We start from the raw sequence: 140,215 nt of genomic DNA, 5'->3' as shown, positions 1-140,215 counted from the left end.
GCGGCAAGCCCAAAGCAAAACCTCCCGCGCGCGAATGGCCTGGGCGAGCGAGTGCGGGTCTTGCCGGGCGAGGCCTCTGGGGAAGGCGACGGCCAGCTTGTCTCGGGCCGTTTCTGCACGGGCGGTTTTGCCCCTCTCTGGATGCACGTTTTCCCCACCCAGATTCCCCAAACTCGAAAATAAGCCCTCCCCCCATGCAGAGTTTCGAGAATTCGGATGGGGAAAATGTGCATCTAGAGAGGAGCAAATCCCAGGCAAAACCTCCCGTGCATAATTGACCTGGAAGGGGGGGGGAGGGCGAAGTATGATGGGAATCTCCCATTTTTAAGAAAGACGCTTTCGTGGCTGGAAATGCGCGGCGTCGTGGGCTCGCGCTGGGAAGCTGCGTGGCTGGAAATTCCGGGGGAAGGGGTGTGTGTGAGTTTACACCAGGGAAATAAATGCCACTTGCAAGACCGGAAACGTTTCTTCTGGCGCAATTATCCGCACGGCAGAACTCAGCTTGATGCATGGACTGTCCGGCAAAGCAGCTAAACTTCTACTCAGGAGCGCAAGCGGCAGAAAAGGCTTTTCTCTCTCCCGGTTTAACTTTTAAATATGAATTTCGCTGCTTTTAAAAATGGATGCTCCGTGTGTTGGAGGAAGCGAGCATTGGTTTGCAAAAGCGTGTGTTGCGATGAACGATATCTTTAAAGTTAGTTCACAGTGGGTAGCCGTGTTAGTCTGTCTGCAGTAGTAGAAAAGAGCAAGAGTCCAGTAGCACCTTCAAGACTAACAAAAATATTTTCTGGTAGGGTATGAGCTTTCGTGAGCCACAGCTCACTTCTTCAGACAGTAGAAAAGAGCAAGAGTCCAGTAGCACCTTCAAGACTAACAAAAATATTTTCTGGTAGGGTATGAGCTTTCGTGAGCCACAGCTCACTTCTTCAGATAGTAGAAAAGGGCAAGAGTGCAGTAGCACGTTCAAGACTAACAAAAATATTTTCTGGCAGGGTATGAGCTTTCGTGAGCCACAGCTCACTTCTTCAGACAGTAGAAAAGAGCAAGAGTCCAGTAGCACCTTAAAGACTAACAAAAATATTTTCTGGTAGGGTATGAGCTTTCGTGAGCCACAGCTCACTTCTTCAGACAGTAGAAAAGGGCAAGAGTCCAGTAGCACCTTCAAGACTAACAAAAATATTTTCTGGCAGGGTGTGAGCTTTCGTGAGCCACAGCTCACTTCTTCAGATCTTTAAAGTTGTTACTCGACTTCTGTTTTAACTTTGGCTGGTTTAAAGTTAAGGCTTGCCCGCTTCTCTTTCTTTGGAGGGGAATTCTTGCTCTGTGCGAATCGGGCCAGAACCATTTCTGCCTTTCTTTCTTCCTGGGGCCCTCCTCGATTTATCCATCCACTGGGGGTGGGGCAGTTATTAACCTAACACAGAGACTGCACGGCTCCTTCTCCACATATTAGGAGAATAAGAAAGAATTTGGGGTGTTGGGGTTCAAGTGGAAGTTCGCCTGGAAGCTGCGGGAAAGAATGCTGAAATTCAAACTCCAGAGGTGCAGTTGTTGCAGTAAAAGCATCCCCCCCCCCAAGTCGTGGTGTCTTGTGTGTGTAAAGTGCCTTCAAGTCGCAGCCAACTTATGGTGACCCCTTTTTAGGGGGGGTTTTATGGCAAGAGACTAACAGAGGTGGTTTGTCAGTGCCTTCCTCTGCACAGCAACCCTGGTATTCCTTGGTGGTCTCCCGTCCAAATACTAACCAGGGCCGACCCTGCTCAGCTTCTGAAATCTGACAAGATCAGGCTAGCCTGGGCCATCCAGGTCAGGGCCGTGGTGTCTTAGAAGACTCAAATATACCCTCTCTTAGTTTTCAGACCCTCCTTTCTACACCTGACCCAGTGGGCTTTAGCCAGAAAAGCTTATGACACAGTTGTTCGGAGGTGTATAGATGGGCCAGTCAAACACACTACGAGTTTCAGGGCATTCTTCTCCAACCTGGTGAGTTTAGCTTCTTCCTGATTTTGGAAGGTAAATGACAGATCTAGCAGGTCAAGTACTGGGTCAGCCAGTTGCCTCACTCACCTTTTTACACAGTCCCCCACAATATTTTAAGAGGAATGCCCCCTTTCTTATTTTTAAGGCACTGCATGCATATTTGTTAACTTACATTTGTCTCCTTTTTAAAAAGTTGTTCATTTTTAAATAGTTGGAATTGCAGCTCAGTGATGGGTGAGGTGGTTTTTTATAACCTGCCCAATCCGTTCCCACCAAGTTTGAGCTGGGAGAGAAGATAGTAAGATGTGAAGCAGCAATTATGTAGGCCTGTTGGCTTCCTTAGACCAGATGGACTCTTGGCAGTGTAGTTCAGTATTTACAATCTTGGCAGTGTAGTTCAGTATTTACTATCTTGGCAGTGTAGTTCAATATTTGCAAAAGGCTTTCAAGATACAGATGGGAGGCACATCATGCTGCCTAAAGTTATCTTTTGGAGTTGCAGCCCTCACAAAGTATTTAGTAATGTGGGGACAGAAAGAAGACCTGAGACCTGCCAATGCAGTAATGAGTTTCTGTGAATAGAAAAGAGAGATGGAGCTTGTGTGTGTGTGTGTTTTAACTTCATTATACACAACTCCCCCACTGTAGTCATTCCTGAGAGGGGTTATTTCTATTAGCTGCAGAAGGAGGAAAAGGCAGTACTGTTGGTTTTGTATCTCCCCCCCCATGCGCACACAGTGCAGCTAGTAGCAGCTCCAGAACACAATTATTGTAAAAATGGTTAGCCACTGTGGCCCTTTTGATTAGAAAGAACACAATGACGAACTAATTACAAATCTCAGACGTAACGTGTAGTTTGGACCTAAGAATCCCACCTATGAATCAGGAAGCCCCTCTTTCAAATCTTGCCTCTCAGTAGGTGGCTTAAAGCAAGCCTCTCTCACTGGATTAGTCCCCCCCCACATACAAAGATAATAATACCAACCCGCTTTACATGCTGTTTTGAATGGTGATTGTAGCAAAATAGGCTATTGTGCTTGGAACATTGTAAAAGTGCTAGGCCAGGGGTTTCGAACTCATTTGTTACGAGGGCCAGATATGATATAAATGTCACTTGGTTGGGCTGGGCCATGTGTACCATAAACTTTAATGCCAGGTATCAGAGATACAAACTTTATAGAAGACACAGGCAAAGCCAATTAATGATATTATTTTTACTTAAAATATAAACATGGTTAAAACGATAATGCTCCTACAGTATTTTCTTTTATTTAACAGTCTTTGATAATTGACACCTTGGGACTGGGGAAGGTGACCGGTGAGCCCACAGAGGACTCACCAGCTCAGATTGGGACTGGGGTGGGGAGTGGGGGTAGCTGCCTTGGCTGGTGAGCCCGCAGTGGGCTTGCCAGCCCAGGTCGAGAGGGGTGTGTGTGTGGCTGCTTCTGCTGCCTCAAGGGACTGCATCCTGCCCTTGGGCCTTATGTTTGACACCCACTTGCTAGGCATTGTTTTTTTTGGCTGGCCTGAGCATTAATTGAGAGGTTTTATATTGTGCCAACTTTTGATACAGTCCAGTGTCAAAAACTAATTAGTGAGCCGAGAGGAACAGCCCTAGGCCCAGGGACTCTGCTGAACCCACCCTTGACCTCATGGGCTCCAGTGCTAGTGTAGTATTTTAAGATAAGATGGTAGCATAGGTAAAAAAAGGTCAACCCTGCCACTTCTGTGGGCTAAAAGGGGCATATTTGTGCTTGGATTTCTTCTGTGTATTAACACTTCTGTGCTGTCCAGTCAAATGCAACAGAAGCAAAGCACTGAAGGTTTTCACGTTTGGCTGCTTATCTATTGCATGGGAGCATTTAGCTCTATCTTCAGTTCAAAGCATTCATTTTGGTACACACACCCAAGACCTGGAACCATGAGATTTTCCCATGTCGTGTCTGCCTGTATAGAAAGATTTGCCATAAACTGTGTAGAGCCGAGCGGTAGGTTGCTAGCACTAGAACAAACTTGTCCCCACAAGCCTACCGAGAACAGACCACACCTGGCAGCAAAAGCTATCGAGGTTTTTTTTTTGTGTGTGGCACAACTGTCAAGGGGCTTAACTTGAACTAGGGAATGGTACTGTTGGTCTTCCAAGTATGAACTAAGCACACCCAGTGCCCTCTGCTTAGGGTATGTTTGTTCAGATTGTAAGAGCAGCACCAGGTCCCCTTTCTCCGTATAACCTTGCACCTGTTTTAAGACAGGGAAAGGAAACGTGAAGGTTTTCCCACTGTGGGTAGGTCAAACTGTAGGGCTGTGATATGCTCTATTGGTTCACTTGCTGTAGACCAAGTGGTCTTCAGGATGGGACTCTAAAGGTATTCATTGGCATAGTGGTGTTAGTTTCATGGACAGTTTAAGATTTCTAATTAGATGTATTACATGACAGGACTCATGAAGCTGCCTTATACGGAATCAGACCACTTGTCTATCACAGTCAGTATTGTCTACTCAGACTGGCAGCGGCTCTCCAGGGTCTCAGGCAGAGGTCTTTCACATTACCTCCTACCTAGTCTTTTCAACTGGAGATGTCGGAGATTGAACCTGGAACCTTCTGCATTCCAAGCTGATGCTCTACCACTGAGCCACAGCTCCTGTATTTAGCTATGCCCTGTATTTAGGTATTACCACAACTGTATGCCCTTAGGTATGCCCTTGACTCATGGTTTTATGCTTTGCTGGCTTATGAGAGTGGATAGATATTTAACATATGTTTCCACATCTGTCTTTTGCAAAGTCATGCACTTGTATAAGTCTCAACCTGGTAACCGTCATAATGTTTTGGGCTATTGTCTAGTATCATGCCAGCATAATGTTTTAAGGTTTGGAAACCTGCATTCTGTTCTGGTAACAATACATGTCTCCTTGGTTATACCTTGGCCTCACTTATGAAGGAGTAGGCTGACCAGAATCCATGCACATCCAGTTTCTCAAGACCAGTGTGTGTAATTGTGGAGAAAATGTGCAACACCTCAGAGCAGCTTAGATTAATGTGGATTTCAAGGTTTTCTGGAGCACAGCCTGTTTCGTATTCTTGTATAAAGCACTAAATGCTAGCATTTTTTAAAAAGTTACAGCTGTTATGACTGATGTTTTGCTTGTAGGTGTATACTTGTTATTTATGAAGCATTATCAACAGTATTATAAATAGAGCTGTGTACATTTCATGTGCTTTTTGGGTGTGGGGAATCAAGACATTGGGACACACAACTGGCTTAATGAAACTTTTAGCTGTTTCTAGACAAGTCCATGATTCTCATGAAGTCTGAACACACACACACACACACACACACACACACACACACACACGAAAATGGGCTGCAGGTCAGTGCAGAGAAACATAGGAAGCGTTAATAAGGCAAGCTGTTGCTCTGTTTAGCTAAGTACTACCTGCTCTGACTACTGTTCACAGTCCAAGCTGTCAGGCAGAGGGGTCATTTCTTTGAACCAGCGTGGTGGAGTGGTTAAGAGTGGTGGTTTGGAGCAGTGGAATCTGATCTGGAGAACCGGGTTTGATTCCCCACTCCTCCACATGAGCAGCGGAGGCTAATCTGGTGAACTGGATTTGTTTCCCCACTCCTACACACGAAGCCAGCTGGGTGACCTTGGGCAAGTTACAGCTCTGTTAGAGCTCTCTCAGCCTCACCTACCTCACAGGGTGTCTGTTGTGGGGAGGGGAAGGGACAGTGATTGTAAGCCGGTTTGAGTCTCCCTTAAGTGGTAGAAAAAGTCGACATATAAAAACCAACTCTTCTTCTTCTTAACTGCAAATACTGGAGATTGAACCTCTTCTATCTTATCCTCGCATGGTCTAAAATTGTACTATTTTGGCATATTTATAGAATTGGAAGGTATAATTTTTTTTCTGTAAGGAATATAGTAAATATGCCTAATTCTTGAGAAGAGTGGCACATTGCTGCACCCTATGCTAGCGTTGTACATATATGTTAATGTTTGTTGTCTGAGAGGTAAGAAAAACAAATTCAGTAGTAAACAAAAGTGTATTATTTGGACAGAAACACTGATATGGTGGATAGGACTACCAGCATATTTGGGTATTAAGGTCAACTTTATAACATTGAAAACACTTAACTCTTTAATAATGTAAATATTTCATAATTTTTTAAAGTGTGTCCTAAAATTTCCTCAGACATTTTAATTCTATACATTTTGAGTGTGAAAACCTTTCCTTAAGAAGCATTTCACTTATTCTTGAGTGATAATATATCATAAAAGGTTTTTTCCCCAGTATTCCCCCCAAATTTCCTAATTTTTCTGCCAGAAACATTGAAAAGAGATCCGGGGGGGGGGGGACTCCCCCCCCCCGAAATTCCCTCCTGGGATTTAAAATCTCTAGCCAGGATTATAGTCGCTGTTCCTGTAATCCACACCAAAGTGAACATCTAAATTTAATCAATATGCCTGTTTCTCTCTTAGATACAATCTCTTCACTCTGCATTTGGAGGTTTTGAACTGACGCTGAAGAATTCTCAACAAAAACAAGATATCACCGAGAAGGCTGTTAGACAGGGGGAGAGCGAGATCAATCGCATCAGCGAGGTTCTTCAGAAACTACAAAATGAAATCCTAAAAGATCTGTCTGACGGCATCCATGTTGTGAAAGATGCCAGAGAACGAGATTTCACATCACTCGAAAACACCGTGGAAGAAAGGCTGACAGAGCTCACGAGGTCCATAAACGACAACATAGCAGAATTCACCAGTGCCCAGAAACGGAGCCAAGAGGAAATAAATGAAGTAAAAGCAAACGTAGCTTTGCTTGGTGAATCGGGGGCATACAAACATGAACTACAGGCATTGAGAAGTGTTGTTGATGAGATGCAGGCATCCATGAGAGCTAAAGAGAAGGTCATAGAGTCTTTGCAAAGCACTATTGATTTAATGGAGTCGGATGTGTTGTCCGAAGTCAAGGAACTAGTCAACCTCAAACGGGAGCATGACAGGTTCAAGGAGGCTGCTGACACGGAGCACCTTTCCTTACAAGCTTTGGAAGAAAAGGTCCTTAAAGCAGAAGAGGCCATTGCACATCTTCCTGATGAGCTTCAGAGACTCAGCGAAGACTTGCTGCAATTTAAAACCTCTGCTAATGTACAAGAACGCATTACAGTCCCTGAAGACATCCTACAAACTCTGCAAAAGGACAGTGAACGATACGACTCCAAGTTCAGGACCATAGAAGAGAACCTCCAGGCTTTGAGTTCACCAACTGCCCAGCATGTAGAAATGATAGCATCTCTTGACTCCAAGTATGATACTAAGTTGGCAGCTTTAGAAGAAGGCATCAGCTCTCTCCGTGGTGCTTTAGAGAGTGATGTGCGTTCACTGACGGATACTGTAAGGAGTCTGAGAGAATCTCAGCTCTCAGTGTTCAATGATGTCGATGAACTACGGAGAAGTGTGAGCGACTTGTCAAACAATGCTGATGCACTCGATAAAATCCAGAATGAAGTTCGCGCTCTGCTGGACCAAGAGAAGCCTCCGATGGATGTGGGGCAATCTAAAGATCGCCTAGAAGAACTCTCCTCTTTAAAAGGTTTTGTTGGTGATCTACGGTCTTCTGTTGACCAGGCTGAATCTGATTTAAAAATGCTCAGGACTGCAGTGGATAGTTTAGTTGCTTACTCTGTGAAAATAGAAACCAACGAGAACGATGTGCAGTCAGTGAAGACCACATTGGATGACTTAAGGAGCGACCTGGACAGGTTGTTTGTGAAAGTAGAAAAAATACATGAGAAGATCTAAGTATCCAGAGTCAAACATGCCTAACAATTGAACTGCCCCCCCCCCAATTGCTTTTATAGGCCAAAGCTCTCATGGGGGAAGTGGAATTACAGGTGGGTTTGAAACATAGATCTATTCATGCCTGTAGGAAAAAAAATCATAACACAGTTTGGCACCTTTAAAAAATATTGCTAGGGCAAATAATTTGGTTCTGCTTCTTAGTCAGTAGTGTATTGGAGAATAAAGGCAAATTACGACTATATTTGCCTTGATCCAGTCCAAGACATGGGGATCCCTTATAGAAATGAATGCCCGTTCATTTGAATAGAGGAAGAAGACTTGTGTATGCATTGCTTGGTGCATATAGCTCAGCTACTGTCCATTGAAATAAATGAAAGTAGCTGTTATAAGCAAGATCTTTGTGAAAATATAGCTCTGGATTTCTCTCTGTGTGTACAGTAGCTGCAGAAAAATTCTTGTATTGAGGAAGATTATATAATACAGTTCAGGATTTGGATTTCCTGATATCCGTAGCTAGGCTACCTTGTAGCTCTCCTAATAGGAATTACTGTTTCATAGCAAAACCAAAGAGCACATACTGTTGTATACCTCTCCTTGTCCAGGGGCTTTGAACTGACCCCAGGGAAATAAGAATTTGCAATAAATGATAGTGTTTTGCCTTCAGCAAACAAAACACTACTCCATTTTTCTTGGGACCATTCATTGTGTGGCAGATTTGAAAAATATATTTTCTGAGTTCTTAGTTCAGTGCTCCACAGTTTAGTTGAGGATTGAGTTGGGGAGCTGAATATGCCATAAGGAGAAGGATAGAAGAGGATGTTAAACAATTGTTTTTTTCCAAACAATTAAAAAAAAAAAGATTTCCCCCTTGATGCGACAGACTGTAAGGTGCATCACTTTGACATCTATGCCAAGCGCCTGATCTTCCATCATTGACTTCAGTGTAACAGAACTGGACCTCAAACTTGATCAAAGGGTGGATATGGATAATCGTTGAAAGAACGAAAAACATTCAAAAGAAAAATATTTTAAAAGAACCACTGAACTATACAACTGCCTGGATCCTTGGTTATCTTCTTTAGAAAATTTCTGTATTTTTTTTTTACTTTTTTTACTGAAAGGTACCCATACATAAATGGAGCCCCCACCCCCGAATGCTAGATGTATGCACAGACTTCCCCAAGTTGTTATATCTGCCCATGGTGATTTTTCCAAAAGGAGCAGAAGCAATCTTGGGTGAAGGGCAGAAAATGTCACAGTTGATGTATATGTTCTGAAGATGCTGCCAAGGGACCGTAAGCCTTAAAAACAAAGAAAAAGGATGCACTGTACTGAGATAGTGTTATTTGTCTCTATTTGTTTTTGCTGACTTTACCTGGAGTCTTGGAACAGCTGTGTAGTTGACTGTGAAATTCAGTTTTTCTCCCCACACCCCTGATATCTGGAATACCCAATAAAACTTAGAACTTTACTGGGAAAAAAGTCCTCTTTTGCATCTTATTATGGGGAGAATACAACAAATAGTTCTGCCTTTCCATGGAAGATGGGGGTGGGTGGCATAGAAATCAAGATGGGCAGGATCTACATATTCATGTTCTGGGTGCTCTTTTTGTAACATGCTGGCGAGACCAAGGCTGCAGAGATAGAGAGAGATTGTAGCTGAATTTTTCTCTGCAACCTTCCAGTGGCAAAAAAGATGAGTGACTTGAGGATTTGATGCTTTCTACAGTTTAAAATCCACTTCCAGTTTTATTATGCAGGTCCTGACTAAAGTGCAAGAAATGGGGATGTTCCTTCACAGCAAAAAGTCAATGTAGGGAGAATAAAAAAACATTTTTTAAAAATCCTTAATGAAGGATATAGGTCATTGAATCATGTTTAAACTTAATTCAGTTCAACGAGATTTTTAAAAAGAAACAAATGTTACAATTTGGATAAGGGGGCAGTCATTTATTAGATTGTTTATCCTGCTCTTCTTCCAAGAGCTCAAGATGGTGTATATCAGTGGTTCCCAAAGTGGGTAGTACCACCCCCTGGGGGGCAGTGGGATTACCTAGGGGGGCACTAAGAGGAAAGGGGGCAGCAGGGGGCGCTAGAGGTGGGCCCCTTCAATTGTGTTGTTGGATAGGGTAGGGGGCGCTGGGGTTGAGTTTGTGGAACCAAGGGGGCAGTGGCCCTAAAGGTTTGGGAACCACTGGTGTATATGGTCCCTCTCCCTCCATAACTGAGGTAGATTAAGGAAGAATGCCTGGCCCAAGTTTACCCACTGAGCTTTACACCAGAGTGAGGAAATGATGGCAGCCCTCCTTATTCGTAATCTCTGGTGCTCCTAACTGCTGCGCCATACCAGCTCTCCTCTTAGATCATCCTTCATCAAAGGACTAAAGTTGTTATCAAAGAGGCCATTCCTAAGAGAAACTAGGGCATGGGTAACAGAAATTTGTGGGAATTCAGCAGGTCTGGGAGAGGCTGGTTCCTGGTTGGGAGAAGTCCATATCCTTTTATGCTACCTCGAGTAAGATGCAACAGGCCAGTGTTCCTGCTTCATTAGGCAAGAAGAATCCTTTAGATGTTCTGTGTCCCTGCCTGCAATCCAACCTCAGAGAGGTTCTCCCCGCCCCCATCCCAGCTTTCAATGTGGAGATTAAATAGATGTAGAGGAAGTGCGATGGAACTTGGCACCCCACTGTAGGGTGAAGGATCGGATCCTGACCCATTACTCTTCTCAAAGTGGCCCTCTAGAGAAAACTAGTTGCTGACCAGGGTATTAAACAGAACTTCCAAGGGCAGCCGGTTTTGCAGCTGCCTTTGGCTGTTTTTATTTTCTCTGCTCTTCCTCACTAGTTTGTTAGCCTCGTTTTTATTGATTAGACAAATCCAGCCTACCCATCAGTCCATACCTGTATGGATGAAGCCAGGATTTTCATCGTACTTGATAAAACAATACCAGAATGGAAATAGAATTGTGCCTAAATCCAAAATTCGAGTTCCAAAACATTTTTCAGGTTACAGTTCAAGATTTGCCAGTCAAACTGCAATAATGCATTTTGAAATGGGAAAGGTACTTGGAATTTGAATATTAGAATGCCAGCTTGAAACATCTAGACTGAATGATTCTTCTCTACTGCATTTATTTGTAGCCTGGGCTTGATCCAAAGGGTCCATGGCCCTCTTTCACAGCCCATGGCCTTGGCTAGACATTTAACATGGTGGACATCAGTCCAGGATGTCTTTACAACAAGCGGGTAACCTAAATGAATCATAAGTGTGCTTCAGGCTTTCCTTCTTTTCAATCCTGCCTCACTTAAGCTGGGAAAAACCAGCCTGCTTTAGCTTGAATAAGCACACAAGAACACTTGTCATTTCACATCATAGTACCTCTCCTCTAGTCAAACAAGATTCACACATTAAAATGGCCTGTGCAAATAACATACAGTTCGCAGTTTTATATAGGCTGTTTCTGCATGGGTGTGGGAAAAGATGCCCTTGCGGGGTGGAGGCACCGGGAGGACAGCATCTGCTCATCCCCTGCATTGCTTCGTGCACAATTACATGCAAGTTGTAGAAATCAGTTGCCTTTTTATTTATTTTATTCATTAAAATATTTATGCCCCACCTTACAAATAGTTGTTAAAACCACCAAATACCTCCCTCTCCCCAACAATTCTGCTATTCACACCCCATCAAAAACCCTGGCAAAGAAGCCTTGCCACACCTCCTGAAGATCTCCAGTAAGGGGGCTCCCTCCCCTTTAGGGGAGCTTACTCCATATAGCAGGAGCCACAACAGAGATTCAAGCTGCTACCAGTGGGCTACCCTGAGTGGAGGAACAACCAGCATGGCTGTTGCATGGGAACATATGGGTGGAGAAAGTCCTTTACCTACGAGGGCCCCAGGCTGTGAAGGGCTTTAAAGGTAATAACCAGCACACTGAATTGAACTTGGAAACGAACAGACAGATGAGGTTGCTGTTTCAAAATGGGCAACCAATGTTCCCAGAAACAAGCCCCTGACAATAGTCAGGCTTCCACATTCTGAACCAGTTGCAGTTTCTGGGTTGTCTTCAAGAGCAATCCAACATAGAGCATCTTACAGGAATCCAGCTGTAAGACTACAAAAGTGTGGACCTGTGTGCCCAGATCACTTGAGTCTAAGAAAGGGGAGAGCTGGCAAACCAGACAGCTGATAGAAGCCATTCTTGGCCATTGTGCCAACCTGCTGGGCCCATGAGCACCCCCAAGCTCTTAACCCTAAGCTCTTATATAGCCTTTCTATTTTTTCAGTCCTCAAGGCAGCTTACAATTTAAAATTCGAGTAACCCAAACAGCACAAAATACAATTTTTAGAAATATGCAAAGTTTATATATGTGATTCAAGTGCAAAAGTGATCATAAATAAATATATACAAATATAAAGTACAAGATACAGGTAAGTATTAAATATTAAATAAATACAACAATATGAACTCCAGCATGAGGGAAGCTTGATAGAACTGATCAAACTGATATAAAACCAGTCACAGGTAAGTCAAATATATTGTAGAAATAATTCGTTGTAAAGGTTTTAGTTTTCTAGCTTGATATAATCAACTCGCTGGAGATCAACCAAAGCCACGATGGGAAGAGTACAGAACGTGTCGTCGATCATAATCACGTTCCGCATATGGCTTCATCAGCTACATGTATCCAAAAGCACAATTTCAAGAAACCATAGTAGGTGACATCTCATCAGTTGTCACCTACTATGGTTTCTTGAAATTGTGCTTTTGGATACATGTAGCTGATGAAGCCATATGCGAAACGTGGTTATGATCTAGACGACACGTTCTGTACTCTTCCCATCGTGGCTTTGGTTGATCTCCAGCGAGTTGATTATATCAAGCTAGAAAACTAAAACCTTTACAACGAATTATTTCTACAATATATTTGACTTACCTGTGACTGGTTTTATATCAGTTTGATCAGTTCTATCAAGCTTCCCTCATGCTGGAGTTCATATTGTTGTATTTATTTAATATTTAATACTTACCTGTATCTTGTTGCACTTTATATTTGTATATATTTATTTATGATCACTTTTGCACTTTAGTCACATATATAAACTTTGCATATTTCTAAAAATTGTATTTTGTGCTGTTTGGGTTACTCCAATTATCTTTACAGCACTGAGCCTTTGTTTGTTCCTACAATTTAAAATTCAGCATGAAAATGACATAACCAAATACAGTTATTTTTTAAAGTGATCTCAATCATACAGCAGTCACAATCAGCAAAGCAGGAGGTACAGAGCCCCCCTGCTCCAAGCAGGTACTACCCTTTCAGTTAATTTAGTTCAAAGGCCTTTCAGAACTGGAATGTCGTCAATTTTATCTGGAAGGCGTGTAGAGACAGCACCAATAACACCTGATGGGGGTGAGCTGGAGAGTTTGCGGGCGGCAGCAGAAAAGGCCTTCTTATGGGCTTTAGCTCATGACCTGAATAGTCCAGGCAGGCTAGCCTGATTTTGTCAGTTCTTGGAAGCTAAGCAGGGTTGGCCCTGGTTCGTATTTGGATGGGAGACTACCAAGGAAGTCCAGGGTGGCAATGCAGAGGCAGGCAATGGCAAACCACCTCTCTGTGTGTCTCGCCTTGGGTTCCAGCCAACCTCACCCTTTGATAGGCCAATTCCTGCAGAAAGGCAATATCTGTGGATCTCAGAACATTGGTAGGTTAATATGATGATCATTCAAATTAGTGATCATTTTGTGAAAAGAATAAAGAGACTGTGGTACCGTAGGAATGAGTTTCCTAATAGCATGAGCCTGGGATTGGCAGATCTGCAATTTGAGAGATGTAATAAAAAGCACAATGTTACCAAGTGTGACTTTCCTTTAGCACTGTGGCTGCAGGAAGAGGAAAAACCACCTCTACTGGATTTTCCTCTTCTAAATGTTAAGCCATTCCGTGAACTTAGGCAGATCATGAGAGGGAGGGCAGGAAGGGATGAGTCAATGCTCGGCTCTCATGGCCCTTTCTTACACGCCCAGGGTAATACTGATTGCCACTTTGGGTTCAGAAAGCCATTTTCTTCCTGGCTAGATTGGCCAGGGATCCTGAAGGTCTTTTGCCTTCCTGTAGGCATATAGAAGGGTCACTAGAGGTGTGGGGGGTAATGAATTTCCTGCATTATGCAGGGGATTGGACAATGACCCTGGAGGTCCATTCCAATTCTGTTTCTATGATTCTATGATTGGAATCCCTTCCCCAAGTAATTGGATTAGAAGTAGAAATCCGCCATCTAGTGGCAATATGTTGTATCAACCCACTAAAAAACAATGGTGACACATCTAGATTTTGTTGCTCCAAAGCCTTTTTCTCAGCGACAACTTTCTACCATGAATGAGCTGGTAGTGACCTTCTGAAGACTTTCTGTAGCAGGACAAAGAGATAACAGTCCTCAAAGCTAATTTATCCTGTTATTACTGAGTTCTTTAATGTACATGTGAAAAATTTTGTGAGCCTCCAATATCTTGAAATGAACTAAAAAAGTCCAACCTGTGCCTCCAAAAGGTGCCTCCAAAAGTTGAGAGGGGTGCTATGTGGAACAGTGAAAGCTGGAGTGGAGGACGCCATTTCTTTTCTGTCCTTGCTCTCGTGTTTTTAACAGCAAATGAAATAAGTGAATCTTTCCCCACCGTTCCCCTCCACATTAGGAAAGCTTTGCCTGTTGGATTTCTCTATGTCATGCATAGCAGCAAGGATGGAAAATATATGCAATTCTACTTGTGGGAAGTGTCCGTTCTTCCTTAAGTTCAGTGTAGCCTGATTTTTTTTTTATATGTCATAAATGTGCCAAGATACAAAGTGGAATCTTCCAATTCCACTTTCCCCCCTTGTCATTGTTGTATCATAAAGGGCTATATGTCTCCTCCCTTTTACTGACCACTGTGCTAAATACTGGATTGCCTTCTTTCTTTCCAACAGGGCTCTTATGCCCATAACAGCTTTGCTGCAGGTTGATATTTTATAGGTAAGGCTTTGCCTATTGTTATAATAGGCTTGTAGCACTCACAGATGCACCTGTTTAACTTCGGTTTACCATAAAGCTGCTAAAGGAACAGGGGGAAAGCTGCAAGGCTAACACCATAGCTTCTGGCCTTTGAAGTAGGTGGTGCAGATTGGTCAGGAGGTCTGGGGTAGCCCCCCCTCCCATCTATCCATATGCCAGGGATAAGACCAGATATTGTGCTTAGGAATTGTTATATATGTGGCCCCGTTAATGCAGAAGTTATTGCCCCCAAGAACTCACAGCAACCAAGCAGCCAGGGTAAACTTATCTCTTTTACTGAACTGAGAATCAAGAACAGAAAATAGAAACCAAGGGATAGAAAAATCCCAAGAATTTTCCTTCTGTGACAAAGTTTGATGCTCTTGGAGTTCAGCATTTAAATAGGTAATATTGCAGCACTTAGAAATGGCTTTCCATTTTAGTAGACATAGTGGTTGAAGGAACAGCTTTGATTGAAACATCAGTCATTTCCACCCACTCTGCCATTCTACACAATGACAAGGGGAGGGTTATTCTAACTAAGTCAGCATTAGAAGGATTTCCCCCCCTCTGTGCTAGACATAAATATACAAAATTCCACTGGAGAACTCTTTCTTGTCCCTACTGCTTTGGTCTGTGGTGGAATCAAAACCCCAAAGTTATGAGACCAGGCCGAAAGCATAACAAGTACAATTTCTGTGGAATTCGTTTGTGAATTCAGGGTGAACTTTGTGCCATTTTGCTGTAAACATTCCGCCCTTTCTCGTCATTTTGTTAACGATTCATATACACGATGTGGTTTAAAGAATGTACATTTATTAGTAGGAGGGTTGCCAGGGTTCTTTCCCCCCTAACAGTGGCTATGCCTTAAAGAACCGCATGTCAGGGTGAAACTGAACACATGAAGCTGCCTTATACTGAACCAGACCCTTGGTCCATTCAGGTCTACTCAGATTGGCTGTGGTTCTCCAGGGTCTCAGGTAGATGTATTTCACATCACATATTACCTGATCCTTTCCATTGGAGATGCTGGGGATTGAAACTTGGCCCCTTGTGCATGCACGCAGATGCTCTTGGGAGGGGCTGTGGCTGAGTGGAAGAGCCTCTGGTTTGCATGCAGAAGGTCCTCAGGTTCAGTCCCCGGCATCTCCAGCTAAAAAAGGACCAGGCAGCAGCTGAAGTAAAAAACCTGTACCCGAGACCCTGGAGAGCTACTGCTAGCCAGAGTAGGCAATACTGACCTTGACAGACCAGTGGTCATTAAGGCATCTTCATGTGTGCTCTGCGACTGAGCCACAGCCTCTCCCATTTGAATTCAATTTGCAAGGCCTCTCCTGACCTAGTGGAATTGTAATGACGGGAAGAAACCAAACCTGTTGAATTTCTGCCTGTTGACCCCCCCACACTGAGAACCAGTGTTGAGTAGCGGTTAGAGTCCCAGGTATTTTATGCATGGCTGTTTCATTCACCATCACCCCTCTGACAACTTTGGGTATTTGTGTTGATTATGCATGCCGTTTCCGATCATCAGAGGCAGTCTCACTCTCCCCCTGCATTTCCCCGTCGTGTTTTTCCCATGTAGTGAGAGACCGGTTTTATCTCAAATTTAAAAATGTGGGCAAAACACGGGGAAACGCAGGGGGAAAGCAAGGCGACCTCTGATGGTCAGAAACGGCATGCATAATCAACACAAAGACCCGACGTTGTTGGAGGGGTGACTGCAAGTGAAATAGCCATGCATAAAAGCCCTCAGACAAGAATCTGAAACCCGAATTCAGATACCCACTCAGGCATCAAGTCCACTAGATAGCCCTGAGTCTGTCACTCTCCCTCAGCCTAACCTACCACACAGAGTTGTAGTGTGAGCAATAGAAGCAGGGAAGACCCACGTGTACTGCCTGTAGTTCCTTGGAAGCAGGATAAAAATGAACAAACTGAATGTACAGAGCTCCGATTAGGAAAGAAGGTGGAGATCCTAATTATCACAGCTGACTTATGATGACCCTGCAGGGTTTTCAAGGCAAGAGATGTTTGTTTGGAGGTCATTTGCCATAAAGATGGAAACCTCTTTATTGTAACAGGCTAAAGAAATCTGGGCATAGACTTACCTTGAAAGCTCATAGAACAGAATTTCTCTCCCTCTTTTTAAAAAATCCTCTTTATTTTAACTTCCCCCCTGACATTCTTCAATACAAGTTGACAAAACAGTTATATAGCAAAAGAAGCAGAATTTCAACAGGCTAGTTGAATGACGCAAGAATGTAACATTTTAACTGTGACTTGCTTGCCCCCTTGAGCCACGAAGAAAGGCAGGATATAAATATTTAAATGTAATATTTCTGTCAGAATGTTACAGCATGTTTGCCTAACTGTTATGAATACTAAAAGACCACTGACTATATACATATATTTCAGGGCATGTGCCAAATTTCTTATTAACAGCCAACAACTGATGAAAAACGTGACCAATTTTTCTACATAATTATTTATATAAGAGGGATTTTGTCAGCTTTTAAAGTTTGTTTGCCCAGTGAGCTTCAGAGCTGAGTGTGCGTTTGAATCTGGGTCTCTCCTGTTTTAGTCCAACAGAACAATTATCTCTTTCAACAATCTTTCATACACATGAAAGGGTGGACAAATCACTGCCAAATCAACTTGGTAACCAGCTTCGTTAGCCTGCGGGCTGCCCATCCCTTTCATGCTGTCAATCAAAAGTTGTTGGATTTCCAAAGGCAACAAATGCCTTTGTCCTGAGCATTCGAGTACTAGCTCCACCCTAGTCATAACATAAAACATGACAATATAAAGACAAAATTATAACTTTCAGAAGCATTTGCTGGAAGGCTGTTTGAGAACGTTCAAGATTGCAACACCCTTTCAAAAACCTTTGGGGACATTTTTGACCCTCAAGGAAAATAAGCCTGCAATACTTTGACATCAACTCTACTAAGCCAGAATCAAACTTAGTTGAGCTACAGCATAACACACCAGAACTATTAATGCACAACTCAGGTGCTATACAAGCACTTGGTCTTCTGTAGCCAAAATCCAATCGGAAGTTCTGTGCAAGCCCCACTTACACAAAAAGTGTTAGAGTGAGCGGCTGAGCATGCCTGGACATTGGGAGGCGCTACATCACTCCTCGAATGAGATGTTCATCTTCCGTCTTCGGTGCAGCCCCACATGTGGGACTGCGCCTGCACGCAGGCCTGCCGCCAGAACTTTTCAGTAGCCTTAAACCTCAAAGTGGGGATGCCCGTCCCACTAGCAGGCGGGGCCAGCCTTCGCTGTGAAACTCCCGCATGCTCCCAGGCGGGGCATCCCCTCCCTCCTCAGTTCCTTCTTTGCCACCGCCAAGAACGGAGTGCTTACTCGCCTTCCTCAAAATCTTCAGGTTTTTCCTTTGACCGTGAGTTATTTCTTAACCGGAGCTGCCACTTAGGTCCGCCTAGCCAGCCCGCTTCAGTATTGACGCTTTGTGAGGATAAGCCCAGAGAGAAGATATCCTCTGTGCCTTGGTCCCCTCGGCCGCGTGCTGAGGGCCGTGATGGCCCCAAAGACCCCTTTCAAGTTGTGCCCCAAGTGCTCGACAAAGATCCCACACATGGATCAACACGAGCTTTGCTTGATCTGCCTGGGCGAGGGGCATAAGGTGTCAAAGTGTACTATCTGCCAAGGCTTCTCGACCCGGGCCCAAAACGCCCGTGCAAACCGCCTGAATGCAGAACTCTGGAGAAAGGCCCTGACGGCCCCTTCCCCGTCAGCCGGCTCCAGGACACCGGGAGATATGCGGCCCGTCCGCTCGGAACCTCCCAGTCGGATCCGACCCATGTGACTAAGAAACAGAAACATAAGACCAAGCATAAGGACAAGCATGCCGGCCCTGGCCCCTCTGTCAAGGCGAACACTCCGGCTCAGAAGATTCAGGATCCACCGCCATCCCGCTCGTTACCTCCTCAAATACCGAGGACGCCCTCCTTCCACTCGAGCTCTCCGCTGCAATGTTTCTCAGACATTGAATTGGAACCGCTAGACGACCCACTTTTGTTGTCGGATCCGACCCCCACGGATCCGAACCCTCCGGACCCGATCCTTTCGGATCCTACCCCTCCGGATCCGAGAAGGAACCCTCAGCCATCCACTTCCTCTACTCAACCGATTATTTCACCTGAATTGGTAAAGGACTGGATAGAGTTTTGCAAATTTCGCCAACTCAACATCCAAGGAAGACCTGTGGTTCTGCAAACCCCACAGCTTCCATCACCCTTCACTCCTTTAACCCAGAGGAGACCCAGAGTCGACTCTGACCATGAAGACTCCGAGACCAGGGAGTCGGTTGAAAGCTCAGAAGGGGTTTCTGATCCATCCCCAGACGAGTTGGTCGGTGATACGGAAGCAGTGTCTCCATCTGAAGATCTGAAATTGAGAACTGAGCAGATGATCAGGATGGCGGAGGCTCTGGACATCAACATCTCTACCTTAGACAATAAACCTAAGGATAAGATCCTCAGCCATCTCTACCCAGACTCCCCGGGTATCGCCGCTTTTCCAATCTTGGAAGGTCTAGCTGACGTCACAAGAGCTGTCTGGAAGAAACCAGCTTCCATTCCACCATCGTCCAAGAAAAATGAAAACCTTTATAGAATTAAACCAGAGTTGGCAGAGTTCTTAATGGTGCATCCACCCCCATCCTCGATTGTCACGGGGGAGATGCAAGCCAGACAAAGGCAGGGTCAGCATTCTACCCCTGCAGACAAGGAAAGTAGGTGTCTGGATCAGCTGGGCAGGAGATTCTACACCTCGGCTGCCCTAAACTTTAGCATTGCCAACTACCAGACTATTATGGGGGGCTATCAACTATTCCTGTGGGAGAAAGCTGGTCCCCATATTGATCTACTCCCTGATGAATCAAGATCTGCCTTAAAACTGCTACAATCAGAAGCTACTCGCCTGTCCAAGCAGGAGATCAATGCAGGGAAGCACTCAGCTGAAATTGAAGCCAGTACCATGACATCTGCTATAACTCTGTGACGCCACACCTGGCTACGCACTACGGCACTGCCTATGGATACCAGGTCCCAGGTAGAGGACCTTCCGTTTGAAGGGGACTTGTTATTTGCAGCCAGTACCACGGAATTCCTAACTAATATTAAGAAAGACCGCCAAACGGCAAAGTCCCTGGGAGTCACCCTGTCTTTTCAATCACACCGTGACAGGTTCCAACAACGGCAAGAGTTTCGGCTCCCAATTTCAGAGAAACCAACGCTACCAACAGTATCCTCCACAGGGAAGGTTCTACCAACAGGGTCAGCAAGGCCAACGCAAACCTCCCTTCAAGCAGAGACCTGCCCCTGGTCCACAGCAGAAGGAGCAGAGGCAACATACTCAAAAGTTCTGACTAACATCACTAGCTAGCCAAGGGAACCTACCCTTCTTAGATAGGCTAGCACAGTTTACAGAGGCTTGGAGCCTCATTTGTTTGGACACTTGGGTCCTAAAAGTTATTGCAGAAGGTTATCGCCTAGAGTTTAAGTTTGTTCCAGTTTGCTCTCTTGCCAGTTCTGCAAGAGACAACTCGTTCCCTGAATTTGCTCCACAATTAGAGGAGCTTCTCTTAAAGGGTGCTGCTCAAAAAGCTTCACCTCACTGTTCTGGTTTTTTCTCCAGAATCTTTATGGTGGACAAAAAAGATGGGGGTTCCAGACCCATTATTGATCTTCGGGTTCTTAATAAAAGTTTTAAGAGTTTCAAAGTTCCGGATGGTCTCTCTGACTTCTGCTATGGAACTGATCTCCCAGAACACGTGGTTTGCAGTACTAGACCTTAAAGATGCATACTTCCACGTATCTATCCACCCAGACCATAGAAAATTCTTAACGTTCAGGTATGGAGCAGAGTTTTTCCACTATACAGTTCTCCCATTTGGCCTCGCTACAGCCCCTAGGGTCTTCACGAAGTGCATAGCTGTGGTCATGTCCTACCTCAGTGACCAGGGATGTAGCATATACCCTTACTTGACGACTGGCTTCTCACGGCAGTCAATCCTGAGGTACTATCAAACCATCTAAAGCTAGTCCTCTCTACTTGTGACAAACTGGGTTTAATGGTCAATTTGAAGAAGTCTAAGCTGATCCCATCCACTAAGGCTCAGTTTATAGGTGCTGTGCTGGACTATTCCAGCGGGAAAGCATTCCTGCCCCAGGATCTTCACGAAGTGTATAGCTGTGGTCATGTCCTACCTCAGAGACCAGGGATGTAGCATATACCCTTACCTTGATGACTGGCTTCTCACGGCAGTCAATCCTGAGGTACTATCAAACCATCTAAAGCTAGTCCTCTCTACTTGTGACAAACTGGGTTTAATGGTCAATTTGAAGAAGTCTAAGCTGATCCCATTTACTAAGGCTCAGTTTATAGGTGCTGTGCTGGACTCTTCCAGCGGGAAAGCATTCCTGCCCCAGGATAGGGTTGTAGCAATTCAGCGTCTGATTCAACACTTTACGAGTTGCAGACATCAACCTGTGGTTTCTATTCAGAGGCTTCTGGGACTTATGGCCTCTACCACAGCTGTTACCCCCTTTGCTAGATTACAGATGAGAGGCCTACAGAATTGGTTTATCAAGACTTACGACGTTAAGCGTCATTCTCGAATGCACAGACTGTCTATCCCGAGAGAGATTCTCAGGTCTCTTCAATGGTGGCTCTCAGAACCTAACTTGCTGAGTGGCATACCTTTCGGTTACTGGAGTCCAAACTTTACCCTCACCACCGATGCCTCCTTGGAAGGCTGGGGAGGTCATTGTGGTACCCAGTCAGTCCAAGGGAGATGGAGTACCTTCGAAACTTCCTTGCACATTAACATGCTAGAATTAAGGGCAGTACATTATGCACTTACCTCTTTTGCAGATATCCTATGGGGTTCCAGGACTCTCCTTCAGTCAGACAATACCTGCACAGTATTCTACATCAACAGGCAGGGGGGCACAGGTTCCATCCCCTTATGCAAAGAATCTCAGAAAGTTTGGCAGGTGGCCATCTCAAACGACATCCAATTAAGGGCTATTCACATAGCAGGGGTCCACAATTCCTGGGCAGATTCCCTCAGCAGGGAATTTCTCACGAATCACGAGTGGGAAATACAGGACTGCTTCCTACAACCTATATTCAGGGAGTGGGGGATTCCCCAGATAGATTTGTTCGCCACCAGGCTCAACAAGAAGGCGGACAGTTTCTGCTCTCTGGCAGGGAACGATCAGATGTCCTTAGGGGATGCTTTTCAAATCAGATGGTCGGACAACCTGTTCTATGCCTTTCCCCCGTTTCCCCTTGGCGAGAGTGTTGGTGAAGATCAGAACGGACAACACTTCGTGCATCCTGATCGCCCCCAGGTGGCCACGTCAGATTTGGTTTTCAGAACTGGTGTCTCTGACTCAGGGAGTTCACATTACATTTCCCGACCACCCGGGACTGCTATGTTGGGGGGATCTAGCCCATCACAATGTGAGCAGACTACATCTAGCAGCGTGGAGGATCCTTCCGTCTCAGCAGTAGGTCTGTCCTCTCCTGTGAGAGAAGTTATTCTCCAAGCTAGGAGACCTTCTACACGCTATTCCTATAATAGGAAATGGAACAGATTTGAGATATGGGCCAGATCCAAGGGTATCTCCCATTATATTTGCCCGCTCCCTAGAATTCTAGACTACCTTCTGGAACTCACTAAGACGGGTCTCACAGTTGCCTCAGTGCGGGTACATTTAGCCGCCCTTTCTGCTTTCCATGATAAGGTTGAGGGTTACACTGTTTTCTCTCACCCTCTTTCTAAACGTTTTCTAAAGGGACTCAGTAATCTGTTCCCACCTACTCCCAAACTGACTCCCCAGTGGTCTCTCTCCACGGTTTGGCTTTGCCCTTTTGAACCATTAGCACATGCTCAGATGCTGCTTCACTCGGCCAAGGTAGCATTCCTCGCTGCAGTTACCTCTACTAGGCGTGTAGGGGAACTAGCGGCTTTAAGGATTGACAGCCCCTTTCTCAGGATATATAAAAATAAGGTGGTGTTGCACCCCAGTTTTAGTTTTAGACCCAAGGTGATCTCTAGCTTCCATGTGGCCCAAGACCTGGTCCTACCAGTCTTTTTCCCACACCCGACTTCTCGAGCAGAAAAGACCCTTCACACTTTAGACCTTAAGAGGGCCTTACTTTATTACATTGATAGGACCAAACTCTTTCGGAAATCAAATTCACTCTTTATTTGTTACCAAGGTCCTAAGAAGGGAAAAGCTGCATCATCCCAGTCCATAGCGCGCTGGGTAGTCTCAGCAATCAGAATCGCTTATAAACAAGCAGGGATAACATGTCCACTAGAGATTAGAGCCCATTCCACTAGGGCGCAGGGCTCTTCTGCTGCTTTCCACAGGAGGATCCCGATCGGTGACATCTGTAAGGCAGCGACCTGGGCATACGAGGACACGTTTGTCAAGCATTACGCGCTGGACCTGCAAGCCAGAAGAGATGCAGATGCGGGCAGAGCGGTGCTTCAGACGTTGTTCTCCTAGATCGACACCCACCTCCTAATGGGTAAGCTTGCTAATATCCCACATGTGGGGCTGCACCGAAGACGGAAGATGAAAACAGAGTTGCACATACCTGTAACTGCTGTTCATTGACGTCTTCGGTGCAGACACACATCCCTCCCTCCGACCCCGCTGTCGACCTAAAAAAAAAAGAAAAAAAAAAGGAAAGAAACAAGGAGATGGAACTGTGGTTGTGCATATATGGGGCATGACTACCTGTTGCTCTAATTTGTTTTGGTCGGCGGTGGGCGAGGAACTGAGGAGGGAGGGGATCCCTTAAAGCTCTGGGAGAATTTCCCAGCAATTATGTTGAAGAGGTTCATGGGCTTCTGAAATCAGGAAACCACCTGTGCAGTAGACATTGACTGCTCCCAAGCATCCTTGCCATACATTAGATCTCGACTGGTGCTGTGGTTCTTAGTAGAATTAGAGGATGGTGGTTAGAATGATGGAGGAGGAACGCTCATGCCAATCACAGGTTAGAGCCTGCTGTGTGGTGGTGAAGGTCGTAAAGAAAGCCTAGCTCTTAGGTCTTCATGGTGCCTTCCAGTGTAGTGATGCTGTTTAGGGTTGTGAGAGGACTTTCATATATAAATGATGAGGAGCAAATAGCTAAACCTTCAGCAGTCTGTTGTACGGTTGCCAACCTTCAGATGGGGACTGGAGATGTCCTGGAATTACAGGTGACAGAGGTAAGTTCCCTGGATAAAAAGGTAATTTTGGAGGGTGGCCTCTCTGGTATCTTACCCCACTGAAGTCCCTCTCCTCTGCAAGCTAAATAACATTACCTGATAATTGCTGCAAATCAAATATATGTTAAAGGGACAGCTGGAGGGACCAGGTTAAAAGCTGGCAATCTTAGAGGGATGTCATCTTGCCCAGAGGGAAGAGGAAATATGGATAGATGTAGTTGTCCTCAGTCCTGTTTAAGCAGTGGTAGCTGCCAAAATTCCTTCTTATAAACATCTGTTAAAGATGCAGGCGCTCTGACCACCCCACATAATTCTGATAAATGGATTTTCCACCTTCCGTTTTAAACTCAGACTGACTTATAGCAAGGTAGGGTGCCAACTTGCTTTAGCAGCTGCTTGATATGCAGAGATTAGCAGGTGATAATGTTTATCTCCATGCTGTGAAAAGTTTCACCTGTGCTTTTCTGCTGCCAAAATCACAGGAGCAGGCCAGGTAGATTTCCTACCCCCCCTGCTCTGCAGGCAACATGACTTTGTGTAAGATTTAAGTGTACCTACAAATCCTGAAATAACTTTGCAGGCCAAGACTGTGACAATAACTGCTGTGTGTCTAATTGCAAAATATCTACTGTTTAGATAATGTCCTATAAAACTCATAAATAAGCTATTGCTCCTACCCCTTTAAACTACCCTCCATCTGAAAGCATCAATGGAGCAATATCGTTTTGCTTTAATGTAGTCTAATAATCCCAATGAGCCCCTGGATACTTGCTTTATTTTAATTACCCTTAGGGGTTCTTGTCACTGAAAATGCAGATTCCATGCAGGTTGTAAGAACCATAATGAGGGCATAGCTGCGTGCTCCTGGGAATCTTTTGACATTTCCTTTCACACATTGATTTACCTATGTCTGTTATTATTTTGAGACTGTTATCAAGACAGGCTCTATCCTTAGTCTGTGTTTCCATCTGATTTTAATCATGAGGTCTGTTTTCTTACAAGAGCGAGCCAAAAGTAATGTTGCCAAGGTATCAGGGGAAATATTGCTTATAATAACAAAAATGCAAAGACATATATTGAATGAGATTCTTTATCCATTACTGAATATCTATAAGAAATAATACATACTGTGTAGTGAACCTGTAGCTAAGGTAATAACTGGGGTGCTCAGTGGCTCCCCTTTAAAAACAAAGTTTTGCTTCCTAATAGTTATAGAAGAGGCTTTTCTCATGTCTTTTAGATGGGATTCAAATGCGTTACTGAAGAACCAGGGGAGCTATTTTCACATTATGCAGAAATAAACAGAGCTGCAATGGGCACTTTGTAGCAGTTGTGCACAAGATATTGTACTTTTGTTCTGAGACTCAAACTGTGCGAGAATAAAGACTGTACAGATTGATACGGTTCATATTGCTTCTAAGAAAAATATATAGCTAGCCTAACAAAAACATCCAGTTTTAGCAGTGAGCACTTTCTGTAGACATCTGCTTTGTTCCCCTTCATCTGCACTGCCTGTAAGCTCTTTTCTTTGCCACAGTGCACATGATTTTCCTCTATTACAGTATTTTATTGCTTCGGAGTTCATCACAAATCATTTTCAGTTTATACAAAGACAGGTTAAGACCCAGGCATTTTGAACAGTGTGGTTTTGATTGGCTCGAGATAATGTGTTCCACCACTTGAGGGAGCTATAGCAAGAGGCTTTTCTTGATCATTTCCCACCTATAACTGATGAGCAATAAACCAAAATACTACAAGATTAGGCTTTCTTCATTCACCCAAGTGCCTTTCAGTAGCAGCATGATTGGAAACGCTGCCACCAGTGTACTAGTCTTAATGACTATGGCTTGTGATGTTGCACTATGAATCTGCATGTTCCAGTTCCTTGTCTGTGATGAACTGTATTTTGTGTAATAGAGTGCCAAAAGAGGTCTAGAGAGAACCCTCACTAGCATTTGCTGCAGAATGTATAAGATAACCTGCTTTCATAGGGCACTGAAAACATAAACTGCTATGAAGGAATGCAGAAAGTGGGATCTACATTAAAAAATAAATCTAAATAAATCAATAGCCAGTGGGTGGGGTACAAAAAGCTACTTTAGGCATGCATAATGGGATATAAGACTTCTTTTTCTTTAAAGAGCAGATACCCCCCAAAAAATACTCACATCACAATCCACTTCTGAAATTCTTTTCACGTCAAAAGGCGTGTGCTAGGCAGCAGGTGAGATTGGAGGACTCAGGAGCAGTCACACAATTTTTAGGATCCCAGAAAGCACGTCTCTCTCAGCTTGTGAACTTATTGTTGGCATAGTAGAGCAGTAGCAGGATTCATGGACAGGTTCTTGTGAAGTTCTGGGGTAGATGACAGAAGCACTGGGTCATTACTGACCCATGGGGTGACGTCACATCCCAACGTTTACTAGGCAGACTATGTTTACAGGGTGGTTTGCCATTGCCTTCCCCAGTCATCTACACTTCACCCCCCCAACAACAAGCTGGGTACTCATTTTACCGACCTCAGAAGGATGGAAGGCTGAGTCAACCTTGAGCCAGTTACCCAAAACCAACTTCCGTCGGGATCGAACTCAGGTCATCAGCAGAGCTTTGACTGCAGTACTGCAGATTATCACTCTGCACCACGGGGCAGATTACAAAACATGAAAATAAATTCAATTAAACAGCAAAGACTTCCAATAAACAATGCAGTGAAGAACTCAGATGTTACATTGTAATAATGGGCTGAGCAACAAGAACAATAATGACATTTCTAAAAAGAGAGATACGGAGCTTAAGCTTGCTTGGAAACCATGCTTTCCAGCCTAAGATCTCAGCTTTTCTTATCGCTATGTAAAAGATCAGCTGTGGCAACTTTCACTGGAAACCTGGGGGGCAGACTCAATAAGGCACTGTTAGTGAATGAAAATTAATTTAATAACATACTTTATTTTCTGTTTAGGGAAAGAAGGATACACTAGTTCAAAGGCTACTTTTCCAGCTGTGGTGGATCAGTTAGCCAATGTTCATTTCCACTGAAATCTTCATCAGGCAAGGAGGAAAGTGTGTGTAATTCAAAACCTTACAATCTCACCAACATCTGAGAGCAGATTTAGGTGTTACAGGATTTTCTTGTCCTTGAGAGTCTTTTAGGAACTCTTGCAGGACAGAATCAAAAGGTTTCTTACAGAAATGTTTAAGCACCTGACGCTCTCACCCACTGATTCTCCACTATAAAGGCAGCCACCCCTGCATTTGTATGATCCTACAACTGGTTTGAGGATATGCATTTGCTGAGAGAACCTGTAGTTTGACCCTGAACATTTTGGATCCTTTCAGTTTTTCTTTGGGACCAGCATAATCACTGGTGCCAAATCTAAGTTCTTTAGACACTGGCTAAAATAGAAGCCCTGCCATATAAACAACATATATAACAACAGTTTAGAAAGATTTGAACAGGAGTTTATATTTAATCCTTGTGCATAAATAAAACACCCAAGATTAATTTACCATGTTACTATTTTCAGCCTTGTTCATACTTCCACTTCCAAGAAAAGCATACTTTTTTTCTGCTGCATTTGCTACTCCCTGTTCTATCTGTACATATTCCAGAGAAATGTGCTGTTTCTGAATCACCATAAAAATGTTTCTGTTGTTTTATGAACATTCTATTTAAAGCTGCATGTAGCTGACTCTTACTGGCTACAACCTAAATTGACATAACCAGGGAGCACATCTTTTTTCTTATCACAAATTTTCTCATTCAGTTTTATTGTCACTTTGAATTAATGATCAACACAGACAAAAATATGCCCACTGAAGAATTTTATCTGTGTTTTTTTTATATAGCTGGACATTCTTTGTAAGTTACAGCCGATAAGAAAGGGAGACACACTTAAATTGCCCTGAAGGGGTTCAAGGAGTAACTTCTCTTGTACTCTTTTCATGAGACAGCCAGTATGGTTTGTGGCTAAATTTGGGAATATGAGAAATGCCAATTCAATGTGCTGATCAATAATAATGATTCCACGTGTAGTAATTTCCCATTTGTACCACCTTCTCTTTCTCCTTCAAAGAGGGTACAAAGAGGTGAAGGGGCCAGGGCTAATCAGTAGAGCATCTGCAGTCTGCTTTGAAGGTATGTCACAGCTTCTCTGCCCAGCATTTCCAGTTAAAAGGCTCAGGTAGCAAGTGATGTAAAAAATCAGAGACCCCAGTGAGCCGCTGCCAGTAGAATAGACAATACAGACCTTGATAGATTAATGATAAACTTTGTATGTGAAAGATTTTCAAAGGTCCTTGTGGAGAGGGATGATTGGTTAAATCATTTAAAATTTGCCATGTAAAATACATTTTAGTTCCAAAATTGGCTACACTATCTGTAATGCACATTTGCTTTGGATGCTTGCAACAACTGCTAGATGTTTCAGATGTGACAAAATCTTACCACTTTTCCTAATAGTAATTTAGTCCAGCTCCTTGTGCTGAGACGGAGTCCTTCATATTCAGCTTCATATTCATATTCAGTAAAGTATTATCTCTCATCACTGATACTCTTTGCTAAAAGCAGAAACAGGAGCCAGAAGAAGACGACGCCTATCCTAGTGGAGATACCTGTGGAATAAGGAATATGCTTAATAGAAGAACTTAACATGGCTTCAAGGGGAAAAAATAATGCTTGGCCACTTTCTACAGAATACGTTTCTTCAGGAAGTGGGCAAATTTGCTCATTATCTCAGGGAGTTAATTAAAGCAGGAAATGAAAGTAATGAGTAAACTGCACATGTGGTCCTAAATAAAAGTATTGTATGGCTCATTACTTTTTTTTACTGTTTGTGGTGGTGGGGTAACTAGTAATGGCAGCTCACAGCTATTGAGGCGTTGGTGAGAAAAATATATGACATTCAAGCAAATCTGATAAGAAAACACAGTGTTCATGCAGATCTTTCAGAGTTCAAGCAAGTTCTCAAGCAGGGTAATGAACTCAAAGGATCAAGTTTTTCCCCATGTGAAAAGTAAAAAAACCCTAGTGCCTTAAGGGACAAAGAAAAGGCATCCTCCCGATAGCATCCTAAGTTAAGCACAGATGGGTTATCTATAATAATGTGCCATCAAGTTGCAAATGATTCATGGCAACCCCAGGACCATGGGGTTTTCAAGGCAAGAGACGAGCAGAGGTAGTTTGCTGTTGCTTTCTTCTGCTTACAGCCTTCAGTGGCCGGAGACGGTGTGGCCGAGGCACCGCTGCAATGCCTCCAAAGCTGTTCCCTGGCCACCGAAAGGCTTTAAAAAGTCTTTTGGAGGCTTTTTATTTTTTAAATGGGGTATTTTGCCCCATTGAGAACAGCAACGCTGTTCTCCCCATCGATGTACCTGGGGCGAAAGGGGACAGGAAGCTGCCTACCGGCAGCTCCATCCCTTGGCATGCCTCATGCCCCTTTGCGCCAGTGGGACGCTGGTACAAGGCCCAGGCGGCATCCCACTGGCGCTGCTGCAGCAGCACCAGGAGACTGGTGTCTTGGTCCCCCTGCTGGTGTCCGTGCCAACCTGGATGGCGTAAGTGGCACGGCTGCCAGCGGCCGTGCTATTTATGCCAGTAGTGAAAATATAGTACTAGGCTCAAACCAAGCCTAGTACTATATTTTCACTACTATCCCAGTAGTACTTGTGCATATTTTTCTCAGACCGTGCTATTTATGCCGGCACAGCCTTTCCTGACTTCCAAAGGACTTTCATCCTTTCAGGTCAGGAATGGGCTGTCTGGGACCTTAGTCTTCCTTGGTGGTCTCCCAACTAGGTACTAACCGTGGCTGACCCTGCTTAACTTCCAAATGCTGACGAGGTCAGGGTAGGCTGGGCTATCAGGCTGCTGGATTATTTATACTAAAGGAAATATATATTTTTATTTTTATTTATTTACATTATTTATAGCATTCCTTTCTCACTGAGACTCAAGGCACATTACACAGTTTAAGTCAAACAACCAGTCTCTTACTTACCCCCACTCATCTAGGAAAGTGTCCTGCACCCCAAGTCTTCTTAAAAATAGCAACACTAAAATGCTTCATCCTAAACCAACTTTAATCTCATTTTTCACAAAGTGCTTATAGAAAATACTGTAATACCGGTATATATTGCATGGTGCCAAAAGGGATTAAAAACAGAAATCTGCACAAGAAAGAGACAGATGGCAGCTCTTTCCTTCACTAGTTGGCATTTAATGCAATGTTATCACTTTTTAAAATTTCACCCTAACAAACTATCTGTGCCTCTGCCAGAACATATTATACATAATACTCATTTGGATTAGTCACCCAACCCATGTTTATGGGGTGTCTTTGGAATATTCTGAAACCTGAGCAAGTTGCCCAATGGCTTGATTGAGTAAAATGCTGAAAAACTTGTTCATAGGATCAAGTGAGGGAAGCCTTACGACAATAAGTCTTTTCACACATGACACTAACTCGTGTTTGGAAATGTCCAAATTTGATTCCAGCACTTGTAGGGTCCATGTCATTCTAGTGTGCCAACGTGTTCAAAGTGCCCCCTTTCACTGGCATGACTTAGCCCCATGCTAGTGTAGTAATAATTCTATCTGGGTCTTTTTATCTGACTAGCAAGCAAGGCAGGCTACACTATTCCACTAAAAAACCCTAAAAACAATTATTCTCCACCTCCCTTCCTCACATATTTCTGGCTTGTAAAACATGCCGAGTTTAGGACAGAGATGTACAACTGCTAGCCTCTGGACAGTATCAGGTCCATAAAATGATTTTGTCTGGCCCTCAACCTACCAGTTTTTTTTTTTATTTTAGTAAGGATCTAAATGGGCTTAACTCTGTGTTGAATAAGATCTAATAGTTTTTGTCTTTACAAAGTTAAGCCCCCCCCCCCCTCCCCAAGTCAGGAAGAAAACTTCAAGCCTCTTCCCTAAAACCATTTCAGTTGCACAGACCAAATGAAAGCACAAGTTTACTCTGTAGGTATATTATTTAAAAATTCCTTGCAGACAAAAAACTAGCACTGGAGGTAAGGATAACTTTCTTCTTGCAGTGGTAAATGTTCTTATTCCAGAAAGATTTTCTTTGAAACTGCAATTCCCTACCTGCAGATTGAAGCGATGAAGTCCATTCTACCTCATTCTGCAGTACATGTTTGCCTGCAACTCCTGCCTGCCTCTCCCACGTCATGTTACTGCCTGCTCTTCTAAGCTATGGGCTAGCCCCTAGCTAGAGGCATAACTAACCCGAGGCACCAGTTGGGTGAGGCTGGCTGCGCATTGTTGCTTGCTGTACTAGTGGTGTAGTCTTACACATTGGAGTTAATTTGGGGGCTCATTCGCTGAAAAAAAGTTGGTCACTCTTCTACTTTATAGCATTCCAGTTTTATTCCCTTCCACAAATGTTTTGTAATCTAAGGATGTGTGTGCAGAGTAAGGCTGCATCTACACAGGTTTGTCTATTGCTCTGTTGTTGCAGTTTATTCATAAAATTTTCCTGTGTACATGAGACAACCCCATAGCTATAGCAAAATGATAGCATAATACCTGATGATGTGTGAAGGCAGCCAAATACTCTTTTGAATGGCTAGCTCCATGATTGGTACAGCACAGTCCATTGACAAAGATGTGAGTTGTGGTATTTGATGGTGACTTTGTGCAGCCTGCCTGTGAAAATCACAAAAATTCAGGAGGATCCGTTTAGAAAGATTCTCTTAGATCCGACTTCTACCCCCCAAAAAAAGTGTTGTGGCACTGACAATTTTTTTTAAATCCTGGGGCAACCTTTCTTCAGACTACACTCCACTTCATCAGACACATATGTATGAAGATGGCCTTAGTCCAAGAAACCGTATGCTAGAGTAATAGTTTTAAAAAAATCTTGCCACAGGACTACAATTTATTTTTGGTGGAACACTCTAACCCCAGGACTACTCTGGACTTTGACCCAGATTCCAATCCAAACTTAGGGCGAAAACGCAGGGGAGGTTTTGCCTTGGATTTTCCGCTCTCTAAATGCAGCTTTCCCCCAGCCAAATTATCAAAACTCAAAAATAAGTATCCATGCAGAGTTTTGAGAATTCAGATGGGGAAAATGTGCATCTAGAGAGCGGCAAATCCAAGGCAAACCCCATCCCCCCGTGCGTTTTCACCCTTATTTTTGGGGACTGGTCACCAGCGCACAAAGGGGGGGGGGGAACCCTGTTCGGTAGTTTCAAACGGGAGCCCATGGCTTTAGGCACCTAATCCCTTCGATTGTTCCCCTCATCGTGAAGGGAGGCCCGGCTGCTCTGACGGCCATTAGCCGTCTGCGGAGCCGCGGAATAAAGCGGGGGGTCCTTTCGGGATAAAGGCCACCTGGCGACCCCGACCCCCTTCGCCGCCGCCTTCTCGAGGCGGCGGTTGCCCAGGCAGAGACCCCGCCCCACGCTGAGGCGAGGCGGACGCGAGGGAAGGCGAAAAGGGGGCGGCCCCTGGCCGTAGATCCGCTACGTCCAGCGATCCCCCCCCTCCCCTTCAAACCCAGCCGAGCCAAGCCCGATCTCTTCCCGGCCCAGACGCCGAGAGATGGGCCGGCCGAGGCGGGGCCTGGTAGCGGGAGCTTCCCTAGAAGTAGCCAAGGCGAGCGCGGCCTGGCTGACAGGAACGCGGAGGGCCGCCGCCGCAGGCCTCTGACGCCAACCGTCAACCGCCGCCTAACAGACCCCTGAGAGGAATAGGCGCGTGACGGGCGGCTGAGGCGAAGGAGAGCGCCTCCGCGCGCGCTCGCACAGCCAGCCCCCTTCATAGGGTTCCCCCCCCCCGAAAGAGAGAGAAAGAAAGAAAGAAAGAAAGAAAGAAAGAAAGAAAGAAAGAAAGAAAGAAAGAAAGAGAAAGCCTTCTGCCCTCCCCGTTTTGTTTTTGCTCCTTGGCGCGTCGCCCACCTCCAGCTCCCAATTCCCGCCTCCTCCGCTTGCCAAATGCGCGTTCGGCGGCCTCGGCGGGGGGCGAAGGGAGGGGAAAGCCGAGGGCTCCCTCCCATGCCGCAAACGGGGCCGGGGCCGGCCCTGGCGGCGGCGGCGGCGGGGCACGCCTGAAGGGAGGGTCCCCGAAGCTCCTCCCGCCCCTGCCAGGAGTGCCTCCCCGGCGCGCGCAGGGGGCGAGCAGGAGATGGATGGGGCCGAGCTGGATGGCGGCGGCGGCGGCGGCGGCGCGGAGGCCCCTCCGCAGTGCTGCCGGGCGGCGGCGGCGGCTGGCGGCGAGCTGGGCGAAGCAACAGGCGGGGAAGGGGTAGCAGCCATGGGAGAGCCCGCGGGGAAGCAAGGCGGGACGGCTGCCTCTGTCATCGCGGCGGCGGCGGCAGCCCAGGAGCTGAAGCAGCAGCAGCAGCAGGGCGTCAAGAGGCACCACCACAAGCACAACCTGAAGCATCGCTACGAGCTGCAGGAGACTCTGGGCAAGGGCACCTACGGCAAAGTCAAGAGGGCCATCGAGAGGTTTTCGGGCAGAGTGGTAAGGACCGGGAGGCGCTGGCCCTGGTGCTCGGGGGGTGGGGGGGGGGATGCTCCGTCCCAGAGCGCTGCATCCCTCCAGCCCTAACTGTATCCTGCTGCACGGTAGGGCATGCCTCATGGCATGACCGAGCCTTGTGGCTTGGATCGCAACCCTCCCTGTCTTCCCTCGAGGCTGAAAGTGTCCCAGCTTTGCTTGGCTTCCTCACCCTGACTCCAGCTGTCAATTTGCCATTGCATTTCCATGCTTTTACGTCCCCCTCCCCCCTTCCTCTGGGCTTCAGGATTCGTTTGGGAGGGGGTGTGTGTGTCTGCTTGTGAAGCTCAGAACTGCGTCTGAGTTCTCTCAAAGTGTCTGAACCCAGAGTTTTATTTGAAACCCTTACTGCAAGTGCTGTGCTATTAGGAGAATTTTGGCATTGCTTCTCAATTTTCACGATCTCCCTTTCCCTCCCTTCCCCCAGCCATCAGGCCATTTGCTGTTTGTTTAATGTGTGGGCATACAAAGTTCACTGGAAGATACCATGTCCTCTAGTCTAGCGAGTTAAACAGAAATGCCCTTCTGGTTAAAGGCTCTTTTAAAGCAGGACAGATCGTTGCTGGTTTTTATGATAGGAACTTTGCTAATCGCTATAGACAAATACATTGATGCCTCTACTCTGTCTCAGTGAGCTGTAGAGTCCACTTGGCTCATCTGTGTTTTCTAGCTCACAACCTAAACAGACCAGACCTGATGTTCCACTGTGCTGTAACTCCAGTCTGACTTTGTAGTTCTTTTGTCTTGGAACTCCCAAGCAGCCCAGGAGAGCTCAAGTATATGCTGGATATGCTTATGTAATAAATGAGAGGTATTATTACTTTCTCCACTGCACTGAATATTCATTAACAGGGTAGTGTGCCAGCGTATGTGGGCTTTGCATTTGAGTATACAGATGCTTTTCTGTCATGTTGTACTCATACCTTTTGTTTGAAGCAGGTTAATTTACAGTAGATTTGCTGCAACTGGGTTTTTGGTTTTCATTTATTGCATTTTCCTGTTTAACAAATATCCCGAGCCAGATATTTAAGTAAAACACACAAAACAAAAGTGCCCTGCCTCTATGATGATCTGCAGTCTCATTACACTTAAAATGTTTATGAGCTGTAGCTTACTAACAGTGTGATTTGTCAACATACAAAAATAACTACAAAGCAGAATGGAAAGTATACTTAAAGGCCCTTTGTCTGCAGACAAGTCTTAAGGTTGTATTGTTTCATTAAGAGGATGGCTAAGTAGGAAACAGATGAATGCACATGCACACCGAGTGCATGATTTTTTAAAGAGCACTGCCTAGACTGTGTCATATTACATGCATTTCAAACTAGCAGAAGTTCTAGGTTACATTATAGGTTAAACATTTTACATTTCCAAGTGTATCATTTCCAGATTGTATTGTTTCCCCTTTCAGTTGCACTGCATATCTATTTTTTTAAAAGAGGCTCTTGATCCTCTGTTAAACTTGATTTGAAATAAAGACCCGAGAGATAACTTTTGTAGCTTTATCTGTGCCACTAAAGAGGCAAAACAGAGGACAGTAGAGTGAAAGCTCTGCAAAATACAGTAGCAGTGGTGTGTGTAATCTGTCTGTTGGTTTTCTGGGATTAAAATGCTCAGTTTTCACATATTCCATGACACAGGGTGGCATTTACTGACATAAAGCATGGAGAATGCTTTTGTCACACTTCTGAAAATGTATAAATATCTATATATGGTCTGCTGCATGGGATTAGAACCAGTTGCTATGACTCCATTCCATAAGTACTTCTTGGACAGTACTTCTTGCTCTCCTAGCCCTTGAAATGTAGAGCTTGAATTTTTCACATAGTCTACTTCATACACAAGAGAAGAAGGTTGTGAAAAGGGTCTGGATTAGCAGAGACACAGCGAATTAATTTAGCTTTCCCCTTTTTTTTGCACCGTTTCTGTTTTCCTTAGTCATCAGCGTTTATGGCATCTTTAAAATGTTTGAATAGGCTCTACTGTGGCCAGCAGAGGGGGTTTTCGCGGCAATGTGACAGGCATCATTCCGATCATGACTTCACAGCAGATTGTCAAAGAAAGAGACGCTAAGTATTAGAAATCCCAAGCTCATACTCTCACCTATGTCATTTGGTTGCTGTCATAGCGCTGGGTTAGGTAACCTTTTCCTACGCAGCAGCATGTAAATATTTGCAGCCGTATGGCAACAGCATGCAAACTGCAAACCTTGGAAACATCTCTAGTAACCAGCCCTCTCACAGTTATCTGCACTAAAATATAGTGCATTTAAAATGTATGTTGCTCATTTGCCAATTAGGTATGCAGCAGCAGCAGAGTGCTGAGCATTGTTGTCTGATTAGTCAGAAACAGTTATGTTAAATGTGAACCTTTGATTCTTTTTTCTGGTTTTTTGGCTATAATCAAACAAGTGGAAATCTACAAGACTATTGGTTAATTGTGTTATACATACATATATGTGCATGTGTGTGTGTGTGTAGGTATTAATGCCTTCAATAGTGTTTATTGAAGCCAGCTGGAGAATTTGCATTGTCATTTGAGGAAAGAGGATTTTGAGCCTAGACTCATAAATTATGTGCACTGTGCTGCTTAGTTTTCCTTTTCTGCGTATGTTTACATTTGCCCTGGGAAAATCCCATGTCCCTCATCACACGGGCTCCCCAAAAATTGTTATCTAGGAGTATGATGCATTTTTCCAACTCTGTTAAGGCTTAATAGCGGCTTCTAGAAATCTGACTTTTTCAGCCATAGTTTTATGTGGTGGCTGGGAACCTGTGAGGTGGATTATGGATATGTTATATTTAATTTGTTGTTGGCAACTACTTATTTAAACTTGTTTACTCAACAATATAGCAACTGCAATAAATACAGCAGCACACTAAGCATGTATTGGGATAGCCAGCTTTCCATTCGTTTATTCATTTGGACAGTTACAGTGCAATCCTGTGCAGAGTTACCACAGTCTAAGCCCATTGAACGGGCTTAGACTGGAGTAACTCTTGTTAGGATTGCACTGAAAAGGTATGAACTGAATATGCAAGATTTCAGATAAAGAGTGAGCTCAAGAAGTCTGCCAAAAAGCCTATACGTTAAGCTTTTTGTGGAAGTTTTATCCATGTTCTTAGATACAATCGAAAAGAAAAACATTCATATACTATAATCTTCTTTAAAATTCTCTTTCCCCCTCCCCCGTATCCATAGCCATTATACTTGTGTAAGATGTAATCAGTAGTAGGCAGATATTTTCATGGGAAGTGTATGAGTTGTATAGGAAAGCAAGCATTGGTTGTATGCTTTCTGGGAAGCTGCAGTATGTTACAGAATCATAAGACTGGCTGGTGGGACTAGGATGAACTGTGTGGGTTACAACACCAGCAAAAAGGTGTATGGTCTTGTCTGTGCAGTGGCACAATGAATAAAGATATCCAATATCAGTTCTAGAAAAACTGTGTGGCACTTCTGTTACAAATATCTTGGTCTTACATGGCCTTTGTTTTTCTCTCTAGTTCTTTGGTAAAGCAATGTTAATTATAATAACATTTACTCATGTTGCCAAGTTCACGGCCACTCATCTATTTCAGATGTGCTTCAACTGAATTAATCCTCTCTCTTTTTGTTTTGTTGGGGCAGTAAGAGCATTCCTTGCTTCCCTGAATAGAGAAGCTGTTTGCTTTTTATTTGTTCTGGGTGACAGTGTCTGCACAATATTTGTGTCTTCTTTATTCTGGAGCTGTCTGTGGGTCCAGTTGGAGAGCTCCAAGGTCACAAAGGAAACACATTTGTTCCTAATTCAGATGTTGTGGTAGTGGTCAGGGGTGGCTTCTGTCAGCTGTATTTGATTCACCAACTTGGTCCTTTCTTAGACTCATTCTGTCTGACCGCACTGATTCAGGCTTTTGTGACCTCATGGTTTTATTACTCTGTGTTGGTTGGCCCTTGAAGACAACCGATAAACTACAGATTGTTCAGAATGCAGCAGCCCAATTATTCTCAGGGGCTAGCTGATGGGCACATATCTTGCCTATCTTAAAACAGCGATGCTGGCTGGCCGTTTACAGCATAGGGCCTACATATCTGAAGGATTGTCTCCTCCAATATGTCCCTGTGCCCTGACTTGGATGACCCAGGCTTGTCTGATCTCGTCAGATCTCAGAAGCTAAGCAGGGTCGGACCTGGCTAGTACTTGGACCATCAAGAAATAACAGGGTCGCTATGCAGAGGAAGGCAATGGCAAACCACTTCTGTTGTCTCTTGCCTTGAAAACCCCTTAAGGGGTCACCATAAGTCGACTATGACTTGATGGCACTTTACACACACACACACACACACACACACACACACACACACACACACACACACGTCCCTGTGTGCCAACTATGGTTCTCAGCCTGTAGGCTGCTGGCTTTCCCCCCACTTAAGGTAGCTTGTCCAGTATCAACCAGAGCCCATTCCTTTTCCACTGGAGCTCCCACTTTGTGGAATGAGCTCTCTGAAGAGGCTTGTGTGCCCTACAAGGCCATTATATTTGTCAGGGCTTTTAATGGGGTATGAACTGCAGGTGTCTTTTGGGAGGAGCTGGGTTATTGGGGTTTTTATTTTCCATGCTATAAATTGTTGTTCGTAAGCTGCCTTGAGCCACAAGGAAAAGCAGCATAGAAATGTTTCAATAAATAAATAAATGTGATTGAAACAGACATTTAGATATGAATATGCCAAATGGAATAACTTCTTCTAAAAAATTTTTTTGCCAATTATATTGGAAACCCAACCCCTACAGCTTTAGGCTTGTGAAGTAGAACGTGACAGTTGGAAATGGAATAAACTAATTTGTCCTTAGAAAGTATGATGACATTTACATTTTTATACAATTTGGTTTTAAATTGGGATTGATTTATTTAATTATGTCTTGATTTTCCATTCTGACTGAACCCTTAAACTCTCAGAGTGAAAAAGAGACACCATAAAAGTTATTTCCATACACAGCACTTTATTTTTGATCCTACAAAACTGATCAGCAATGTTGTATGGTGATGAACATAAACAAGTGGGAAGATGTGGTGTAGTGGTTAAGAGTGGTGGTTTGGAGCAGTGGGCTCTGATCTGGAGAACCGGGTTTGATTCCCCACTGCTCCACATGAGCGGCGGACGCTAATCTGGTGAACTGGATTTGTTTCCCTACTCCTACACTTGAAGCCAGCTGGGTGACCTTGGGCTAGTCCCACACTCTCAGCCGCACCTACCTCACAGGGTGTCTGTTGTGGGGACGGGAAGGTGATTGTATGCTGGTTTGATTCTTCCTTAAGTGGTAGAGAAAGTCAGCATACAAAAACTAACTCTTTTTCTTCTGCTTCTTCTTCCTGAAGTAAATAATCCCTTTGGATGGGTTCGAAGATAAGGAGAATGAGCTAAGGTGGCTGGATCTTAAGGAAGATGCTGTTGAAGGGACGTGTACTAGGAGACTAAAGTTATAGTGTTCTTGCCTCTTGACTTCAGTGGGCTTAGAAGAGTATAACTCTATTTAGAATTGCACTGTGTTCTGCAAATCGTCACTTGGTTGAGGCAGGGAAGAAGATTCACCAGCATTAAAAAAGGAAGCTTTAGAGGTAAGGGGATTGGTCACAAACTGTGAGGGTAGCATTAACATGTTTTAGGGATCTGAGAGCAAAGGCTTTAAGAGGCTTAACTGGAGGTCAGAGTAATTGGTATCTGTATGAATGTGGAGGGAAATGGGTCTGAAACTACAACTAAGGCTAGGCAATTCTCAGCACATGTGCTGAACTGGTGCATGCCAGACCATTATGCTTGACACATAGGGCTGGTTGTTTGTCCAAGCAACCCAGGGGAGCTCCTGAGATGGTGGCAGTGCCACTGGGGTCAGAGGCATGGGAGAAAATAAAGAGCATGGCTCTTGATTGTTATCGTGTGCTATATGTGCACAACCACCAGCCTGGTTTGTGCTACTGGCAGTGGCACTGAGGCCTGACTTGCACTTAATGTGTCTGGCTGAGTACCACCCTCACCTTACCCACCTCTTTGTTTACCAGAATACCAGCATCTTCACAGGTAGAACGAACGAAAGCCTTTATTGGCATTGGAGTAAAACATACAAAACAATTACAGTAAAACCATAATACGCAGGTACATCTAACCCCCATCGGTTTTACAATAAAATCAATTTAAAAGGCTAAGTGGATTACTTGATTTCATTGTCCTAAGCTGGCCTTATTTAGGACATTGGCGTTCACGTTCTTTGATTGCAGACTGTAAGAACCTTGCCACCAGTTCAATTTTTATTGGGTCCTGTACAGTCATAAGACTGGACACCTTGATTTCGACCCCTAACATTCAGTGAACAGTTAAGTAGGACATGGAGGACTGATTCTATTAAGCCTTCCCCCAGGGATAGACCCTGCCCAAATATGGGATGTTACTAAATCTTCCGTGGAGCTTCACAGGTAGATGTTGCAGTTTCTTTTGCATGTGAGCCAAAGAGGTTGCCCACTTCACTATGTATCTTTGTGCTGAACATTTGATGAGTATGGTGTGAGGGGATGGGGGAATTTGTTTGTAGAAGGTACAGGATTGACTCTGGCATGTGGCTTTTGGACTTTGGCTTGAGGCTTATAGTGTTAGGAATTTTGGCCAAAATGTAGCTGCCTGAAGTGAAATTCACAATGGAATATGGTTCATTGTTTGCCAAGATGCTCGCAACCAAAAATATTATTGCATTGTAATGTGTTTTTACTAATAACTTCAAAATATCATTTGAGAAAAATCATAACAAAAGGGATATATAACTTTAAAGTACTGTGTGTTGAGCAGTGCATATGGGGTTTTTATGTCATTAATTTCATGATTAGGATATTTTGTATGACATATGGAGGAAATTATATCTGAAAGTATATATAAGATATGTTTGGGTATCATATGTGCTGGATAAAGCTGTTTGGAACATCTAATTCTTGCTAAAGATTGTTTATTCTTCCCAGGATTCTAGTCACTGATTCTTTGTAATGATACATTATATATATCAAATGCCACTCTTAAAACATTCTTTTGTGTATCCATTTGGTATGACAGTTAAAATGAATTCTTGGCCTGTTGCTAGATATTTGTGCAAAGAACTCAAAAGTGAGATAAGTGTGTCTGGGTAATATTTGATGACCAGTTTATTTAAGTCACAAGTGCATCCAGGTTTTCATTTGTGTTCTCCTGCTGTTGTTTCCTGAAGTCAGCCTCTGCAGTCAGGCATAGCATTCTTATTTGTCTTGCCCACATGAAAGACTTTGAGCATCTGTAAGTTATGGTTTGTGAAGTACCTGTATCTCCTTTTAAACAGCACATATTTATCACCATGTCTGCACAGACAACACTGTTCATTGTATAAATTAGAAGATCCCAGACACTGAACACTAGGGGGCTGGGTGAGATATTCCTAGGGAGTATAGTGGTTGCCCATGCTGATCAAATATCTTGGGCCCATGCCAAAAATTCCAGATGTTTAATACATATAGAGACCCTCCAGTAACCTTTAGCTACAATCTAAAAGGGAAGAAATGTCTCTATGCAGCAAGTTAACTTTGAAGTTATTTGATGTTCGAATTGCAATCAATAATATATTTTTAAAGCATCCAGCATGTGTACAAGTGAACTAATCCTTAAACAACTTAATTAAACAAACTAATGCATTATCTCAGCTGTCCAAAGGATGAACACTTGCTACTTGCTGTAAAGTCTGGAAAAGTACTAGGTTTTAAAATTTTCACTGATTGAAGATTGAACGCAAACCCTAAATTTGGAATAAGTTTGATTATTTGGATCTTGTTTCCATACCAGCGAAGGATGAGAATAAAATATATTTGTGATTGTTACTTTTTCTTTTTCTTGAATAAATGGCAGCTATGGGGAAAGTGTTTGATAGAATTGGAATGTTGCGGGATCAGGCTAGTCTGCCAACTGAAGATAGGATCAGCTTTCAAAATATAAGCAGTTTATTCCATAATTTTGTGGCTGTAAATGCAAGTATGACCACATAACCGATATACCGTATATACTCGCGTATAAGCTGAGTTTTTCAGCCCAAAAAAAGGGCTGAAAAAGCCGGCCTCGGCTTATACGCGGGTCAATACGGTAGAGGGGGGAAGGAGGAGGGAGGAGGGAGGGGGGAACTTACCACCGCCATCTTTTCCAGGCCGGGAGCGGCCTCCAGAGCCCCCTGCGGCCGCAGGGAGGGCGCTCCGCTGCCCCCGCCGCCTTCTCCCGGCCAGGAGAGGCCTCTAGAGGCCCTCTGCGGCCGCGGGGAGGGCTCTTCGCCCCCCCCGCCGCCTTCTCCCGGCCGGGAGAGGCCTCTAAAGGCCCTCTGCGGCCGCGGGGAGGGCGCTCTGCCGCCCCCGCCGCCTTCTCCCGGCCGGGAGAGGCCTCTAGAGGCCCTCTGCGGCCGCGGGGAGGGCGCTCCGCCCCCCCGCCTTCTCCCGGCCGGGAGAGGCCTCTAGAGGCCCTCTGCGGCCGCGGGGAGGGCGCTCCGCCGCCCCCGCCGCCTTCTCCCGGCCGGGAGCGGCCTTCAGAGGCCTGCTGCGGCCGCGGGGAGGGCGCTCCGCCGCCCCCGCCGGATCCGCTGCTTCCCGCTGCTTCCCCTGGGGGGGGAGGGGTTATAAGCCGACCCTCGGCTTATACGCGGGTGCCTAATTTTTCCCCATTTTTGGGGAGAAATTAGGCACCTCGGCTTATACGCGGGTCGGCTTATACACGGGTATATACGGTATCAGATATTTTAAAATAATACATTATTAGAAAACTCAAACTTTCAGCTTATTATTTTACCATTTCATCTGTGAAAGAACCAGGGATCGCCCTTCCAGTTTAGGCCAGTCATACACATTCTTCAAATGTGATTCCTGCCTTTGAAATAGGGACTTGTCTGCGGACTGGAAATTGTAATTGTAGTAAGCCTGACTAGAATCAGATGGTCAAGTGTCAAGATTTGGAAGTTGGGCACTGCTGCCGAGCTTTGCTTTGTACATTTGGAGTCTTAATATCTATAACTTGGCAACTCATCTTTGAATTGTCCCAAATAATAGGGCTGTTCAGATTCAAATTGTGCAGAATTGCTTTGGCACAATGCCTTCCATGATCTGAACACTAATCACGTTGGTAGGGGGGACTCTGACTCCCACTTGAGAATTGGGGATATGGACACCAACGCCTATTTCTGTTTAGGGATAGATGGTAGGATCCATGATTAGCAGCTACTGGGAACAGGCTTGGGAAATTAGACTGAAGGGTAGGAGAGCAGGGGTGACAGAGGTATTGCTCCTTTCTTCTAGTTTTGCTGTTCATTTTGGGCTCTGCTCATGACCACCCTGCACACAAGGAAATAGTGACCTGAGTAGGAGGAAGAACACCTGTCTCTAGGCTTCTGTTTTAACATTGGCAGCTGACAAGAACAATGGTAGAAAAGTATATATATTCATGCCCAATTCTTTGAGCCATGAGAAGTTCCAAGGTGCTTCAGCCACTCTAAGCATACTCTGCCTCTCCTGTCTCTTCCAGTATCAGAACTGCACTTCTTTTCACATAGATACACACCTGCCCACTCCCTTCAGCCAAAGGGGAGGAGGGATCACCTCCCAAACCCTGAGAAGCTAACCAGAGTTAGGAGGTGATATGTATAGATGTTGAGAAACATAACCATTCCTTTTGTCAGGTAGGACAGAGTGAGATGCAGTGGTCAGGATCAAAAATCACAATACTATTTATATCAATTCAGGATATTCAATGGAGGGGGCACATTTATGTTGAGACATGGCACAACTTCTTCACTCTCCAAAAGATAATAATTTCAGTTTGGAATCTTTTTGGAACCATGTTTGTTCCAACAGTGTATGACAAATTGCCCACATTAAAAAGATGTGTATGCTTAAATTTGACCTATTTTGGAGAGTCCTTTCACCAGTTTTTTATGAGGAGTATTGTCTTCCTCAGAATGTGGTACAGAACAGGTTGGTGCTATACTGTACTGTGAAAGCAAAGCATAGTATCCACACGTGGCTTCAGAGGACTTCATTGTACTCACCAACAGCCACTGGTATCCATCCCTTCTGTGGTTAGCTGAACCTGAGTGATTTGTTTAGATTCAAGACAGACAAAAGGAAATGCTATTTTACTCAATTAGTTAATAGGATTACTACACATTGTTATGTCCACACTGGACATAGCTGTATTGACTACAATATGCAGTCGTGGGAAGCTGCTCCATTGGAAGTAATACTGGTGTCAGAAGTCTTGATCCCAGATGGGCTGCACATTGCCAGTAAACTACTACTGAAGTAAAAATAATGGGGAGAGGAAGCACATTAATTGGAAAGGTATTTTTTTTAAAACTCCTTATTAAGCATATTAGTGAGACGCCCCACTTCCCTGCATGGTTCCTTGTGATTTCACAATCAGTTTTAATCATGTTTTGTCAAAAGAATACAATGCCCAAATAGGGTTGCCAACCTCCAGATGGTGGCTGGAGATCTCCTACTATTACAACTGATCTCCAGCCGATAGAGATCAGTTCCCCTGGAGAAAATGGCCGCTTTGGCAATGAAATCCCTCTCTTCCTCAAACCCCGGCCTCCTCAGGCTCCGCCCCAAAAATCTCCCGCTGGTGGTGAAGAGGGACCTGACTACCCTATGTCCAAATTAGCAAATAATTAAGCCTTATAATTAACTACTCCAGTTTTATTTCATAATCTTTTTAACTGAAAGCATATCTCTATCTCCTTAGCAATTCTGTCTTGTGGTTTGTTGTTCAGGAGAAGAAGAGTTTGGCAGAAGAAAAAACACCAGTGGGAGAATACTGAAGAGTAAACCTTGTGTGATAGCTGCCTCCTGCCTCCTGGGTCCTTCAGTTGTTGCATACTAGGGTGAAATCTCATAGCCTGTAAAAATTTCATTTAAAACACTGTATTACTACCTGACCACAGAATTATTTATGGTACTAATAAGGGGGACAATTGGATCTACTGCTATATGATAAAATATTTGATGGCTCTAGTAGTAAAAAGCTATATAACAAAGCTTTTGGTTTGGCTTTTCCCTGTTGTGCTGGGAAAAGGAGAGATCTGAGCAGGGATAGGCAGTACGAAAAGTACGCATGTTTGCTGCTCTGAAATATTTTGTGCATTTCACAGGCTGTTGTCAAAATACTAGAATTTATTTTAAAATAGTGTTTTAAATTTTTAAAAAATATTTAAAAATATAAATTGTATTTAATATAATGATTTTATAACCCTATATAGCAAAGCACAGAGTCCAGTTTTTACAACAGGCATAGAATACTCCTTGAGTAGCTGCTTTCCTTAAGATCTTGCAGGGTCACTTACATTCTCAAAGCAAGCAGTTCTTGCAACCAGGTCAGCCAGGGAGAGTTTGAGGCCAGCACAGAGAATTTAGCGCCTACAGCAGGTACGCCATATATATTAAGACACTTCAACTTAGAGAATAGAAATAGGAATTTCCATGCAGAGGTGTGATAAAAGTGAATGTCGTGAGTTCCTGCCGTAGTGGGATATTTACAGCGTACGTACAAATTATATGCAAATTATGATAATTGTACATCATTAGAACATGCTAATAAATTCTGGTTCGATTCATAGGGTTTTTTTTTGTATGGCAGTTATAACTGAACAAGTGCTCTTTACCATGCTTTTCAGAAATACTTTAAGTTTGCTCACGCAAAGGGAATGGCTGGGCAAGACATTTGATAAGCAGAGAATTTCAAAGGTGTGTTTACCATGATGTTATTCCAATCCTTTTTCTGAAATAATCTTATATCATGTAACAACACTTTAATTCTTTCAGGTAGCCCTGTGTGACTGGGCTGGGAGCTGTACACTGTTGCATTTCTGTGCCTTGAGAACTATCCCATTCTCCCCTGAGGCAAGGGCATCCTGAGCTGCGGGGTTGTTTTCCCTCTCCATCCGGGTAGGCAGGACTAAAAGATTCTGACTTCCTGTGATACTTGGCGGGAAAACAGCCTGAGGAAGCCAGTTTCCGTCCTGCCTATCCGGGTGGAGCAGGCAACTCCGCATAGCTCTGTGCCTTTAGGCTTCATTTCTTTAGCTAGGAGTAGTTTCTTTCCCTTTCGTGTTACAGCTTACCTCTCAGTGTTCCGTGAGTCCTTAATCTTCGCCTTGATCCTTGTTTTTTGAGTGTTGGTCTGTCTTCTACCCCCCCCCCTCCGTTTTTTCTTCCCTCCTTATTTCCTTAGCCAAGATGGCCGACGCCATTTTAGTTATGGAAGACGACCTTCTCTCTGAGAAGGACTATCAAAGGGGGTTGGTGCAGAGCAACCCCAAGGGCTCCGGTTCTCCCAACGGCCGCCCAGGCGGACCATTAGGGAGCAAAGAGGAACCGGGAGAGACCCAGACGCCTGATCCGGAGGCGCCTTTAGAAAAGCCTAAAAAGGCGCGCAAAATAGCGCCGCAGCTACCGGGCGCCCGGAGAAAAAGGCGCGGCGTTAAAGTTGGAGCAGGGGCGAAAGCCGGGCGCAAGTCACCCGCCTCTTCCCCAAAACCGGCTAAACCGCTCAACAAGCATCAGGGACGTTCGGATCCGATGGCAGCTGCATCCTCTGGTAACCCTGCGCAAACGGGAACGTTCCCGCCGGGAGTTGGCAGCCCCCCCCCCTCCCAGGAGGTGGCAGGCGCACAATTTATTTCATGGCAAAATGCTGATGACCTTATTAATTATGCCCTCCAGCGTCAGTGGATGGCCTTTCAATCCTTTCAAACTCGCCTCCCTCCCCCTATGGGATTGGACCCCTCCCTTCCCCCTCCCAATCTCCCGCCTAATCCTTCCTTTTCCAACTGCACTTCTGCTGTAAATGAGGCAAAATCAAAGGTCGATGCTCCCTCTGCTGGCAGGAGTGGGTCATGGCCTACAAAAGCAGCAATGAAGGCTAAGCCATGTGAAACCAGGGAGAATCAAATGGATCTCTCTAAGTCTCCCATTTCTTCTGTAGATTATGAGGAGGAGGAGGAGTTAGAGGAGGGGGAATTCGATTCCGACGAAGACCCACCTCAACAAGTAGAACAGCATAACAGACTTTTTTCTGGGGAGGATTATCAGGCCCTTTTGGCAAAGGCTATCCTCGCCCTTGATCTCAATGAGGAATCAGATCAATCTGAAGAGCCAAAGTCTAAGTTAAAAAAAGGGGTCAAGGAATGCTTTCCAAGACCTAAGACAACAACCAATTCAGTACCCTTCCCAGAATTTTTCATTAACGCGGTCAGAGACGAATGGGAGCACCCAACTCCCAATAAACAACTCCCCACTAGTATTAAAAAATTATACAATCTGGCTCCACATGCCATGGAAATGCTTAAGGTTCCCTTAGTAGACGCCCCTGTGTTGGACCTCCAATCACCAGGTTTGATCCCAGAAGACGGGGTGGGCTCCCTGAGGGACCAGTTAGACAGAAAGTCAGACTACCTGGCGAGGAAGGCGCACGAGGCCTCAGCCATGGCCATTCAGACCAGCGCTACCACTTCCATCTTTGCTAGGGCCGCTTATTTATGGGTCAAGAAAATTATACAACTTGTACCAGATGATAGCCTCAGAGTTCTTGGTGGTCTTGACAGAGTACAAACTGCGTTGACCGTGATGGCGGATGCCTCACTAGATACCATGTCCTCAGTAGCGAGGTCAATGGCATCAGTCACCTCCATTAGAAGGGGTCTATGGCTCAGGTCCTGGCCAGCTGATTTTAAGGCCAAAGCTACACTGATGGCCTACCCAGTCAAAGAGGGGAGGCTTTTCGGAGAAAAGCTGGACAGTATCCTTGTTGAAACAAAGGATAAAAAACAGGTCCTTCCCATGCAGATCAAAAAAGACCAACGTTCTCCTCTGTATCATTCCTTTCGTTCCCCCAAATTCACTCCCAGATTCAGAACAGACTTCAGGAGAGGCTCTTGGGTGTCAAACCGGGGATCATGGAACAATACCAGATCCTTTCGCAGAGGGGGGAGATTCTCTAGGCCCCAAAACTTCCAGGCCAGGTCAGATAAGGGCGACCGATTACCCAAACACCCCCCTCAGTGACGCCGATCACACCTACGTGGGGGGGAGGTTACAAATGTTCACAGCAAGGTGGGCCTTGTCCAACCCGGACAAATGGGTCTCTCAGATCCTATCAAATGGATACCTACTGGAATTCACCTCCCGACCCCGGGATCTCTTCCTAAATTCCCCTATATCACTCAAAACAGAGAAACATTCAAGGACAATAACAGCAATTCAACACCTGCTATTCATCAAAGCCATAGAGCCAGTCCCCAGCTCTCAGAAGGGCCAGGGAGTATATTCCATATTTTTTACGGTGCCAAAGAAAAACGGCGACTGGAGGGCCATCCTCGACTTGAAGTACATCAACAAGAGGATGGCTCGAAGACACTTCCGCATGGAAACAGTCAAGTCAATAGTGGAATCTCTACTCCCTGGCACCTTTATGACAGCTGTGGATCTGACGGAGGCCTACCTCCATATTCCTATACATCCACTACACAGACCATTCCTCAGGTTCGCCTATGGACCCAACCATTACCAATTCAGAGCCCTCCCCTTCGGGTTGACATCCGCCCCGAGGGTCTTCACGAAGGTACTGGTAACAGTCATTGCTACACTCAGACAGGAAGGAGTCCAGGTACACCCGTACCTGGACGATATTCTGATCTGTGCTCCAACACCAAATCTCTCCCGCACCCATACAGATCACGTTATCCAGGTCCTCCAGGAACATGGATATCTCATAAATTTCGGCAAGAGTTCCTTACAACCTTCCCAAGTTATGACACACCTGGGAACCAGAATCAACTCAAAGACCAACTCTTTATCTCTATCCCAGGAGAGAATAAGCAAACTGAAAACCTTTGCTACCAAACTGACCAAATCAAAGTCCGCTATGCTAATGTCCCTTGCGGCTCTACTGGGCCTGATGGTGTCGTGCATAGCGATTGTCCCATGGGCACGCTTTCACTCACGCCCCCTTCAGTGGCTTCTACGTCCCCACCAATTAGATATAGCAAGAAAAAAGGTCAAGTCAGTGACAATCCCACACAGCGTCAGACACAGTCTTCTGTGGTGGACTGTTCCGTCGAACCTGCACAAAGCCACACAGTACATTCACGAAGACCCTGTTCAAGTCTTCACAGACGCCAGCCTTTTCGGATGGGGGGCCATATTGGGAGATCAGGTAGCCCAGGGTCGCTGGACCCACCAGGAATCACTGCTCCATATCAACCTGTTGGAGCTGAGAGCTGTCAAATTAGCTCTCTGGAAGTTCGCAGACATAATCAGGAACCATCATGTACTTATCAGAACGGACAATGTCGCTACAAAAGCGCACATCAACAAACAGGGGGGGTCCAGGTCCTCTTCCCTTCACAGAGAAGCAGTAGCAATTCTCACTTGGGCTCAAGCCAATCTTCCCTCGATCAGAGCGGAACATATCAAGGGAGACCTCAATTGCCAGGCCGACTGGTTAAGCCGGCAAAATTTAGACGAAGGAGAATGGGAGTTAGATCCAGGAACATTTCTTCAGATCACAGAAATATTTGGCACCCCCTTAGTAGATCTGTTTGCCTCCGAATCAAACCGCAAGGTACTCAGATTCTACTCCAGGTATTTTCACCCAAAGGCACAAGGCACAGACGCCCTTCTCAGCCCGTGGCCCAGGGGACTGCTGTATGCTTTCCCCCCAATACCCATTCTACCAAAAGTCCTCCGCAAGATCCATCAATACAAAGCCAATGTGATATTAATAGCCCCTTACTGGCCTCGGAGGCCATGGTTTGTAACTCTGAAGAGCATGTCCTGCCAAGATCCATGGCAAATTCCAACGGAATCCAACACTCTCAGACAGGGACCTATCCTTCACCCAGACCCTCATTGGTTCTGTTTGACCGCCTGGCACTTGAAAGGCGGTCACTGCTAGAGCTAGGCTATTCCGTCGAAGTGGTTAACACAATTTTGGAGGCCAGAAAGCCCTCCACTAGGCGCATTTACAACGCGTCGTGGAAGGCTTTCGTTCGCTGGGCCAGGAGAAAGCAAATGGACCCACTTCACCCTGACATTCCCGGCATCCTGGAATTTTTACAGGAAGGGGTTAGACAGAACCTGAAGGCTTCCACTTTAAGAAGACAATTGGCCGCCATTTCTACTGTTGTTCCTTTCACGGACGGACATCCCACGACACAGCATAGACACATCTCTGCCTTTCTAAAAGGGGTATCCCAAATTCAACCTCCTGCCTCTCACAGGTTCCCTACATGGAATCTTAATCTGGTTCTTAAGATTCTCATGGGTCCACCATTCGAACCTCTCAAAACGGTTCCGATGAGGTACCTTCGCATGAAGGTCCTCTTCCTTACAGCTATTACCTCAGCTAGGAGGGTATCGGAACTCAGAGCCCTTTCCATCAGAAAAGGCCTGTGTGTCTTCCATAAAGACAAGGTTGTCCTAACTCCAGACCCCACCTTCCGGCCTAAAATAAACTCCCATTTCCATAGATCTCAGGAAATAAACCTCCCATCGTTCTGCCCCAATCCATCAGGCACAACCGAAGCATTATGGCATACCTTAGACCTCAGGAGAGCCATCCGCACATTCATTAAGCGTACTGCAGAATTTAGAAAGTCAGACTTCCTATTTATAGGAATATCTAACCCCAGTAAAGGAAAAAAGATGTCAGCCGCTGCCATCAGTAACACAATCAAGGCATGCATAGCTGAAGCTTACAAGGTAGCTGGCAAGCCAGTGCCCGAGGGCATCACAGCTCATTCCCTTAGGAGTATGGCAACTACTGCCGCCTTTGACAAACAGGCCCCGCTGGAAGAAATTTGCCGGGCCGCAACCTGGTCCTCTGTTTCAACATTTATCAAGCATTATAAAATTCACACATGGTCCTCAGCGCAGGCGGCCTTCGGCCGCAGGGTCCTGCAGAATGTAGTCGAGTAAGTGTAGCTTATCCCACCCTTTTTTGGGGAGCTCTTATAAGTCCCGCAGCTCAGGATGCCCTTGCCTCAGGGGAGAATATAGCCTTGGATACTCACCGTGAGGGCTTATTCTCCTCTGAGGCGAAGGGCATCCTGCCCCTCCCTTATAACTTGTCTTACAATAAAAATTTTAACTGTTCAGTACTTGTCTCCTGCTTAGCACAGGAATGGCTCTATCTGTCTATCTGTTCATGTTGGGTTATATGCAATTGCAATTTACAGTTAGTTTATATAGCGAGTTCTTCCTACTGCTGTTAATGTAGCTAGTCTAGACGGTAACTGGCTTCCTCAGGCTGTTTTCCCGCCAAGTATCACAGGAAGTCAGAATCTTTTAGTCCTGCCTACCCGGATGGAGAGGGAAAACAACCCCGCAGCTCAGGATGCCCTTCGCCTCAGAGGAGAATAAGCCCTCACGGTGAGTATCCAAGGCTATATTCTCTAAAAAGGAGGGTGCAGTATGCACATGTGAAAGCTACCTTTATGTGTAGCTGAGCAAACGTAGGGTTTAGGATTGGACAGAGTTGTGGAGAATCCAGATAACAAATTACTATAAGTTGTTATCTGCTTGTATTATTTCATGGGGCCTAGAAATGAACTCAGGTGAACTTATGTTTTGTTTAAAAGAAAGCTCATTGTCCTGTGATTTCTACATTTTAGATGGGCAAGCCTACACATTTCTGGAGAATGGGACATTTTCTCTGTGTCAAGAAAAATGAACAGCTTACCTTTTCAGTGGTAGTTGTTTTATCCTTTAATTGTTACATGTAATTTTCATCTTTATCCCATTCCTCTTCTGCATGGTATTCAGTACATTGTCAGACAAGTCATAACATGTTAACCTTATTTGTATTTTTATCTTGAATGAAATGACAGAAAGTTGTATTTTTCTCAGTTTTAATAAACAGCTTATACTCTCAAATAGTCTTAAGAAAAATATAATGATAAAAGTTGGTTTAAAAAGGTAAAGGGAGTGCAAACACCGGGTCATTACTGACCCATAGGGTGATGTTTACTAGGCAGACTGTGTTTATGGGATGGTTTGCCATTGCCTTCCCCTGTCGTCTACACTTTACCCCCAGCAAACTGGGTACTCATTGTACCAACCTCGGAAGGATTGAAGTCTGAGTCAACCTTGAGCCGGCTACCGGAAACCGACTTCCTTCAGGATTGAACTCAGGTCATGAGCAGAGCTTTGACTGCAGTACTGCAGCTTACCACTCTGTGCCACAGGGCTCCTTAAAGATTGGTTGGGGGGAACCAGTCTTATAGCAGTAGTGAAATACAGCAATTCATAGAATTAGAATGAACAAGCAGGGGTCCTGTGAGAGGAGAATTCCATCCTTTCCCTCCGCTTACCTGCTGGGCTAGCTGCTCGCTGGCCTGCCTGACTGCCTGCAGCAGCACTGCTGCTCCCTCTGCCCCCCTGCGTGGGTCATGCAACCGGGGGGTGGGTGGGAATACAGTGGCTCCTGCTCCTCTCTTACTTGCCCACCTACAGAGGAGACGTGATGATGATGGGGCTGGCATTGGCAGAATCAGTGGCAAACAGCGGCAGCTCCAATTCTCCTCTCCCCTCTACAAAGGAGAGGTGGCTGTGGCAGGGCTGGTGTCAGAAAGGGGCCAGCAACTCCCACTCTTTTACCCCCATCTGCCCGCCCATTTATAGAGAAGAGATGGTTGTGGGCTCTGTAGCAGCTCCCCCTCCCCATTCACAGTAGGCTTACATTGTCTATGAAAGTGCAGACAACCTTCCTCTGGTTTTTTTTTGGGGGGGGGGATTTCTCCATTTTAAAAATGTTTTCATATTTTTCTGTATACCTGGGGAGGGGGGTCCCCTAAGATTGTAGAAAAATCTTATTTCTCTTTACATGGCCCTGATCTGCAGATTTGAGGATCCACAGCCGAGGCCAGGTTGTGAATGATATTAATGTAGGAGATCAGAGTTAAAATATAACCAATCTATAAGTTCATTAGGACAGATAACTGTCTTATGTTTCATTTCCCTAGCTATAAAATAAGACCAATAATTTACTTTACAGAGTTTCTGAGAGGAGAAATGAGATTAACGTAGCAGCTCATTATAGCCCTTTTTTTTTTTGCCACCATAGACATTATGGTTTTATCTGTCTTGGGCATCCTCATGAGAGAAAAGCAGGAAATTACATTCTTGCTCATGCCTTTTGAATCAAATGTGCTTCTAGTTGTACTGATCCCATTGCCTTAGAATTGGGCCCTTTGTTTCAATGGAAAGTATTTTTTTAAACAGTAAAAAAAGCTTAATGACACACTTGAAAGCAGTCTGTGTTATTGTCTGTTGAGCAAAGCTGGTGCTTTATGAACTGGCCGATCATAAAGGCAGCATAAATCATGCAAAGCATTCTCATTTGCTCTTTCTGCTTTTTTGCAGATGGGGCTCATAGAGCAGAAATGCAGTCAGATGTCTGCTCCAGGATATTTTAGCTGAACCGTATGAGTCCATTAAACAAATGTAATGGCTTTTTGGAAAGACTTGCTATGCATTTGAAACCAAATGTTTTACACAGAGAACATCTGGGAAGTATGGGTGTTTGTCTCTGTATACAGTACATCGGAAAATAGCTTTATTGAGCCCAGCTGGGTGGCTGTTTGGGATGTGGTTGTAGGATATGACAGTTCAGTTGTTACAAGGGGTAATTCATTTGAAGTATTGCCATCGAATGAATGTTTGGCACAGGAGTCGGCATCTTTGTTTCATTGTGCACAAAAATTCTTCTCATTATCATTCCAATAAAACTAGCTATGACATTTTATATCCTGTTATATAAGCTAATTCAAACACTGCCATACCCTTAAACTAGTATGCATGTTAAAGAACACACTTTGGTGTGTAGTTTAAAAAGTCTGTAGTTAAAAAATAAAGGAGGAGCTCTAAAATTAACCTATCAAACAGTCGAAAGATTTATAAAGTGTTTTTACAAGTGAATGTATTGTACTGGACGGTATCGATACTGCTTCCCTACTCCTGCGCATTCTTGTTAGAGGAATGTGGACTGTAATGCATTAAAGTAGATGCTTTACTAGGGTCTACAGATGTAACAGTGTGCTCCATTGAATGTAATGGAATTGTTTTCATGCTAGCTGATTTACAGATCCATCCTAAGCAGAATTAGTCCTTTCTAAGGCCATCAAAGCCAATGGGTTTAGATGGATGTAACTCTGTTTAGGATGACATTGCTATGAAACTGAACAGGTAATTTGTGTGGGATAAGTCTTGCTAGAATGTTGATTTTTATCATTAAATTGTTTTTTGCCATCTAACCTAAATTTCTCGTTAATGTAGGGTGTGTGTTGGGGGGGGGGATTTAAGGTCCAAAGAAACAGCCTAGCGACCTCTTTCAGGGTAATTTAAATAAAATCAAAGACTTTAAAGAAGCTAGTTTAGGCAGCCTCTGGCTCATTCCCATGCATTGAAGGAGTTCGCATTGCACAACCCCACTTTTAAATAGTTCTACACAGTATGACATGATTTGTGGTATTCGCTAAAATGAAATTCTGGCTGGAGTAGGCAGGGCAGGGAATTGTTCTTCACTCTGGGGAAGGTGGTACATCCAAGTCTGTGTTAAGGTCATTGGCAGGGTGAAGTGGGAAGCCTGAGTTGCTGCTGTTGTTCTGCCTAACTTTGAAAAAAAATTGGCAAAGAGACCTGAAACATCTGAATATTAAACCCCCAGATTCAGTTGGTCTTGGCTATGGTATATTCTGCAATAGGTAGATGTGTGTCATCTCTGCATCTCCCTGTCTTACGCTCATAAGGTGTTTCTTATATTGTTCTTTTGGTGTGTTTTTTAAAAAACATTAGTACTAATACACATGTTTTGTAGACAAAGGGTATGGATGGGATTAGAAATTCTTAACCAGGTAGAACTTTCTTTCTCAATTACTAAAGATATCCATAAGACCTGGTAAAATTAGCCAAAATTAATAACAAAATCCATATCCTGGGTTGACTTCAGAGACCTGGTATACTCATGAAGTAAAACAAAGTGGTGCAGTGGATTGTACAACTTCAGGCTGCAGGTGGACCTGCCATTTTTAGAGGCTTTCTCACTAAGAAATTTATTGCAAGCAGACAACTAGCATAGTTAGGAACATGATTCTAGGTGAAAATGTTTCACTGCTATATTATCCTGTTATGCTACTTCATTCTTAATTCATTGTGCTGTTTGTATGTATCAGATCTGAGTGACATGGAGGTTGCCACACATTACTCTCTAATGCTTCTTTTTTGTTGTTACTTTAATTAAATTCATGGTTCTATGGTGGCAGAGAAGTTAGAGGATACAAAATATTGTCGAAGGCTTTCACGGTCAGAGTTCATTGGTTCTTGTAGGTTATCCGGGCTGTGTGACCGTGGTCTTGGTATTTTCTTTCCTGACGTTTCGCCAGCAGCTGTGGCAGGCATCTTCAGAGGAGTCCTTCAGTGTTACTCCTCTGAAGATGCCTGCCACAGCTGCTGGCGAAACGTCAGGAAAGAAAATACCAAGACCACGGTCACGCAGCCCGGATAACTTAGAGGATACAGTTGTTCAGAAAATTGTTTTTCTATAAGTGCCAACCTAAGCATTGACTTGCCCTGACCTGGATGGGCCAGGCTAGCCTGATCTCGTCAGATCTCAGAAGCTAAAGCAGGGTCAGCCCTGGTTAGTATTTGGATGGGAGACCACCAAGGAATACCAGGGTTGCTGTGCAGAGGAAGGCACTGGCAAACCACCTCTGTTAGTCTCTTGCCATGAAAACCCCCCAAAAGGGGTCGCCATAAGTCGGCTGCGACTTGACGGCACTTTACACACACGCACACACACAAGCAAGCATTGACTTCAGTGGACTTAGAAAGGTGTAAGTCTGTTTAGGATTGCTCTGCATATGTTGCAAATGTGTTCTGTGATCTCAGGTCTTTTGAATTCTTTCACCTTCTCATTTGCCAATATTTTAATTTTTGTACTTAGAATTTTAAATATAGTGAAGGACTTGGCACATGCAACTTAATATATATTTATTTTTTCTTTGGTGCTTTCTGTGTATCTGATAGCACGGAACATTCAGGCTTAGATCCCCTGGAGTTTTCCTGCAGGTGGACGGATATCTTCTCATGGATCACAAATTTCTTGCCACCCCCTTCCCATGTTATCCTGAAATGTTCCCTCAGTTCCTGGGGTCCCCTGCTCCCCTGAAACAAGATTTCAAGGGGCATTTCAGGCTGCTGCAGAAGGGTGGAGGTGAGAAAGTTGTGCCTTGTTTCCGCTTTCAGAAAAACCCCAGGGGTCTAAGCCTCAGTAACCACTGTATAGCTCCATAATTATGTAAACCATAAAACAAGGCACACATGTGTCAAAGATGTTACAAGACACCTACCATATTTGCATGAAATGTCAGCCATTGTTTTATGTTTGAAAAAACTTACTTGTATTTGGCCCTAGTGGATGTGGAGGCCAAAAATAAAATCTGCTTGGCAGTTTCAGTAGAAATTATATTTAACTGGGGCTTTTTTTTCTTTTGGTGAATCCGGCATTCAATATTGGGCAACGCTTTCAAAAAATCAGAATTAGTGCTGAATTGTTGAAGTTGTGAAAGAGTTTTCATTCCAATTGTGAACTTTTGGAGAAGTACTCCGCCTCCCTTTTGAATGGAATGCATTTATCCAGATGTGAATTTGCTTTGAAATATGTAGTTTGTTAGACAGGATATCATTTTACTCATATGACTTGGGGAAAAATATCTAGTTTTTCAGAAAATAGTTCTCTTCTTTTAAATTTATTTAAAGAACTTCCAGAGCTCTGCTATTTTTCTGCATGAGGCTGCTCCCCCCCCCCCCAAGATGGCATATCAAAGTTGAACTTTTGAATGTTCTGATACAGACATCTGGTAACAGCAACAACTTCTGTTTAAACTACTATACGTATTCAATTATCACAGTTTCTTCTTTCTGGTATGATTACAATCTTAAGAAATATTTGAGCTACCCATAACTTCCAGAATACTTGCATTGCATTCCTGCTCCTACCAGCTTGGCACCAAACAAAACACTGGTCAGAGAGATTCTAGAAATTTCAGCAATCTCTCTCCCCTCCCTCCCACTACCACCATCCCTCCCTAGTAGCAGGGAGAAAAAGCTCAACATTCCATCACTAGGGATGCCAAACTCCAGATGCTAGCTGGAGATCTCCTGCTATTACAACTGATCTCCAGCCGATAGAGATCAGGTCACCTGGAGAAAATGGCCGCTTTGGCAATTAGACTCTATGACATTGAAGTCCCTTCCCTCCCCAAACCCCACACTCCTCAGGCTCCGCCCCAAAACCTTCTGCCGGTGGTGAAGAGGGACCTGGCAACCCTATTCATCACTGAAATATGGCTTCCTATCATTAACATCAATACAGAGATGGCAAGGCCCCCAAAATATAGCCCCTTCCTTTATGTAAAGTATAACAACCTTCTGTCGTTCCTTTCAGATCAGTCAACAGAGTCCCTGCTTTGTAACTGGCAGCAGTTACATTGCAGTAAGGTGCTTGTGAAAGCAGTTAGCCTCTCACCTGCTCAACCCTGCTATCTCCTCCCACAGTAGCTAATGTTCCTTGTCTTCCTGTTCTGTGGGTGGCTTTAAACATAATGCAGCAAGCCACACATGCTCAGCAGGGCTTCCCAAACTCTTAGAGGAGTCTTGCGAGAATTCGGGAAGCCCTGTTGAGCACTGTGTGTCTCGTAGTGCTTGGGTTTAAAGACACTGGGGAATTAGGAGGGAAGAGGTTTCAACTGCTCCAACTTCTTGGTGGGGAAAGGGATGATAATAAGGCAAGGCAGCAGTGAGTGGCGGCAAGGCAGGAGTGGTAGCCATAGCTGCCCCCTGCACACTGCCTGAAGCTAATGCTTTGCCTTATTATAGAAATGGCCCTGCTAACCAGTGTCACTTGCTAGATATTTCCTGACATTAAAAAGTAAAGGTCCCCTGTGCAAGCACCGGGTCATTACTGACCCATGGGGTGACGTCACAGTCAGTCTAATCTAAAGCATGAGCATAACCCACAGGATCAAAGTGTATGCAAAAGCCTTTGGGCATCTCTGTACTGCACATTTACACTGGCTTAATATCCTTTCAACTATCCTTGTTTTCCATAGGAAGTAATATGAATTAGATGTAAAAATGTAAAAATGTCTATAATGTGAAGCAAAAACTGCAAAATCTGAATACCACATGTTGTGCCTATTTTGCCTAGGTTAGTGTTGCCAGGTCCCTCTTTGCCACCAGTGGGAGATTTGGGGGGCGGAGCCTGAGAGCGGCGGGGTTTGGGGAGGGACTTCAATGCCATAGAGTCCAATTGCCAAAGTGGCCATTTTCTCCAGATGAGCTGATATCTATCGACTGGAGATCAGTTGTAATAGCAGGAGATCTCCAGCTAGTACCTGGAGGTTGGCAACCCTAGCCTGGCTACAAGTTCTATCTGCAAACACTTTACATCTAAAGTGATGAGTGAAAGGTCTCCCAGTTTTTAGGCAGCCCCTTTTGGTGAAAGCTTTAGAAGGAGTGGGCATTATTAATCCTCAATCCCAATAGAAGGTTTAAAAAAAAAAAAACTTTAGACCAACAATCTCAAGTTGACCTTGGTTCCACTGGCATTGAGACTGGAATCAAAACTCCCCAAGTTTTGTTCATGGAATAGTTTGCACTCTGTGGATCCAAAGCCACATGCCTCTTTGGATCCAATGAATGTGAAATATTCCATTAACTCAACTCTGGGAAATGCTCCTGCCCATCCAGTCTGAATATCCTGCAAGAAAGGTCAAAATTTAAATCCAAGTATAGAAAGAAAGCTCAGCAGGACAGATTCAAGACTAAGAAAGTCCGCCATTTCACATGCAATGAGAAAACTATTTCCCCAACCAACCAGTTGGTTGGTTCCCCAACCAACCACCTGCCACTTGAAAGCTCCATCTTCTTATCTCCATGGAACTGAGTATGTATAAACTATCCATTTGATTTCAGAAGGAAAGATTGATGATGATGAAGTCCATGTTCACTAACCTCCATTTCCCTTTCTACCTTAAGTAGAAGATATTTGTGGTTGTAAATCAAGACAAATCTGGGAACCTTGTATAGAGACGGTTGCAGTTACAGTGTCTTTCAGAACAACAATAATTGTTCCACATTTTATGTCCCATATTGTACTTGCAACTCACCGTCTTGCTCACTGTATGAAGGAGACTGGGACAATACATTCCTAGTGAGTTGTAGGGGGAAAGACTGTCATATGCATCTCTAGGTTCTTCAAATTGTCAAGACTTTGTATTACTGAGGCACTTCAGTGTCCTCTTTAGCAACAGCAGTGTTTAGTTCTGGAGGAATTATGTAAAGAAATAAAAGAGCCCCTTACCTAATGACATGAGATATAAACCCATTTTTTCCCAACTGAGAATATGAAACTCTATAGTAAAAAAAGGTTGCACATGGCCACATCTCTTGACGCTGAACTAGCTTGTTCAGCACCACAAATTTCAGACCCTGTTTTTTGTGTTCTTCAATCAGAGATCATTGAACCCATAGCTGTCCCGATCATGTAGGGCTTACTGGATGTGTTGGTGGGCCCAGGGCTGAAACAAACATATTCTAGCTGCTACCCATACCTAAAATCTATGTATTAAGCAAGACAGGAGGGGTGTTCAGTCCCTTTTTTAGCATTCCTCAGCTAGTTTGATCATAGTCAGAGCTCTCCAAGGAAACCCTAGGAATTCTACTTATTCAGCCTGTGTTGACAGAGAGGACAGGAAGTTAGTTATGCTACAGTGGAAAGTCTTCTTTAGTTTTGTCTTTTAAGATAACAGAATATCAGGCCATAATTGGACTAATATCAGTTGTTCCTGTGGGAATGTATATCTCTTACTTGGATTTGATTCCTGAAAGGTTTTTTAAAATGGATTAAAGCCATGAAATAATCTAAACAAATTAGCACCAAAAGCAAGTAGCTGATTGCACAGCTAAGTTGTTGAGAGTAACAGCACCTCAGTTAGCCTCTCAAAGAAAGAAAACACTTCCAGTCTTATACAATATATTATGACACTTGTAGATACCTTGCCCCACGTTTTAAACCTAATTGTGGACAAAATTATAACCCTTGTTCAGATCAGGGCAGGAGAAAGTTCCAGATGTCAGAAGCCAAATATAGATCCCAGACTCCTAAATCAGCTCTGGCATCTCTCAAACAGTGGTTCACTTCTGGCAACTCATTCCAAAAGAGCAAATATTTCATGGATTTTTTTCCAGTGATCGCCAACTTTAATTTTTTTCCCATTGTCAAAATGTAGGGTGGGGGAACAAGGGAAAGACTTATTTCCTTTGAATTTTCTGGGCCTTCTCATCTCTACCCAAGAGAAAGAAAAATCTTGAATTGAGCACAACATAATATCAAAGTGCTATATTTATTGGTTTGGGTCATTCAGATGTGAATGAATGAATCCTTGTTTGATCCAGCACAGAGGATCATAATAGAAGCTAGAAAATATTCCAGTAGGAGGTAACTGCTTAGCCAAATGGAATAGATATGTAAAACAATTTTATTTTTATTTATGTTATTTATAAGACTACCTTTCCCACTGAGACTCAAGGAGGATTACACTGAGTAAATTGGCAGGATGAGGCACCCAATAAGCAATGCACTAGAATTAGGACTGCAGAAATCTGAAACTAAATTTAAACAAGGCATCAGTATTAACATGACATGTTAAACGATGCAGAAATTACATAGTAGGATAATATACAGCAACAGATAGTATGTACTATACAGAGTACTAGTCCACAGTCCTTTTCCTTTCATTAAACCACCTTTCTGAAACATTCCATTACAGTACAGCCTTATTAAGTAAGGTAAAGGCCCCCTGTGCAAGCACCGGGTCGTTCTTGACCCATGGGGTTACGTCACATCCTGACGTTTCCTAGGCAGACTTTGTTTACTGGGTGGTTTGCCAGTTCCTTTCCCAATAAAAATGCCCTTCTGAACAACTCAGTTTTGCATAGTTTGTGGAATGCCAGGAGCGTGAGAGCCTTCCTGACTTCATTAGGCAGGCCATTCCATGAGGTGTGATCCACAACAGAGAATGCACATGTACAGGCAGTTGCTGATTATATCCATTTTCAGGGTGGCACCTGCAGAAAGCCCTGCTCTGGTGAACAAGACTGTCATGGCAGAGCATAAGGAGAGACACAGTCCTGTAGATATGAGGCCATGAAGGGCTTTGTATGTGATAGCCAATACCTTGAATTGAACCTGATAACTGATAGGCAGCCAATAGAGTGACTGCAGGATGGGATTCTATGCATGTTCCTCCTTACTTCTGATAATAACTGAGCTGTGGCATCCTGCCCTAACTGGAGTCTCCAAGTTGACTTCGAGGGGAGACCTATGTAGAGACGCTTGAAAAGAATGTTGATTTAAATACTAGTACTTAGGTTCAACATTTATCTGTTACGATAAGAGAAACTGGCTTTGCTTCCATTTCCATCAGACTTCATTTAGCAGCTTCTCAGCCTTTCACTACCCTTTGAAGGTCTGATTGGTTTTTCTGCTGGGCAGACATGTGGAACCAGCAGCAGGACAAACAGCCCATCCCCATGGCCATTTTCTTTCAGCGGAAAGCGTCTGGATGAAAGGGAGGAAATGATGAAGCCCTTCTTATTACTGTGCTGCACTTGGAAGCCAGTTTGGCCCCCTCCATACTATTTTTAAGGTGAGTCCCAGATCACACATTAAATGTGAGTTAGGTTGGGGTTTCCCCCCAACCAACTCTCATTTAACATATCATCTAATCAGACCTTCTTGAAAGGGTTGTTCAGTTTGCATCCCCTAGTAAAGGCTTCTGTTCCCCAGTGGGGTTTGTCCCTTTTAGGTTTGTCCCTTGTTCTCTAAAAGTTAGTTTTAAAAGCACTTGAATTGTTAAGAGTCCTGTTCTTTGCAGTTTTTGACACAGAAAACTTTTGCTATTGTTCATTCCGCTTTCAGTCATGAATTTTGGGTTCTCAGTTTCCACTCACATAGTACACAGTTTGGATTGGAATTGTGGTGTGCATGGAACATGGCCTTTAGCTCCCCCACCCCTTGATATTGTTGGGGAAACCCACGTATATACCAGGGTATGCACAGGATTCCTGAACAATCAAAAGAATGCCCCCTAGACTGTTTCAGCCCAAGGAACTGGTGTGCAGGGAAGGCTGCAGTCCCTTTTTCATTCACTCCATAATTCTAATCCAAATCAAGCACTATGCACAACTCACATCTAATTGTTATACAGGGTATAGGTCCCAGATACAATCTGTATAATCTATAATGTGTAGTTTGGCTCATCACAATGATAATCCATTATTGACCTCTTGTAAGTGAGCTGGCTAATCTTCCATGTGGGAATGCACAGAGACCATGAAGATTAAAAGTGTTGGACATCCTTTAACTGTTGTTGATTGGGTGACCATCTATGCAGTCACACATCCCTGTTGCTGGCCTGCACATGAGCAGTTCCCCTGTGTGGCTGCACAGAAGACCGCTCAATGAACTTCCATCACAGGTAAGTGTAGCTTTGTTGTTGTTGACTAGCAACCTAAAGAATTATCAATTCCCATCTGTTAAGTGTTGTTGGATACTTTAAAAGACACCAATCACCTTTTTGTTTTGGGCAGAGTTCTTTAGGCATAGTTAGACCTCCCAGGATCGTTTAATTGAAGGATGGGATGGAGTTATTTTGAAATACTAATATATAATTGATTCATCCAGGAACTTGTTGCTAAAGGATATGTTGGAAATATGTATGACAAGCTGCATTTGCACAGTACAGTATGGCAGGCACCAAACAATGAGGGGATGTAATTCTAGCTGTAGGTCAATGTTCAGGACAGATCCCGTTACCACATAAGAACAAGGGCAGAGAATAGGAAGGGTGTTGCTAATGTACCTCCCATCCTTTGGATTATGTAAGAACAGCATAAATCCTGTAGTTCGCTTACGCCATTGGGTTTGGAGTCTGTATACAATAGTGAGGATGAAAATCTTCCTCTTATTCAATCACTAATTACTCTTCTGTTGCTGAATCACCACAGTTGACAGGACATTATTACTTCGAGTCAGAGAAACTGGCAATGGGCAGTAGAAATACATAAACATAAAATTGTCCTAATTCCTTACAAGCACAGAGTTTATAGCAATAAAACTTAGGTTGACATTTATCATCTGTATACAGGCCTTTCAGTGTCTGAGAGGAGGGCCTTTTCTAGAGGCAGTAATACAGTAACAATAAATCAACTTCAGTTTTAGGAAACAGTCTTTTTTAATATGATGTACTGGGGAGTCAAACACAGAAACAGATTGTTGAACTTTCTATGGATTCTGTGCAATGTCCTCATTTTTTAAAGAAAGGACCACACACCTGTTTCTAAAGAAAGATGCAAAGTGCTTGAATAATAGTCTTCTGGCACATATATACTTATTTTTCTCTGGCTGATGATGCTGGTGCAGGACAACAGAAAACTCATCTTTGGAAATGTCAAACACGAGCAAATAAGTCACCTTAAAAAACAAACAAACACCCAAAGCAAATCTAAAGAACAAGAGTCTATTCTTTAAATTAGGAGGATCTTGTGTACAAATTGCCCCACAGATTGCTTGATGTGAAACATTTAAACAACTTATCTTGATTATTCCTCAATACAATGGGATTGGGTCTCTTATAAATAATTAGCTGGACTTCTACTGCATGATTCTTTCTGAGGCAACATCACCATAGATATGATCTGGCGTTGAGGATCTGAACAGTAGATATTTTCAAACAATGATACTGATCTGAGTTTAACTCTCCCCACCTCCCTTTGTGACAAAGGGAAGTTCTCTGAACTATCTCAGCATTTTTAAAGTCCGTGCATGACTTATGATTTGACACTGCTTAGCACTGGATTGCTGGATGGCAGTATTTTTAAATGTAGTCTTAATGAGAAATGTGAGGATTATAAACTAATGCATATATTATTAATATCCATGTACAATTAAGAAGCTGCTGTCAAGTTATTCTGTTTTTAAATCTCTTTTTTTGTCACACTGTAATATATTTCCCGATAATAGTAGTATGTTTTCCTCTATCAAGGGGATGCATCCTTCCTCTTACATTATTTTTTGTTTCCATACTAAAATTATGTGGCAAAAATAGATTGGAATTCCTTGTAGATGACAACCAGTATTTGAAATTATATCAAATTTCAAATTTGAAATTGTTGTTAGTAGATTAGACATTTTTTCAATTAATAATTAAATGATTTCTGAGGTGGTTTGGACATCTTTGAATGTCTGCTAGCCACCTAGACCAGGGGTGTCAAACTCATTTGTTATGAGGGCCAGATATGACATAAATGTCATTTGGTTAGGCTGGGCTATTTGTACCATAAAATTTAATGCCAGGTACCGGAGATGTAAACTTTATAGAAGACACAGGCAAAGCCAATTAATGATATTATTGGTTCTTGTAGGTTATCCGGGCTGTGTAACAGTGGGCTTGGTATTTTCTTTCCTGACGTTTCGCCAGCAGCTGTGGCCGGCATCTTCAGAGGAGTAACACTGAAGGACATATTATTGTTTACTTAAAATGCAAACAGGCTTAAAACAACAACACTGTTAGAGTGTTATGTTTCAAGCATGTTTGTATTTTAAATAAAAAAATAAAGTAAAAATTAATATAATTAATTGGCTTTGCTTGTGTCTTCTATAAAGTTTGTATCTCTGGTCCCTGGCAATACATTTTTTTAAATATTAAACTGGGGTGGGGGTGGCTGCCTTGGCTGGCAAGAATGCAGCAGAGTCACCAGCCCAGATCTGGACTAGGAGAGGGGTGGCTGCTTTGGCTGGGGAGCCCACAGCCCTCCCCCAGTCCAGAAAGACGGAGAGAAAGAGAGAGAGGGAGAAAGAGAGAGACAGAAAGAGTGAAACAGACAGAGAGAAAGAGGGGAAGAGAGGGGGAAACAGAAAGGGAGAGAAAGAGAGAGAGAGAGGGAGAAAGAGGGAGGTGAGAGAGAAAAAGAAGAATAAAGAGAGAGAGGAAGAGAGGGAGAGAAAAAAAGTGAGAGGAGAGAAAGAAAAAGAGAATGAAAGAGAGGGAGAGAAAGACAAAGAGGGATTTGGGAAAGTAGCTGGCTCTGTTAGAGTGTTATGTTTAACACTGTTTATGTTTAACACTGTTAGAGTGTTATGTTTCAAGCATGTTTGTATTTTAAGTAAAAATAAAGTAAAAATTAATATAATTAATTGGCTTTGCTTGTGTCTTCTATAAAGTTTGAATCTCTGGTCCCTGGCAATACATTTTTTTAAAATATTAAACTGGGGTGGGGGTGGCTGCCTTGGCTGGCAAGAATGCAGCAGAGTCACCAGCCCAGATCTAGACTAGGAGAGGGGTGGCTGCTTTGGCTGGGGAGCCCACAGCCCTCCCCCAGTCCAGAAAGACAGAGAGAAAGAGAGAGAGGGAGAAAGAGAGAGACAGAAAGAGTGAAACAGACAGAGAGAAAGAGGGGAAGAGAGGGGGGGAAAGAAAGAGAGAGAGAGAGGGAGAAAGAGGGAGGTGAGAGAGAAAAAGAAGAATAAAGAGAGAGAGGGAGAGAGAGGGAGAGAAAAAGAAAGTGAGAGGAGAGAAAGAAAAAGAAAATGAAAGAGAGGGAGAGAAAGACAAAGAGGGATTAGGGAAAGTAGCTGGCTGGGCTGTCAGGGTGCAGTGCCCAGAAAGGGACAGGGGAAGGTTGCTGGATGGGCGTGCAAGGCCCGAGTGGCTTCGCTGTTCCCAGAAAGGGACAGGTGGGCGCGATGCCTGGGGACGGGGGGGAGGGGCTGGCTGCTTTGGCCCTGCAGGCCGGAGAAAAGCCCTCTGCTGGCTGCATCTGGCCCACCGGCCATATGTTTGACACCCCTGACCTAGACTAAACTTCTTAAATTATTTCTTTTGATGGTGCCATTCTGCGTTATTTAATAAGTAACAGATACAGAATTAAATCAAGTTGGACTGAAGTTTGAAAAAGCATTACCAATTCCTTTCTAATTCCTTACTAATTCTCACTTTATGTTTGACCATCTGGGTAGTTCAGGAATATAGAACTTGCTGGTTTCTTGCCTGTCACTGAGCAATAAAACTTTCAGTTTGGTGATTCTATTCTGATTAATGTTTGCATTTCCGGAAGGTGGAATTTCTTATGATCTGTAGTGGTGGCAATGAAAAAAAAAGAACATGAACAATATTTTGAGTTTCCCATAGGAGCTGACTGGGTTTTCTCAGCACATCTTGATACATTCTGTCTTGAGCAGTTGTTATGCATGGCTTAACAAACACAGTTATCTAGCCAAACTTCTTTGCACTTTGACCCTTCTAGCAAGTGATGGTGTACAGAAAAAAAAATGTTTTATAAGAAAGGAATCCTCTTAATAAGCAAATGCTTTCATTAAATATATATCTCAAATAAGATAATAGCTATTTGAGGTTTACACTGTACAGGCCCATTTTGTATGGCTTGCATAGGGTTGCCAGGTCCCTCTTCGCCACCGGTTGGAGGTTTTGGGGGGTGGAGCCTGAGGGGGGCGGAGTTTGGGGAGGGGAGGGTCTTCAATGCCATAGAGTCCAGTGGCCAAAGTGGCCATTTTCTTCAGGTGAACTGATCTCTATTGGCTGGAGATCAGTTGTAATAGCAGGGATCTCCTGCTGTTACCTGTAGGTTGGCAACCCTACTGTTGCATCAGTTCAGTAATAGAAATGTCAACAAATGAAGGTTACAAAACTCCTGGAGTTAAAAGTCTAAGTATAACTTGGAAAGTATTCTTTGTATTTCATTTGAACATGTTTGTGTTTAAATTCATAAACAGAACTCTGTTAGTGGTATTTATGGTGCTTACAAGAAAGTCCATTAATTTTTTGATGTTGGGATGAAATTCATTTGGATCTTGTATAATAGTGATAGTTAGCATTTATACAGCACATTTATGGGTTCAGAGTGCTTCACTGTGACAGCAATTCCTATTAGGTAGATCAGCATGATTATTCTGTGGTTGAAATATGAACAAGAGACTTCCAAGTTCACAGTTCCGTCTCTTACAATGTGGCTGTAAACAGACTTACACTGTTCTGAGCCTGTCGATTTCAACCGACTTAGATGGGTGTAACTGCATAAGATCGTTAGCTATTATGTTACGCTAGTCATTTTGCTTTAATTTGGTTCTTCAGACATAGGAGATCCATAGCAACATGTTGTTTTATTGTGACATCCAGTGAGACAGTTTAGACTTAATGGCACTATACTATTTTTTTAAGATATGCCGTCTCTCTAGAGAACTGCCCTCAAAGAGTGTCCTGAAACTACAACTGGTACAGAATTGTAAAGTGAGAATGCTGTCTGGAGGGGTCGTGTGTGTGTGTGTAAAGTGCCGTCAAGTCACAGCTGACTTATGGCGACCCCTTTTGGGGTTTTTCATGGCAAGAGATTAACAGAGGTGGTTTGCCAGTGCTTTCCTCTGCACAACAACCCATCCACAGTCTCCCATCCAAATACTAACCAGGGCTGACCCTACTTAGCTTCTGAGATCTGATGAGATCAGGTCATAGGGGTCATAGGGACCCCTTGTTACATGTACCCTGGCTTCTAGTGTGCTTCTGGACCCACTTCTAGGTGGTGGTACTGAACTTTAATGGCCTATACTTTTTGGGACCAGCATACCTTAAGGAGGACTGCCAACTCCCTCGTGAACCTATCCAAACATTACAGTCATCACTGGGGACCCTACTTTGGGGAGCTATCATCTGAAGCTAGATAGGTGGCAACCCAAGAAAGGGCCTTCATGGTTGTGGCACCACAATAGAAGTGCTACTGGTGGACAGAAGGTCTTACCCAGAATTTAAGGTGTCACCCATTCTGGATGGGTTGTACTCCCCTTGAAGGACCAGGTCCATAATCTGCTCTTGGACCCAGGCCTACTGCTGGATAAAAAGGTGGCAGCTGTGGCCAAGAGTCCCTTTGACCAGCTTCAACTGGTTAGCCAGCTGTGGCCTTTCCTGGGATAAATGTTCTGGCCACTGTGATGCTAGCCCTGGTTACATCTAGATTACTGCAATGTGCCCTGCACGGGACTGCCCTTGAAAAGTGTTCAGAAAATTCAGTTGGTATAGAACAGTGCAGGCAGATTGTTGACTAGAATGAGCCATAGGGACCATATCACTTCCATGGATGATAATGACACAGAGATGGAGGATGAACCAGCTGGGAGTGTTTTCTTGTAGGGTTTTTAGAACAATTTTATAGCTCCTCTAGTAGGTTCCAACTCATATGGGAGAGCTGAAAACAAAAAGAGGTCATCTTCACGTAACAGGTCTGCTTTTGATATGCACAACATAGAAAGCCACAGAAATTGCTGAGAACTCATTACTGTCCCTGGATAATTAAATTGAACAGAGCTTTTGAAATCATTTAAGAATTTGCCCAAAGCCGATCAGGGACGTATAACAGAAAGATTGCAAGACCTTAGATGCAAATTACTGGAAACAGTGGGGTATAGCCACACAATTGTTGCACCCGCTGTATGTCACTCAGAGCCAGCTGATCAACCTGCTGATGTGGTACACTCCTGTAAGGGCAAGATAGGAAACCCTCTTTCGTGTGGGAACCAATTGTCCTCGATGGAACTGGAGAAGGATTTGTTGCCCCCAAAGAATGGCTGTGTTTTTACTGACCCAGAGGGAAAACTGGATCTTATCTCCTGGGATTGACTAGGCAAACAGTATTTGTCTGGCAAACTAGTGGGGCTCAGGATCTTGTAATACTATCTTGAAATGTAAGGGGCTGGTTTAACATATCACTCCCATATAAGGACAGAAAGGTGGGATACAAATTTTGTAAAATAATATAAATAATAAATAAAAGCCCAGCCAGAATATAAAAATCTGTAAAATATTTCACAGTCAACAACAACACCTTTATTGGCATATAAGATTTCACAGTCTAAAATGAGTCTCATAAAGCAATTTTCAGGCTAGAAGCACACTATAAAAAAATTCTAAAAGATAGAGGCTCTTAACTAAAAGCTCAGGTAAACAGAAATGTTTTCGTCTGGTGCCTGAAAGAGAGTAGAGCAGGTGCTGGGCAAGCCTCAAGAGGAAGGGCATGCCACGGGCAAGGTGCTACCAGTGAAAAATCCCCGGGTCTGGTCCTCATCTCCCTCACCTCTGCAGAGAACACAGAAGGCAGGGCGAGGATGGTTGTATTAACATGTTTTTACCTCACTTGGTGAACTTTCTGAAAGTCTGTAAGACAGCCAGAATAAAAACTGTGAAATACGAAACATGATTTAAATGATAATGGGTTGGATCCTATTGACATTCCTCTGTCAGAAGCTGATCTTTCCCTGCCTTCCCTTTCTTCCTGCAGCCCACTGTTGCTCATAAAAAGGTGTTACGAGGTTTTGGATACCCTCACAGAGTCAGGGGAATGCAGTGAGATCACCCCCTTCCTTTTTCCATCTGTTGAACATCTATAGGGTCCAACCCAATGACGTTAAAGTAGCAGAACGTAGCTTGAAGTGTGAAAATTAATTATGAGTGATGTTTCTAGAGTGACTAGGGACAGTTTTGCCATGATTCAGTGTTTAATGATGCATACAACTTCTGTTGAAATTAATGAGGCAACATAATTTAGCTGTGCGTTCTTGCTTTAGACCTGTTGAAAGAGAGCTTAGTTCACATGAGGATTGAGACTATAGGCAATACAGATAATTCTTAAAAGGCACTGGAAGAAACATACATTGTTAACATTTATGCAAATTCATAATTTCAAGTATTCAGGGATGAGATTTTTGCACAATGTGTAGCTTATGAAAGTTTTAGCATTAATTCTCCTGTTTGTGAAGTTGGGAGTTGAGTAAGATCCAGGCAGACTGACTTGCCTTCTCAGGATGGTATGGTCCACCCCACTGACCCTAAATGTTCAAGAATTTGCTCCCTTATGTGTTTGACAGTAAAGTCTTTCTACAATTCTTTCCGAGAGCCAAATGCAGGGCTGTTTTATACTAAAAGGCATGTTTTATCAATGTCTATATTTATTTTTTTCTCAGGAATGCATGTGCTGGTCCAAAAGCCACCCACATCCTTCTTTCAAGCAGAGCATATATACACTTGCAGCCTCTCCCAGTGAACAAAATGAGAGAGAAAGGAAATTCAAGCTTTGTCGGCCAGCTGAAGCTGCCTTCCACCCCTTTGTAATGCTTATGCATTTGTACTTGATCAAGGGTCTTTTTTGCCATGATTAAAGTTGCATCCATCCTCATTAATAACAAGGATGTTGTAAAGCAAACACTTGATCCTTTAAGCCAAAGCTTCGCTGTAAGAAGGAAAAAGCATAGCACTTTTTTTTTTTTTGGCCTTTCCTCTTAACACCACCCTTGTGTTACTCTAAAGGCACTATTGGCATTGTGATATCAATGGCCCATATCAATGCACGGACCCAGGGAGGACCTGAGGAAATCATAATATGTAATCAGGCCCTCTCTCTTTGTGGGTGATTTCTGTTGCATCATATTACTGATTTCACCTTCATGGCCATTTGTATGCTGGCCTTTTGACAGGCTAGTTTGCCTATTGTTTCCTCTGTTCCCACCATGCCTTTTGAGAAGATGAACATTTGCATGATTGAGGAAGGATGCAGGAAGGATATGATTACTCTGTGATTCATAAATTTGCAAAGGGCATGAAAGTGCAAGGTTCAAAGAACTATATTGGCTAACATAGGTTTTTCAATTTCTTTTGAAATCAGAACTAGAGAGTGATCTTCTTATTATGGGGTGTTTGCTTAGAAAGAGCACTTGTTCAGGCCCAAAGGTTGATAGAAACGGATATAAATCAGTTGATTGTTGCTAATTTATTAGTATTGATTATATGCCAGAGGGGGCATGAAGAATTAAATGTGGGGTATAATTGATTTGAAAATCCCTTCTTCTGTAATCCAGATTTCTTCTTCCAGGATACTAAACTTTAAAGAGCTGAGCATACCAGTTTGTTCACTGCCTTCTATTTCCCTTTTTTACCTTAGCTGACTCTCAGCTGCTCCCAAAATTCCAAGAACAGTGAGCATTCTCATACTTAATCAGTCTGTTTTCTTTTTGGTCTGGGAAAGGTCCTTTATAAATGTTGCATACCTATGTAGTCCCTTTAGCATAGAGAAATCCTGACTTACCGTAGTCAGTTGGTGCAATGTTGTGCTACCTTTATTATAGCAATGTTCATGATCAAGTGCCTATTGCAAGGAACAAGATGGGGGCATGTGCAGAATCATGGTGGGAGGGAGATTAACAATGTGGAAATCCACCTCTCAGTATCTCCCCTCCAGTCTCCCTATCTTGAACTGGCCAGTTCCCCCACATGTTCCACCCCTTTAACTTCTTTCAGCAGACCATGCCCAGTTCTCATCAGTCTTTTTGTGGGGAGGGGATGGTGGTATGGTTCTTTGGCTAGTTTACATATTCATACTTTTCTGAATACCTAGAGATTCCCCTACCAGTTTGTAGAAACTCTTACTTTGTCTCTGTGTGACCTTTCACAGTGGGTAGCCGTGTTAGTCTGTTTGCAGTAGTCAAAAAGGGCAAGAGTCCAGTAGCACCTTAAAGACTAACAAAAATATTTTCTGGTAGGGTATGAGCTTGTTTGACCTTGTTTGCTTTTTTTATTAGCATGAACCATCTGCTTTACTATTAGATATAGTAAAATGATGGTTTGTACAGCAACAACAATTTATGAGGCAATTTACTGTGTAACATATAGAAACAAGATGGGTTTTGCCAAAGGATTCTGAATTTTGCCAGTGGAGCTGGCAACTGTAGGAGGGGAAGGATAGGAAAGGCTGGGTGGCAAGAAATAAAAGCAAGCAAATGTAACTACAGGTAGTTATTGTAACAGTGCAATCCTATGCAGAGTTGTTCCAGTCTAGAGCCAGTGTGGTGTAGTGGTTAGGAGCGGTGGACTCTAATTTTGGAGAACTGGGTTTGATTGCCCACTCCACATGAACAGCGAACTCTAATTTGGTGAACCGGGTTGGTTTCCCTACTCCTACACATGAAGCCAGCTAGGTGACCTTGGGCTAGTCACAGTTCTCTTAGAGCTCACTCAGCTCCACCTACCTCACAGGGTGTTTGTTGTGGGGAGAGGAAGGGTAAGCTGGTTTGATTCTTCCCTAAGTGGTAGAGAAAATTGGCATATAAAAACCAGCTCTTCTTCTGATCACATTGAAATGAATGGGCTTAAACTGGGGTAACTTTCCTTAGGATTACACTGAAGGACTTGCATTAGGGTTGCTAGCTCTGGATTGGGAAGTACCTGGAGATTTGCGGGGGTGGAGCCTGAGGAGGGCAGAGTTTGGGGAGGGGAGGGACTTCAATGGGGTGAAAGGCCACAGAGTCCACCTTTCAAAGCAGCCATTTTCTCTAGGTTAACTGATCTATGTCACCTGGAGATCAGTTGTAATAGCAGAAAATCTCCAGCCACTACCTGGAGGTTGGCAGCCTTAGCTTGCATGCTTTAGCAGCAGGCAGCCTGATAGTAAATTATACTAGATTGATATATTATACTTCTACTATGTTTCTGCTGCGAAACTGAACATCACAGATGTGTAGTACTAAAATTCAACCCACAAAATATTTAATCTATGAATATTAAAGAATAGTGACAGTGTTTGTTTTTACTCCCCTTATTTCTTATTGTTTAGCGATTTTTTTCTATCACACTTTTAAATTATATGCTGCTTTAGTGAAGAATGCAAGGCAGAGTTGCCAAGTATACTTTTCACACAGATTTATTAGGAAAAACAACCATTTCACCCATGTACTTTAAGTGCTATAATTCTATCAAAACATTTTTTTTCTGACAACTTTGGTTATTTCTATAAATGACACTGGTTTTTGCAATTCTCAGTTGTGCAGATCAATTTATTTTTTTACTTCATTTATACCCTACTTTTCCCCCAATGGGGACCCAAAGCGCCTTATATCATTATTATTTCTTCCATTTAGTCCTCACCCTTGCCTGTAAGGTAAATTAGGCTGAGATTATGTGACTGGCCCAAGGTCACCCAGAGTGACTTTGCCATGCTAGAGTGGGGATTCAAACCTGGCTATCCTAGATCCTAGTCCGACACTCTAACCACTACACCACACTAGCTCTCTTACTTGACTGAAATCTTACTTAACTAGAATGCACAAGTAATTTAAAAATGACTCTCATTGGGCCAAACTAGACATGACAGTGTCTGTAGGTCCAACCCACGGACAATGACACCATTTTAAAGAGGTTTTAAAAATGTTGTGAGGGCTCTCATGGCTGTAGTGTGATAGGCTGAGCTGCTCACATCCCCCCATGCACTTTTTCAAGTGCTGAAACGGCCGCAGGGGTGTGTGTGTGCGTGCACATGCGACCATTTTGACACTTGAAAAGGCATGGGAGGGCAAGAGCCCTCAGCCTGCTGTGCTGGATTGGGACCTCACAGTATTTCTAAATCTCTTTGAAATGGCGACAGTGTCCATGGGTCAGACCTGTGGATGCCGCCATGTCTAGTTTAGCCCTTCTACTTTCTACATCACATTATAGACATTCACAGGTATTGCAGTGCAGACCATGAGGTATTCCTAACACCTCTTGTGAAAATTATTCTGGGATGGTGGTAGATTTAGGTCAAGAGTTAGCTTGTTTCCATTAGATAGCAACCCTGTAATTTCATTTGGATCATGAGTAGACCTATTCTGTGCTTTAAAAATTGCATTATGTGTAAAATGAAAGGCAGTACAAATAAAGATCTCAAAACCAGCACTACCAGCTGCTGCAGCATTGACTGCATTTGTCAGTGCATTAAAAAGGGAAGGCCTGTGGGTATGTATTTCAAAGCTTTGTTTTGTTCGTTCCATGTTTTCCAACATCTAACATCTGTATTTATTTTCTGAATTCTTCTAATGGATTACTTTCATCTGTTTTGTTCCAAGAGTAATGATCAATTTCCTGAATTTATAGGTTGCAATAAAGTCCATCCGTAAGGACAAAATTAAGGATGAACAAGATATGGTTCACATCAGACGGGAGATTGAGATCATGTCATCTCTCAGCCATCCTCATATCATCACTATATATGAAGGTTAGTGACTGGTATTCTTTTCATCATCTGTACCATTTACTCATTCAATTCTAAATTTAACCTATCCTTTTACATCAGGGGCTCTCTAAAACTTAATTTCCACCTACTTGTAAAGAATGGTTCTTATTGGAAATACCGTTAAAGCTATTTGTACACTAATAATGATGTAGTTAAAGTCTTTCCCAAGCTGTTTCCAACCCACTGGATGGGAGTGGTAAGATATTCCAATCGTTATGAACTATGGAAACCCGCAGGAATAAAATCAAGTGCTCAAACCACTTTGCTACTGAAGGTATTATATAAAATGATAAAGAGCAAAAGAACTAGTCATGACACATACCTGTTCTCTCCAGTATCAGAGGCGCTTGCCCATTATATTAGGTGCTGTGGAACACAGGCAGGATAATGCTGCTGCAGTTGTCTTGTTTGTGGGCTTCCTAGAGGTACCTGGTTGGCCACTGTGTGGAACAGACTGCTGGACTTGATGGGCCTTGGTCTTATCCAGCATGGCTTTTCTTGTGTTCTTATGTTCTTAACTACAGGCTGAGGGGAGCTCAGGCTAGGGGTAGCTTTCTTGCCATTTTTACCTCCAGCAGTTCCCCACTGGAGTTTCATTTTTTCCCATTGCTTCATTACTTTTTTGTCAGCTTAGTTAGCGAGATTATTAGTTGGGATGAAAGTGTAACAGGTGGTTGCCATGGGGGCACTTTATCAGAACTGGTGATGCTGATTTTCCCATCAAGACCCAGCCAAACAATAGTCCTTCCAAACCTCACTAAGCACCATACAGACTGTTTCAGTAGTAGAACATGTGTAAAAACTGATGTGCTCACTGGCCATGGGATATTAAGGGAATCTCAGTCCAGGTAATCCATAATTTGTCATGTAGCCAATTGTGGGAAGCCAAGCCCAGTTCTGGAGGCTTTGGTCCCAGAGGATAAATTTTGGGGAATTCTGCAACCATGGTTGAAATGGAAGTAGGCATTCGGTTAAAGAAATGAAGGAGGCAAGCCTCATGACTGTTAAAATGCCATCACAGAGCCTCATGAAGCCTCCCATAGTACCCGGTTTCTTTTCTAACGATGACTCCTCTGGATGGTAGATCCATTCCAAGTGAGGTAGGCCACTAAAATTGTTCAGCTGCTACTGTCTTTGCTCCAGTTATGCAGAGAGACTGATGGGGTTATCTGTTGTTGCCTAAGCTTGCTCTAAATGATGGATGGAGACGCAGTGGAAAAGAAAGAAGGCCCCTAGAGGAGGAATGTTTCCATGCAAAGTTCTCCAGCCTAGGGTTGTGTTAAGTCTGCTTGGGGAGGACACACGAAGTCGAGACGGAGTTCCAACACAACACGTTTATTATAGTACAGAACAGAACTGGAGAACTGTGTAAACCTGCCCCGCTTATATGCCCCCCTGGCCGCCTGTGGCCACTCCCCCCTGATCCGTGATAGGGGGGGAACAACCCCTGGGTCACCAATGGCGCGTCCTGGCTTAGGGCCAATGGGGTGCGCTGGCTAGGGCCAATGGCGCGGGCAGGGTTTAGGAGCCTTCGCTGGGGACTCAAGCTCCTAGGTTTTCCCCCTGCTTATCGGCCTAACTATTTACATACATTACAGGTTGTTTCAGCTAGGGCTCAGAATATGGTTTAAAAGCAGTTCCACAAGCAGGTCTTGCAGCATGACGGTGGATCTTGTCTATTCAGGGTGTGTGGCCTGGACATACTGTGATGACTGAGAGTTAAAGTGTCGGATTAGGATCTGGGAGAGCCAGGTTTAACTCCCCAGTCTGCCATGAAGTTTGCTGGGTGGCCTTGGGACAGACCTCTCTTGCAGCCTACCTTCTTCACAGCTTTGTAGTGAGAACAAATGGGGGAAAGGAGAACCCCATATACCACCTCAGCGCCTTGTAGAAAGGGTGGGACAAAGGTGTGCCAGACAGGAGCCTTCTCAAGTATTCACTGGTTTTGTAGAAGCCTCCAGCAAAAGGGACGATAAGAGGCTGTCCACCATCAGCCATCCATTCCATTTGGTGAGCCCTTATATTTCAGGGCATCATATTGTTTATTTGTTTTAATATCTTCATTTATATCCTTCCTTTTCCCCCCAGTGAGGACCCAAGCCTCGTCCTCTCCTTTTTATCTTCACAACAACCCATTGAAGTAGGTTAGGTCACCCAGGAAGCTTCCATGGCAGATTAGGGATTTTAACCTGGGTTTCCGATCGTAGCCTGACAGTGTAACCACAGCACCACACTGGGGGTGTTATGGTGCTGATCACCGCAGACAGAGGGGACAGATTATTTGAAAAAAATATTGCCATTCTTGGGGACGCTGCAGCTTAGTTTATGCGTGCCTCCGTAGCCAAGTACAAACCATTGGAGTTCATAGCATTCCAATGACATATTCTTGAGCACATCTTTGGCAGTTCCACTTGTCATGATTCCAGTTTAATTGGTAACATTTAAACACATTTGCATATTTGCAGAACCTCAAAATGGCTGGCATTTTGAAGACGACAAAAGGAGAGCGTGCTTTCTCTTGTTATTAGGAAATGTCATTCTTGACAGTTTCTTTTATTCCAAAGTGCGAGATATCTGTTAGCCTTCGATCCATATTAGAAGTGAAAGTCATCTTTAAGTTTCCATTTAATCAAATGTGGCATAGGTTGACAGAAACTGGCGTGTCTGCAAGGCCTCCCTGGAGCTGTACCTTTCTGCCTTATTTCCACTGATTAATCAGGGACATATTTTAATCTGCAATTAAAGCTTTAGATGATTAACCTACCAATTAAATCAGTTAAAACATGTAGCCTTAATGGAAACCTGATTCTGAGAGTTGATGGGACTGATTAAACAAGAATTGCTTGGAATCATATTACAGTATCACATATTGAGTTATTCAAAAGCATGTTCCTTCAGTTGAAAGGAGATGAATATCTGACTTCTTTATTAAATAAACTCTTAACAGGATCTGGAAACAGAGAAGGAGGAGGGATGCTGTGTCAGCATGTGGGTTGTAAATGGAACAAATGTTCTCAATACAGGCTGGCATTTTTAAAAATCTGTCTGCTGGAAACTTGCATTTTGGCTATTTAAAAAAAAGAACTTGCACCAGGTGTGGTTCTCTTTAGTGTCACAGCGGTGGTACCTTAATGGTACCTTAAGTTTTACTGTTTTCAAAACATAATTAACATTCCTCAACACACCCTTTTAATCACAATCTGGAGCAGCGTTATCTCTAGGAAATCCTTTGGTTAGGATATCAAAAGTATGACAGGGACCAATGTCCAGGCATGGTCAGTGTATATATATTCTATGAATAAATACATTATTTGCTTGCAGGATGGCAGTTTTCCAAGCACCTCATTGGAATGGGCACTGAGATCCTCCTCATTCTTGTTCTTATCATTACTTATTATTTAGATGTTTTTACTCCACTTTTCTTTCCAATGAGAAGAAGAGTTGGTTTTTATATGCCGATTTTCTCTACCTTTAAAGAGTCTCAAACCGGCTTACAATCACCTTCCCTTCCTCTCCCCACAGCAGACACCTTGTGAGGTAGGTGGGGCTGAGAGAGTTCTGAGGGATCTGTGACTGACCCAAGGACATCCAGCTGGCTTCATGTGGAGGAGTGGGGAATCAAACCCGGATATCCAGATTAGAGTCCACCATTCTCAGCCACTATACCACATAGCTTACAACATCACTATCTCCTCCTCCTTTCATTCTCACAACAACCCTATGAGGAAGGTTCAGCAGAGAGAGTGTGGCTGGCCTAAGGTCACCCAGGGAGCTTCCGTGGCAGAGTAGGGATTCAAACCTGGGTCCACCAGATCCTAGTCTGGCACTGTAACCACTACACCGTGCTGTTGATTCACCAGTCCAGTTGTGTATTTGTCCATTGAACTTGGAGGCAGCTGCCTATCCATTATGCTGTCATTTATTTCAGTTCAAATGTATCTCTATATTTCTAAAAATATTTCTATAAATATTTTTCTTTCTTTCTTCACCACCACCCTAAAAAAAACCAAATTAACAGTAGTCTACCTTGTTCACCTACCCTGAAAAGGCAAACAATGAGAATTCACACCAGCAGTATTTCATGACAGGAATTAGGGAAAGCAAGGAGGCCAGAGACAAGAGAGACTGAATTGCTATCCTTTTTTTGGCAGGGCTACTGTGCCTTTAACAGCTGCCTTTAAGATAAGAAGCTCCTCAGTCATGCCAAGAAAATTATATTGTTGACTTTAAACTAGAAAAACCCAGCCAGAAAGAAGGTGGTAATCCAAAGGAAGAAATCTCCTTCCTGCCTATCATTGTGGAGGAAGGTGTGTACTTAGACTTGTATTTGCAGACACAGCACTATTCCATACTTGCAGGAAACACTTCCCTCGCTCTCCGTGCACCAATGAGCTGGCATTCTGATATTGCCTTTGGGAAGTTGTCCTCCCACCCTTCCCCTTCCTAAAGCCAACTCCTGAGTTAGCAGAGGGGATATTTCTAAAATGTATTGGCTGCCGTCACTTCAAAATTAGTTTACTGTGTTGGTGGAAGAAGAAATGCCTCTTTGAATTCTGTTCACAATGTGCCTGTTTTAATATGCACTGAGTATGACAAAGAATGTTGGCAATTACTGTTACAGATTAAGCTTTTTTGTATTGAAAAATACTTCTTTTGGCTGAGATAATAGTAGGAAAATTTAAAAATCCAAAATGATAGATTAATGCTGATCAGCCATGATCCACAGCTGGATCAAGCCCTGGCCTCAGATCAGTTGCACTAGTGGTGTCACAGCTATTTTCTTTTTTCTTCTCTTTAATTGGAGAAGAGACAAAAAAGGTGAGGGGGTAGGAAAGAAACAAAAAAAAAAGGAAGAATGGAGAAGAAAACAAAACACTAAAATGTGTGCCATGCTGAAGGTATATCCCACAACTAGAAGACTGCTGGTTAAAGTGTTCATCTAGTGTGAGAATTATTCTTTTGCTGTAAGGTCTTAATATCAGAGTAGGATCCTTGTTATGACATCCTTCGGACCTTGTTTGGCTAAAGGTGATTAGCCTCTGCATTTGTCAAATCGATGCCAACCCAAACCACCCATTTTCAGTGGTAGCCAAATCTGCATGTATATAAACTGTTTTTTAAAAGTTGTTAGCTTTGTAACTTGATCAAAATGAATTTATATCCATGTTATCTGTAAGAGGCAGACCCCCAGTTTGGAGTCTGAAGAAATTTCATCCTCTCCACAGGACTGTAATTGGCAGTCTTTTGAGAGTGCAGCTGGAAGGGAAGTGTTTTCAAGTAATTTATAAGGACTGAGTAGATTAAGTTGACTTTTCCAGTAGTGTTCTGATTTCAGAACATAAATTTTAACTTAAAAAGCAAAGCTCATGGTTTTTACTCTCTGCCCTCCAAGCCTCAACAATTATATCTTTTGAGTAGAAATATTATTCTATGGACATGCTAATTTCAAAAAAAGTCCCATCTGGTGGTACTTTACATGAATTTAAAGCCTGGAGAAAATAAGAGTCTTGCAAACGCATGTACAGATCTATTAGAGTTATATGTATTAGGTATTTGTAAGACATTCCACTATATAAAGTATAATTCACTCCCAGCATGTTATTATTTCATGGTATGAATATAGATTCTGTATGACAAAAGAAAGGGGACTTTTAAGAGCCAGAGTGCTCTAAAATCTAAATAAAACAGTAGAAATAATTTCAGATGGATTTCCTGTGTTGGATGAATAAATATTCCTGCTCATATGAACCTGCTCCCGGGTTCATTGAAGCAAAAATATGTGCCCCATTTTGCTGGATTAGAGATGACAATAAACAACTTTATGAGGTATTGTAGCCATCTGGAAGAGGTAAAAAAAAAAAAAAGTATTGCCCCAAACTCCCAAAACCTCCCAGGTTTTTGCATCTAAAATCTCATTCTTTGAGCAGAAGTAGGAGTACAAGATTGTAAACCATTTTGGAAAGAGGCCATATTTGGAAGAGAATTTTTCTAAAGTCACCCGGACTTACTTTGAGATAATCCTGTTTAGAACTATAATATAAATCATTTAACTCAGCTGAAACAAACTGAAATCTAGTCCAGATAAATGAAATGTAAATACACATACACACAAATAATATACCAAGCAAGATAATACATATGATAATGGCACATTAAACTTACTGCCTAACATTGCCATTCTGTGTTTACATTGTTATCCCTAATGTCTGCAGGTGTGTTTCCAATGACATATCTGTGTTCCTATAAAAGTAGCAAATATCCTGGATATGGAGAGGTATTCAGATTGGTCTTAATGTACTCAATGCAGAGCAACCCTGCTTGGTTTTGTTACTTTAACATTAGCAACACCATCAAAATATAGTTATCTAATCCTCCTTTTATTTCAACTGTTAACTTTTAAATACATTATTTCCATTGTTATTACTTGGTAACACCCAAGATTATAATATAGATTTCCCAAGAGACTAGTGATTTGCAGTAAAAAGAAGTACAAAGTTAATTAACCTCCAGAGTCTCACACTCCGTAGTCCTTGACTTCCTTGTATTCAATATAATTTAATACCTAAATAATACTGCTTTGTTATAGGGAACCAAGTTCACAGAGGTGAGGAAAAGCTGGCAACTTGCCTTGTATTCTCAAGATAATTTGAATATCTCATATGCATTGAGCAACCTAGTATGGATCTCCCAGGGCTAATTCTCATTCACACATATGTCTAGTGGCATGACAACCTAGGGGCTGAGAGATAGTGAACTAATCAACAGGAAATTTCCATTATGAATCTCTACTCTGCCATGAACACATGAAGTAGCTTGAGGCATGACACTCTCTTTCATTCTCAGTGCTCATCTGTATCCATAAAGAATAATACAGGCCTATCTTACAGACATTGTGGGGATTATAAGATAGTATAAAAATGTTTTGAACACCAAAAGTTCATATGAATGGCAAGAGTTATAATGATTTCCTGTGGTTAAATTTTCTGCTTCTGCAGTATATATGTGAATACCAGAACTATGAGGATGGGCCCTTCTCATTTCCTTGCCTCCCCTACTTTATACGACAATGGTGTAAACTATTTCCATAGGAAAATGGCTTCCATGCTACTAGAGGTATGGGTACTGGGCCCCCTGAAAAGGTTGTGGAAGATAATGATTGGTTGGTGCATATGATTTTCACACCCACAGAATATCTTGACATCTTTTGAGACTTATGTAGAAAGAAATGTTTCTTCCAACTGCATTTTCTGTTGTCACTGCCAGTCTGTAATAGGAAAAGCTGTACTTGGTGAGACTGAACCTTCTGTGTGACTCTTAAATGTAGAGGAACGCTCTGCTGGGTTTGACTTGGCAACCCCTAGTGTTTACTGGCAGGAGGCTGTCCACTATGGAGTTTTCTGTCAGACTTTGAACATGAGTAAAATGAATCAACAGAATTTCCCCAAGAGAAATTCATGCTACCTGGTATGTAGGGTTGCCAGGTCCCCCCTGGCCACTGGCAGGGGATGGTAGGGTTGCCAGACCCAAGTTGGGAAACTCCTGGAGATTTGCGGATGGAGCATGGGGAGGACAGGGACCTCAGTGGGGTAAAATGCCATACAACCCATCCTCCAAAACATCAATTTTTCCAGGGGCCCTGATCTCTAGTCTGGAGATGAGTTTTAATTCTGGGGGATCCCCAGGTCCCACCTGGAGGCTGGCACCCCTACTGGCATACTATATTGTGTTGAGGCAGTATCTGATAACTAAACTGTTGGGAACCTGTGATTGCGTCCTTGGATGTGTAACTTTGCTGCAAAAAGTTCTGTTCATGTGGGGAGGAAACTGATATGTAATGAGGGTGCGCTGCTGGGGAAGGGACAAGGGGGGGGGGTTAACTCTTCCCATCATACAATTTTCCCAATGGAAAGTGGCACCTCTGGGCTACTTTAAGCTCCAGCAATGAAAAAAGCCCTGACCTGGATAGCCCCAGGCTAGCCCAATCTCATCAGATCGCAGAAGCTAAGCAGGGTCCACCCTGGCAGGTATTTGGAAGGGAGACCTCCAAGGAATCCCAGGGTCATGATGAGGAGGCAGGCAATGGCAAACTAACTCTGAAGGACTCTTCCCTTGAAAACCCCACCAGGCGTCACCATAAGTCTGATGTGACTTGACAGTGAAAAAAAGGAAAAAAGCTATGCCTATACTCAGTTGCTTTATTGGAGGATAATGTGGTTAGGCAAGGAACTTTGTGGATTTGCTGTACCTATTAATGCACAAACATTGGCTCATTACATTAAATTTAATAAAGTCATTAAAACCTTAGTTCAGCAACTTAAAGCAAAAGCCCAGTCAAGTTTTACATATGGTTCTGAGTTGAGTTATTCTGATCAGTGTTCTTAAAATTAAAGGCAAAACTAATTTACTGTTCTGATTTGGCTGACCTTTAATAAAAGAGCACTTTGTATCGTTGCAAAGGTACTTCTGTCTGCTGCTGTTAGAAGGGTAATAAAAATACCACTTCATGGAAAGTCACCAGATGGAAGGAATGTCAACACACTGGAACTAATTTAGGAGATTGCTCCGATATACAGCGAAGGCAGGAGGAGAATTCAGATGGTTCCAATGTGAAGAGATTGGTTGCCTCTCTTAAAACAACAAACTGAAATTCTTATCCTGGGGTTGCATGTAAACGGAAAGCAAATCAGCCCTCAAGGTGTAAGTCTATCCAGTGCAGCCACAATTTCAGGTCCAATTTACAATTCCAGAGATACAGAATTATAAAGGGATGAGGATTTACTTGTATTTTCATCTGAGACATATATAAGTAAACAGTTTATTAAAAAGGATAGCCAAAGTAGTAGAAGAAGAGTTGGTTTTTATATGCCAACTTTCTGTACCACTAAAGGCAGAATCAAACTGGCTTACAATCACCTTCCCCTCCCCTCCCCACAACAGACACCCTGTGAGGTAGGTGGAGGCTGAGAGAGGTCTTCAAAGAACTGTGACTAGCCCAAGGTCACCCAGCTGGTTTCATGTGCAGGAGTGGGGAAACCAACCCGGTTCACCAGATTAGAGTCCTCCGCTCGTGTGGAGGAGTGGGGAATCAAACCCGGTTCTCCAGATCAGAGTCCACTTCTCCAAACCACCACTCTTAACCACTACACCACGCTGGCTCTATAGTATAGAGTCTTTCTGTTTGCCTGTTTTCATTTGGGTTGCGCTTCTATCATCGCAGTATATAAACCATTACCATTGGGGAGGGGAGAGTTAACTTGAGAGTCGTTTCAGCAAGCCCAATAGGTTTTTCTCCTTTTTGACAAGTAAACATGTTTTCGAAAGGGAAAATCATGCCTCTCTGGATGCTATGCAGTGGCATCAGAGAGCTCTGAACAGGCAGATTTGGAGAGAAGTCCCTGTACTAGCAAGGTTTACAGCTCTGAATAGAAGCTTAGCTCATCATTTCAAGCCTTCTAAATATAGTTAAGTACGCAGATTACATTTAGAAGTTATGATAGAACAGACTGTGATGGAGAATGATGGGCTGAGAGAGACGGTGTTACAAAATGTACTTCAGTTCAGACACAGCTTTAGTAATGAGAATGGAAATTCTTTTCCAGTTTTACATTTTCTTTATACGTTAGTAAAGCCTCAAGCCAAAAGTTGCTGTTTCAATGAGCTGTCCAGAAATAAAGAATGAAAACTCACCACACACACACACACACACACACACACACACACACACACACACACTAAACAAGCACATTTTTTCTTGAAATTGAGGTGAAAAGAGAGGATCTATTGAGTGTTTGAATATTAACACGTCTTTCTTCTTGGATGAAGGTTTACTTGCCTTTTGGAAAGGCTCCTTACACCGCTGCATTTTATGTCTTCCTTCACATCTTGGGCCTTTAATGCGATGTTTTCCTTATCAGCTACTTAGGAATTGAATTTAATGTAGGCTGCATAAATAATACAAGTGGGGACCCAAGATACCTTCCACCTCTTATTCTCCTCCCTGTTGCTGCCCCCTGCAGATCCTGGTCATTCCCCCCCACCATCAATGCCACCAGGCCCATTGTGGCTTTCTTACACACACACCCCATTACCAGCGGCTAGCTCAATGTGGCTCTTGGACTTCACTGCTGAGCCACTGCAGTTTCCTCTCTCCTCACCCCCCTGCCATTGCCACCAGGCCCAATGCAACTTCCAGCATCTGCTGCTGGACCCACTGTGGCTTCTTCTCCCCCCCCCCCCAATCGCTGCCACTGATGCTGGGCCTGGCGCTAGGATTGCCAACCTCCAGGTGGTGGCTGAAGATCTCCCGCTATTACAGCTGACTTCCAGGCGACAGATCAGTTCACCTGGAGAAAATGTATGCTTGGGCAATTGGACTCTGTGGCACTGAAGTCCCTCCCCTGCCCTCCTCAGGCTCCACCCCCCCAAATATCCAGGTATTTCCCAACCCGGAACTGGCAACCCTACCTGACGCAGCCCCAGCCTCTGCTGCCGGGGTCACTGCAGCTTCATCTCCCCCCACTTCCGCCACAGCTGGGCCCTGCATGGCTTCCAGCCACTGTTGCCGGGCCTGTCAGAGATCCCAGCCACCACCCCCACATTGCCACTGCAGAGGAGGAGGTAGGTAGTTGCATTGTCTGTGCATGCGCAGACCACCTTTTGTTTGGGGGGGAGTTTTAACACCCCCCCAAGGATGTAAGGATTTTAGATTTTTTTGCAAACCTGGGAGGTCCCCCAAATTTACAGAACTCAGTGTGGCCCCAATCCAAAGATTTAGATATCTGCAGATTAGATCACACTATTAGAATATAATATTTAAACACCGGTATTTACAAGCATTCTTTATTTCCTTTGTAGCAACCTGAATTGCACTTAGGAAAACCAGTTTCTGCGGTCAGAGTAAAATGAAAATATGAATTTATTTGACATGCTTGCAATACACTTTTTGGTATCAAAGGACCCATAAAGCAATTAACATGGACAAATAATAGCTCTAGCAGTAAACTAAAAACCAGTTAGAAATGAGCAACATAAAAATTGAAACTAATTAACCAGCTGTATAATCAGCCCAGAAAAATAAATGCAGAAAGCCAGCAGTCAAAACAACGGAAGAGACAACCAGCAGTTAAATGTGTTATCCAGATGCCTTCAGAAAAAAGGATACTTCTAACCAAAATGCTGAAGGCCAACAAATAGAGCATAGCTAGCATCTATAAGCAGGGAGTTCCAAGCCACCGCTGAGCAAGTGCTTTTGACGACAGAGAAATATGTAATAGGGTCTCTGATCTAAGTGCATGGATAGGTTTATGCAGTAGCATTTATTCAACTTGTTCATTTTTTTAACTCCATGATAATGGTTTTAAAGAATATTCAGTTTTTGCCAGGAATTTGGCTGACAAAAGGGGTAACTAGGGCTTCAATCCTGAAGGGGGCCCAAATCAGTTTAGGAGCCAGTGTGACCCAACGCTGACATAAGTGCCCACTTATCCCGGGATAAAGGGCACTTATGCTGGCATGGGGGGCCTGCACGCCGGCACTGGTAAGCCACACCGCTGCATGGGACTGCTGGTGGCGCTGCTACGCCAGCAGCGAAATCCCGGAAGTGGGAGCCCGAACCGGCGTTGGGGGGGTGTTCTTGGGGTGTTCCAAGGGGCTGAGCTGACGTGAAATTCTGCAGGAGACATACATGGAGCTCTTGGGGAGTGACCATAGCTCAGTAATGGAGCACTTGCTTTGCATGTATGAAGCCCCTGGTTCAGCCTCTGGCATCACCAGCTAAAGGATCTAAAGTAGCAGGGCCAAGAAAGATACCTTTGTTGAATTAAGTATTTAATTCACTCTAGTAAAAGAAAGGAGATTTGGTTGTATGCTTTTCTGGTGCAAAGGTCTGAACCTGTATCAGTCTAAACAGTAGGATACTTTTCGTGCAGCAGTGCTCTGTATCCACATTGATTTATGTGCTCTTATAGTTGCCCTGACCTGGATAGCCCAGACTAGCCCATTCTCGCTCTGAGAGACAAGGCCATCTTCAGCTCGGGTTCTTGTGCTTGCTTATCTGGGAGGCAGGAAACAAAAACTGCGGACCTTCCTGTGACCGGGAGGAAGTAGCCCCTCCCCTCTCCTATTACTCCAGTTTTGTTTCCTGCCTTTGACGGGAGAGCAGCGTTCCTTTGTCGCTCTATCAAAAGATAAGATTTAGACCTAAAAAATCAGTGTAAATTGTTTAGTCCTTGTGTGTCGGTGTCCCTTTGTTCCCCCCAAATTGTCTCTGTTTTTTTTCTGCCTTGTGCAGAACACATTTGGCCGCAAGCTTCAGCTAGGCCTTTAGGTTTTCCCGCCAAAACAAAATGGCGGAGGCCCGAGGAGACGACTACGTCTCGTCCCAAGATCTAGTGCCGGGCTTACTTACAGCGGCTCACGGGGATCTGGTCGAGCCATCCTGCAGTTACGTTTCAGATTCCCCCTCAGGAAAGAAGCGTAAGCCCTCAAATAATACAAACAAGGGCTCTAAAAAGCATAAGGGCACCTCAAGCGCAGGTTTTACCTCAGCGCTGAAGAGGAAGAAGAAGAATCCGAGCGAGGCTGCTAGCCTGACGCACGGGAAGAGGAATGGCGCGGCTTCTAGCCTCTCCGTTACAGTGCCCCAGGCTACTACATCGGCTTCGGCCGATATGCCCCCCCCCCGCTCCGCCCAGAAGCTTCCCAGGATGCCTGTAAGGAAGCTGCACTTTCGGCGGCTACAGATTTGCTCCATGGCGCGTCCGCTGGGCGCGGAGCACCTCCGACAGAGATGATGTTCCTAGAATCTATATGAGGGCAAAGTTGGCACCTTGGTTTGTTGCAGGCCTTGGTGCCAGAGTCCATGTTCCTGTTAAGTAGTTAAGTAGTTTATCATCATGGGTGAGAAGTTGTTTTAGGTTAGCCGGCTGTCTGTAAGCAAGAAAGGGACGGCTCCCCAGTGCTTCAGCGAGGAAAGTGTCACAATCCAGCATTGGTTGTAGGTCCTTAATAAAACGTTGGACTGGTTTTGGTTGGGAGCTATAAGTGACAACCAGAAGTGTTCTGTTGTCATTCTCTCTGGGCTTATCTTGTAGTAAGTTGTGCCTGGGTATCATTCTGGCCTTCTCACTCTGGCACCAAGGCCTGCAACAAACCAAGGTGCCAACTTTGCCCTCATATAGATTCTAGGAACATCATCTCTGGACCCACCAATGTCAGCCATACTATCTCAGGTTCATACTCCTGCTCATCTTCTAATGTGATTTATGCCATCACATGCCAGCAATGCCCTTCCACAATCTACATTGGACAAACAGATCAGTCTCTTAGACAAAGATTAAATGGACATAAGTCTGACATCAGAAACCACAATATTCAAAAACCAGTGGGAGAACATTTCAACCTTCCAGGACATTCTGTTGCAGATTTAAGAGTAGCAGTTCTCTTTTAAAGGGAGATTGGAAAGAGAAACTGCTGAATTACAGTTGATATTCAAACTAAAGTCAATGCATTTACCTGGGCTGAATAAAGACCTTGCATTCATGGCTTATTACCAATGCTGATTTCTCCACACCCATCTCTTCCCTGGACATCACAGACTCTTCTGCATACCACACCTAATCCCATCACGCCTGCTATTCACATTTACATACTGTTAACATTTACATATTAATGCTTGTCTGAATTCACTCTCCTCTACTTAAAGACAGATGGATTCACATTCTAGCTGTATCTGAAGAAGTGAGCTGTGGCTCACGAAAGCTCATACCCTACCAGAAAATATTTTTGTTAGTCTTTAAGGTGCTACTGGACTTTGCCCTTTTCTACTACTGCAGACAGACTAACACAGCTACCCACTGCAGACTCTTTCAAGTATATTGAAAGTATACCAGGCCTGAATGTGGAAGAACACGGTGGGCACTTTCACACAGCCCAAATAATGCACTTTCAATCCACTTTCAATGCACTTTGAAGGGGGATTTTACTGTGAACTGGCAAAATCCACTTGCAAATGATCGTTAAAGTGCAGTGAAAGTGGATTGAAAGTGCATTATTTCGGCTGTGTGAAAGTGCCCTGTATTTCTATAATACCTTCTCAGCCTCTTCCCTTCTTGCCTGGGTGAGCAAGCAGCAGTCATAACCAGTAATTACTCAGGCAGCAAATGGTGCTTTCCCCTCCTTCGGTCTTCCCCTTCCATGGGACTTCTTTCACTCTGTTTAAAAAAAAAAGTGAGTCTTCCCTACCTGCCTTTGGCATGGCAGTGGAAGATACCTGTGATAACACAGAGGAAGAAACATGCTGCAGCAGGTGAGAATCAAGAGGAGCATAGGCAAGAAGAGCAGAGCAGTAGTCCATGCCTTCCCCTGCAAAAAGAAAAAAAAAGGGGGGGGAGCTCAAACCGCACATGTGTTTTCCTCCCCAAGGGTTGTATGTATGTGTTTAATTCTAAACCTCATCCGTTAAAAATATAAGGTTTTTTTTTGTTTGTAGTGTTTGAAAATAAAGACAAAATTGTGATCATCATGGAATATGCAAGCAAAGGGGAATTGTACGATTATATCAGTGAGAGGCGAAGGCTGAACGAGCGGGAGACAAGACACTTCTTCCGGCAAATTGTTTCTGCTGTGCATTATTGCCACAAGGTGAGCCAAGAACTTTTGGATTGTGGACAGAAAAGCAAAAGCCTTCCATGGCAGCAAAAGCAAGCCTTCAGTTTAAAAAAAAAAGTGATTAGAGCTTGTAGAGGGCAGTTTCACATGTGCACACATCACATATATTTGTTCATTCTTGCGTAGTGTTCCCATATATCACTATAAGTGGATTACGTGGTGCTTCAAATATGCATTAATTTTGGGGCGCACACTGCATGCATGCCTGCAGGTGTGCAGTGTAAACAATGAACTTATGAAGCCTCTCCCATGAACTTAAATCATGAAAAACTGGAATTCTAACAGTTCAGTCCTAAGCAGAGTTACCCTCTTCTAAATCTATTGAAATCAGTGGGCTAGGAAAGGTGTAACTCTTCTTAGGATTGCACTGTAAATCGTTTTTCATGCTGAAAAGTGCTACACAGAGTGACAAAAGAATTCAGCATTTCTGCTTCTCAAAGTGTCATCCTAAGCAGGTGTTCTCAGAAGTATACTCAGGTGTGTTCAGTGGTACTTACTCCCAGGAGAGTATTCTTAGGATTGCACTGTTAAAATATGGAAGTGTACTTGAAATGACTATGCCATTTGCATAAGTATTAAAGTAGGTCATGCTCTATGTATAGTAAGACTATGGGCCCTCTAGATTTAATTATTTTAATAGCATTTTCCCATTTAAGATTATTCTGATCAGTTAAGAGGCAGAGCTTCACAGCCTGGAAAATCTACAGCAGATTTCTGCATAACTTGACTTTTAACCAGAAAACGTTGTGACATGAGCACAGCTGTCAGATCCCACATACTTAACTTTGAAAGGCAGGGAAGTATTTTTTGGGGGGATGTAGCTCATCATACCTAAAAGGGCAGGTGCTGGAAGAACTAGACTTTTTGTAAAGACTAATGTTATTGGCAGATATTGTTTTCTGGTGCCTGGGAAGAATATATTACTTTCACGAAGTGAGGGAAGGATCAGGGTTAGAGTTAAGTTCCAAAAAGAGCCTCCCTGCTGTTTTACAAGCTTTGTGGGAGGACAGATTCCAGTCATCCTTCTCTTAACCACACAGCAAGTGACTCATACATCTGCTGTCACTAGTTACTAGGCTGCAAGTGTTATGACTCAAGGGTAAATGCAACGACCACCTTGCTGGTTAACTTCTTTAATCCATCCAATATTAAGCTGCCCCGCAAATTCTCCTTTCTGTCCATCCTAACCTCTTTTCTTTCTTTCCTATAACAGAATGGCGTTGTCCATAGGGACCTAAAACTGGAAAATATTCTTCTTGATGACAATTGTAATATTAAGGTAAAGATCTCTTTCTGTTGTTTGTCTGTTATCTGAATACTTTTATGCAAGTGCTGGCTTTATAAGAACTACAGCCGAACCTCTTCAGCAACTGTAGAAGTAGGAGGTAGAGATTATTCTTTCTGATTAGCCTTAAGCAATAAATTGAGTTTTTATCTTACTTAGGAGTCTCTTTTCCCCTCTCAAGAGAAGCAATAGCAGTTTTAACAGTAGAAACAGTAGAATCTCCACACAAGACAATTTACTTTACAGATGGTGTTTTCTGCTGGCTGCTGAGGACTTGAAAAGTTCTTGGCCTGCGAGGTTCAAGTGCCTCCTCCAGCGCACTCTGAGCATCCTTTTGATCACATCTGAAAAATAAGCAAACACAATTTCAAAATAAACTCAAGTCGAGCACATGTCATTCATTAGGAAATGGCCTTAGAACTTCAGGCACCATGGTCGCTTTTAGATTGGCTTTTGGTGATGTCATAACTATGTCAAAAATCTTAAGTGAAAGCATGGGAATGACCTTTTCATTCTTCTGTTTTGCAAAAATAAATAAATGGCTGTGATACAAGATATGTGATGTTGTTCTGGGAAATTAGCACTGTTTCCAGGTTCAATCTTGTGCTTTTAAAAAAAGTGTTCATAATTATCCAATGGAGGTTTCCTTGCCTTGATACCAGTTTTTAGAACTGCCGTTTAAACTCATATGCAGCATATAGCCACTGTGTTTATGAATCCCCTGGCATATTCCCTGTTATTCATGGAATTTTGCATGCAGTCCTAAATAAATCATAGTCCAGTCCACTTACAGATGACAACTCAATCCTGAGCTTTTCCACATGATACTCATACCTTCCCAGCTTCTGTTACTACATGTGTCAAAAATTATTGTTTAATAATATACCTGATAAGCAGGTATACATGTGTGTGCAAGCACGCGTATTCTGGACCCATATTGATGCTCTTTACAAGAAGTGAGAGCTAAAAAATGAAGATAGTTTCTACTGTATTCCTTTCACATTTATCTTTATTTTCTTTAGATGTACTCAAATGAAGCGTTGTTGTTTTTTTTACATCTTGATGCTGAGGCATGTCTACAGAGCTGAATATAGAACTAACGTCCGCTATCAGTCTTGATACTATAAGGCTTAGAGTTTGTTTTTGTGGTTTGTTTATTAATTACAATTACAGAAACTACCCCTCTCCCTGCTGTTTCACTAAACAATATTTGTTGGCAAGGAAACACATCTGGGATTGTAAATTATTGATGTGAAGTTGTGTACATCTGGAAGACCTCATGTCCAAAAAATATTCGTGTGTGTGTATTTCTTGCAGACTAGCTATGTACTGTTGTACAAGTTAATAGAGCTGTTTAGTTGTTATAAGATATCCTCATTAATTTGTTGTATATAATACATTTTATCCAGGGGATGAAATGCACTCTACATATTACTTGAAAATGTTTAGGATGGGGCATTCCCAATGGCCCAAGCAGCTGTGCAAGTAAAAATGTTAACGCCAGATTTTCAGGGCATTAAGCAAAGGGCCAACCTAGACTTACCTTTCCCTGTTACCTTTGGTGGCCCTCGTCCTTCAGGAAAGTGGTGGCACAAGAGACTCTCCTGAACTGATGATTACTTCATCCGTGCTACAGTTCTAACGGAGCCTCTGGAGGAGGCCCACATCCCCAGACAGGATATTGACATCCAGTTTTGACCCTAGAGTTCTGTCATACTTGGAAGTGCCAGTTCATACTCACAGGAAGCCACACATTGCCAGGCACTGGAATACAAGTATCTGTGGGGGTGACAGTAAACTGTGCAGACACAGTGTGATTTTGAGCTTTTGGAAACTAAGATGCAGAAGAGCAGGCTCTGCTGTGGAGAAAGCAAGGACAGAGTCCTTGAAAATTAGACATGAGGGTGCTGATGAAATTTGATAGGGGTGGATTTGACCGAGAGGTAGAACACGGTGTTTACTTGGGAACTGCTGAGGAATTATGTGTGTGAGCTGAAAAACGAGAGCCAGAAAAACAAACTACCTGCAACATCACTGTGTTTAAGGGCCAAGCTAGGCAAGATGCTGGATCCCCACAACATGTTTGGGGGGGGGGAGGGTTGGCTTATTTTTTGGTTAAATGGTAGCTGTTGAGACACTGCAGTTCTGACCAGAACCGCTGTGTATGTATGTGTGTGTGTGGGGGTTAATCTCTCGCCCCCAGAATCATTTTCTTGACCTCAACATGCCCATGTAGCTGGGAAAATGGCATTGCAGGGAATGCTACTCCCCCCCCCCCATTGTCCTAACCCAATTCAGAGTCTCCTATGGCTGCTATTTACAAAAGGAGAAAAATGCTCTGACCCTGTGATCACAGGTCTTCCTGTGCTCCCTGTCCAGTGTTACTGCTGTGTTGCGACATTTAAACGTACAGAATAAGGAAATACACATTTTGAAGACAGCATGCCAGATTTTGAAGTTCATGAATGAAAGTTAAGTTCAGAATTACAGTTTTGCCCTTCCCTGTTAACAGGACAGAAATGAAAACGCATTGCTAATTTTAGATCCTTAGTTTGAAGTTTTGATGCTTGTCAGCATTTCATGTTGAAAATAATATAGGATCATTGCTAGGAAAAGGCATTAATTAGATATTTTATTCCTGTATACTTTCATTCACTCTTAAAGCAGTATTGATTTAAACAGGTTACATAAAAGCAGGTACTAAGGTTACATAAAAGCAGGTACTACTCTTTTCTTAGAGCTGACTGTGCTCTCAAAAGTCCTTCTTCCTGTCCTTGTTAATTGGAGGAATGTTGGAACTTTTGACTTGAAACACTAGGCATGTCCTGGTCCACTCAACAAACTATCATATTTTACTTCCCTAATGATGTCCCACCACTCTTTAATAACATGTTCGAAGTGTCATCTTCTCTTAAGAACACAATGAGCAGCTAGAAAGGCAGCAAACCCAAGGGAAAGGCAAAGAACTGACACATTTCCTAAATTGGTTAATTGACTGAGTTATAAAAAACAAAAACAAAGCACAAAGCAAATCAACTGAGAGCAGGACAGAAAATGCATATTCAGTAGCAAACAGCGGAAGGTTGGGAAACGGACACAGGATAAACAGAACAACTTATGAAAGAAATCAGTAGGCTCATCTGTGTTTATAAGTATAGTTCTATTTTAGAACTGTATACCACACATGCAAATCTGAGATTTTTGTGAACAATGTAGTCTTGTCAATAACTCAGCTGTGTTTGATAGAATCATAGAGTTGGAATGGACCACCAGGGTCATCTAGTCCAACCCCTTGTACAATGCAGGAAATTAACAACTACCTCCCCCCCACACCCCCAGTGACCCCTACCCCATGCCCAGAAGATGGCCAAGATGTCCTCCCGCTCATCATCTGCTTTAGGTTATAGAATCACATTGCTGACCATCTAACAATCTAACCTTTTCTTAAAAACCTCCACGGAAGGAGAGCTTACCACCTCCCGAGGAAGCTTGTTCCACTGAAGAACCACTCTAACAGTTAGAAAATTCTTCCTAATGATAGAAGCCAATGGGAAAAGATCCAGTTTCTCAACTGTTGTAAACTGAAGGAGCAGCGTCAATTTACGCTAAACCCAAACAGATTAAGTACAAACTTTATACATAATGAGTAATTTTCATCACATTTATTGTAGGTAGCGGAAACAGTCGTTTCCTTGAAGGTAAGGTAATACAAAGAAGTCTGGATTTCCAGTGACCCCTCCCTATTTTGGAAACCCTTTTTTGAATTAATGCCTTGGCTACTATTAATTTCTTTCCATAATAGGGGGAGGGGGAACTGACAGCTTTAATAGGAAAAGCTGATAAACATCAGTCTGTGATTATGAGAGTTGGCCAAGATAGAAATCCTTTTTTTTCCTGAGTGGTAGAAATGAAAACATGAATGCCTATACAGAGCTCCTAAATAGGCATACCATGCTATATTCAAACCAACATTAACAATTCCTTCAACTAAAATGAATTCCATGGACCAGCCTGCATGCTCTAATACTGAAGCAATTCAATTTGGATTGACTGGCCACTGTTCTTTAGTTTAAGGCAGACTTCCTGCAGGCTAGTCAGAGTGGCTTGATAAGAAAGTGGAATTTATTTAAGGTAATTAAGTGCAACCTGAGCCCTGAGAATAATTTGCAGACTGCAATTGTATACCAGCTGCTTACAGAGGGGTTCTTGACATACGGCGAAGATTTTACAGGAGACAGTGTTTTTTTTTCCTGAGAGTTTCCCTCTGACACAGGTTGGAACACTGAGTTTGTTTCCCAATGTATATTGTTAAATGTACTGGCAAGGACATGAAATAGCACAGTTCACCTTACGACATTAAGGAACATACAATGCACATGCATCAGCCAACACAGTGAAGATGAGTAGCTGAATGCCAAACGACAGATGTTTATGAGTGATGCAAGTTAGAATGGCAGTGTTGTACTCCCGTCTCACTCATGTATGATGGACTCCAAGATAGTGACAAATGAACAAATAAATAGCAGGACTGAAAAGGGCCCCATGCATCATCTTCATCAGCTCTCTTCCTTAAAGCAGGATCTCCATTTAATCACATCCATGTCACACTCCCACAATTAATTGCACTATCTTGATTACAGCGTGCTAGAGGTAGATGGTAGGAAAGGTTAAGGTGGCTGGCAGAGATGTAGGGAATCATTCATTAAAACAATACAGGTGACTCCAGCAAATGAGCTTATCAAGCGAAGGAGGCAAAATTCTCTGAGATCACTGGATACTCTGACTTGGTGGAGGAATGCCTTTCTGAGCACAAATACAGGGCTTAGACCCTGATTGTGGAACCAAAGCTGTATCCCTCCACAGTGTATCTTGGGCTGTGGCAATCTCTGATAGTCCACAAAAAATGGGGAAAGGCTGAGTCTTCTCAAACAAGATAAACTGTTTCTAATCCCATAAGATACCGTGCAACCTAATATAGGGAAGCTCTTTTTTTACTTCACAGCAGCGTATGCCCTTGCCTGTAGCTGACTTAAGCAATATTGATTAAGATGCCAAGGCTCCTGGTTAATCCTTAATACGTGTGTTAGCCAATAATTAAATTTCCCCTCCTTATATTCTAGCGAGTTGCCTGGAAAACCTTCTTACTTCTTTCATTACAGATTGCAGACTTTGGGCTGTCAAATCTTTATCAAAAAGATAAATTTCTCCAGACTTTCTGTGGAAGTCCGCTATACGCTTCTCCTGAAATTGTCAATGGAAGACCTTACCGAGGCCCAGAGGTAAGCAGAATGGGAAGCAGAGTAAGAAGTGGAATAACATTTTTGCTGCGTGATTGGTTTAGCTTCCGTGAAGATGACCATAGGCTTGTCTTGTTACCTAAAATAAGTGTTTCATTTCTGCAGTGGGAAATACTGAAACCACCTTCTGTTGCTTTCATCTGTTTTGCATACCAGTGTCCGGATTTTGCATAGTGTGTGTGTGTGTGCTGCTTGTTAAACACAGCTGGATGTTCTGCTCCTCTTGTGGTTTGATAGATTTTTTAGGAGCCCACTTTTCTAGCCCTTACGTTTCTTGTCTCTGTGTTTCAGGTTGACAGCTGGGCCCTTGGTGTATTGCTTTACACTCTGGTGTATGGAACGATGCCCTTTGATGGCTTTGATCACAAAAATCTAATCAGGCAGATCAGTAGTGGAGAATATCGTGAGCCAACCCAGCCCTCAGGTATGAAAGAGACCTTGCTTGCCGAATTAAAATGATAGGGGTTTGTAATGGTTTGTTCTGTCTTATCTTTGGTTTAGGGGGGATGAAACAGAACAAGACGATGGAGAGCAGGTGGTTTGATTCTTGACATATTCTGAAACTGCCTGATTGAAGCATAGACCACTCGGTTCTTTCAGTACCAGGCCTTGGTTCCTAGAGGCCCAGGTCCATCACAACAGCAAATCACTTCATACTTGAATCAGTTAAAGCAAATTACCTTTAGCAAACCAGTGGCCAGGCAGAGCTACAAGTGGGGAAGAGGTGCCAAATCCCAGTTCTTAATGCGGCATAGTATTTAAGAGCCAGTATAGTTATAGATAACATGTCTGACCAATCACAACACACATGTGTGGCATTCTAAGACATTATATCTCTCCTGACCATTCAGTTACTACAAGGGTAATTATAGGCCTTGGTTCCTTTCAAATACTTGAATCAGTTAAAGCAAAATATCATTAGCAAACCACTGGCCAGGCAGAGCTACAAGTGGGGAAGAGGTGCTGAATCCCAGTTCTTAATGCAAAATAGTATTTAGAACCAGTGCAGTCATAGATGACATGTCTGACCAATCACAACACACATGTATATACCATTATGCGTGTCATTCTAAGGCATTCTATATTCCTGACCATTCCAATACTGCAAGGGTAATTATAGGCCTTGATTCCTTTAAAATCAACTTTGATCACTCTGGATCGAAGCTGTTGGTATACCCATCTGGTGGCAGTGACCAGGAGTGCTTTCTGCTCCTCTTGTGCCTGATGTGAAGCCTACAATCTTTTTCTCATTCATCATTCAAGCCTTTGTAAGTTCAACTGAAATGTACTCCAACTCAAGGTGTACTTGATGATTGTTGGGAAAGTATAGTTACTGCCAGGCACCTGCAGAACCATGGTATATTCTGGCATATTCTGGTGCTAGTTATGATTTATAACTTCCTGAACAGCTTGGGCCATGCATAGCTGAGAGATCTCTTCCATCTTTATGCATTAACGTCTTTCCCCACTGCAGGGAATTTTATTTTATAGGCTAGCATTCAACAGTGGTATGCCCCATTCCCCCACCGTATTTAGCTGCATATTTTGACCCAGCCTCAAACACAGAATCCCTACATTTTATGCCATTAAAGGTTTTTGACTTTGACTTTGAATCCCTACATTTGCATAACCATGATATAATCATCATGGACAAATCGTGTTGCATAAATAAAAGTTTTATCTTGGGCCCACAGTAATGATGAAATCCTTCCAATTTTGTAAAAAAAAAATGACCCACTTTTCTGGAAGGTGGGGAGGGTGCCATGGGGGACAGTGCTCAGAAGATCTCAAGGTGGCACGGTGAAAAGCCCCATGTGGCTCCCAAGCAAGTGAGTAAATATCACTGCGCTGATCACTAGACTGTTCTGGCACTATGTTAATATTGTAAACATTTTAAAAGCAAGATTCTTATGTAGCGGAGGGCGGTGAAAGGCTATATTAATATCTGTAAATGCTTATCTTCACCAAGCCTTTGAGACATGGGAGATTAGAAAACAAATAAGTAAGGAAAACAACCAAATATTAATATGCTAGGCCAAGATGACCTATCTGGGTAAAGTGCTTATCAAAAACAATTATTAAAATCGCTTTGGGGAAGCTTTGGCAGCTTCCTTTTAGCTAGATCTGTGACAATGGAAAATTTGTTTGCCTTTGCAAGCGGAATTGCTCAGAAAAGGTGTAATGGATATGGGGTTGTGATTGATTTCAGCTCATCTAAATATAGATACATAGAGCTGAAACACAAGAAAATGAGCAATCTCTCTCTCTCTCTCTCTCTCTCTCTCTCTCTCTCTCTCTCATACACACACACACACACACACACACACACACGTTTAGTTGAATGCTTATTATGCATTTGCCACTAATTTTCCTTTTCCCAGGTAGTCTGTCATTCCTGTTATAGCTGCTTTCTTTCTGGAAATGATACAAATCTAAAGAGACAGATTGAAATATTTGAGAGTTGCTATTTTCTGACTTTCATTAAGCTTTCAAAATAACTACTATATGAACATAGGTCTACATATATCCATCATCATATTTTTATTGTGCCCTTTGTCCAAGATGTGTATATCCTGTATATTGTGTATATATACGATGTGTATATCCTGCAGCTAGGGGCAGTTTAAAAGCTATTCATTTTTATGTGCTTTTGGGTTTAACAGAATATTGCAGTATGGGAAACCTCCCCCAGCATGGAAGGGTATCTGCAAATGTTATGAAATATGTACAAATTAGTAGAAATCTCATGCATTTTACATGTCTGGCAAGGGGGGCTCTGGCTCATGAAACCTTATCTTTTGCCACAGTAAACAGTTAAATATGTTAGTCTTTAGGGTGCCACGAGATACCTTATTATTGTTTGGGTTACAACAGACTAATGTAACTTCCTCTCTGGGTAATTTCATTAGATTCACTTTCACAATCTTAAATGTTTAACATGGGAATAAAAAAGGCATCTGCATTCCTGCTGTGTTTGGAAAATTCAGGGTGTGTGTGTCAGTGTTAGTCATCATCTAGACCATCCAAAGGGAACTGATCATCCAAAGGGAATTTTCCACCGGAAGATAACAGGGAAATGGGAAAAGTCTCCTGCCTGCCTGAAACAGGAAGTATTTTTATCAAAGGAAAAATTCCCTTCCTCTTATGTAGGATAGTGAACTTGGGCTTGCTGCAAATCCACAGTGCATATAAGTTTAGCTGTCATTGAGGTGGTAAATCTGTGCATAGAGTGTATTACTTAAGACTGCAAATAGACGTTGCCAAGGAGTCATGTTTGCCCCCTTTGTACATTTTGAAATAGTACAGGCCAGACACAGGTTTACTACCTCGATGAGAAAAAGGGCGTAGCAATTGAATGTCCAATGTATTACATGAGACCAGTTCTCACCTGGAGGGTTACTCAGACTATTGAAACGCAGGCATTTTGTATCATGTGTCTTCCGCTAAGGAATATTTTGTACCTGTGCACTTAACTGAGGTTCTCATCTTCTCTTGCGTCACTTTGCTTGTTTCCTTTGGCATAACTGTTACAAGCTATGGTTAATGCACATTAAATTACTACTAAGTCAGATTTTTGATTTAGTCATAAAACTAAAAAGTCTAAAGATGGAATTGGTGTTCTTCTGTCTGTAGATGCTCGTGGCCTGATCAGGTGGATGCTGATGGTGAATCCTGAGCGCAGAGCAACCATTGAAGACATAGCCAACCATTGGTGGGTTAACTGGGGCTACAAGAGCAGTGTTTGCGATTGCGATGCCTTGCAAGACTCGGAGTCTCCTCTGCTGTCTAGGTTTATAGACTGGCACCATCGTTCTAGTGGCCTCCAGCCAGAGACTGATACCAAATTGAAGTGCCTTTCGAAACCAAAAGGACCCGAAGTCATGCTAGAGAGACAGAGGTCCCTGAAAAAATCAAAGAAGGAAAATGACATTGCACAGTCTATCCAAGAAGGAGGAGTGGACAGTGCATGCAAACTTAACTCCAAGAGGCCAAAGGGCATCTTGAAGAAAAGGAGCAACAGTGAACATCGATCTCACAGTGCAGGATTCATAGAAGGAGTAGTCAGCCCAGTGTTACCCTCCGCTTTTAAAATGGAGCAGGAACTGTGCAAGACAAACATGTCTATGAAGAGTGTAGTGGAGGGGGAGGTAACGGGTAAATACAGCACTAAGCAGTCTTCCTTAATGCCAAAAAAAGGAATCCTCAAGAAGACTCAGCAGAGAGAATCTGGTTATTACTCGTCTCCGGAACGGAGTGAATCTTCAGAACTTTTGGACCATAACGAAGAGGCAGGGAACAGTGACACGTCTTCAAACGTCATCGAGACATTACAGATAGAGTCCCACAGCCATTCCTACAGGCGTAAGGGTATTTTGAAACACAGCAGCAAGTATTCCACCAGAAGCACAGATTCAGCTTTGACGAGCCCTGACACACCAATGCCAGAAGCCATGGAAGAAACCGTCCTGCCTGGAGATGGATTATCTCGAAGTTACAGCCGCCCTTCTAGTGTAATCAGTGATGACAGCATCCTGTCCAATGACTCTTTTGACTTGGTGGATTTGCAAGAGAACAGGCTAAGAATAAGGAGCTGTGTGTCTGCTGAAAACTTTCTGCAGATCCAAGATTTCCAAGGACTCCAGAACCGCTCACGGCCACAGTATTTGAAGCGTTATCGGAATCGGGCAGGTGATAGCAGTTTTTCTCTCCTTACGGACATGGATGATGTCACTCAGGTCTATAAGAAAGCTCTGGAGATCTGTAACAAACTTAACTAGCAGAGTGGCTATAGCAGGGCTGGAAGGGAAAAAGGGTCTCGGGTACCTTTATGATGGAGTTGGCCTAGTTAACAATTTTGCTGACAGTCAATTTTCTGGCATTGTAAAAGAGGGGCTGAGCAGATATGCTTCAGTTATGCTATGAAAAAAAATTCATCTCGTGTTCTTTATACAACCTTTTATAGCTCATGCAATCAAAATACTACCTAATGTCCAAAGCAATTACAATAATGTATGGAACAAAAACTCTGGAATCTAGCAGACAGAAAAAGATCACGATCCAATGGCTGTAAGTTGAAGCTAGACAAAAGGTAAACTGGAAAAAAAGGTACATGCATTTATGCCAGAGAAGGTAACTAACCACTGGAAAAACTATAATGCTAACAGCAAAAAAGTCACCTTGTAAAGTCGGCTGTTTGGTAAAAAAATAATAATGATGTAACTGTCCAAATGTTTAAACTAGCAACATTTCTTTTTTTCTGCCCAAACAAGGCCCCGATCCAGAGTGCTGCGTGCTGTACACACTGGCGCAGGTACCTTGGTCAGCTGATGATTGGCACTGCTTTTTATCAGCTGATAGTGCCACCTTGTGAAAAGTATTTAGTACTTGAGTGGGAAGTGCTTTGTATTTATAGAATTTAGGGAAAGAAGAGATTGTAGTACGTAGTAAAAAAGAATGGAGAGCTGAGAAAGAAGATAACCTTTTCTCCTGAAAAAAAAAGGATGCAAGCTGGGCTCTGGAAATCTGCATAGCCAGGACGAAGCCACTACGTCTGGCATCTAATTTGCCAGCATGGTAGCTTCGTCAGAATTTTGGGAACTCCAGTTTTCATTTAAAAAGAAAAACAACCACAACATTCTGGCCTTCTTGGTTGCAAAGAAAAGCCTAAAAATGCATTGGCAGATTTTATTCAAAATAAAAAGTTACCTTGAAATCATTTGAACTTCACCACGCAGTTAAGCTGTTCTGTTGCACTGATTTCATTGGAACTCAGGGATGCCCGAAGTTCTCTGACAGCATCTCATGCCTTTCTTCACTTGTATTTTGCTGTTTTTTCTAGTCCCAGGTAGGCAAAGAGTCAGGTTTAATGTTCAGGATCAGACCCAGGTGGACGGGCCTAATCTCTGTGAATTCCAGATATACAGAAATGGTTGAAGGGGAAAGTCTAGTTGAATCAACCATTAATGTTAAACAGATCTTAACTCAAAACATCTCGTTATAGGAAACCACTGATAATACAGAATTAGATTCAGAGCGAAGAAGATCCAGGCAAGTCACAGAACTGAAGCAGCTGCCTCTTCCTGTGCCCTTATATCTGGCTACTGGCAGGGCCAGTTCAAAGAACTTTGTCCCCCCCCCCCCCAAGCAAGCTTCAACCATTGCCTCCATCTGCACCACCATTGGCTGAGGCTCATGGCATTCCCAGCATTTTCCCCTTTAATGTGGGGAAAAACAAAATATGTTTTTCTCCAGTTTAAACGGAGAACTGTGAGGTGGCTGCAGGTTGTGTGACCATCTGCATTCTCCACCTGTAGCGGGGGGAAGGTAGAGGTAAAATAAACTTTCAGATTTTCAGAGGGTAGTTTTCTATTCCCTTCCCCCCAAGGATTTTATTTTTTTGCCTTCACTGAGGGGTGCACAGGGTCCCAGAGAAATCGCTGTAATGTTTGCACTTTTTCACAGGTGCAACAGGGAAGAAGGGGAATGAATGGGGGTGAGGGACAGTGGCAGCAGCAAGTGATGGGAGAAAGGGGGCGGGGACAGGGGGCGGATGTCATTCCTGCCCGCTTCCATACTGTTTGCTGTTGTGGAAGCAACCTGAGCCTCGTCCCTGGGGCAACAATGCAGAGACTTGGTTTGGACACAGCTGGCGTCAGTGTGGAAAAGCTTGTAGGCTTGCATGCCGCCAATGGCCAGGAGTGAGCAGAGCCCCTGCGGAACTTTGGCATCCTCCTTGTTGTGATTCCCCAAGCAGTCCAGCCCTTGAGGAGCTAAAAGCAATAGAGGCAGGACTCATTCCATTAAGCTTCCAGACTCAGGTATATGAGTGAGATCTGCCAATCCCTCCCCCAAAGGGGGGGATCTTGAGGAGGGAGAAAAATATTTTTAAAAAAGAAAAATTGTTCATGATGAAAATTCTGCAAAATCATGAAGATCAGACAAATTTATAATAAGGTATATCATACATTTACTAACCTTTATGCAAAACAATACAGTAAATTTTTAAGTTTTGTCCAAGAATTCAAGTGTTGTGGCTGTAGAGTCTGATGGTCCTTAGCACAGAATTCCAGACCCCTCATCAGAAAGTAACAGAGTGAGCGTTCGGAAGGTACATGGTGTTCGGTTAAAGAGATGGTAATGGGAGAGTAGACTAATTGAGGGACTCGGTGTGAGAATGTATATATATTGTGGATGATATTGTATGGCCAGTGGGCTCAAAGTGGAGAAAAAGAAAGAGGTATATGCCTCGTGGGCACAGTTTAAAGTTAAAGGCTTCAACTCCCATAAAGGTACCTCTTGGGTCTACTGGATTATGTGAATGTAAGCCTCTTTTGAAATAGGCACTATTTGGTTGACAGGCCTGGGCAATAATCACTTAGCCCACTTCTAGTCACGGTAATCACAAAAGCAGCCCTTCATTTCAGCAGAGTTGTGGTATTAAAGTAACAACACCTGTTGTCTGCAGCAGTTTTCTTTTTTTTAAGTCAGCATTCACACACAGCTACAGGTAATTGGCCAAAGTTCTGTTCTCGTGTTTAACCCGTGCCAATTTCCTGACTTTAGCTGGGAGCAGAATTTTGCCCAGTCTAAATCTGGGCTTCAAAAGTCTCAGAGAACTAGTGCCAAATTTGAGATTCTAAAGTAGACATGATGATATCTAAGCGAAAAACAAAACAGTTCTGTCTTGTTTCCAAACCGGATCTTGTGTTCTAACACTCACTTCTCAATCGGACAGGAAAAACTAATCCGAATGGGTTAGTGCTGGTTTACCAAAATGGCTCTTGCGGTTTTTCACGATTGCTATATCTCTCTACAAGGAATTGGACCAAACTAATCATCCTCTCTTGTCAAAATTACATTGCTGTCCCCCATAATCCATACAAATGTGCTAACAGACATGATGGCTAAGGTCCCTCCCCTTTCTGATGAATGAAGATTCTCCTTTTTTTATACTGTCTGATGATTGTGGAATCTAGGCCAGCCACCTTCTCAGAACTTGGAGCTCTGCTTTTAATCCCATGTACTAAATTAATTTAGAGAGTTACAGACGTCTCAATATCTGCAGTGTCATTTTTGGTAAAATGTAGCATTGTCTTAAAGCCCTGGTGTGTAAAGCCCTGCTCCTTTGGCTGCTATGACAGGACCTGTCTCAGGTGTCCTAATGGAGCTTCACTTCAGTGGAACTGTACTGACTTACCCTGGCTGTTCAACTAGCTCAATTAAATATTTAATTGATGTATGTAGTGAAGGAAAGGGAACTCCCAACTGCTGCTGTCAGGGACTTGGAATTGCCCTGAATTCTGAACTCTGCCTAGGCTGTTGCCCAGGCCTGCCATCTTGTGCACAAATGTGAATGATTGATTGATTGCTGCCAAACTGGAATATGTTCTGTAGGGACTTACTGGCATGTTATCATTCCTAGGAGAAGAAAAAAAAACTTGACTGCACATTGTTATTGTTAGCGTTGTGTATTTTTTAATTTAATTTGGGATTTTTTTTATAATTCAAAGTTGACTTTTTTATTTGAATTTGTCTTTTTTTTAATTTATTGGTCTGAAAGCCATTTCAAAGGTATAATAATATATTTTGGTGTAATTTAATTGGTGCAGCATTGTTTTACAGCTCTGGCCAAATCGTCATCGTTTTAAAAATATTTTTGTTTTTGTTTGTTTGTTTTGTTTTGTTTTACTTATTGGTTTGATCTCTATGAGTCATGCGGGAGGGGGAAAGCTGGATAATCACCCAAAGTGTTTGTATTTTTAATCTGTCTTTTTTATTAAATAAAAAGCCAATGTAAATGTGAATGATCTTGATTCTCCCCCCTCCCCCATTATTTCAGCCAACAAGAGCTTTTGGGAAGTGTTTATGGACCATTTTTATCAGGATTGCAACACTTCCTCAAGCAAATGTGCCACAGAGAAGAGTCACAACTTTTGTCTCATTTGTGTATTGGGAGATGATGCGAGTGGGCGTTGAAATTTGAGTTTTATGAGCAGTTTGGCACAGTTAAAGAAGCAAGATTTTCATCTTTATTACCAGAACTCAGCACATAATAGCTTACTGGGACATTCTTTTCCTCCACTGGGGAACAGGTGTGCTTCAAGGGAGAGCAATACAGTCTCTCAGATAAAGATACATCTACCTCATTTTTACTCAAGGAACATCCTGATATCCTAAAATGTGGGGTAGGGAAACGGTACTTTTCTGTAAAAACAAACAAACACACCACCACACCTAAATGTGTAATCCAAATCGTAGCTGGACACATACTGGCAACCATCTACTGTGATCAGATGTGGAATGATTGAAGTGTAGCTTTTAGCTTGCAAATAGGTTGCCTGGGAGAAGACAAGCATATACACAAACCAGCATTTCATTTCCATTCATTACAGCTCTCTTTGATAGTTCAGTCCCTAGAGTCTGGAAGCCATTTTATTTGGTGCTTGTTGATAGATAAAAAATTATTTAATTATTTATTTGTGGCTAGTATGCCAGGTAAAACAGAAATTGACCTACAGAGTAGATGTTTACAACTAAGGCCAACAAAATTAGGAATCACCCAATTTTGCATTTCCACAGATTAAGGAAGTACATTAAGGCGACGTAGCTTCATTGCTACTGCACAGTATTTTGCGACCTGGGTGATGATTGGTGAGCTATCTCCCAGCAGAAACCTTTTGGTCCATTCACCCTCATCACCAGAGCCCATTCCCCTGCTTGTTGATATGTAGTTGATAAGAGGAATTTCATCAATTATTTATTTTCTATTTATTTACCTTACTATACAGAAAATAATGATTGCAGGTAACATATTTTTAAAGAGATTGAAATTCTAAATATAAAACACTAAATTTTTAAGAAGTTCCTATTTGCCTAAGTTTGCCACAAAATTTCAGTCCATTTGGAGTATTATGAAAGTGTTCCTTTCAATTGGTCTTGTAGCCTAATCCCCCCAACTCATGTACACTCAGAAGTAAGTCTCAATTCAATGGGAGTTATTCCTAGGTAAGTGCACATAAAAAGTCCTAAAGTTGATAGTAGGACACAGTGAAGAAAGCCGTTCCAAAATTATAAAAGGCTCCTATGACTTACCTGTTTTTTAAAATATTCTTAACACACTTTCCTTGAAAGCTAACACTGATATGGAGAGCAGCAGATTAGCAGCTCTGATAAGGACAGGATGACAGGCACAAATAATTTGCTTATTCATACTGAATGCTTTCTCCAGAAAGTTCAAAGTTACATTCAGAGTTACTTTTTAAAAATCCTTACAGCAATCCCATCAAGTAGGTTAATCAGAAAGAAAGAGTCACCTGCACCTGGTTGTGTGTGAGATTTTGCTGTCAAGTCACAGCTGACTGTGGCATTTCAAGGCAAGAGATATTCAGAGATAGTTTGCCATTGCCTGCCTCTGCATGGGCTGAGAGAGTTCTGAGAGAACTGTGACTGGCCCAAGGTCACCCAGCAGCTTCATGCGGAGGAGTGGAGAATCGAACGCAGCCTTCACGGCCTAAAACATGATTTACAAAACAAGTCTTAAGGTTGCCAGGTGCTTTTGTGAAGAAGGTTTCAATGATTCAGAGTCCGACATTGTAATTTTTTAAAATTTCATGGGACCCCAGAACACGGTTTGGTATGGAATTCCAAAATCAGTTTTTGACGCTTGAGTTTTAAAAAACTGGGCACAGAAACTTGTAAGCATATCATGCCAAATGGTTTCTGTCACACTTTGTTTTTAAAAAGCAGCCAATACCTGGTATAACTGCATCCACTCTTTTCAGACATATGGAATTTGTGTGTGGCTGTGGTGACTACAGAAAATTATAAGACATGTACATTCAAGAATGAATGCACTCAGAGCATTTTATATTTTGTGGAATGGGTCACTGCCATTTAACACAGCAGGGACCCTGAGCTTGCATAAGCCATTAGCTGTGTCTGGGAGGGGACAGTGCTTATTATCTCAGCAGGGAGAATGGGGTTTCTCTTGACTGCCTGTCTAAATGTTGACAGAGAAGTAATCAAGGATCTGGGGACCTTGCTCTTTTTCATGCAAAAATGGACTCGCCCTGCCACACACAAATCCCTGGGGTAATTGTAAGGAGACAAAATTCAGTTAAATCCTCAGAGTATTTCAATTACATTGAATCCCATGCAAAGAACTGGCGAGCTAATCTTCTCAAACTATAGCTGGGAAACTTGAACACAGAAATATCGATACTTGTGATATATTGGACATTGGATTTAATATCATAAAATCCAAGTCTCTCATGATTAGTCTACAGCCATGATGTTCATTCAAACACAGAGATGTACATTTTGTAGCATTTTTGAAGTCGTAGAAAAATCTCATTTTTTCAGAAGAAAAAAACTTCAGGAAAATTGAAAAAGTCCTTGAACCCCTCCCCCTCCCAGAAACAACTCTTCCCACTCAGGCCTTTCCATCTCTTCATATGGGGAACTTCATGTGACCATACATGTGAAATGATGGCGGTCACTTGATGTAATATACGATAAATTGCAAAATTTTGAACTAAAAGAAGGGTAGTAAAATTATGAATCACATTCAGTACATTTAATTAAGGAATGGTTCTGTGTAATGCAGAAAGATTTAGCAAACCTTATGTACCTAAGTGATGTTGTACTCTGCCCCTCCCTTTCTTCTTACTTCATTGTGACCAGATATCTCATTGGCTGTCCTGTGCATCTCTCCATGCTAAGCAGACCAATGGGTGTGTGTGGCGGGGGGAATTTGCCCAAAATTACAGTTGATCTTCATGCTACATAAGTCAGTTCCTCTGGAGGAAATGGCAGCTTCGGAGGGTGTACTATTTAGCATCATATCCCTGCTGTACCCCCCTCCAAACTCCACCAACCCCAGTCACCAGCCCCAACTCTCCAGGAGTTTCCAAGCTGGAATTGGCAACCCTACCAGAGCCAGCGTGGTGTAGTGGTTAAGAGTGGCAGACTCTAACCTGGAGAACTGGGTTTGATCCCTCCTACCTATGAAGCCTGTTGGGTGACCTTGGGCCAGTCACAGTTCTCTTTGAGCTCTCTCAGCTTCACCTACCTCACAAGGTGTCTGCTGTGGTGAGGGGAAGGGAAGGCAATTGTAAGCTGCTTTGAGACTCCTTAAAAGGTAGAGAAAAGCAGGGTATAAAAACCAACTCTTCTTCGTCTTCTATCAGTTTTCTGGTTCTCCCTGTGGTCGAGGATGGTCTACAGAGTTACTTAACAAGGTGATGTCTGAGCACACACCTTGCCTCCTTTCCTTAGAGCAGGGGAAGGGACAGCACCTTGTCGCTGATTAACTTACTGCAATAAATAGCATATTCAAATCCATCAACTACAGGTAGTATTCTCTACTGCACTGCAAGAGACAGAGTTCTCTGATCCCCAAGGCACAGCCGCTTGGAGGAAGAAAATAATTTTGAGGAGGCCTTGACTGTAAGATTCTTCCTCATTAATGACAGCTCTCTGCCCTTCTGTCTCCTGCCTGGGGTGCTGTTACAAGGGTTTAAGCAGATATAGCAGTAAGCAAAACTTTCAAATCTCAGAGTGGACAAAAGTAGTCCACCATGGCCTCATAGACATCATATAAGGTGGGTTTCTGTTTACAGAAATAAATACTGCACACAAGATACTGTTGTGTAAGAGAGAAGGCTAGGCTGAAATTGTTTTCTCTGAAATCTACCTTCCAGGGGCCACTAGAGGTCCTCCAGATAATTACCAGGAACTCAAAAGATGATGATTATCTTGTTGCCAAATACATGGAATTGAAATTTCAAATGGGATTCAGGGATCTTCTGTATCAACATGTTTTCCATCAATTTTGTCTATAAGGGTTGCCCCCTCGCCCTCAGGATCTCGGGGATTTCCACATGGAGGCCACTAAGTTTCTCATCCCGAGCCACTCATAAGTCCTTGAGGAAATGAGTTTAAAAATAATTTACAGCGCAATCCTGGACAGAGTTACACCCAAGTCCATTGGCTTTAATGGATTTAGAAGGTTGTAACGCTGCTTAGGATGGCACTCTTAAGCTTGTAGTGCAGAAAATATACTTTGCTTGTATCACACTGATCTTATGAAGATAAATTTGTGGAGGAGAGAACTTTCTACATCATCCTGACACCCTTGGGACAAATTAAGTTACCTTTTGGTTTCTTCCAGTGCTATGATTCTACTGTAGAAGATTAATCTATTGTTTTCAGTTCTGCTGGTAATCTTCCCCAATAAGTCTGAGGCTAAATTCTCAGAGATGCTTGGAACGCTGGAGTAATTTCAATGATGCTTGTGGAATTGGAGTGTTTCGGGGATCAGGATGCTTATTGGTTCTTTTCTGCCACTACAACAACAAGCAAAAAAACGCAATTAGGTCATCCATTGCAAAGGTTGCTAAATGTCTTGACCTTTCACCACAGAAGTACCTACAGCTGCATAGACATTCATATGAAATAGAAAGCTTTTGTTCAGATCCAGTGAAGCAGGAATAAACCATTGTTTAAAGGTCATCTTGGTTTGCTTTTGTACTTGAGTGAGGCGAATTGCAAAAAATAACCAATGTTTAAAGATGTTATTGCAAACCTCCTCAAAGAAAGGCATAATTTACTTCTGGAGAAAAAATTCTTTTTGAAGGCCATTTATGCATGGGAGGTTTTGCCTTGGATTTGCTGCTCTATAGATGCACATTTTCCCCATCCGAATGCTCAAAACTCAAAATAAGCCCCCATGCAGAGTTTTGAGAATTTGGATGGGGGAAATGTGCATCTAGAGAACGGCAAACCCAAGGCAAAACCTCCCATGCATAAATGGCTCTTATTGGAAGGCCCTACAATGTGTGAATGTGTTTTCAAAAGCGGTTTACTGGAGTAGCAGCCTCTATAAAGTACCCTGCAAGTTTATATGCATGTGGGCCCTTCCCCTCAGAACCAGTGTCCCAAACCTGATGCAGATAGGCACGGCAGCCCCTCCCTCACCCATTCTGCCTACGGTATTTTTTTAAAGCTCTCTATTCCCACAGCCACATCAGTGACCCCTCGCTTAGGTTCCTGACCTCTTCATCTTCCTTCCATGCCCTATAGTGAATGCAAGTCCCCGAAGAGCTGTTCCTGCTCAGTCATTCATGCCCAGTAATGGAACCTCTTGACTTCTAACCTACACCTCTGCTACTGCTGTGGCTATTCCTTGCCCTTCCTGGCTTTCCTCATCAGGTCTGCCCATCATGTTTTGCTCCCATGCAACCCCTGAAACACAAGAAGCAAAGAAGCTTCTTTGGGCAAGTCTAACCACATGGGCTAGGTGGTCGCCTAGGGCAGCAAGCTTTGGGGGGTGCTGTCAAGGCTTAGTGACATGTCAGGGCAAAACAAAACACAAAACTTGGGAGCGAATCCTCACCACCCAGGGTAATGAATCACCACCAGTTCCTCTGACTAACCTTCAGCGAAGAGACCAAGGAACCAAGTCTCTAGCCCTACCAGGTATTAATTACGAAGTCAGCCCTGCAAGGTGGGACACTTGCAAGTTGAGTTCCAAGAACAATTACTTTGGTAATTGTAGCCAATGCAGGCCAAGGTTCTGGGTTTAGAGTGAAGTCCCAAAACTCAAATAATGCTACAGAAGTATAATTAATAGGGTTTATTAAAAGATGTATGCACAAGTGTACAAATATAGAAGCAGTGCAAAGCAAGGAAGGAAATAATAAAATCTAAATAGCTAACCTAAAATACTTAGATAGGATTTTTGGTCATAGAATCATAGAGTTGGAAGGGGGCATACAGGCCATATTAGTCCAATCCCCTGCTTAATACAGGATCAGCCTACAAAATCCCTGACAGGTGCTTGTCCAGCCTCTGCTTAAAGACTGCCAGTGAGGGGGAGCTCACTGCTTCCCTAGGGAGGTGATTCCACTGTTGAACAACTCTTACTGTAATTTCCCCCCTCTAATATTCAGCCGGTGCCTTTCCGCCCGCAATTTAAACCCATTATTGTGAGTCCTATCCTCTGCTGCCAACAGGAACAGCCCTCCTCCAAGTGACAGCCCTTCAAATATTTAAAGAGAGCAACCATTCCCCCCTCAACTTCCTCTTCTCCAGACTAAACATTCCCAACTCCCTCAGTCTTTCCTCCTAGGGCTTGGTCTCCAGGCCCCTAATCATTCTCGTCGCTCTCCTCTGTACCTGCTGGATTCTGTCTCCATCCTCTAATCCAGATGTTACCTGACCAGACTGCAACACAGAGTCCAGGTAAAGTTTCAAAGTCTGAGAGCAGGTATTCCAACCATGCAAGACCCAATCGAGTCAAGAGATGAGCAGCAGGTGGGTACAGCCAAACTAGAATGAATTATCTTCCTTTATGCCAGGCCGCCAGCAGCTCACGTGATCCTGTTTGGCCAATCAGGTATGTTGCCAAGATGCATAACCACATACTCCTACAGCCAGTATGTGTTCAAACTCAAGCACCTCACCCCCTGCCAGGGTTCTGTGCACTAATGAGATGGAATGGGAGGGCAGAACTCTGGCCTTGAAGCTCCCACGATCTCATTTGCACCTGCGTCCATCTCATCCCCTTCTCTCTCTCTCTGAACTTGCAAGTCATCATGACATTCATTTCCCAGAGAAAAGCCTTCTATAATTCCAGTAGGCCTAAAGCCTGAACCAAAGATTTGAAAAGCCAAGAAACAGCTAGAGAAAGGCCAGTTTCTTGACAGGTACCAGATTAATGAAGAAAAGGCAAATGGTGCAAAGAAACAAATGGTGCAGAGGGAAACAAATTCTTTAATAATTTTTACAAATTAAATAATTTGTTTCCCTCTGCACCATTTGTTTCTTTGTCTTCAAGGTACCAGATTAGAAGTGAATGACTGTTTTTATATTATACATTTTGAATGCCAAGTAAAGGTAGAAGTCATTCTCATTTTTCTCCATATTAAATCTTGGAGGGTGGGTGCACTAAATTTATAGTTTGCCTAGGGTACCAAAAATCCACTGGCCAGCCCTACAAGAAAGACAACTCCTTCTTTGTACGAACAGACCAAATAATTTAATCCAAATGTTATTTTTTCCAACTACTTTTTGCATTGCTAGAAACAATGTATTTGTAGCCGTGCTTGTCTCAAACACGTAGGAGAGAGAACCTGCAACATTTCAACATATTTTAAAAAACTGTTGCTTCTTAAAAGTCTTTTTAAAGACGATTGAGGCACATTTACAAAGGCAACATGCAGAATCCCCTGGGAACAACGTATTTAAAATCCTTGCTAAAATGAATGGGGTTTGTGAAAACTTGCAAAAGTAATCTTGCACAAGTCCCATTTGTTTCAGTAGGGCTTGTGTGCAAAAGATGACACCCCCCCCCCCCGAGCAACACAGATAATCCATTAAGGCCATAGTTTAAACTTTAAGTATAACTTAAGCTGGATTTTAACCAGTGCTGAATTTGATTCAAAGTCCAAGAAAAGCAAAGTAGAAACAGCCAAGGCTAAAATGATTCATCTAGAAGAATTTTATTACCTCTTATACATTTTGCTGTGCTTTGCTGACACTGAATGCATCATTCACCACATCCCACAAAATCAGCAGTTTTGCTGAAATACTTACCTTTTCTTGACAAAACTCTATTTTTGCTCCTCTCATAATATCATGATGCATATGGGGAAATCCTATATAAGGCTGCCTTGTTGGAAGTAGGATGGGGTACACAATCTGCAATTACAATCATCCCTTCTTGGCAAAATGCTTCAGTTGAGTGTGTGGGTGCATGTGCCTTAGAAAAGAGGCAAGATTTATTTATTTCATTTAAAACATTTCTATGCCACCTTTCTAACCAATTCAGGGTCCCCAAGGCGGCAAAATGACTACAAGTGTGCCAAAAAAAATAAATTGATAATTTTTTGGATTCAGGTATATTGGACCAAAAAATAAAAATAAAAATCAGAATTCCTAATATTCCCAAATACCAGTATGGTCTTCGGTATTTGAGAATATTTTTTGGTCCAATATACCTGAATCCAAAAAAATATCAAATATCAAAAATATATTAAAAAAAATTTTTTTTTGCACACCCATAGGCATTTTGCCGCTTTGGGGACCCTGAATTGGTTGGAAAGGTGGCATAGAAATGTTTTGAATGAAATAAATAAATCTTGCCTCTTTTCATACCAGTATGGTATTCGGATTCATTTTTTGGGGGGGGGGGGTTCTGAATTTTTCCCATTATTCCCTATGAGGAAACTTTCTGGGTGGCCTGTGGCGAGGTGTTGTTTTTAAAGATACAGGCACCAAAACTGCAGCTGAGCTGATGGTGTCTGTCCTTTAAATAATCCCCAAATGTCAAGTAGATTAGACCAAGGGGTCCAATTCTATGGGCCCCTGAACGGGGTGCTCCCAGCCATCCTCTGTTATTTCCAATGAAAGGGGGGAGGGGAGCTCCAAGCTGTTTCCAGGGCAAAAGCCATGCCTGCAAGCAGCAATCACTGGTCAAATACCTCTCATGGAAAAAATCAACAACAAGCCCAACGGAATCATTGCAGAGCCCAGAAATCCCAGCAGAACCACAAGCCAATGTACCAAGCCAAACAGAACCAAAATCAAACCAGAGAATTTCTGCAGTGGAAACTCAAGGGGGGGGAGCACTTTTGCAGGCCCAGCAGAACCAATGACAATGTACAGATGCTCAGCAGAATCCAGTGCCACTGTGGCAGTGCAAGCTCAACAGGACTTATGTCAAACTAGAGAACCACAGCAGTACAAATCTAAGCACTGGGGGTGAATGTTGCTTGCAAGCAAAACCCCCCATAAAAAAATCACAAACCTGACACAAAGCAACTCCGGCAAAGAAATTTTTTTTTTAAAGTGACAAACAGACTTGACACTGACAGAGCAGCCTGGCAAGCCAATAGAAACCCCTGGGAGAGACAGAAACAAAGAAAAAATGGGGGAGGGGAAGAGAGAAAGGAAAAAAAAAACAGTCCTGGAAGCCTGCAAATGCTGGCTCCTGGTCTTTCCAGTAAATCCCAAATATTTCCAGAATTTTTTGGGAGGATGCTTTCAGTATCCCCGAAAATTCTCGAAAATATTTGAGATGCCGAATATATCTGAAAAATACGAATATGGCATTTTTCATGTATATTTTCAGTTGGGTTTACCAGAAAGCACATCCCTAAAAATGACCATTCCAGGAAGCACTGCCTTTGCTAGTTCAACTACATTTTCCCTCAATCCTATCATTCTGTGTGGTCCCTGACTGGCTAGAATCACTCCAGGGGAGGAAATGTATTGAAGCTGCAGCAGTCTAGAAAAAAAACGGCCCTACACAAACGCAGAAAAGAGTAAAAACAATATGGATTTTCACATGCATGCCATTTCACTCGTCTTGCAAGCACGCTACTCACTCTGGAAATGCTTGCAGTCTAGCATCTGGCACACACAGAGCTTGGGCTCATTATATTTTTGTTTAACACTTGCAGTTGGCATCCTACGGTACTTTCCTTATTCTTCAAAGGGTGATGTTTACAAGTGACAAGTATTCAAGTGCAACAGAGCAGGACAGAACAAACGAGGCCAAACCATCCAGGCCATTAGTCTCTCAAGGGTTATAAGACTTACCAAAATTCCTATTGTTTCTTGTTTGATACTGTCTAGGAAGAACCACCCCCTGCCAAAAAAAAAACCTTGGAGGCCAAGACAGCCCTTGAAAGGGTCCCTTCCTCCTCCACTGTTATGTCCCCTGATGGAGAAGGAGTCACCAGGGGCAGGACCAACAGTGACCACTGGAGACTCACCACCCACACCACTTGGCCTGGCATGGAGATGGTGGCCACTGCACAATGGGGTCCCGGCCTGACAGTGGCCGCCACACAGCTGGGTCTGGCCCAGTGATGATAGCTATAGCTACCACGTAACATGGCCAGACTTTTCCTGAGGAGAGGCTGCCAGGAGAAGAGAAGGAGGGAACACTCAGGACAAAGGAGCAGATAAATGTAGATTGGCCAGCGGGTATAGGAAGTAAACCAGGAAGAGGCTATAGGGGCTGCCAGAGAGGGGAAAGAGGAAATCGTGGAGTAGGGGATACAGGGGAAAATGAAATGTTCCATGCAAATCCTTCCATTTCCCCTGCTTGTAGCTAGATAATTAAAGATAGCCTATTCTAATTTTAAGAAGGGCAAATTTATCCTAACTATTAGTATCACATGTGTATTCCACCCTTCACCTAAGGCACTCAGTGCAGCCTACATGAGGTCCATCTCAGTTTATCCTCACTATAAGCCCGTGACGTTGGTTAGACTGGCTGGCCCATGATCACCCTCTGAGTTTCACTGCTGAGCAGAGATCTGAACCCAGTTCTTCCTAGCCAAAGCGCAACACTTCATACATCAGACATGACTTGCTGTCTTTAGTTTGTGCTTTGGCAGCGCAAAAAAGGAAAGAGGAATGAAACAAAACCAGGGTTTGCTTGGACTTTAATTCCTATTCTGATGGTCAGAATTCTTTTGATGCACTGATTGGGCCCGATCCAGCAGCGCATGTGTTTGCGGTACAAGGATAACAGGCGCGCTCGTGTAATACAAAGCGCAACATCTCAGCATTACAAGGTTATGCTGTTTTTATCTTTTGGATGACAACCAGAACAAGCTGGCTTGAATCACATACCAGACCAATTTTGTTCTCCAAGCAAGAGACTTTGGAATGCATCAAAGGAAACAGGGGGTTTCTCTGCTAGTTTCCTCTGAGCAACAATGATTTACTGTAAATCTAAGGCTGAAAGAATGGCATTTGGGAGGAGGGATGTCTGGAGAACATGTGTCAGCTCCAATCCAACAGAGAGGAAATACTGGAAGTATACAAGCCAATGTAATAATTTAAGTGCACTGCTTTCAGTGCAACGTTTGCTTCCGTCTAATGTTGTATTTGAGAGGGGATTTTTTTTTAAGGCTGAGGAAGCTTTCCGCTTTACAAAGAACACAACGTCCCTTTTAAAGGAAACAAGACTCAGGGCTTGTCCAGACGGCAGCTTCCGTGCTTGGGAGCACACTGTGCTTAATTACTGGGGGGTGGGGGAGAGAGAAATGTCGAAGCTCGTGCATGTGTGGGGAAAAAAGCACCCTCTGATATGGAAGCACTCTTCCAATCCTCAATCCATGGCTACTGAAATTACCATGCTGTGCATAGAACCCCTTGGCACAGAAAACCTTACCTGGCTTTTGGGTCTAATCCCAAAATCCCAAAAGCCAGGTAAGGTAGAGAACCCAGGGAAGGTAGAGAATGGTATCCAGGGAAGGTAGAGAGTTCCCTTGCCACCTGGCAAGGAAGTTCAGCTTATCACATAGTTACCAGCACATCATGACAAGTTATTTCCTTGTAGGTGACTATCTGTATTCACCCTCTGTGGACATACTTATTGGTGAGGAAATACAGTGAGATACACTTCAGTGTCATTTTCAGAGTTAGAATCATAGAGTTGGAAGGGACCACCAAGGTCATCTAGTCCAATCCCCTGCACAATGCAGGAAATTCACAACTACCGCCCCCCCGCCCCCCCAGTGATCCCTACTCCATGCCCAGAAGATGCCCTCCCTCTCATAATCTGCTTAAGGTAATAGAATCAGCATTGCTGACAGATGGCCATCTAGCCTTTTCTTAAAAACCTCCAGGGAAGGTTTCCCTGGTATTGAAAGCAGATAAAACAAAGCCTATTTTGTTGTGGGTGCAGCAGACAAACAACCTAAGACACCTCTGTGCTTAATTAGGAACTACTTATTGACAAGAATCTTGATCTTATTCCATCTTGTATTCAGCCCTATCCCAGGGGCACCGAAAGCAGAGCCTCTGAAGATGACTGGAGTGGATGGGTAGGTTCATATGGGGGTAAATTATGCTAGTCACATAGGGCTTTAAAAGTCCATACTAGCACCTTGAATTGGGCCTGACAGCACATTGGAAGCCAGTGTAGATGAAGCAAGACTGGAGCGATATGGTCCACTCCAGTCAACATTCTGGCTGCAGCATTCTGCATCAACGGAGGGTTCTGGGCAGTCTTCAGGGGAACGCCCAACACAGAGTGCCTTGCAGTAATCTAATCTAGATGTCACGAGGGCCTGCAGCACAGCGACAACATCTTTTCTACCCAGGAAGGGCCGCATCTGGCTCACTAGCTGAAGCTGGCCACCACTGTCGCCTTGGTACCAAACGGGAGATCCTGATCCAGCAGCACACCTAAGCTACAAACCTGCTAGTTTAGAGGGAGTTCAACCCATCCAGAACAGGAGACATCCCAGTTCCTCGGTCAGACCTTCTCACAGTACTGTAAAGCAGCTTGAAACTAGCAGTGCTGGCATAAATCTTTCTGCCATAAAGCAGAGTGTTGAAAAATGCAATAAGACTCAGTCCCCTGGTGAGCTCCTGTATTAGTTAAGACCTGATACTTTAAAGGTATATTCAGAATTTTTTACTAAGTGATAGGACCCCAAGGCTACATTGTCAGTGGCAAGATTTGTTTCAGTCCTTATATCCCTCCAACACTAGATATATGCTGCTCAAGATCAATTGATCAAAGAGCTTCTAAGGGATAAAAGGAAAGGAAAGGATACTTTAAAGGAAGACATTTTTTTCTCCCTGAATACCATAGCATTCAGCCTTGGAAGGGTAGATTGCTTTGTCTTTCCTAGTCAACTATGTTAGACATGTGGGTCACCTGGATGACAGGAAATGGGGACAGAGGGTACAATCACCTGCACAACACCTGTTTAAATTAATTAGAGGAGAGCAGCTGAGAGGTGCAGTATGATCCTAGGTCCCAGGTGTCCCAGATGGCTGCCAGAAAGTGTCTGAAGATACTGACCCTCATTCTGTTTATGGAGTTGGAACTCCCGCTAGCCTGAAAGTGGAGTGCCACACCGGGGGAAGAAAAGAGGGATTTTCAGAATGCTCCAGAATGTGCAAGGCTATAAATGTATTCCTTCTGTAGTCTGCTCCGTTTCAGCTGCTCTTTACAGAAACAGGCAGTGGCACCTCAAATGTGATTTCTTCAGGATATTTATTCATTTAATTTATGCTTGCCTTTCTCCCCAGTGGGGACCCAAAGCGGCTTATGTTGTTCTCCTTGCTGCAATTTCATCCTCACAACAACCCTACGAGAGCGCGACTGGTCCAAAGTCACCAGCAAGCTTCCATATCAGAGTAGGGATTTGAACTCAGGTCTCCCAGATCCTAGTTTGACACTGCAATCACTACCATGCTGGCTTTCATTGGCTGGATAACAGCATGAGAACAGATTTGTTAGACCATCTTTCAAAAGTTTTAATTTATGTCTTTATGTGCACACATATTTCTTCAAGGACTTTCTCAAACTCTGAACACTTTTCTTTCTTTCTTTCTTTCTTTCTTTCTTTCTTTCTTTCTTTCTTTCTTTCTTTCTTTCTTTCTTTCTTTCTTTCTTTCTTTCTTTCTTTCTTTCTTCCTTCCTTCCTTCCTTCCTTCCTTCCTTCCTTCCTTCCTTTCAGAAAATGATCATGTTCCTAGAGCTTTTATACCCGCGAGTGGTTTAAAGAAAGTATTTACATGATGTTTGCTTGTTGAGTGAATTGATTTTTTTTCTTTTTTAAAATCACAAAATGACTGACAGGCAGCTTCTAGGTATTACCAGGAGCTGGAAAGGAGGGGAGAAGGAGGAGGGAGGCTACAAAATGCTTCACGAGATTCCTTTCTTGGCAATTCTAAGTTGACATTTAAGTTTTGATTTTGCAACTCCCCTGTCACCTTACGTGACAGTTGGGTGATGCCTGCTCACTGAAGCAACGGAAAGACATCCATTATATTTGTCCTTGATTGTCAGAGAAACACACAGAAGTGTACCTTTCCCTATAGAAGCTTTTAAAAAATCCATACTGCTGTCATCATGAAACAATGGCAAGGGCTTGTGGTATATAAAAACACTTTGTCTTTGATGTGTAGGGCCTACACATTAATAATTTGAGATGTGCTGATGACACTACATTATTGGCAGAAAATAGTGAAGATTTGAAATGACTTCTGCTGAAAGTTAAAAGAGAAAGTGCCAAAGCAGGACTACAGCTGAACATCAAGAAAACAAAAGTAATGACTACAGGAGAATTACACAACTTTAAGGTTGACAATGAGGAAATTGAAATTGTTCAAGACTTTCTATTCCTTGGCTCCACCATCAACCAAAAGGGAGACTGCAGCCAAGAAATCAGAAGGAGATTGAGACTGGGAAGGGCAGCCATGAAGGAGCTAGAAAAGATTCTGAAGTGTAAGGATGTGTCACTGGCCACCAAGACTAGATTAATTCATGCCATCGTATTCCCTATTACTATGTATGGGCGTGAAAGATGGACAGTGAAGAAAGCTGATAGGAAGAAAATAGATTCCTTTGAAATGTGGTGTTGGAGGAGAGTGTTACGGATTCCGTGGACTGCCAAAAAAACTAATCAGTGGGTTATAGATCAAATCAAGCCTGAACTGACCCTAGAAGCTAAAATGACTAAACTGAGGCTGTCGTATTTTGGTCAAGTCATGAGACAACAAGAGTCACTGGAAAAGACAGCCATGCTAGGAAAAGTTGAGGGCAGCAGGAAAAGAGGAAGACCCAACAAGAGATGGATTGACTCAATAAAGGAAGCCACAGCCTTCAATTTGCAAGATCTGAGCAAGGCTGTCAAAGATAGGACATTTTGGAGGACTTTCATTCATAGGGTCGCCATGAGTCGGAAGCGACTTGACGGCACTTAACACACAAACACAGGCTGGTCTGATCTTGTCATTTCTCAGATGCTAAGCAGGATCGACTCTGGCAAGTATTTGGATGAGAGACCTCCAAGGAATACCAGGGGTGTGACATGGAGGCAGGCAATGGCAAGCCACTTCTGAATGTCTCTTGCCTTGAAAAAACCACCAAGGGTTGCCATAAGTCAGAAGTGACTTGACAGCAGGAAAAAAAAAAGGCCTCTATTAAAGGGACAGGACATTTTTTTGCTTCCAGGCAGTTGGCAAAGTAGTGGGACCTGAATTTTGGCATACAGGGCTTGGAGTGGCCTGTTCTTGGAAGGCATAAATCTGGCAAGGGGCAGAGGCAACTCTGGGGTGGGGGCCTTGCCCATGTCCCAGCTATGCAAACGAGGGGCTCACCCATCATGTACTTGGTGCAAAACCAAGGTAAAAGGGGAGGGAAGGGTGCAGGCCACATGAAGCCATGAGCAGAAACAAAAGCTTTTTAAACCCGATCTGCTTCCCCTATGTGGTTTGCTCACAATCAGAATGACTTGGATCACTTTGGGCGAGAGTGGGGGAGCCTATTCCAGTCTCACTCAAAGGTATCCAGTGTGAGAGCCAGTGTGGTAGAGTGGTTCGATTATAGAACCCAGATTCAAATATCCATTCCATGCCACGGAAGCTTGCTGAGTGACCTTGGGCCAGTCTCACACACTCATCCTAACCTACCTCACAGGTAGGGTTGCCAGGTCCCCCTTTGCCACCGGCGGGAGATTTTTGGGATGAAGCCTGAGGAGGGTGGGGTTTGGGGAGGGGAGGGACTTCAATGCCATAGAGTTCCATGGCCAAAGCGGCCATTTTTCTCCAGGTGATCTGATCTCTATCGGCTGGAGATCAGTTGAATTAGCAGGAGATCTCCTGCTACTACTCACAGGGTTGTTGCGAGGATAAAATGGAGGAGAGGAGAATGATGTATGTCACTTAGGCCCCCACTAGGGAGAAAAATGGAGTAAATAAAAATCCAAGCCATTTCATGAAACAAAGAATAAAGAAACATTAAAAAAACCCCAGCAACTCTCCCATTCCCTGTGTTGTTGGGTTTTTTTGGTTTGCTTTTTAAAAACCCTCATCTGGCAATCACCCAGAAGGAAAGAAAACCTCTTGTGCCAATGGAAAACTGGCCAGTTGGCAATCTTGCCTGTGATGGCAGCTTCAGTTTAGCATTGTGTTGTGAGACTATCACAATAATAGATGCTTCTGTGTTTAAACTATAAACTATTTATTGACAAAGAAACCCACCCCGACTACAAGGTCTAAGAAAGCATTTTAGAATCTGTACAGAAAACAAACACTTTTCAGTGTGCAGCTTGATGTGGAGCCCAGATGACTCCAGCATTCCTTCAGGTTATTGTAGCAACCTGCCAAAAACTGGAAACAGTCGGCCTCTGCCGGCTTGCCCCTGCAAACTGCTGCAAAGGTACCACAAAGCAACTGTTGAAAATGCCGTAAGACAATAACTTAGGGTTGCCGAATCTTCAGACTGGCGGGGGAGGGTGGGTTCAACCACTCCTCTGTTTGGATCCACTGTCAGATTAAAATAGTGTGATCATCACCTTTGAAAATTTGGGGGGGAAATGCCAGTTTTATTTTGAACATTTGTAACTGGTTGAATTGGATTGTAAATGTTCTGTGCATTCTTACATTGCTTTCCCATTTTCTCCATTCCTCTTCTGTCAATCCGTTGCATATTTAAAAAAATAAAATAAGATGTTTTGATACTGCTGGAGCGGTGGTGGCAAGAAGCTGCATGGCTTGCCTCTCTACTGTAGCCAGGTCCCCTTTTCCTTGTGTTTAACTCCATGTCCCCTCCCCATGTTTAGGGTTGCCAACCTCCAGGTACTAGCTCGAGATCTCCTGCTATTACAACTGATCTCCAACCGATAGAGTTCAGTTCACCTGGAGAAAATGGCTGCTTTGGCAATTGGACTCTGTGGTATTGAAGTCCCTCCCCTCCCCAAACCCTGCCCTCCTCAGGCCCAAAAATCTCCAAGTATTTCCCAAACCGGAACTGGCAACCCTACCCATGTTTGCTCAGCAACATTTGGATCCAGTGTGCAAATACTCTGAGCATGCATATTCTCACACTGCTGCCTTGCAACCTTACCACATTCCTCACCTCGTTCCAGCTGACCACATTACTTGACAATAAATAAATTTATTTTAAAAGTACAGTCCTTCTGGATGAGATGAGGGAGGAAGCTATGTGATTTCTCTCTCTAATATTCCAGTTTTTTAAAAAAAGTTTGACCTGCCTTCAATACTGGGCATATTCAGATCACAAGGTAGTTCTTGAATGGCCACCTAGGAACTGCATTTTCATTTTGTAAATTCTGAGCAAGCACCAAAACAATGACTACCATTGGCTGGTGCTGTCAACTGCACAGATGCAAAAGGAGTGCATGCATTCAAATATAGCTGATCTTAAAGACAGATGACCTGTTCAGGATGACTAGGGGCACAAGTAATCCAATGAAATTATGAATATGCATCAACTGTGGCTACAGTTGAGCCACAGACTTCCCATGTTGCTGGAACCCGGAGATCTCTCAGAATGATAAATGATCTCCAGACAACAGAAATCAGCTCCCGTAGAGAAAATGGCTGCTTTGGACATTGAACTCTATACCCTGCTGAGTATCCTCCCTTCCCCAAACCTAGGGTTGCCAACCTCCAGGTGGTGGCTGGAGATCTCCTGCTATTACTACGGATCTTCAGGCGACAGAGATCAGTTCACCTGGAGAAAACGGCCACTCTGGCAATTTGACTTATGGCGTTGAAGTCCCTCCCCTCCTCAAACCCTGCCCTTCTTAGGCTCCACCCCCAAAATCTCAAGGTATTTCCCAACCCAGAGCTGGCAACCCTACCCAAACCTCACCCTTCCCAGGCTCCACACACCTAGACCTCCAGGAATTTCTCAAACCGGGACTGGTAACCCTATGGTTGCCTGCCATAGTGAGCAGCCTCCTGCCTCCACTATTCCAGTCCTTGCCCTCACTCAGTGGAGTGGCAGGAGCAAAATGGGAGAGTCACCATTTCCCTAGTGTCTGCCCCCAAACATTCCTGCCCCCCAGCTGAAGGCCACCACTGTACAAACTCAAAATTGCTTTAAATGCAGCTTGTTTTGAAATGTGAACAAATTATCATGGCACTCATGAGAGTCTGTCAACTCTACAGTGATTGCAATAAGGTCAATCTGGCTTTCAAGTGGTTGTTTAGTGAATATCCAATCATCTCTGCTTCAGACCTGACCCAGAGTTAAAAAAACTTCTTTTCAAAGCCTCCAAGGCAAGAAGATAAATCTCAGCATAAGGAACTGAAAGTAAGTGAGCTGGTACTATCTATGTAAGGTTGCCAACCTCCAGTCCGACTCATTACCTCTCTGAAGGATAGGAGAACCGATGGTCTAGGCACCCTCTGGGTCAATATTGAGACATTGATGAGTATCTTTGAAACGAAGGTGGCATTCAACTGAAGAAGCATAAGCGAAACGAATACCAAGCCGGAGGTATTGTCTTGGCTACTTGTGAACAAGTTGAGCTCCATAAGGGCTGATTTCATTTATACCACAGACAGTGGTGGATTCACGTATGAACTTTTTTTGGGTTTGATACATGTTGTATACAATTTGGTGGATGAACTTACCTTGTACTCTTATTGAGAGTGTTTTCATTTTGCATACCTTGGATTGTATTTACGCATGAAGTAATGCTTTTATGGTTTTTGTTATAATAACCTGAGAATATAACTTGAATTCAATTTTGCATTAGTGCATTTACGCTTATTGAGAGCCTTCGTGCTGCTATTTTTTGCAACTACGTTAGTATCAGCATAGGTATCATGTTTGTTGAGGTTTTCTAAGCTAAACCTCCAGGGACTAGCTGGAGATCTCCTGCTATTACAACTGTTCTCCAGCCGATAGAGATCAGTTCACCTGGAGAAAATGGCCGCTTTGGCAATTGGACTGTATGGCATTGAAGTCCTTCCCCTCCCCAAACCCCGCCCTCCTCAGGCTCTACCCTATCTAGCATGTATAATGGAAATCCAAGTAATGGTGGTCCTTTCCTTTCTTTTCTTTCCCTCTACTTTGCAAAGCTGGAATTTGCCTTTTTGCAAAATTGCCGTACCACCTGGATCTCTTTCGTGCCAGGAATTCAACTTTCCACAGGGTGGGAGGCACCCTTCAATTGCCTGGAAATTAAATGTTAATTATTATTAGTATGGCAGCTCTTTAGTGGTCCTTGTAACAGGATAGACTGAGCCCCTGGACCTGGACTGGCACATGAGCTTGTAAGGAACAACGCTATTATTGGTTAACATGTCTGGTTATTTTATAGACTTAGTTAACAAGAAAGTCAGGAGGTGGGAGAATTCCTGTATCCTGCAAAGCATTTTTCCGCCTGTCATTTGGAGACCCGCCACTGTTTAAATGTAAGTTGATTTGCTGCCCTGCCATCTGCAGTTTGATTATTTGACTATTCCCTGGCTTACAGTCAAACCACAGCAGAACACCCTCGCCTGTGATTTACAACCCAGGCTGTGATTATAATGGTTTTATTTTAGTTGGATCTCTGTTTACAGGCTCACTTGTCTTGGTGCACCATGTTAGAATAACAATAGGAGAATTATTAGGTCTCATTAGCGGGCAACGAGCATGGCGGGGCGCACTGTACTTAAGTCACAGCACAGGGCTGCTTAAGTGCTCCAGCAGGCTGCTTGCATCTGCTTTCCATTGCAAGGGTGAGAGGTGTGGGAGGATGCAGTCAAAATGAGGGCTATTAATTCTTTTCTAAGTAAACAGAGAAGACGTGTGTTTCCTGGATTAGCAACTTGAAAACAATTGCTGCGGGGAGGGAACGGGCTAGTTGTTTCCCTCATCGAGGTTATGTAAGGTGCCCAGCTCCGGTCTCCCCTGAAGGAAGTCAGCTGTTTGGGAAGCTTGGCGAAATTATGCTGAAAACAGGAGGCAAGTTGTGGGTGCTGTTTATTTATTTACAAGATTTTGGATGCTACCTTTCTGCCCCACCAGGGCCATGGAGGCCCGTATGTTGGCAAACAGCAGCAAATCTCCACAATTTACCAGGTGTAATGGGGGAAGAAGAAGAGTTGTTTTTTATATGCCAGCTTTCTCTACCACTTAAAGAAGAATCAAATTGGCTTACAATCACCTTCCCTTCCCCTCCCCACAACATAAGAAAAGCCCTGTAAGATCAGACCAAAGCCCATCAAGTCCAGCAGTCTGTTCACACAGTGGCCAACCAGGTGCCTCTAGGAAGCCCCCAAACAAGACGACTGCAGCAGCACCATCCTGCCTGTGTTCCACAGCACCTAATATATTCGGCATGCTCCTCTGATCCTGGAGAGAATAGGTATGCATCATGACTAGTATCCATTTTGACTAGTAACCATGAATACCCCTTTCCTCCTGTACGATAGGTGGGGCTGAGACAGTGTGACTAACCCAAGGTCACCCAGCTGGCTTCATGTGTAGGTGTGGGGAAACCAAACCAGTTCACCAGATTAGCCTCTGCTGCTCATGTGGAGGAGTGGGGAATCAAACCTGGTTCTCCAGATCAAAGTCCACCGCTCCAAACCACCGCTCTTAACCACTACATCACACTGGCTTTCTTGGAAATTGCAATTCCAAGAGGGCACAATTGATCTGGGGAATCTGCTTGGGCAAGCCCAGTTGCAATGAATAGGAGCTGCGTAAGCATATGACCGTCCTGTCCGTATCAATAGGACTTGTGCAGGAGCCATCTGGCTGGGTTATGGTCAGGATTTCCTCTTAAGAAAGTTCAGAGTAGACCAAAAACAAGACTGCTGGCTGATTCTCCTCAGTGCACGCTTATTTTTGTTTATGTCTCAGATGTCTGCAGAAGATATTTCTTTAAGAGCTGGCTCAGGGCCAATATAAATCTCTAGCCCATCGCTTGGCCATTTGAGTGAGCTGCACATATGAAACGTACAAGTCACAGCACAATCCTTTGCAGGATCCCTCCAGCCTGTGTCCACCAATTTCAGTGGGACTAAACTGGAGTAACTCTGCACAGGATTGTACTGCACAATACCATGTGAAGACTACACAAGTGCAGGTTTCCTTGAGATAGATCTGGCCCTTCCTCCCTGCCCTTCCCTGGGCTGGCCTAACAAAGGATTTTCTGGGATTGGGCTGATCTCAGAGTCCCCTAGTGCCCTCTCTTCAGGGACAGGCCCATGGTGAGTGAAGGGAATCTGGGCCAATGGCCTCCGTGGCTGGGCCCTCCTTTCTCCTGCCCCACTTTCCCCTGATGTTTTAAGAGTATGCTCTGCCTGCCCTGCTGGCACAGAAGGGTTGCCAGGTCCCTCTTTGCCACCGGCGGGAGGTTTTTGGGGCAGAGCCAGAGGTGGGTGGGGTTTGGGGAGGGGAGGGACTTTAATGCCATAGAGTCCAATTGCCAAAGCGGCCAATTTCTCCAGGTGAACTGATCTGTATCGGTTGGAGATCAGTTGTAATAGCAGGAGATTTCCAGCTAGTATCTGGAGGTTGGCAACCTTACAGGAGCCTCTGCTATTCAGTTTCAAATGGTAGACTGGCGTGTTGGAAAGGGGGAAAAACAGAGGTTTTGCCAATAGACAAGAAGAAGAAGAAGAGTTGGTTTTTATACTGCACTTTTCTCTACCTTAAATAGTCTCAAAGCAGTTTACAATCACAATCCCTTCCTCTCCCCCACAACAGACACTTTCTGAAGTAGCTGGAGATGAGAGAGTTCTAAAAGAACTGTGACTGGCCCAAGGTCACCCAGCAGGCTTCATGTGGAGAAGTAAGGGATCAAACCCGGTTCTCTAGATTAGAGTCCACCGCTCTTAACCACTACATCACACTGGCTTTCAAGAGTTGAGGCTTGATGGATTTTGTTGGGAGAACAGTTAGGAGGTCTGCTGGTTAGGCAGGGAGTCCATTAGGGACTTTAGATATTTGGAAAATAGGTGGGATTTGGGTGTTGTTTCTGTCCAAAACAGTTAAAATACTTTCTGTCCCATGTTATAAATCTGAATCAGCCAAACCAAAAAAGTTACGTTTTCTCAGGCTCCAGCTCTTCAGTTGCTTTGCTACAGTAATTCTGAGAGGGATGAAGAAAAACAATCAAGCCACTTAATACCACTGAAATAAACCTGTTTCTTAATGGTTTCATCAAGCCTATTGTCTGGTTCCTTCAAGCCACAATAACTTCATTGTAGGCCAAGTGAATGCCAGGTGGCAACCTGAGTCCACACATTGCCCTCCTTGAGGACTAGAAGAATAAGTGGTCCCAAAAGCCTCAATAATAAAAATAAAAGTATTTTAAAAGAAGAAGTTTGCAGGGTTTAATATTTAAGTCCCTAGTTTCTAAATCTGTAGAAACAGTGGTCACAGTGGAGCTAGGGTTGCCAACCTCCAGGTGGGGCCTGGAGTTCTCCTGGAATTACAACTGATGTCCTGACTGCAGAGATCAGTTCCCCAGGAGAAAATTGCAGTTCAGAGGGTAAACTCTATGGTATACCATAAACTGTAGGTGATGTCTCTCTCCAGATTTTCCCCTCCATCAGCACCACTCCCAGATCTCCAAGAACTTCTCTGGCTGGAGCTGTTAACCGTGGGTGGAGCCAGGGTGGAACCTGATTGGATTTTTCAGAAGTCAGTACCTGAATGATCATTGTTTCACTAGCCATACTGTTAAAACACCAGCTGATTGTCAACCCTGCTTGTGAGCTTCATATTACACGAAGTCCTTGTAACATTTAATATTCCATATAATTTCCCCACAAATATTTGTGCAGAAAATATCCTGCTATGCTGTGCATACAGGTGACATGGAAACTATGCATCCTGCCTTCAGCCCATACGAGTTGCTCAATAATTTTATAGAACAAATCCTGGTTTCCAAGTGAAGCCTAACAAGAATTCTCTTGCAGATTTTAGGTGGCCGCTGGCGCCTGTTACACTAACCATTCCAAAGTTTGGCAGTTAACAGTCCCCCTCTCTGTGTTAATCCTTCATCATCTGAATTGCTTAGGCCAATGGAAATGTCACGAACCTTTCGCCTTCTTCTTCTTCATAAGCAGAAAATGCTGCCCTGGAACAAAGTGCTGACAATCTCCGATGCCACTTGCCCGGAGTTCAAAATGCATTTAAGGATCACAATGGGCCACAATAACCTCTAGTCTCCCTGTAACCTTTTCCTCAAAGATGCTTGTTTTAAAGATGATGGACTATGTCAAGAATACACAACTGGCTAGCTGTTCAGTTGCCTTTAATGATTCTGACCGCAACCGCCTGGCAGGTTCTTCAATGAAAATGAAGAAGAAGAAGAAGAAAAGGAGGAGGAGGAGGAGGAGGATTTTATATGCTGACTTTCTCTACCACTTAAGGAAGAATCAAACCGGCTTACAATCACCTTCCCCTCCCCACAACAGACACCCTGTGAGCTAGGTGGGGCTGAGAAACCTCTAAGAGAGCTGTGACTATCTCAAGGTCACCCAGCTGGCTTTATGTGTAGGAGTGGGGAAACAAATCAGTTCACCAGATTAGTGTCCACCAGTCACTGGTGTCCCTCCCCTTGCCAAACCCTTCACTCCCCAGGTTCCCTCTCTCCCCCTTCCTCTCTCTCTGTGAATGTGTGTGGGGGGATGAATCATGGATGGTAGAGGAAGACTGTGCAGAGAAGAGAAACTGCCCACTGCCGTCTGTTCCCTTCTCCAGCCATTCCCAGATTTTGAGCGTTGCTGTCACAGGTGACACTGGACGCCAAACATAGCTCTTCAGTTTCTGCAGTGTGTGGGTTAAAACGGGACAGGTGGCAACCCCGCTTATGTTTCAGCTTTCCTTGGCTCAGAAATAAAACTAAAAATAAGCCACATTCACAATGTTCTTAAAATCTCATCATTTGTCATGGCTTTTCAAGCTATAGAATATGTGGGTTCTTGAGGCTGTGCAATATGCAAGATATTTACGACATGAAAATAACATTAACTGCAACTTTGAGATCGTCATCTATTTCAATGTGGCTTTTGAAACAAACCAGCTTGCCTATCCCACAAGGCACATTTCATAATATTTCAATGATGTAAAACATGCCTTTGTTTCATTCATCCCAAGTCTGATCTTTGCTTTCCTATATAATGCTAATGGAAGTTGTATACACAGAACAAAAGACTGTTAATTCCTAACCTTTGAGGGTCGGTTTAAGCCGGGGGGGGGGGGTTTAGGGACTTACCCAAGGCCACCCAGTGAGATTCACAATTGAAAAAGCGGAGGTTTGCCAAACCCAAAGAACCGAGCGATTGCCCCCTCATCTCACTGATTTAAAGTCTTAGGGTTTTATTAGCTGTAGGTACATTAGCTCTGTGTGGCCGAGGGTGCTAGTGGTGGTCAAGAAGACCACCCCTTAATTTCTTGCACCTGTTCTCAAATCCCGAGGAAGGATTCCCCCTCACCCTGAAGATACAGTTGAGAAGTGGGTGAATAATTAAATTTACCCTCCCTGAAGCACTACCTAAGCAGCTGATTTGGCAAGTGGGTGGTTTTGTTGAATAGCAACCATACACACATAGCAGAGTCAAGAAGGGATAGTGGCTCAGAGGGGTGTTTCCAAGAAACAAGGGCTGCAGATCTGTTACATATGAGGAAGTCCATGCAGAGTAAGCAAACTTAGAACTGCATCCAAGGCCTCCCGGTTAGTGTTTTTGGATGAGTGCTTTTCACACACCCCAGCAGTTGCTTGCAGCTCTTCAAGCGAAAACGATATTTTATGACTCTCTGATAATGTCTCCCACCCCAGTTCTGCAAAGCTTCAGTTCCTCTCATTGCTTAGTGAAATCAGTTTAGCTTCAGCTAAGGTGTTGTGCAGAATGGTGGCTGTTGCCTTTTGAATATCTGAAGGATTTCATATGAAACATTGTAATTAAGCCAATATGTTTCTACTGCATTAATTCGAAAGGTTAAGGAGCTGCTTAAAGAGAGGGTGAGGCCTTGGCAGCAACCTGGCTATATGGAGGAGGGGTAGGGTTGCCAGCTCCGGGTTGGGAAATACCTGGAGATTTTTGGGGCGGAGCCTGAGGAGGGCAGGGTTTGGGGAGGGGAGGGTCTTCAATGCCATAGAGTCCAATTCCCAAAGCAACCATTTTCTCCAGGGGAACTGATCTTTATCAGCTGGAGATCAGTGGTAATAGCAGGAGATCTCCAGCTACTACCTGGAGGTTGGCAACCCTAAGGAGGGGTGGACCTACACAGAGATCCTATGATGCAGGTCCGTCTAGCCCTCATTCCCCTCTGGCCTGTCTAAACTGGGAGGGGGATCCCGGACTGCCTCACATTGAATCTCATTTGCCATTTTAATGCCCATTCCTTCAGTTTGAAGAGATCCTTTTAGAGCACTTCACAGTCCAATTTTGTTTTAACCACCCTACATAATTTGGTGTCATCTGCAAACTTGGCCACCTCGCTGTTCACCTTCAACGCCTTCAATGAACAGGTTGAAAAGCAATGGTCCCAACACAGATCCCTGAGGGACCCCACTGCTCACATCCCTCCATTGTGAGAACGAACCATTGATTCCTACTCTCTGCATTTTTTATTGCATTAAAAAATTTGAATAAAAAATTGTAACCCGCCTTGAGTTTCAGTGAGAAAGATAGACTATGAATTAAGTACTTGATTTCAGTAAAGCCTTTGATAAAGTCCCCCATGATCTTCTTGAAACAAAGCTAGTAAAATATAGGCTGGACACTGCTACTGTTAGGTGGATTGGTAATTGGTTGACCAACTGAACCCAAATGGCACAACTTCATCCTGGAGAGGAGTGACCAGTGGGGTACCACAGGGGTCTGTCTTGGGACCAGTACTATTTAATATTTTTATAAATGACTTGGATGATGGAATAGAGAGCATGCTAATCAAATTTGCAGATGACACCAAGTTAGGAGGGGTAGTTAATACCCCGGAGGGTAGGGTCAGAGTTCAGAATGACCTCAGTAGACTGGAGAGCTGGGCCATAAGCAATAAAATGGATTTCAATAGGGAGAAGTGTAAAGTACTTCACCTAGGAAGAAACAACATAAGGCACAGGTACAGGATGGGAGAGAGTTGGCTTGACAACAGTACATGTGAAAGAGATCTGGGAGTCTTAGTGGACCACAAACTGAACATAAGTCAACAGTGTGATATGGCGGCTAAGAAGGCCAATGCAATTCTGGGCTGCATCAATAGGAGTATTGTGTAGGGCTGTCGATTCGTTCGGCCCGAACTGAAAAACAGCCGAATTTCCCCTGATTCGGCAATTTTTAGTTCGGGACGAACCGAACTCAAAAATGGCCGGAAAATGGGGGAGCCGAATTCAGCGAGTTCGGGAGTTCACGAATAAATTCGGCAAATTCAGGGCGCAGCAGCACAACCGTCAGTAAGCAGCATTCTCCCCCGGCCAATCAGTGGCCAAGCTGGGTCTTCTTCTGGCCAATCAGTCAGGATTGAGTACTGGAGGAATCAGCTGCTGTGCGGCCCGGCCGGGGAGAGAAAGAGAGAGAAATCCTCGTGGGGGGGGGATGCGTGTGCACATTCTCTCCTTTCTGTGGCTGCAGGGGGCGCATTTGTGGGGGTAGAGGCCCCAAACTTTCAGCAAAGCTTCAGATGAGCCTTCTTAAGAGACCCCCCAAGTTTTGTAAACATTGGGTCAGGGGGTCCCGAGATATGGGCTCCACCCCTTTTCCCTCCCCCCTTTTCCATTTCTGTGGCTGCAGGGGGCGCTTTTTTGGGGGTGCAGCCCCCAAACTTTCAGCATAGCTTCAGACAAGCCTTCTTAAGAGACCCCCCCAAGTTTTGTAAAGATGGGTTCAGTGGGGGCAGAAATATGGGCTCCCCCCTTTTCTCTTTCTGTGGCTGCAGGGGGCGCATTTTTGGGGGTGCAGCCCCAAACATTCAGCATAGCTTCAGACGAGCCTTCTTAAGAGACCCCCCAAGTTTTGTAAACATTGGGTCAGGGGGTCCCGAGATATGGGCTTTCCCCTTTTCCCTATTGGGATGAATGGATCACCCGATCCTGTATGCATCTCCAGAGCAGCAAATCCAAGGCAAAACCTCCCGTGCTTAAATAGAATCATATTGGATTACCCAGTCCTCCCAGCCCCTCCTGATGGAACAGAAGACAGCCACAGTCAGACCTCACTTGGAATACTGTGTCCAGTTTCGGGCTGCACAGTTTAAGAAGGATGTTGACAAGTTGGAGCGTGTCCAGAGTAGGGTGACCAGAATGATCAGAGGTCTAGAATCCATGCCTTATGAGGAGAGACTTAAGGAGTTGGGTTTGTTTAGTTTGGAGAAGAGAAGGTTGAGGGGAGACATGATAGCCATGTTTAAATATTTGAAGGGATGTCATGTTGATGACGGAACTAGCTTGTTCTCTGTTGCTCCAGAGATTAGGACACGGAGTAATGGATTTAAACTAATAGAAAAGCGATTCCACCTAAACATTAGGAAGAACTTTCTGACGGTGAGGGCTGTTCGACGGTGAAATGTGGTGCCTCGGAGGGTGGTGGAGTCCCCCTCTTTGGAGGTCTTTAAGCAGAGGCTAGATTGCCATCTGTCGGGAGTGCTTTGATTGTGGGATCCTGCATGGCGGGGGGAGGGTTGGGGTCACTGGAGATGTGGGGGAAGGTAGTTGTTAGTTTCCTGCATTGTGCAGGGGGTTAGACTAGATGACCCTGGTGGTCCCTTCCAACTTTATGATTCTATGATTCTAAGTAAACATATAAATAAAGGGCCAGGTTCACAGTTTATGGGTGCTATTAAGCTATTGTCCTGAAGGTGGATTGTCCATGAAGCAAAGCACTTTCTGTGAACATTATGTAGCTGCATTGTACCAAGTCAGACTGGTCCATCTAGCTCAGCACTGTCTATTTTGAGTGACAGTGTCTCTCTAGGATCTCAGACAGAGACTGGTCTTTCCTTGCACCTACTTCCTGAGATTCTGTAACCGGAGATGCCACGGACGGAGCCAGGATCCTTATGCAAATCATATTCTCAACCCTGAGCCATGGCCATTTTCTGGATTGAAATGGTTAAAGTACAGCCTCCCACTCCTCCTGTAGCAGGATTCAAACTGGCTGCCATGGTTTCAAAGAAGCGAAAGGAACTTTTCATGCGCTACTATTCCTGTTGCGCAACACAATTTTTAACCAATCTTAGTTGGTTCACTGGCTGTGGCTCTTCCTGGGGGGAAAAACATGAGATGGCCACAGTTATCCATTCTCTGATCACATCCAGGTTGGATTACTGTTGTCAGGCTGCTATCTCGGTTTCGTTATTGCCTCTGTCTCTGTGCTGTATTGTCTGCCCCCCAAGGTCGCATGCCTAAGCCTAAGCCTGGGAACTCAGCTCCTGGGAAACTGTATTCCTGCGTGTAATCTCCCGCCTTTCCTGCCTTATAATATCTCCCAGCTAGTGAGCCTTTCATAGCTGTCATTTTATTCGTTTGCACTGTATGCCTATTTGATCAGTAAAATCCACCTGTTTGGACTCTATACGACTTTGTGGTGATTTCTGGTTCTGTGGGCCAAGGGCTGACATTATGACAGCTATCTCACATCTTCACCATTCTCCTAGCCAGGCTGGAGCCCAGGGGGGTTCGCCTGCCACTTGGATGGGAGCTGTGCAGCTCTCCAGGTGATCTACTACCCTGGAGCCCTTCTCAGAGGACCCTACTCTGTTACAGGACTTAATTGCTGAACTTTTCCGGACGAACCGAGAGGTTTGCCGCTTGAGGGGACTGGTACTCGCGCAGTGGCAATCTCTTACAGGACGTCTCTGGATGTTAACATCGGAGGATACTGATGCTCGTTTAGATCTTCAGGACTTGGATCAATTACTGGACGATGCCCGATTGGCGACTGAGGATTTACAAATATTAACTGGACTTCTGGATAATCTTATTTCTCGACAAACTCTTTCTACCATGGCGGGAGCCCCACCGGAGGGTTTTTCCCTGATCCCGGATGCGGCCAGCTGCCAGGCTGAGGCCAAGCGAGTCGCTATTAGCACCGCTCTTCTCCTTGTGGAATGTACAAAAGACACCCCGGTAGCCACCTTGGCTCAAGTTTTGACCCCGACGTTTGGAGCCGAGGCATCCGCACTGGCGGTTCGAGTACAACCTCTGCTGGGCGGGGAACCTGACCCCATACTCTTGCTCCTCGAGACAGAACTTTTGCCACGCATTACGGCAGAGGCTGCCCTAAGACTTGAGAACGCCAAAGTTCTTGCGGATCAGCAAGCCGCCGAAGCGGCTAGGGTCGCAAGAGAGAGAGAGGCGGCGGAAGCAGCCAGGGCGGCTGCAGCAAGGAATCAGGCGAACGTGGACACGCGCCCCAAGGACTATGTACTGGGACTATCAGGTCTCACCTTTTCCCCGGCGTTTGTCCCGTCGCGTACGACCCAACGCGCACGCCGTTTGGCTGACCGACGTCGAGACTCAGATGAGTCTGAAGACGAGGATTTATATGGGGATAGCTCTCAATGGGCCACGAGCTTCCGAACCAGTAAGCCTCATCTTACTGGGGGCCCAAGTGAGGAGGTTCATCTTTTACGAGCCCAGAATCGGGAGCTCTCCGACCGTGTGGATCAACTCCAAGAAGTAATGGAACTTATGCTTCACGAGAACAGGCAATTACAACAAACCCTGATAGCTCAGAGACAGCCCGTTCCGATACCGGGTCAGGCGGTACCCGTACAACCACCCGCTAATGTGCCTGCTCCACCCTTACCTCCTGGAGCTCCTGTTGCTCCTCCGCTCCGACCACCCGTGCAACCACCTGCTAATGTGCCTGCTCCACCCTTGCCTCCTGGAGCTCCTGTTGCTCCTCCGCCCGGACCACCCGTGCAACCGGGTCAGCCCGCGCCCGGCCCTTGGAAGCAACTCAAATTGAGGACTACGTATGACGGATCTCTTGAGACTTTGCCTTGTTTCTTGCATCAAGTGGACAGTTATATGCGAGAACAAGGTCAGCTTTTCCCCACGGAAGATAGCCGGGTGCGGTACGTAGCTTCCCTCCTGACAGGCAAAGCGGCTGACTGGATGGTTCTCCAGTTTGACACCCGCTCTCGTGCGATTCGTTCCCTCAACAACTTCATGACTGCCCTGAGAAGGAGGTTTGAGGACCCCTTCCTGGGAGAAAGAGCCAAAACGGAACTTTTACAATTAAAACAAGGCTCTGCTACAGTTCGGGAATTTGCCGATGAATTTCAGCGACTGGCAAGTAAAATTGTAGGTTGGCCCGAGACCACCCTAATCCATCATTTCAGGGAAGCCTTGCATCCTGACATTCTGAACTGGTCTTACATGCGGGGCGATCCCGATACCCTCGAAGGCTGGATCCTATTAGCCGAGGAAGTGGAAAGCCGCCGCCGCTTTATTTCTCTCGTCCGTCAAAAGCACAAGGAGAAGGGCACCCAAAAGCCTCAACCCAAGGCACCACTGCTCGTCCCACGAAATCCCTCACGTCCGCTCCAGGAACGTGAAGTCCGATTTCAGAGGGGTGCCTGTCTTACATGCGGAGAAATGGGCCACTTTGCAGCCGTTTGCCCACGCCGCCAGGAATTATTTCGTCCCAGCACGACAACCCGCGCCCGAGGTCGTCCACCACGCAGAGGCACCGCGGCCACCCGCAGCGCAGCTCCGGGAAGGCCCACACCCTCTGCACTCCATGCCGGGGACCCAGCCTCCCTGCCTGCTTCCAACGACCCCGCCGGGTCTCGGATTACAAGTGCCCCATTGGGGGACAGCTTTCCCTCTTCGGATGAGGAAAACCCTTGGATTTCTCCAGCCTTAAACCTGGAATCTCCCCTCGACTTGTCAAAAAACGGCTCCGGTCTGTGGTGAATGGAGCATCTCCACAGACCTCTCAGGATCTTCCTATCAAACCGAATGCTCCTACCAAAATCAAAGAAGTGGACTCCACCGTCTACGTAGATGCAGTTTTACAACAACTTAACGGAGGTCCACAAATCCCCGTCAAAGCACTAATTGACTCCGGTTGCTGTCGCACTCTCATAAGCGAAGCCACGTTTGCTGCCCTCAGAGCCGACTCAGAGGCTTTACCCGCCCCCGTCCAATTTGCTCAAATGGACGGGAGCCAATTCCAGGGGGGTCCAGTTGATCATCGCACCATAGGGGTGGCAATGGGAATTGGTTCCCACTGGGAACAAATAGACTTCACTATAGCCCCTATCCGATTTGAAGTGGTCTTGGGAATTAACTGGATTAAAGGACATAGTCCCAGTATTGATTGGGAAACAGACACTATTTCTTTCGCTAGTCCCACCTGCGACCAGCATCGGCAAAACTTTGCTCTGCCATTTCCGCCCGTTCCAGCGTTAACCTCTACTGCCCCAGTACCACCGGCCCTACCCGCTGTATACCGGGACTTTGAAGATGTCTTCGACCTTAAGGAATGTGATGCCTTACCCCCCCACCGGGCCTCAGACTGTGCGATTGAAGTAGTAAAGGACTGCACATTAACCAAAAGTAAGATTTACCCTATGAGCGCTTCCGAGCGCACTGTCCTCCGGGACTTTTTGGACAAAAACCTCGCCAGAGGGTTCATTCGCCCTTCGAATGCCCCAAACTCGGCCCCCGCGTTTTTCGTCCGAAAAAAGAGGGCGACCTTCGCCTGTGCATTGACTTCAGAAAGCTCAATGCGGTTACCCAGACCAACGCCTATCCTATCCCATTAATATCGGATATTTTGGGACAATTACAGGAAGGCCGTGTGTTCTCTAAATTAGACTTGGTGGAAGCCTACTACCGAGTCCGTATCCGCGAAGGAGATGAACACCTCACTGCCTTCTCTAGCTGTTTCGGGATGTATGAATTCCTTGTAATGCCGTTCGGATTAAAAGGGGCCCCGGGGGTCTTCATGCAACTCATCAATGAAATCCTACATGACCTTCTATATCGTGGGGTGGTGGTCTACTTAGATGACATTCTCATTTATTCGAAAACTATGGACGAGCATGTGACTCTGGTCAGAGAAGTTCTACAACGCCTGCGTAACCATCAACTGTTCGCTAAACTAGCTAAGTGTGAATTTCACCAAAGCAAACTCACGTTTTTGGGATACATCATCTCCCACCAAGGTCTTCGCATGGACCCCGCCAAAGTCCAAGCCGTCCTCGATTGGACTCCCCCCACCAACCGTAAGCAAGTACAGCAATTTCTGGGATTTGCAAACTTCTATCGGGGATTCATCCCTAACTTCGCCCAAGTGGCTCTACCCATTACGGACCTGCTGAAAACTAAAGGAAAAGTAAGCTCGGCTGCCTTGCCCTCCGCAAAGATCCTATGGACTGAGCAATGCCAAGCCGCCTTTCTGGCCCTCAAACGCCTCTTCACTTCGGAGCCGGTGCTACGGCACCCAGACCCAAATCAAATGTTCATTGTGCAAGTCGATGCTTCCGATGTAGCCATGGGAGGGGCTCTCCTCCAGCAAGGACCGGACGGTCTTCTTCACCCTTGCGCTTACTTTTCAAAAAAATTTGCGCACGCTCAATTAAACTGGCCCATCTGGGAGAAAGAGGCCTCTGCAGTTCATCATGCACTGACTTTATGGCGGCAATTCTTGGAAGGGTCTAAAATACCCTTTGAAGTTTGGACCGATCACAAAAATCTAGCTGCCCTCACGGGGTCCCATAAGCTATCGGCGAAACAACAACGGTGGGCGGAGTTCTTTGCTCAGTTCCGTTTCACCCTGAAGCACGTCCCTGGGAAGCAGAACGTTCTCGCGGATGCCCTCTCCCGTTTACCACAATATCCGGTAAAACTCGAAAGACCCACCAACTCTCTGTTCACCCCTATGCAACGTGGGGCCCTACCTATGCTGGCTGTGCAAACCCGATCCCAGCATCAACACACCTCGCAAGCTCCGCCAGCCCAACCGGCTGCCCAGCCGCCACCGCAACAGACCGGAGTTCCCGCCCCTCCTACCCCTCCGACCGCTCAGCCGCCTGCAGTCTGCGCGCCGCCACACGTAAGCACTAGCCCTATAACTATTTCTCAGATCTCCAAAACCGACGGGGGGGCTCCCTCCAAACTCCCCATCTCTGAATCCTTTTTAACTGTCCTTCGGGACCAGTGCCTTTTAGAACGTTCCGCTCATACCCTACCTCCTGGTGTTTTGGAACAAGGGGGGTCCTGGTACAAAGACTCAAAATTGTATGTACCCAAAGCTCTCCGGAAGGACGTTTTACATTTAGCTCATGGAGCCAAAACAGCTGGGCACTTTGGGTTTCTGAAGACCCTTCACTTATTGCGCAGACAGTTCTGGTGGGGGGGAATGCGTTCCGACATTGACTCCTTCATCCGCAGCTGTCCCGTTTGTGCCGCTGCGAAACGATCGCAGGGCAAACCCCCGGGACTGCTACAACCTCTTGAAACGCCCAGCAAACCTTGGGAAGTGATCGCTATGGACTTCATGACTGATCTCCCTCTCAGTGGGGGTAAAACTGTGTTGTGGGTTGTTACTGATTTGTTTTCTAAGCAAATACATTTGATTCCATGTGCAGGGATCCCCTCTGCTCAGAAACTAGCCCGCCTCTTCGTGACGCATATATTTCGTTTACATTCGTTTCCGCGTAAAATAATTTGTGACCGCGGAAGTGGTTTCGTTTCTAAGTTTTGGAAAGCTTTCCTCAAGTTGGTGGGGGTGGAACAGGGATTGTCTAGTGCATACCATCCTCAAACTGATGGTCAAACTGAACGTGTCAATGCTGTACTCGAATGTTATTTGCGTTGTTATGTTAACTACCACCAGGATAACTGGGTGGAACTGCTACCTTTGGCAGAATATGCCTACAATAATGCCATGCATCAATCCACAGGTTTTAGCCCGTTTTTTGCTGTGTATGGACAAGATTTCAGTCCCATCGTTCCTACAGATGATGTAGAGGGGGAGGGGAACCCCGACATTGCCTCCTGGGCACACGCCCTCCGTACCACTTGGCCCTGGCTCGTTAGCAACCTCGACCGGGCCAAACGTAAATACAAAGCGCAAGCTGACAAACATCGCTCCCCCGGGGGTGATCTGCAAGTGGGTGCTTTGGTTTACCTTTCCACCAAAAACCTCCGGTCCACCCAACCGTGCCATAAACTCAGCGCCAAATTCATTGGCCCTTTCCCCATTACTCGGGTCATAAACCCTGTCACAGTGGAACTGGCTCTCCCCAAATCTTTGAGGCGTGTGCATCCTGTTTTCCACATAAGCCTCCTCAAACCCCATGTTGCTTCTCCACGTTGGCATCCGGACCCACCGCCTGCGCAACCCATCATGGTGGGGGGGGGAAGAACACTTCGAAGTCTCCAAGATCCTTGACTCCCGTATTCACCATGGTACTCTCCAGTATCTAGTTCGTTGGAAACATTTCCCCCCTGCCTATGACGAATGGGTGCGCGCACGAGATGTCTCCGCCCCCGACCTCATTGACGCCTTTCACATTGCTTACCCGAACTGGCCAGCCCCCTTGCGAACTGGGAGGGGGCCTTGAGGGGAGCAGAATGTCAGGCTGCTATCTCGGTTTCGTTATTGCCTCTGTCTCTGTGCTGTATTGTCTGCCCCCCAAGGTCGCATGCCTAAGCCTAAGCCTGGGAACTCAGCTCCTGGGAAACTGTATTCCTGCGTGTAATCTCCCGCCTTTCCTGCCTTATAATATCTCCCAGCTAGTGAGCCTTTCATAGCTGTCATTTTATTCGTTTGCACTGTATGCCTATTTGATCAGTAAAATCCACCTGTTTGGACTCTATACGACTTTGTGGTGATTTCTGGTTCTGTGGGCCAAGGGCTGACAACTGTAAAGGGTATTGTGTGGAGATACTTCTGAAGGCTGTTTAGATGCTACAGGGAGAGTGTAGCCACAAGATTGTTGACTCATCAGCTGTGTTGGTCTGCTGTAGAACAGCTAGATTCCATAAAGGTACTCGACAAAGGGAGCTTATATGCTGAAAGTTTATATGCTGAAGATCTTGTTGGTCTCCAAGATGCTACTGGACTTGAATCTAGCTCTTGACTAATCAGGACAGACTATATCTTGTCCAGAACTGCTTTGCTGGTTACCTGTTTTTTTTTAGTTAGAATGGATGCTGGTCATGCTGCATACCTGTTCTCTCAAGTATCAGAGGAGCATGCCTATTATTTTGGGTGCGGTGGAACATAGGCAGGATGGTGCTGCTGCAGTCGTCTTGTTTGTGGCTTCCTAGAGGCACCTGGTTGGCCACTGTGTGAACAGACTGCTGGACTTGATGAGCCTTGGTCTGATCCAGCAGGGCCTTTCTTATGTTGTTATGTTCCCCCAGGCACAGTGGAAGGTGCTGGTTCTCATCTGTAAAGCTCTAAAATGTTCTGGAACTGTGGTGTCTTCCAGTCCATCTGTTCAAATATGAACCTCTACAATTGTTACTTCTTCACTAATCCTGCTGTATGTTCTGTGATACCTTGCGTAGTAAGATGATTGGCTAGCAGAGGACCCATTCTCCTGACAGTGAGCTTAGGTGGCAGGCAAAACCTTCTCTGTTTTCCTGGGACTTTGAGGGCATGTGAAATCAACTGCTGCTTTTCTTTGTTTGAGTGTGTTGCTGCTGCTGTTGCTTTCTATAGCTTGTTTTAATTATTTAACCCCCTTTACTTCTTAAGAGTGTTATATCCTTCTAAGTCCATTGACCTCAACTCTGCTCAGGATTGCGCTGCTAGTAATTGTCAGTCATGATATTATATTTATTTTAAGAATTTTGTGAGTTACCTTGAGAATCTATAAGTTGTTCAGTAGGCTATGCATATTTTAAATAATCAGAGGGAGAGCAGGAAGCAGACTTTTTCATACACAGACTGTGCTCTGCTTAGAAATCTCCCCCCAAAGCATATTTATTGTAAATTTTAAATCATTTGTATGGGTTTTTGATTCCAATGAGTTGCTTCAGAAGCCAGTTTTGTCTGAAATGCGGGACAAAAATACAAAACATATAAAATATAACAAATATACCACCTTTCGACATGGAGATATCAATTTGGTGTGTGCATGAATGCATGTGTAGCGAGAGAAGCAATTAATCATGTCATTTTTCCACCTGCAGTTTGAAGGGAAACCATTGTACTACTTTGTCTGCTTTTCATGTCAAATGGGCCATAGAGAGAATTCCATCAGGTGCTGCTGTCTTCACCCCTGGATGAACGAGGTGCACTTGTTGAAATTTGGTACGTTGCACAATTCTTAAAGCTGTTTGAGCCTGCGGACCTCCTTTGCATCAGATCAATCTATTTAACAACAGTGTTAGGGGGGGGGAAAGT

The 140,215-nt window shown here is 43.9% G+C and overlaps 2 protein-coding genes across 2 annotated transcripts in view; both read left to right on the top strand.

The window, feature by feature from the left end:
• Positions 1 to 7,819, top strand: part of CKAP4 (cytoskeleton associated protein 4) — an 8,371-nt gene extending 552 nt beyond the window's left edge. The window contains exon 2 of the mRNA XM_056846770.1: positions 6,466 to 7,819. Coding sequence (XP_056702748.1) covers positions 6,466 to 7,791 — 1,326 coding nt within the window. The 3' untranslated portion in view covers positions 7,792 to 7,819. The remainder of the gene's footprint in view (positions 1 to 6,465) is intronic.
• A 25,402-nt stretch (positions 7,820 to 33,221) lies between these two features.
• Positions 33,222 to 99,948, top strand: NUAK1 (NUAK family kinase 1). The gene is made up of 7 exons (XM_056847085.1): positions 33,222 to 33,569; positions 73,711 to 73,831; positions 88,338 to 88,489; positions 89,730 to 89,795; positions 94,961 to 95,080; positions 95,390 to 95,522; positions 98,732 to 99,948. Exons 1-7 carry the CDS (start codon positions 33,228 to 33,230, stop codon positions 99,874 to 99,876), a joined length of 2,079 nt encoding a protein of 692 aa, XP_056703063.1. The 5' UTR covers positions 33,222 to 33,227; the 3' UTR covers positions 99,877 to 99,948.
• The last annotated feature ends 40,267 nt before the right edge of the window (positions 99,949 to 140,215 follow it).

The sequence above is a fragment of the Euleptes europaea genome, chromosome 3 (assembly GCF_029931775.1).
Source record: "Euleptes europaea isolate rEulEur1 chromosome 3, rEulEur1.hap1, whole genome shotgun sequence".
NCBI classification, from domain to species: domain Eukaryota; kingdom Metazoa; phylum Chordata; class Lepidosauria; order Squamata; family Sphaerodactylidae; genus Euleptes; species Euleptes europaea.
The sequence above is the reverse complement of the archived record's forward strand: the minus strand, read 5'-3'. Positions and strand labels throughout refer to the sequence as shown.

What these genes read in the sequence shown, in the direction of transcription:
- NUAK1 (XM_056847085.1), top strand. Translation starts at nt 33,228, where the DNA reads ATGGATGGGGCCGAGCTGGATGGCGGCGGCGGCGGCGGCGGCGCGGAG. An exon ending in ATGACAATTGTAATATTAAG is followed by an intron (nt 89,796 to 94,960) that starts GTAAAGATCTCT and finishes CTTTCATTACAG; the next exon opens with ATTGCAGACTTTGGGCTGTC. An exon ending in GACCTTACCGAGGCCCAGAG is followed by an intron (nt 95,081 to 95,389) that starts GTAAGCAGAATG and finishes TCTGTGTTTCAG; the next exon opens with GTTGACAGCTGGGCCCTTGG.